Consider the following 144,179-nt stretch of genomic DNA (forward strand, 5'->3'; position numbering starts at 1 on the left):
AATATCATTCACCCAGATTCCAAGAAATGAGAATAAAGCAACAGATGCAATGGCTACAATAGCATCTCTCTTGCAAAATAAGGAGAATCAACAATGTTACGAATTTCTTGTGGAAGATATCTTAACCCCTACCATTCAATCCCAACATACCTACCAAATTTGCCATATATCAGGAACTAGTCAATCCTCATACGGTCAAACTTATCAATATTTAAAAGAACATATCCTTCCTCTTGACTTATCTTGCAATCAGAGAAGGAATTTTATCCGTCGGTCCTCTCACTATACTATCATTGTTGATATCCTATATAGTCGTGGTCTAGATGGTACTTTGTTGAGATGTCTTGAACAAGAAGAATCTGAGAAAGTTCTTAACGACATTCATGCAGGTATTTGTGGCACACACTCAAGTGTTTTAACATTGGATAAGAAACGTTTTCATATGGGTTACTTTTGGCCTACTATGGAGAGAGATTCATTCACATATGCTAGAAAATGCTAACAGTGTCAGATCCATGGGAATCTCATTCATGCACCAACACAAGAGTTATATCCTATGACAAGATCATGGCCATTTTCACAATGGGGCCTTGATTTGGTAGGAAAGATAAATCCCTCATCTTCTAATGGACATAAGTTTATTCTAATAGCTATTGAATATTTTACTAAATGGATTGAAGCAGTGCCTTTAACAACAGTGATAGAAAAACAAATATCATCATTTATTTTAAATTATACAATCTGTTGCTATGGAGTTCCTATGACCATTATCACTGATAATGGAAGACCATTCAAAAATCAAGATGTGAAATGGCTATGTGAACACTTTCATATCCAACATAGGTTTTCTACTCCATATTATCCACAGGGAAATGGTCAAGCTGAGGCATCAAACAAAACTATCTTGAAAATCTTGAAGAAAACAGTCAATGAAGTTGGAAAAGACTGGCACATTCAACTAAATCCTACTCTTTGGGCATACCAAACTAGCATCTGCACTCCAATAGGGGCAACTCCATATTGTTTGGTCTGTGGATCAGAAGCCATATTACCTATAGAAGTAGAGATACCTTCTCTACGAGTATCCTTGCAAGGTCTTATACCAGAAGAAGAAGAACGAGTCTCTCAACTCCAAGAACTAGAACTGATTTAGGAACGTTGCCAAAATGCAACAAATCATTTGAAAGTATATCAACAAAGAATGGCAAGAAGCTATAACCACAAAGTCAAGTCGTGCATTTTTTAGATTGGAGATATAGTTCCAAGGGAGAATCCAAGAAATCAGCAAGATCAAGAAAAGAAGGGAAAATTTGAATCAAATTGGCTAGGACCTTTTGTCATAGTAGTAGCATATGGATCAGGAGCATACAAGTTATCTACCCCTGAAGGTGATTGGTTTGATGAACCTATCAATTCTATCCATCTTAAGAAATTCTATGCTTGAGATATAAAGTCCTGAAAAAAATCAACAAAAAACATATAAAGTCCTGAAAAAATCAACAAAAAGGATATAAAATCCCTAAAAAGTATAAAACAAAAAAAAATGCAATAAATTTAGATGGTAAAAACCTGGTAAACAAGCACTATCTAAAAAGTAAGTTCCTCCATCTATGAGATCGCTTTGCGCACCTATCCACTTCATCCTATCGCATCTATCGCTACCATATATCTTAGCTTATCCATTCCATCTTTTGCATCCATTGCTCTGAACCATTTAGAAAGAAATATGCAGCTCACCAACAATTATCAATCTTTGACATACTTGTCGTAGTCACTGTCTTATATTTTATGAAAATCAATCATATCTGCATTTGTATCCCGTCGTGGTTTGGATCTTGATCAATTCATACATTCATAATAATTTTTGTTTCCACTGGGGGCAAAATCCTAATTCCTTTTGCTAAGGTGATCTTTTGAATCTTTGAAAATCCAAAACATTTGGAAAACTTAGAAAAACCAAAAACACCTAAGATTTTGAAACAGATAATGAGCAACAGAGCAACAAAAATCAAGGCATTTCATCAACAATTGAATCATGACACTCAAAAAATGAAGAATCAACCAACAAGTAATATGGGATTATTAAAGATCATTCATCAAGATGATTATATCAGTTAATGACCATAAGAACATGTGAATGACATGCAAGATTCAGTGTTTATATCTTGATTTTATTGCTAATCATGTACTCTATGCAACTCAAGGATGTCCATGACTAGAGAAGCTATGATGGGGCATGATTATTTTCTTTGATTGCTGTCTGTGGTTTATCTCTTACTAAAGTATGTACTTGTCTCAAAATATGATCGACAAAAGACCAAGGAGGATGTTCCAAGTCATGCAATGAAAGGAGATAATCTTTGTCTGTTTTGTAAGCAATACTCAGGTCAACTTGATCCATTATATCAAGTTGCTTGTATTTACTTGCCATATCAAAATCCATGTAAGGAATACTCAGGTCATCTTGAATCATTATGTCAAGTTGCTCGTATTTTCTTACAACATTTCAAAGCTCAATGATGAAATCAAGCACTGTTACAAGATAGCATACGAAGAATGGCAGTACAAATTTTAGTTAGATGATTTTAGATTAGCTCGTTATTCATCTGCATTATAAGCATTCATGGTCAGTTGCATTATACGCATATCATTTCATTAACAGATCAACGATCATAAATAAAGATTGAGTATACTTGGACAAACAAAAACAATTTGCATTTAATCATTGTAGGTACATTCATTTTTAGAATCATTTTAATCATCATCCATTTCATTTAGCTGTATATAAATCATTGAATTAATTTGCATTCAATTAATTGCATTTAATTCATCATGTAGTGTATCGTCATTATTATTTGCATTATCATTCCATTAACGATCATTTAATTGCATCTTTGCACTTAGATTCATAATCATCATGAACATTACATATAAAATCAAAAACATTTCATGTAGATCATTTGTATTTACATCATCATAAGCATTAAAGCAATCATTCATTTGCATTTCCATATAGATAACTACATTTGCATCATTTACATATCATTTAAGTTAGTAATCATTTTCATTTGCATCCAAGATCATCAAAATCGAAAATCAACAAAAGCATTTATCATTGCATCATCATATAAAGCATCGTCATCAAATAGAATAACATGCATAAATATCATCATCCATCTAACCATGCATCCATGTAATCAAAGCATAAAGCATCATCATCAAATAGAGTAACATAATAAAGATCATCATCATATAGAATCCATGTCTGCATATAGATCATAATAAAACAATAAAAGTCCAAGTATACAATGATATCAAATAAACAATACAAGTGCCTCCAAATCAAGTCACGACTGTCCTATACCACTACCACCTAACTCTGTCTGTCTTTGTGGCTATGGGTGAGAATATCCTCTAGATGCCTGTCTCCCATGATCACCACTCCTCTGAGGAGGTCCCATGACCCCACCACTGTTAGTATCCATCAACACGGTGGTGTGATAACTACCTGCTCTCTGGATCTCTGCAACTGCCTCCTCATATTGTCATCGCTAGTGGGAAGTCTCCTTCTCGACCCAAACTAATGCTCTAACAGTGTCAGCTGAGAGAGTACTTGATCAACCTACTGAATATGATCAAGAAGGCCCTGAGTATCCTGTTGTCTCCTAACAACTCTATCCCTCTTAGCCATGAGAGTCTGCACCTATGCTCGAAGCTGATCAATTTGTGCTTTAAGACTATCAATGGTCTCCTGCTCTGACACATCATGCCCTGGTGCATCCTGCTCTAGCATATCATGCACTGGTGCATCCTTCTCTGGCAAATCCTGTTGTGGTGCATGAACCCCAATCCCCTCCTCACCACCACCCTGTCTAACTGCTAGAATCTCCGTCTGAGTAGCTCTCGCAACCCGTCGTCTAATAAGGGGAACATGATCCTCAGTATCCTCATCATCTCCACCATGAGCTGCAATAACCCTAGGGTTTGGCTGAATCTGTCCAAAATCAATGCCTCTCGCAACTCCCAATCCATCCAACATCCCTCCCACCCATAGGACGTGGTCTCCCAATCCTGCCAACTGGTCCAAACGATCCTCCACGGACTCTCAATCGACCTACTCTCCGTCCAGGTCTCCTACCACCACCACCTCCATCCCCACCCTTATCTCCATCTCCCCCAGCCTCTTGAGTAGCTCTGAGCTCTCATCTCCGTCTACGTCTCCTCACACTTGGATCATCTGAATCATCCTCCTCATCTCCTTAGCTGGGAGGAGGATCTGTCGGATCAATAATACAAGGAAATGGATGAGCTAGTATGTACTAAGCATAATCTGCAGTAACCCCAAGATCAAGAATGTGCAATCTCATATCATAAGCCACTCTCGGAGTAGCAAGAAACTCTATGCGAGAAATCTCAAATGACAAGGAAGGTCCCCAATCTTGTTTATCTCTGTACCACCGAGCATATATCGTCACACCAGTAGGCATAGGCTGGATCATACCAAACTATCTAAGAATACGACTAATCAATTGTCGCTCAACAATGTAAGGAGTCCGACCAACAAAATATCTACTCTGCATGATAAATGGTAATGTTCGTGCATCATCCATCCATGGCTCACAATCAACATATGGTCTCTAAGTAATGCTATCCAATGAATCAAGCACCCAATGCCAATACTCCATCTTACCCAGCTTATGCTGAGTAAGGATACCTGCATAAAAATACACATATGGTTGCCTCTCTCCACGAACTTTGTGATGGATAGGGCGAGTCACAGCAATGTGCTCCCAGTACCAGATCTGCAATAAAGTGCATCTTGTAGACAAACTAGCACTCTCATCATACACCACCTGATGAAGATCATGATATAAATGTGCCAACATGCAAACACCCCAAGCATATCGAGTACGATGTTGCATCATACTCAGGAGAATCTCACCCCATCCAACAGCAAAACCTTGTGATCGCCTATCAGGACAAATAAATCCTCCAATCAAACCAGCGAGAATCACAGGGAGAGTCTCGTAATACATCACCATATCCTCCCATAGAATCTCTCCTCTAGCGATGCTATCATCAGCAAACACGGCTCTGCAAGCCTCTGTCCCAACACGATCCTGAAAATCATACTGCACTAACTCGCTAGTCACTGGGATGTGCAAAATCCAATACACATCCTCGAGCATCACACTAATCTTACCCGTGGGCAAGTGAAAAGTGTTATGCTCACTATGCCATCTCTCGGCTAACGCCATCAACAATCCTCTATTATGCGTAATCTCAGGCATATACAACAGATGGCGTAAACCACATACATCTATATGTCTAACCTCAGCCTGCGTCAGCTCTGGCACTAAATGGCGTATTGCTGGTAATTTCTCTTGACACTGGAGAACATCAAGTTTCTCCTATTTATCAAGAGAATTCAATCAATCATCGACTATCTATCTATCAAAACAAATTGAAGCAACTTACACTATCTATCTATCAAATCAAATTGAAGCAAATTAAGCTATCAAATCATTTTTAAAACCTATCAATCATGGTTTTCTATCAATCACTGAGTTCAATCAAAACTCTGCTAAGCTCTTGCGTTAGAAACTAAATCGGTTTCTTAGAGCTAATCAATCAAATCAATCAATCAAGCAATCAAATCAATCAATCAAGTAATCAATCAATCAATCAATCAATCAAGTCCCTATTCATCATACATGCGCATCAAACACTTTAAATCTAACCATCAAAGTGATTTTTAGCTTTTGCACTTATCAAAAACATCAATTTTGAGCATATGCGCTATCCTATTGAGCAAAAGTGCTATCCTATGCAAAACCGCTATCATCCTTAGCATATGCACTAACCCTAAGAACATATGCGCAAAACAAACAATTCAAAAGCGCTAACTTTAGCTGCAAAAGCACAAACAAACAATTCAAAAGCGTTATCATCGTTGGCATATGCGCTACCAAAAAGAGCATAAGTGCTAATCTATGCATATGCGCTAAACCTAATTGCATATGCGCTAAATGAAAATGCAAAAGCGCTAACCTAATACCGAAAAATGGAAAAAAATTATAAAATTCAAAAACGCGCCCAAAAACATGAAAAGTTGCATGACAAGTTGAAAACAAAGCTCAGAATAAGATACATACCGGATACCCATACTCATGAGGTCGCTGATATCGTCGAACACGCTCAAATCGATGGTTCTCCACAGGAATCACCATTTCGCCACCTCACCAAGAAAATTTTCTTCACAAAGCTGACAAGGATAACAATGAAATTAAAATTAGCCTTGGTTAATTTTATATTTACTATTTGAAGAGTAATTAATGCTATTCAATGTGACAATTTATTTTATTTTTTACAAATTAATTTAATTGACGAAACTCTATTTATCAATTATCATGAGATCAATTGTTCAAACCAAAGTTTTCAACAATTTCACGATTAATCTCCTGAGGGGGCACATAATCAGGATTTTCATCTTCATCAGGTGCATTATTGAGACTTGATTTAATCTTTGAAACGATATTGTCTTGACATCATTTCAAAAAGGGGCAAAATGTCTACACATAAAAATGGCTATGGGTGATTAAATAAATATTTTATATTTATTTAATGATTATTCTTCTATTAAATAGTTAATTTGAAAAGATTAATTTATTTAATTCATTTTAGTGTCTTTCTATTAATTAATATTTTATTAATTAATTCATCTATCCTATTCTTCTAATTAATTAAATATCTAATATTTAATTATCCTTTTAACCAAGTCAATTAAATATCTAATATTTAATTATCTCTTCTAATCAATTAAATATCCAATATTTAATTGTTATTCTCCTATCCTATAGTCTCAAATATTAAATAATTTCTAAATTATTTAAATCCCTTTTCCAACTCACCTTCCATCTCCACTTCATCTTCCCTTTGCCAACTCATCAAACATGTGGCTAAGAAAATTAATATTTCTTAAATATCAATTCATCATTTATCTCCAACTTCCAAATTTAATGATTATGGTGTACGTACACATGTTTCATAACCATTTCCTATATTCTTTCCAACACCCCTTATATCTTGTGAAGTACTTGAGTCCACTTGTCCTATCAGGCCCAAATCTTCTCCAACCATCCCTAGATTCCCTTAGTCAGCAACCCAATCAAGGTGATATGAGTGACACTTGTCTTCTCCTTCCCCCTTTCTCTCAACCTTCACCTTTGCTCACAGCCATCCAAATCTGCAGATTTGATCATGACCATTGATCTGAGCCACATCATCTCATCCTCTCAAGGTCTATAAAATCAAGAGCTTTAGTTGAGAGAGAGTTAGTCTTCAAGTTTATTTTCAAAGCTAATCATTTGTAAAACTTATGCATCTGTGAGTTTTAATCTTGAAGAAATTAGCAAATAGCAATTAGCATTTTAGCATAATCATGTAGTATTGCATATCATAGCATCAGTTAACTACCAGTTATCAGTCCATTCTTCAGATGGCATCTTGGAAGCTATCAGCGCATTGTCAGAGAGCACACCATCTGCAACTGGGAATAGTGGAGTTAGGACATAATAAGACATAAACCATGAAGGTAATATTAGTATTTTTATTTCATATGTATTTCATGTAGTTTCATTGGTTGAGTTTGGATTTCCAGTAGCATTTCCATTTGTATTTTGTAAAACTAACTTGTTGCAGGTAGCATTCCGAGGATGAAATTCAAGTCGACACAGGGTTATTGACTCTTCCTGCCTTTTTCGAGCCATTTTAGCTAGGGAGTGCCTGGAATAAGTGGTAAGAAACTTCGTGTTATTGAATTTTCCAAAAATCATAGATAGTTGTTTGTGATAGGCAGAACAAGATATTTTTAATGTTCCTAGTCATCCAATGATGCATATATGTTTGTGTCTATGTGTCTATGTCATTCTCTATATATATAACATGCAACGTATAATTGCCTATGTATATATGTATGCCAATGTGTGTGCGTGTCCATGTGCTTGACATATAGAGAATGACATATGCATAACAGGTTGAGTAGAGAAACGAAACACTAAAAATACGAGTACCAATGGATTGAACATGAAGGTTAGTTAGTTGTTTTGGAGCACATAGGCAATGACAAACACACATTATACGAGAAACAACGATAGCAAGGGCAAACACACATTATATGAGCGGCGACGATAACAAGGGCAGACACGAGTGTGTGCATGATATATATAGACATAGATTGAAATACATACAATCAAACAAATATACACACATATATATGCATTTAATTGTATGAGTACATAAATAGAACACTAAAAAACATGACACATTACACCAAGGTTACTAGGTAGATTGAATCATTTTTTCGTGTCAAGCTAGGGTTTACTAAGTAGGTTGTTAATATGAGAATTACTTGTCTGTACCGATGAGGGATTTTATTGCATAGGTGAGGAGGAGGTCAGAAAGTTTGATATTTATGTGTATATATGCATGTTTATGTGTGTGTAAGTGCATGATATATAGAGAGAAAGAATGACAGACACAAAAACATATACACATAGACATAAGCATCAACATGATTTTTTCTGTGGCATTTTGTTTCTTAAGGAGCAAAAATTAAAGAGCATAACTTTCATAACCAACACATGGATTGAAGAGGAATGTTTCATTTGTGTATATATGTATGTTTATGTGTGTGTGCATGATATATATAGAGAGAATTGCAGACACAGACACACATATATACAAACATATGCATAGTTGGCTGGCTAGAGGAACATAACACTTACAAATTTGAGGCATTGCAACAATTTCAAAGTTATACAAAGCCAATATAACAAATAAAACAACATGTTGCAAAATTTCAATTTTAACATACAGAAAAAAAAAATGGCATTTCATCTTTCACAGCTCCGCTCACTATGGAAAACTGGCACATGTGATTAGGCAAATATACACACCTTTATACTCTTCTTCACCCAGACACCAGACAAACACACACGCTTGGCTTCCTCACACCTCCACTGCAATGCTACAAATTACAAACAAAATTCACAGTGAACAAATTAAATGCTAGAAAACAAAAGAATGTCATGTTATCCATTAGGTTTTCAACTACTTTCACAGAACATGAAATTCACTGTGAGCATGGTAAGGTAAATGTTCAAAAATTAAAAAATGTCGTGTTATGTGTTATGGCTTAAACTATTTTTGCACAACTTGAGTGTTACTCGAAAAGATTTCGCACAACTTGAGTAATACTCATGTTATTTGTTAGGGTTTGAACTTACCGTTGTCACCAAACCCAAATCACCGGTCGACACCTCCTACCTAGACCTGCGCTACAATACCTCCTCTTTGCACATGAAAAACACGCATGTTAGCAAGTGCTAACAATAATCGCATACAACTCACCTTATTGTTGTGGCTGACTTTGTCCTCACCTTCGTAAATACCTCCACTAGATACGCAGGTCCCTTGCTCCGTGATTCAACGACTTCTTGATTCAATCAGGGACATTCAACCTAAACGATCGAGATGATCTCGAAATCCCTTGTGATGCAGCGTTCGCGTCGCGCATGCAACATGTGTACGAAAATAATCCAAAAATTTCAAATGATTGTGTTATTGACTCTTTCTACTGGTTCGATATTATATTTTTTAAAATATAATTTTTCAGCATACGTGACATAGTGCTCGTAACCGCGAGAGTGACGAGGTTTAAATTTTAGCTATGTGCCTATAACCGCGAGAAGGGCCGACGAAGTGGTACCTGCGTGGAAGCTTTTTCATCGAAACAAAAATGACAACATCGTCCATGTCATGGGACCCCAAGTTTCGTCCATGTCAATGGTGGGTCTCGAGTACTGGGCTTATGAGATTATGTCCGGACGACTGCGATGTACTATTGTATCATGCAGGGGCATAACGTTTTGGAGCCCGAATAGCTACAACCGGTATATACCATTGGGCATAAGCATAAATAAGGTATGGTAAACAAGTACAATGCTAGCTTGATAGACATGTCTAAATTCAAAGAATGCATATTTTTCTTATAATTTGCGAGAGCTTCCAATTGAAAGGTCACGAGCAAAGTACAATGTTGTGTTATAGTTGGGATGGTATTAAGTGGTATGCATAGGGTAGGTGTATACAATTGGGCATAAGAATAAAAAAGGTATGGTAAATAATCCCATGCTTGTAAGATAATGCATGAAGACAAAGAAGTGTCAATGGTAGTGGCATGGAGTAAGGGTACAATGCTTTGATAGAGACATGGAAAGAAAAACAAAAAATGGGCATACACGTGGCATGGAGTAAGGGTACAATGCTTTGATAGAGATAGGGAAAGAAAAACAAAAAATGGGCATACACGCATGACAAAGCCATGTCAATCATCTACCTTATTATTCATTCACAAAGAGTTTTAGTTCATAAAGACAATGCAAGATCTATGATAGTGTCTCAAAGAACTTAAAAGTTACATGGATCTATCTAGTAGACACAATAAAATTTCAACAAGAAGGTCTTTGGATAAATCAAATTCAACAAATGAATGAGCACAAGTAGAACTTTTATAATTGATAGTTTCTTTTGAAATACTGTGATGCTTACCTAGCCCATTACCAATTTCCTTCAAACACTCAATTTCCTATAACTGTAGAGGGAGGTAGGGAAATCTTATCCAAAGGAATGTTGAAGAAAATGTCTCAGTTTGTGGGTTGAAGGAGGGGAATCATGGCTTAATGCATATAAATTCTCCTTGAAAAAACTCCTTAAAAAACAAAGTACCACTATTGAGTATTAGTTCCTTATATTATATATATTTGAATTCCAAGATGAAAAACCCCTTATCATAGGGGTAGATGCTGAATTCTACCTCCATGTTTTCTTTCTAATTTTTTCTTATCTAGGAGTAAAGGTTGCACAATTTCGCCCAAACCTTCAAGACTCTACTTGAATCAGGGTGTGGTCCTACAAATACTCATCTCTATCAGAGGCAATACCATCCACACATATTTTTGAGATTGAGGTTGAGTGGCGGATGGAGAAATGATGACTCTGAAGCCCTCAATAGTGATTTTGAGCTAGGCAATGATAACTCACCATTCAAGTCAAGGGTGTCCAAACCAATTGTCACCTTCAAATTGAGCCACAAATCATCTTGTAGTCTTGGAGGAGGGCAAACAAATTGGCATGCAAAACGAGCCTCAAAACCATCTGTATCACATCGAACGAGTAGAAGAACCCTAACCACACACAAGACCTGGCGCACATCAGCAAAACCATCCCCACACTAAAGCACACCCTTGACATGACGTGGAGTAGAAGAAGCAACCTTGCATTCCAACATTGCCACACCACAAGGAGCATTATCACCCTGCAATATAATCCATCCTTGCAACAATTATATAAAAAGCTTAAAAGGGCATATAAAGGGGTAACCTACGTATTGATAATTATATAGAAATATATGTTTATCTATATTAATGCACAATGTTAATTGGTTTTTAACTATATCTATTCAATTTACATTTATCCATTTCTAAAGTATTTTGCTTATATATTTTCATTTTTATGTTTTCAAGTTAATTATTATGTATGTATGTATGTATGCATGCATGCATGCATGTATGTTTATGTTTCTTTCTTTTATTAATTTTTATGATAATTTTTTTTATATAAATGTAAATAGATATATTTTAAATACATATTCTTTTCTTAGTCTCCTTTTTAGTTTTATTTTCTAAATTTTATCCTATGTCTTAAATCAGATGTGGCCTCCCCTCTTACTCTCTTTTCAACTTGTCTTGGTTTGCAACAAATCAATTTTCCTACAACTCTCTTTCATCTTGTTGATGGATCACAATGTGTGATCCAAAATGTTGATGCAAAACAATTTCATATAATTGAATTCAAAATAGCATACACAAATTATTATGTATTGCAACAATTTGTCTACAAATGAGTCTATAAATAAGTATAATTAATTGACTATTATAATATAAATCTTAAGACTAATGATTTCAAAATTTTACAAAATAATAATAATGAATAAATACAACTTCTTTTTGCTAATGTATCATAGAATAATTGATATACTCATGGTGTAATAATATTTTTAATTTTATTTATAAAACAACGAGATTATGACGTATATATCTATAATTCATACATCTAAATTAAAGAAAATAGAAATAAACAAAAATTCAAATATTAAATATTTTGATTTACCAACTTCATTCAAAATTCTGATGAAGATATCTCAATTAAATTGCTTTTGGGGTTTAAAATAATGAGGAGCCTAGGTATATAAGAACCAGTGAATTGCGTGTTTTGTTTTCCTTCCCGTCTTTTTTTGGCATCAGCCTTGGAAGTGATTTAATTAAATAGGATTTCCAGTGCTCTGCAATTGAAGCATTTTGTACAAGTGATTTAATTTCTTAGGATTTCCAGTGCTCTGCAATTGAAGCATTTTGTACTCCAAAATGCACACCCAGGCCCCTCAGTCGTCACACAGGCAAGGTGGCTCGAGGGGGTTCATCAACAAGCAGCAGAGAAAATACGTTCCTAAAACGTCTCCGGAATCGTCAAATGCGGATAAAGGCCATCGAAATCCTAATGAGATCAGAAATGGGTTATTGACTAGTTCTCTGAGACAAGATGGTGATAAAAGCCACCTGAATCATATGCTCCCCGGGGCCCAGGGTAACAAGATTGACAGCAATTCAGGGACTAGTAGTAAACAACGCGAACAGGGTAGGTTTGTGAAGTACTTGCCCCAGGATGAAGAAGGCGGGATGGATCCGGAGGAGACACAGGGAGTTGCTGATCTTTTGAACCACGAGCTCTCTGTATTATTGAAGATGAAACCAAGGGACTTCTGGAAAGCAGGTAAATTTTTAAAAACCCAATTCATAATTTTATTTGAAATTTTTAACACAATTCATAGACAGGAATTCACCATGAAGCATGAAATACCTTTGCTTATAAGACGTTTTGTAGATGTTTTATTTCCTCTAAAATTTACTCTGGACTTGCACTGAACCTTTTGTGTATACAGAGTTGGGTCATCGTAGGGGCAATAAGATAAGTACCCTTATGTTCTTTTGGCGCACAAGAAATTATTTTGGGCAGGCTAGGGCAGTAGTTTTCTTATTGGTTTCAGACCTCATTGGGTCCAAGAGCCAGATCACCTATTTTGCAGTACTACGACCAAGGCTATTTTAAGGCTAAGGTCACGGCATTGTAAACTCTGAGTTACACATTTAAAAGATAATGAATTTCTTGATGACGTGTTTATTGTTTTTGGTTGAGACCCATTTTAAACATCCCCTAAGAAGTAACATCGAATACACAGACCACTCTTCGGAGTTATTTGCTGTGCCTAAATTTACCAACGACTTGCATCTGACCTTATTGATTAATATTACACATACTTTTTAGGGTGGAGCAGACTGCAGGAAAGAATAAAACACTGAGTAGGGACTAGGATGTCTACTTTAGCCCATTAGTGAATCAAGGCCTCATCCAATTGTGGATTGTTACAGAAAATTAGGATCATCACTAATGAGCTTCAATAGACAATTCTGAGATAGTACAAAAAAAATGACAAAGGCAGTTGCTTTTCTCAAGAAAACAAATATACAAAGTACTTGATTGCTTTCCTCATAAGTGTAGTTGACTAAATACTATTGATATCACAGACAAATGGAATAGAAAGAAATATTTAAAAATATGAGTTGTGTCGATATTGAGGTCCAGCCAAGTACACTAGAGTTATGGGCATGAAAAGGAGGGGACAAGTTTTTATGGCAGGCCTAGGCTCCCTTCCTGATATCTCCAATCTCAGCCAGACATGAAACAAAGTTACAAATAAATGTTAAATTAGACAATTTAATACATAAATGTACGCACCTTGTTGTTGGGACTCATTACAGCAAATTGGACAGCAATAGAATTTTCTTACCTATTCCCATGCCCCTTTTTTTGAGGGAATGCAATTAAAATGGGTCCCCACCTTAAGAGATGCATTTTTGAGGAACTGTGGATGATTTTATCCAAATGTCTGAAAGGGCTATAATTGATTTTATTATACTGACTTGATTAATATACAATGCCTTTCTTCCAACTCCATGGTGCGAGATATTAAGTTCTAAATTCTAATGATGAATTAGAAAACACAAATTACAGCCATCAATGAAGGCAAAAGTTGCATTATGAGTTAATTGTATTATTGTTATTCATTGCATTAGATGGATTAGAAATTTTTTCTTCTTCACATGTAGGAGATGTTTGATGTCATATCAGATAGTTTTACTGTTTTAGTGTATCAAAATCAATGCTAATTAGCCTTTTCATATTGAAAATACTTTAACAAGTTAGAACAACTATCACTGCTATATTTAAACATAGGAAGCCCTTATGATGTCCTGTGCAAGATTCTTAGAAATCTTTTTGGAGCACCAAAATATTGGAGGTTATTATGATCCAAAATATATATGAGCAGATTAAGGGTATACTTTTCCATATTGGGTCCTCCATTGATCCGTAGTTCAAGGGGCAATCTGGTGGACAACAGTTTAAATGGCTAGATGTAATGTACTATGAAAAGAATCAAATTAAAACAAATAATGCAGAAAATAAAGAGCAGCAATATTTACACTCTAAAAAACAATAATTGTGACAACAATGAAATATTTAACTTCGTTGATATGAGAAATATGCTCAACAATCTTTTGAGAAGATTTGTGAAGTTATTACTTGAGTTAATAGTTCATCTTTCAACAGCTACGTAAATGCTTAGTTAGTAGGGCTTGCCAGATTGCAATTCAGAATGGCTATCATGTCTAGGTAATAAATCGCTTATTAGAGTTCTGAATAGCCATTATGAACACATTTTGACATTGGGGTAACATGACCCATCCGTCTAGGTGGGTTGTTTCTGACCAGTTGTCCCGTTTTCATAGAATTTAGCAGTTTCTTTAGTTTTTGTAATTTGAGAACCTTAACTTCATTGGTTTTATAATTTCTTTTTTCAAATTATGTTGAAATGGCTTTCTGTTTGTATCAGACAAACTACATCTGTCAATGACACCTTGGAATGGCTAAAAACCTCACCTTTTGACCAGCAAATATAAAACAATGCTTCATTGGTTATATGTATTATCAACAAATTTGCCTGCAGTGGGTCAAAAGACATAAACTTTCCTCTGATTGTCATTTGAATCATCTATGATCTTTGATCGCACGATCGTCATGTCATGGGATGCTCCACTTTTTGTATGATGCTTGGAAATTTTTTGTTGATCGATATGTTGAGGATTCTATACAAAATACAGAACCTGGATAAATCCAGACATTGAAGAAGATTATCAATTGGAATGTGAGAAGGCTGGAAACCCAAGATAGAAAGAATATTGGTAGGCCATTGTGAATTTGTATAAATCCAGGCCAGGATTAGATTACCTACTTTTGCAAGAAGTGAAAATGTTTTGGGTTTAATCCTATGTTCCACCGAGTTTTGGGGACGGGGACCGCAGGGGACAGTGGGATATTATTCCAATACGGGGGTACTTTTGGGCCATTTTTAGGGGATGGTAGGGGATGGCTGTTAAAATAATAGGGCAATTTTTAAAAATATAGAGTAATTTCAAATATGCATATCATAACATTGATAAAGTATTCAACATAGACATTGTAGAAGATTGATACATAGCATTAGACTTGAATTGTGAGAATCGACAAACAAATTAACAAAATTCAAATGCTTTCATTGTCAATGTGCATACATATACTATTAGAATTATAATAAAAATGGTTAAAGGCTCCAAGTTTCAACTATGAAATGACATAAACTGTTAACATAAACATAGAAGTCCATAATCAGCTGCCCATAATAATGAAATGATAGAACTAAGAAATTATATGGCTGTCCATGATCAGCACATGGTAGGTCTAAAAGAGTTAAATCAAAATCAGAACTCGAGTTGGGGTCAGTGCTCCTTCTCTTGCTGCTCTTCTCCTTCTTTGCAAATCTGAAAATGAATGTCTTTGTCTTCTTTTTGGTTGTTTTATGCTTAGATTAGGTTTTGGTATTGTTTAATGTGGTTTGGGTGTCCTTGTGGGCCTGGCCAGCCTTTTTTCAAATTAAAAAATGTGTTTTTTTTTAATTTGGCTGTTAAAAAATGGCTTGGGATGTAGAGAACGATCAGAAGTCCTCGGGATGGCCAAGGGACTTTTAGAAGTCCCCTGGCGGTCTTGGGGACTTGTGGCGGACCTCTATGTCCCCGATCACTCCTAGAGGCATCTTGGAAATGTTTCCGGAACTCTGCTTGCTTTGGAGGCAGGCAGGGTACTTCTAAATGCTGTCCTTGCATCCTTGTACTGTCCTTGGTACAGGATGGGGGTACCAACACAGAGGACGCGTCCCCGTGGAACATAGGTTTAATCTTAATTGTGCTTGTAGAAAAATCTGGCTAAATGCCTGTATTTTTTCATCAAAACATGAGAAAGGGAAAGGGGGTATTTCTATACATTTGAATACTTAGCTTGCCTCCTATGTTTTAAGTTCTGTATTTGTGTCATGTAAGAGAGTTGTGTGGATTGATGGCTATGTAGAATAAAGTTTTTTTGTTTTGTTTTGGTGCATTACAGCTATGCAACTGGACAACTAATAACCTTAAGGATATCTATCCCTTGGGTTTTTGGTGGGTACTTAAATATTGTAGAAACCAGAGAGGTTTAGGCTGGTGGTTGTAAATTTGATTGGAAGAGCACTGAACAATTTTTTTGATCTAAATTCACAAGGAGGAGAATCCTAGTTGATCCCTTAATTGGTTGTGAACAGTAAGGTCTTTGGTATGTAGTGTATAAGGTCAACCTTACAAAAAGTGTCAAGTAAGGTTTTTTCAAGGCTTGACAGATTTCTTGTACCATATCATTCTTTGAAATACCCCTTTTGTTGGAAAATACTGTTGTTAAATGATTCTCTCCACTTCTCTGTCCGTCATCCCATTGAGATGGATTTTTATCCTTTGATCTCCCCTTTTCTCATTCAGCTTTTAAAGGTCTTTACAACTTGAATCTTTTTAAAAGATACTTCTTGCAGTAATACTTTGTGTAAAGTGGAAAATTGGGAGCTTAGCCAATTCTCCACGTGGGAGGGGAGATTCACTAAGCTCAATTTTCACTTGGGGGACTTTACATTCAAAAGAGAGGGATGAATACAAGGATTGAATACTAAGTAGATTGGTTGAGATTGGAATGTGTTTGACCCTCTTTTGTAAGTTGAATAGATGAAGTGCTGAAATTGAAGACAAAGTACGCGAAAACAACAAGCTACAGATTTGGGATTCGGTCGTGCACTTGGATCTGAGAAGTTTGAGATGATTCGGAGCTGCCCAGTGAAATCTGGCAAAAGTTGCGGGGACCGTGTGTCCGGACAGGGGTGCCCTCCTATCGGTCCTCTGAACTTTCCGCGCGTCAAAAAGGGTTTTTTCGTCTCTGCAAATAAAGCTTAATTCTAGAAGTACAACTGTGCACTTGTTTCTTGCACACAGAAAGAAGAAGAAAGGGGTTGGGGGTTTGGAATCAACCTTGAATGAAATACTGCAAATGCTTGAAATAAATGATGGAAAGGTATACCTTCAGATTTGCAATAGATGATAATGATGCTTTGCTTCTTAGATGTAATCACATATTTTGTATGAAATGGCATGAACATGACAAAACCCTAACACACACATGCTTGCAAATGAATGATTTAATGTTGCTCCAATGGATGATTGCTTGATAATGAATGCTTGAATGCTTGAATGCTTGAGATCCAATTCTGCCTTCATGAGTGTATAATCATCTCCTTATCGTGTGTTATGCTTTAATGAGAGGGGAAGACCTCCTTATATACTTGCCTGTCGTTTAATTGTTTAATTTTCCGATAGAGGCTGACATAGGGGATTATTTCCCGCTCACATTTGAGATAGGTCCAAGGGAGAAGGGCCAAGATAGGTCCCCTTTAGGGGATCCCAGGGTGCCATGCCCTGGTCCTATTGAGGACCAAGGGCGCCACGCCCTGGTCCTGCCCTATTTTGGGGCAGGATCAAGGTGGCCATGCAAGGTACAAGGTGAAAAATGAAGTATGGTTGCATGGGGGAGACAAAAACAGGTCCCGGTCAAGCGTGGGGAGGAGACCGATAAGGTGAGGGCCCAAAATGTGGTCAAAATTGCAAAGGGTGCAATTTTAGGACGCTACACTTTGTTTAATAGTGGGACCTTCAATTTTTGAAATCATTGTGAATGGTCTATGATGTCCAGGTGGAGTAAGGCTATGTTTCCTTATTAGAAATTTGTGATAATATGTAGTAGAGAGAAAGCTAAGAAGAGGGTAGAAAGGTGAAATTGGTTCCAAGAAGACCTCAGGCAAAGTATCATATAGAAAAATGATCAGCTATTGATATCGGAGGGGTGGTAGTTGAAGATGAAAATTGAGATAAGGAAAGCTTTTCAATAACTCTAGCAACTTGTTCTCTTTTGGGAATTCTGGGCAGGATATCGTCAAAGCTAAAGACATTGTCACCAAGGCATTCCCATGTAAACTAGATTGCGAGCATGTTGCTGTTCTGGACAATAATATTTTTGTTGATGAGATAAAGGATGCAATTTGTTCTATGAGGAATGAAAAGTCTCTTTCTCTTGATGGGTTTCCTGTGGAAATTTACAAGGAAAACAAAGATTGAAATAAGTCACTATTTGCTTGAAGTGCATAAAGAGACAATTTGTATTGGCTTCCTGACTAGTAACATTAATAAAAGGTTGACCAATGATTCCTTTAAATTGTTGGGAATATTAAATCTTTCTCATAGGTTTGTTTTTGATTAGTGGTAAAGCAAGTTTTGAAGGGACCTAAAACTCTTTACAAACTGATTTTGTCGTGATCCAAAACCCACTTCGTTTTCCATAAAATAACTATTTGTTGAGGAGTGCTTGCTTGTATCATGTGTTGTTAAATAACTCGTAAATAGACATGAGTGGTTATAGGAGGTAGAACTACCCTTCTATAATATAGGATGTGAAAATCCTAAAAATATGTAATATGTGTTGGACATTTTGTCATTGATGTCAAAGGATGATGATCAAGGTTTTTTAACTGCTTGAGCTACTTGGATGTGTGCTTGAGCTACTTGGTTGTGTGCTTGAGCTGCTTGGTTGTCAGGTTGAGCTGCTCGAGCTACTTGGATGTGTGCTCGAGCTGCTTGGTTACGTGCTTGAGCTACTTGCCTGTCTAGTTGAGCTGCCTGGTTGTTTGGTTGAGCTACTCGACTGTGTGTTTGAGCTTCTTTGGTGTCAGCTTAAGCTGCCTATTTGTCCACTTCATTTGCTGACTTGTGCCAAGTCAGATTGATACATCATCAGCTGAATATTCAAAGTTTTTGTTTGTAGCTGATCGTGGGTTATATTCTTAATGGTTTTGGTAAAGATTCTTTTCCAAATTCTAATTGCATAAGACTCTTTTGTTGGTTGAAGGCTTCAGTAACAACTCCTTTATTGTGACGGCTGTGTAACGGTTTATTCAAGATTCCTTTCATTAATATCAATTTCTTGTTTTTGGAGATGCTCTGTCTTTATTCCTTTGAACTGTTTCTGGTGTGGCGGTTTCTAATGTGGTATGAAGGCAGCTTATTTTGGAGTGTTTGTGCATTGAGAAGAAGAAAACGTATTTGACCGCTTCACACATTATTCTCTACCCTTGAGCGTTTTTGTTGCTGAGTTTGTGGTTTATCTTACTCGGGGGTTTATTGTGGGAGAATTCTCTCCACTCAGCTGTTACTCTCTGTCCTTGTCAATGTTATGCTGGATTTGTTTGGGCACATATTTCTTTATTGTGTTTTTATTTTTTCTTTGTGCAGAAGCTTCAATGGCTAGACTATCGGGTCATTATGTACAAATCTTATTAATTGAGGTTTGTAACACATGGAGCAAAAATGGCATGAGAAATACAATTTAAATGTAGGCTGAGTTTTAAATTTTATTTATATATGGTATGATCCGTTTTTGATGAAGTGTTGAGGGGGTTGCACGCATAGAATGCAACAATTGTGAAAGAATGCGGAAGAGTTAAGGTTTTTGGTTCTGGATTGTAATTTTGGAAGTTTTATGATTGGAGGGAGCATATACAATATTCCTCATTTCAGTGTTTGTGTGAATAAAAAAAATGAGAATTCCTTGGTGAGGAAGGCAGTCTTAGATTTCATGGCTCCTGAGATTGGCATTTGATGTGGTTTGGACATCTTGTGATAAGAAGTTATATATTGTGTCTTGGCGTTGAAAAGATTAATGCAGATTTCTACAAATTAAATTCTTTTCAGTCTGGTTGTAACTCCAGTTGGTGCTTGAAGGGGAGTAGGTGCTCTCAGTGGGTTGGTGCTCACATTTGTAATTTGGGTTGGTGCCCATTTGTTAATAAAAGCTATTGTGTGCTGTGGTTTTTTACTCGAAAGGATTTTCCACAAGAAAGATTTGGTGTTTTCGTCTGTATGTTTGCTTTCAATTCTATATCTATGTTTTCTGAGGTTTCTTATTTTTAAAAGTTTAAAATACTGATTCAACACCCCCCAGCCACACCCCCTCCCTGCCCCTCTCTCAATATTTTTTGTGTGCTCTTCAATATGTACTATTGAACAAAACATGAGAATAGAAGCTATACAACCCTTTTATAATATAGGATGTGAAAATTCTAAAAATATGTAATATGTACTATTGAACAAAACATGAGAATAGAAGTTGTTATCTTGTGTATGAATTTTTGCATGCTTCTCTAACTCCTCCCCCCTCTTGAATTTTTGTCATGGTATCAGATCAGTTGTCATAGTTGTAGGTTTTGATTAGAAGAGATAGTGGGGCTTCCAGAGGGGAATGGTCCTATTTTTGTTGCAGCTCATGTAGTAATTATCAGCCTCTCATTTCTTTTGCAGACTTTAACATGGTTTAGCTAGTTGAAAGCGAGCTTCTCCATCTCTAGATTTTCCTAGGGCCAAGTGTTCCAAGGCTGAGGTGCAACTAGAGGAAAAGTGTGTTTGTTCTAATGATAGCATGTAACGTCTAAGGTTTCTTTTGCATGATCTGTTTGACGCCAAAATTTTTGACGCATGCAAAAATTAGAGAGGCTGTATAGAGAGCTCACCCTTACTCTCACAATTGCCTTGCACGATGTGAGTGCAATATTCTCGTTTGTGAGATCACAAAGTTAGTCCACATTTTAAAAATGTGTCTCCTCACTTTTTGAATCAGATTCACATTGATAAGTCTAAGGAATATGATACCACACACTCTCCTTCGTTTAAAGGAGTATTATGGAGAGAATGCACTCTTGCAGGTTTGGATGCTTGTGATGCGTTCAACAGACATGTTCTCACTAGCCGTGAGTTATGGAGGGAATGCACTCTTGCAGGCTTGGATGCTTGTGACATGTTCTCAGTAGCTATGAGAAGCCTTATGTCTTGGACGAGAATAGTAGGTGTCTACATCACAACTATCAAATAATGACATCAGTTCGGTGTATCTATAGGGTGTGGAGTCTATAACTTTCAAGCCTTCCAATTCTTCCTAGCTCCATTTTGGTGTTGTGAAGCAACAAAATTTCCAAAGCATAAGAAAAATTCTACGTAAAGGATGGCAATGTGGCGAGTGTTATCTGTTCTTAGTATCTTACAAGGGTTGTAGAGATGCTTGTGCCAAGATAGAAGAGTGAGGAGGTTCAATTATTAATATTTCATCCATTGGTAGCCCCTTGTGTGGGGAGTTACTTGGAGGAATTGCATACAATGCTTCAAAAGTAGGCATAAATATATCAACAAAGGTTATTCATTGGAGCTTGGAATGTACATCATCCTTGTTAATTCAATTACACTAGGAATGTTAAGATCTGAAATTATTTTTGGGCTGATGGAGAAAGATTGGCTCAACAATGTATCAAAAAAGATATTCCCTTTAAAAACTTTGGGGCAGATAGATCTAGTAAGGACCTCTATTTCAACATCTATCGGCTAGTGACTCCTTTGCATATATAATGTGAAGAACATGGTGTAGATTATCCTTTTTTGTATTTGCTTTGTCTAGGGAATATTTGGGTTGGGTTAACTTTGAAACATTAAGTTTTTTCTATCATCAAGGATTTGTGATCTTCAAGAAAGATGAAGATGTATATTTAGGAAGGATTTGTCAATCACAATATTTTCTTAAAGGTAGCCAGAACATTTTGTGTCAATATAATTTGAATATCTATTCAATTTTATCGAATCTAGTGAGTCAGATGGGTAAATTGGAAAGGGTATTGTTTTGAGTCATCTATGGATTTCTAGTATAGGAGTTAGAACTTAGAATAGAATTTTGCTAGATCTAGATAATTTATCTAGTTACAACCCATGGTCTATTTTATATGTTTCGGGGCAATTTTTTGTGTGATTTGGCTCTCAAATTTTAATGGTGTAAATTATTTGTATTGTATTTTTAGAAATTGAAAACTAAGGAAAAGAGAAAGAAGTGCATTTGGAGTGCATAGTTTGTGGTATTGATACTCCCATGGTTTATAGAAGAAAAGTTCACATTGGGGTGGTGCATTCTTGAATTGAGCTTTAAAGCCAAATAAGCTAAGTAGCAAATTAATTGGAGGATGGAGGCACAAGAGGCTAGAGGATATTTAGTGTCCTCTTGTCAGTCACTGGTGATGAGGCCTCAAAATTGTAATAGTGACAAGACTATTTGTGCCAAAATGACTAAAGCAGTTCAGTTTCCAAGTGGCAATGATCATTGTTTGAAATCGTTTGTGATCAAGGTGGCCGTGATCTAGAACAATGGTTGCATACGCGACAATGAGAGCTTAGTTCTCAATTTTTTTATGTTGTGATTGGATGTGTATGTCCCCAATCACATTTGTTGAATGGTAGTAACTGGATGTGTTTGTCCATAATCACAATTGTTTGTTGAGTGATTGGATGTGTTTGTTCACTTTGTCCCCAATCATGGAAGTCAGTAATTATGATTGGAAATGCATGTCCACAATCATAATTATTGTGAGTAGAATTATGTGTCCTTGTTCATAATTTATGTTGGATAGACATGTTTGTCCCTATCCAAATTTGTATGACCTTGGATAGATGTGTTAGTCCCTATCCTTGGTTCCATGGGTAGATGTGTTTGCCCCTATTCTTGGGTAAAATTTCAGTATGGTCAATCCTATTGAACAAGCCTAGTGAAGAAAGTTCCACTATTGCTTGTCATGAATAGATGTGTATGCCCCTACTCATACCATAGTGTTTTTGATGAACTATTGTTAGTCCACCTATCCCCATTTGGAGAATGATGTAATATGTGGGGGCGGGGCGTGTTGGCAATATTACATCATTCACATAGGTTTGTTAGTTTGTCATAAAATAACTATTGTTGAGGAGTGCTTGTTTGTATTATGAGTTGTTAAAGGCATAGATTGCATACTTGGACTTGGAGAGTACTTGACAAGTCAAATTTTTTGACTTGTCAAAAACTTAGAAACTTAAAAAGTACTAAAACTTCTCCTAATTTTTTTGTTTGTTTGCAAAATTCAATTACAAAATGTATTAAATGAGTCTAAAAACCATGAGGAAGTGCTTTCTATTAAATTTGATTATTTAATACATATGGATTACAAAATGGCATCATCATATGAAGCCAGATAGTTGAACTAGATACAATAGCTATCTACTAACTAATAACTGTTATGAATTTATGATTATTGTATTTGAAAATCATCATCATAAATTTCATATTTAGGCAACTTAGACAGTACAAGTTTTCACATCTTCCTCTTCCCACCCTAGTTAAAAATTGGGAGGTAGAGGGTGTGGTCCTCGCACTCGATTCTAGCTTTTTGCTTGGTCTAGAAGATTGTGCCTATGGCCCCACCATGTTGGTAGATGGTAGTGGCTCCACCATGCTGGTAGATGGAGTGGCTCCTCCTCCACCATATCAATGTCATCCAATCCAATCTCCCCTGCTTTTGTTGCAGCCAAATCCTCCATAGTATACCTCTCAAAATCAGCAATCTCATTCTTTGAAAACAAGGAGGCCTCATCATCCTGCATAGTCGAGTGATTGTAGGGATCAATGTCATCCAAATCAATAAGATAGTTTGGGTCATCCTGCACCTTTCTTGTGTGAAGCTGAAGATTATATTGCACAAAAACAAGATCATTTAGGCATTTTTGAGTTAACTTATTATACTTCTTCATGTGAATGGCATCAAACAACTCTAGTTGTGTCCACAACCAGAAGCACTACAATGTTTTGATATCCATAACCTCCCCATTAGCATTCGTGAAGCTATCAAAGAAGAAGAACTTAGGGTTGAGATAGTACCTTGATGCATGAATGGGTTGGTGGAATTGATTGTTCCACCTCTGATCAATGATCTCCCGAATAAGGGCAAATCTATTTGCATCCTCCATGTAATAGTGTTTGATGGCCTCTTTGGCCTTATTCATTGCCTCATAAATATATCCCATAGCATTATTCTTGCCATCCACCAAGCGCAAGACCCTCACCAACGGCTCAATCACCTACAAAATACAGAGTAGAAACAAATTTAAAGTACATCTTACAATGAAACACAATACTTCTAAATTTTAAAATAGAGGATTCGATTTGAAAATTAAATTAAGTTGCAAAATCACCATAAAAATAATTTTTACAATCCTTTCTCCACTAGCTTTTTGAGTAAGTTGATTCTACCCATGGTTGACTCACAAGCAATTGCTTCAAGGGAGTCAATAAACTAGTAATAGTTTGCAACGTTAGGAAATTAGTTGCAAACCTTGTAGCTCCCAATCGCACAAGCTCTTTTTTCTTGGTGTGATCACTCATCAATTAAAGAATCCATGGGTGATTATATATATATATATATTGTTATATCTCTTGCTGCTTCTACAATTGGTTTCACCCAATCATTTTGCCATTGTTATCCAAAAGGTGGTCAATGCATTGAGCTGCTCAAGGGGTCCGAAAACGTATTTGATGCCTCTCTTGAAGCAATCTTCTAGCTGCCACATATGCCGCTGCATTGTCAGTAACAACTTACAACCCTCTCCAACATCAAGCTCAAATTTTCTGCATTCTTTATTGTGTTGGAGGCATCAATTGACTTTAGAAAAACCATCTCACCATTTGAACCCACTATAAAATTGATAAGAGTGCGGTTCCTTCCATTTGTCTAGCCATCTAAAAGAAGTGAGCATCCATACTTTTACCATTCGTTCTTTTTAACTTTCACAATTTCTTTTGCATCTACAATAGCATCTTTGAGCAACTTGCCACTTAAATCTCTTGGATTGGGGGCCTTGAACTCTTTCTCTACAACTGCCAATGCTGTCATCAAACTCTCCCAATATGGATTCCTTGCCACATTGAAGAGAAGGTTGTTATAATACCAAAAAATTGCACAAGCCTTCTTTGCTTCCTTGTTTACCTCCCTAGTCCACCTAGTAGCTTCTAATGAAGATTGTGATCCTATTTCATTTCTAGGCACCAAAAACTGGACTTTTATTGAAGTGGATGAGGAAGATGGGACATGTACATGTGGACCGCAATTAGAGCCCACAATATGTTGCATACCCACCTTGGATTTTCTTGACAGATTAGGAGCAATGGCTTCTTGTGTCTCCGCCCTCTCCAATTTCTTTTCATCTAGTGCTGCAAGAAGGGCTACCATCTCTTGTTTCACCTCTTTAGGGGCTTTTGGACATCCGTTGGCATCACAACAAGGAATGCCTGCAATATGGTATTTGAAGTGATTGATGCCTGTTGGGTGAATATTTTGTCACCAGCATACCAATGACAAAATATGTATTTCACACATAGCTATGTTGAGACAAAGTCTCTCCTCTCATCAAGGGGAGGTTTCCTGGTAGAATTTGGGTATTTCAACAACTTTGAAATTAAATTTGGAGATAAGCTTAGGGTATCAATTCTCTTTTTTCAGAATTAATGTATCTCCTTTCACTTGATGATATTTCTTACAACTAACAAAACTAACAACTAATAGAACTTCTTTACAATGATTTTTTAAAATTTCAACAATCATGTAAGCCCAAAGTCTTATGTGAGTGCAACTTACTATAATCACCACACTTACAATTATAATCACAACTTGTAGCTCAAAGTCTCCAAGATGTGATTAATTTTCCTAAAAACTAAGAGCAACTAATACCAATACAAAGCTTATTATGTAATCACTTAACTATCAGAAGATTTCCCAAATATGCAAATAGCACAAAGTCTACTTGTCACAATTAGAAAGCTCTCTTACTCACATACACAATATCACCAAAAAGATTCAAGTATTTAGGAAATGATTATGAGAACTGAACATAAGAATGATTCAATCATAAACACAATCTTAGGCCCAACACAAAGTTTGGAAACTAGCGGATTGCTATCTTTATTTCCTTGAATCAATCTTTACATCAAAAAGCTCAAAGTCTTTGTTGAGGCGAAAATTCAGAAGAGTCTTGCTTAGCATGTGGGAAGTTGGGACGCACCTCATTGATTCTGCAGTCAAGCTTTTGAAGATTTTGAAAATGCTCAAGTACAGGTTTAGGATGTACAATCTCTATTATCCCAAGAAATAATAGAACCTGAGAAAGATTTAGGGCTTTGGGATAAAATGAGAGAGTATAGAGTAGATAGTCTTGTTGATAACAACGCAGTATTGACTCGGGGCAAGTACATTCAAACCTGATCAATATTGGCACACAAGGATGAGCTAATGAAAGTGCTGGTAAAGGATATGAATCAGGACAAGCAAGCATGTACTGATGCAATCACAAATATTTCATCAGGATTATCAGAATTGCCTTGCCAGTTATTTGATACAGAACAAAAGGTTTTACCCAATGAGACCATCAAATTGGAATTGCTCACCATGATCGACTAGTTGATAGATGGTCAATTTTCTCTAGCGTCATTTGATAAGTTGATTGAAATCCAAATCAACTTAGATGATCTTGCATCAGTTTTGAAGAAAGCAAAAAGGATTTATGTAGAAGTCGAAGATTCCATATCTCGTATTCATGCCATTTCCAATGTGACTTCAGGGCCAGACAAATCTGAAATGCAAGCTATGCTGACAAGGTTCGAGGAATTCCAGAAAATCAATGAGGGGGAAAAATGAAGAATAAAGTGTCCCCATTGACACTATCTCTTCATGTAGTTGCATTCTTAGTTACTGCAAATTTTTTTGCAGTTACATTTTTATTTTATTCAGTAGTATTCAAGTGGGATTGTGTAGTTGAATTAGTGTACTGTGCCCACCTTTTTCTCAACTTCTTTTCCTATATAAGGAGGATTTCATTTGTAAATATTTATCTTTTATTATGCTAAGCAAGACTCTGCCAAATTTTTGCCTCAACAAAGACATTCAACTTTTTGATGTAAAGTTTGATTCAAGGAAATAAAGATAGCAATCCACTAGTTTCCAAACTTTGTGTTGGACTAAAGATTGTGTTTATGAGTGAATTGTTCTTATGTTCAGTTTTCATAATCATTTTTTAAATACTTGAATCTTATTGGTGATATTGTGTATGTGAGTAAGAGAGCTTTCTAATTGTGACAAGTAGACTTTGTGCTATTTGCATATTTGGGAAATCTTCTGATAGTTAAGTGATTACATAGTAAGCTTTGTATTGCTATTAGCTGCTCTTAGTTTTTAGGAAAATTAATCACATCTTGGAGACTTTGAGCTACAAGTTGTGATTATAGTTGAAGTGTGGTGATTATAGTAAGTTGCACTCATGTAAGACTTTGAGCTTACATGATTGTTGAAATTTTTAAAAATCATTGTAAAGAAGTTCTATTAGTTGTTAGTTTTGTTAGTAGTAAGAAATATCATCAAGTGAAAGGAGATACATTAATTCTGAAAAAATAGAATTACATGCCCAAAGCTTAACCCCCGAATTAAATTTCAAAGTTGTTGAAATACCCAAATTCTACCAGGGAACCTCCCCTTGATGAGAGGAGAGACTTTGTCTCAACATAGCTGTGTGTGAAATACATATTTTGTCATTAGTACGCTGGTGACAAAATATTCACCCAACAGTTTTTTGGTGACTCTATTGGGGAGCGACGTGCAACCGGTATTTTCTCTTTTGGGTTGCAGTGTGTTTTTCCATTGTAATATCTGTATTGCTAATTTTCTCAAAGTACTAATCTCGCTGATCGAAGTTACTCTCGTGGACAATGAGCAGCAGGAATTGTTGATCCTACCTTTGAGTTTGTGCAGCAACATAATTTTCTTTTTGTGACTCCTCGATCGAGATCTCCTTTGCAACGAACCAGGAGTTTTCCTCGTACTGCACAACGGTCTCCTATACCATTTGAGGCGTCAAGCTTGCAAGTTGCGGTTATCCCAACCGTCAATCGTTTTGTAATTCCCCCATACAATCCATTAAGTATGGCTGTCCTGGGTCCTTGGGGTACTACGTTTGGCCCTTTAAGCCTAACGACACCTTTACATGTACTTCCAAAAGGTACAAGAAAGAATTTACCTAAGTTTCTGGGAGATGGTGCTCAACATCCTGATGAGCAAATCACTGCTTTTTATATTGCATGTGGTGTTCTCAGTGTTGAACATGAAGATGGTTCTATGAGATTATCTATTGAAACTTTGCAAGGTGTAGTTGCTGATTGGTTTTATCATCTTCCAAATAATTGTATTATGAATTGGGCTAGCCTCAGAACAAGGTTCGAGGCAAGGTTTAAGCCCGTTGAAGATGATCATGCGCTTTTAGTGCAATTGACTGAAATGAAGAAGGAACCACAAGAGCCCATGCAAGAATTTGTGGCGAAGTTCAATTAGTTGTACAATCACATTCCGACGACATCACAACCTACTGCTGGAAATTTAAAATGTTTCTTTATTAATGCTCAATTGCCAGATGCAAGTTTTCTCTTGCGTAGGAATAATCTTGCAGATTTGGCTATTGCACAATAGATGGCCATATCAGTTGAAGATGATCTTATCCTTGCTGGTAAAGATAAGAAAAGATCCTAACAAAATTAGGAAAAATCAAACTGTTGATGCATCACCTTCTTCAACAAATTCTGCCAAACCTATGATTCAAAAGCTAGTGAATGAATTGCTAGCACTCAAGAAGCAGATTTCCGTGCAACGGAATGCGCCATACCGTGATGTTCCAAGGAGAACATTCCCTAACAATGCTTCCAATAATGCTCCTCGTAATCAAAACAAGCAACCTTTTGCTCCGGAGAGACTTGCATTGGAAGCACCGCTTCAAAATTCAGCTATAGGCTATTATGAGTTCGAACAAAATGATGTTCCTCCATTTGGTGATGAAAATGCCAATTTGCTTCCAGGAGATGATGCAAAATACACTGTATCTAGAAAAGGAATCGCAATACACTGTTGTGAAATCTGATGATCAACGGGCTCAGATTCTTTTTGAGTCATAAGGTATGGGAAATTATTTCTTATATGCTGATGATGAGAAGTTGTACCTGAAATTGAGGATGTTGTTTCACTTGATGAAAGTTCAAGTGATTGAGGATATTGCTGCTGAATTTGTGGGATCCTCAACTTCACAAGAGCAACCGCTCAATTTTGATACTGTTAGTGTTGGTGATCCAAATGATGTTTAAACATAAGAGTTTGATGGCAGTTGTTCTTCCACCCGATCAGGGGCAGGTGTCGTGTTGGTGTCTCCTGATGGTAAAATGTTCCCATTTTCTTTCAAGTTATAGTTTGACAATACTAATAATATTGCTGAGTATGAGTCTCTTCTTTTGGGAATGAATGTTGATCAAAAGAAAGGAATTAAGAATCTGCATGCTTAGGGAGACGCTGAATTGATTGTTTGTCAAGTCAGAAATATCTATCAGACAAGAAGCGATAGGCTAAGGCATTATTGTAATTTTGTGTGGGACTCAATTGAGGCATTTGATGCCTTTGATCTATTTGTTGTTTCCCGGGAATTAAATGATAGAGCAGATTCCTTAGCAGCATCCGCAACCTTGTTGATTCCGCACAAGGATTTTTTAGGACCGACATATATTATTGAAATGATATTCCGACCAAGTGTTCCTGATAATTCTGACAATTGGCAGGTGTTCAATGATGATCAATTTCTTGCAAACTGTTGATAACTTTGATGATTTGTATTTTGATGGTAGTTAGTATCCTTCAAGAGACACCATTGAAAGTGTTGATGCGGAAATTGGTGAAAAATTCCTACAACCGAAAGGTAATAAGATTCCTAAGGGTCTTGTTTCTTTTGAAAAATTGTTTGACAAGCAGGATCGCTATGTTATAAAGCGACATAAATCAGCTGCTAGTACAATGGAGTATGAGCAAGTGAATATGGGAACAGATGAGAATCCAAAGATGATCGATATTGGAAAATGTTGTTCACATGAAGAAAGGTGTAAATTTGTTGCATTATTGCAGCAATATATTGATGTCTTGGCCTACTGTTATGATGACTTGAAGACTTTTCATCCTAAAGAGCTTCGTCATGATATTCTATTGAAGCTGGGTTTTGCTCCTTTTCGTCAAAAGCAAAGTTAGTACAATCCGAAGATTTCTTATACCATCTTTGCCGAACTTCAGAAAATGTTAAAGGCAAGGATAATCTTCCCTATTGATCACTCCATGTGGATAGCTAACATTGTGCCAGTGCACAAGAAAAATGGAGAGATCCGGATTTGTGTTGATTTACGGAATTTAAATCAAGCTTCTTTGAAGGACAATTATCCATAGCCTATGATGGATCAAGTCTTGCAAACTGTTACAAGGTCTGAGATGTTGTCTATGTTGGATGGCTTCTTTGGATATAACATAGACAACATCTCAGACCCTGTAATAATTTGCAAGACTTGATCCATCATAGGCTATGGATAATTGTCCTTAAAAGAAGCTTGATTTAAATTCCGTAAATCAACACAAATCCGGATCTCTCCATTTTTCTTGCGCACTGGCACAATGTTAGCTATCCACGTGGAGTGATGAATAGGGAAGCTTATCCTTGCCTTTAACATTTTCTGAATTTCGGCAAAGATGGTATCAGAAATCTTCGGATATTACTGCCTTTGCTTTTGACGGAAAGGAGTAAAACCCGACTTCAATGGAATATCACGATGAAGCTCTTTAGGACGAAAAGACTTCAAGTCATCATAAGAGTAGGCCAAGACATCAATATATTGCTGCAATAATGCAACAAATTTACACCTTTCTTCATGTGAACAACATTTTCCAATATTGATCATCTTTGGATTCTCATCCGTTCCCATATTCACTTGCTCATACTCCATTGTACTAGCAGTTGATTTCTGTCGCTTTTTGACATAGCGATCATGCTTGTCAAACAATTTTTCAAGAGAAACAAGACCCTTAGGAATCTTATTACCTTTCAGTTGTAGGAATTTTTCACCAGTTTCCGCATCAACACTTTCAATGGCATCTCTTGAAGGATACTGACTACCATCAAAATACAAATCATCAAAGTTATCAGCAGTTTGCAAGAAATTGATCACGTGCTGATCATCATTGAACGCTTGCCAATTGTTAGAATTATCAGGAACACTTGGTCGGAATATCATTTCAATAGTATATAGCGGTCCTGAAAAATCCTTGTGCGAAATCAACAAGGTTGCGGATACTGCTCCAGAATAAGCTCTGTCATTGAATTCCTGGGAAACAACAGATAGATCAAAGGCATCAAATGCCTCAATTGGGTCCCACACAAGATTACGATAATGCCTTAGCCTATCGCTTCTTGTCTGATAGATATTTCTGACTTGACAAACAATCAATTCAGCGTCTCCCTGAGCATGCAAATTCTTAATTCCTTTCTTTTCAGCAACATTCACTCCCAAAAGAAGAGACTCATACTCAACAGTATTATTAGTATTGTCAAACTGTAACTCGAAAGAAAATGGGAACATTTTACCATCAGGAGACACCAACATGACACCTGCCCTTGATCCGATGGAAGAACAACTGCCATTAAATTCTAATGTCCAAACATCATTTGGATCACCAACACTAACAGTATCAAAATTGAGCGGTTGCTCTTGTGAAGTTGAGGATCCCACAGATTCAGCAACAATATCCTCACAATCACTTGAACTTTCATCAAGTGAAACGACATCCTCTATTTCAGGTACAACTTCAAACTCATCATCAGCATATAAGAAATAATTGCCCATACCTGATGACTCAAAAAGAATCTGAGCTCATTGATCATCAAATTTCACAACGGTGTATTGCGATTCCTTTTCTGGATACAACTTTTTGATTTCTCCCTTGACGAGAATACGTGCTTCAGTCATATCCATGTTCAATTCCCCTCCAACATCTCTGCAAAAATTCCTTCCCAATAGTATGCCATAGGAAGCCGACACATCAGCTACCAATACTGTCATTTCGATCTTCTTGTCTGGAAATGCGACAAAAGCAAATTGTGCATCCTTAATCTGACCTATTGTGCATCCATGGAAAAGCATCTACCAAACGTCTTAGTCAAGGTTAAACCAAGATTGTTGGCATCTTTCGCCGGCATAACATTCTCGGATGCTCCAGAATCAATTACACAATTACTCAACTTATGATCAACAAGGAGAAAAAAAAAGGTTCTATCTTCTCCATAGGAGAAGGAGAGCTCACTAAGTTGTTTTGAGATATGTTGGATTTGGGAGGATTACTTGAGGAAGTATCTTTCTCTTTTACAAATTTGACCGAATGATTAAAATGATCCGAATTTGATCTCAAATATTCTACTTCAGACATTTGTACTTTAGTTTTTCTAGCATGATCTATTATGTCAAATGCTTGAAAAGAATTGATCAAAGATTGGTTAAGGTTTTCATTTTGAGAACTTGAAACATTAGGTGCACTGGTCTTTGATGCAGGTGCAAAAGAATTAACTAGTGCAGAAAGATTTGCAACAGTCGAAGGAGCACTTACATTTTTATCTTTCGCATTGTCTCTAGGAATGGAATTGTCCTTTGGAGGATTTGGTAAAGGAGTTCCACGCTTAGCAATAACAACTGGTGAGCGTTGAGAATCCCTGACTTGTGTGGAGTCATCACTATTCGCATTGACAGGCCGCTGTGCTGCTTGCGCTTGTGAACGAGTGAAAACCGCAAAGATATCTCCATCATGCGCATCTTGCACATTATCTTCTTCATACTACATATATCTGATGTTAGAGTCGCCAGCCAATTCTGCATCATCTCCTTGAAGCAAATTGGCATTTTCATCACCAAATGGAGGAAGATCATTTTGTTCGGATTCATAGTAGCCTGTAGTTGAATTCTGAGGCGAAATAATTGGAAGCATTGTTAGGGAATGTTCTCCTTGGAACATCACGGTATGGCGCATTCCCTTGCATGGAAATCTGCTTCTTGAGTGCTAACAATTCATTCGCTAGCTTTTGAATCATAGGGTTAGCAGAATTTGTTGAAGAAGACTATGCATCAACAATTTGATTATTCCTAATTTTGTTAGGATCTTTTCTTATCTTACCAGCAAGGATAAGATCATCCTCAACTGATATGGCCATCTGTTGTGCAACAGCCAAATCTGCATGATTATTCCTACGCAAGAGAAAACTTACTTCTGGCAATTGAGCATTAATAAAGAAACATTTTAAATTTCTAGCAGTAGGTTGTGATGCCGTCAGAATGCGATTGTACAACTTATTGAACTTCGCCACAAATTCTTGCATGGGCTCTTGTGGTTCCTTTTTCATTTGAGTCAATTGCGCTAAACGCGCATGATCATCTTCAACGGGCTTAAACCTTTCCTCGAACCTTGTTTTGAGGCTAGCCCAATTCATAATACAATTATTTGGAAGATGAAAAAACCAATCAGCAGCTGCACCTTGCAAAATTTCAATAGATTCTCACTAAAACATCTTCATGTCCAACACCGAGAACACCACATGCAATATAAAAAGCAGCGATGTGTTCATCAGGATGTTGAGCACCATCTCTCGAAAACTTAGGCAAATTCTTTCTTGTGCCTTTTGGAAGTTCATGTAAAGGTGCCGTTAGGCTTAAAGGGCTGAACGCAGTACCCCAAGGACCCAAGACAGCCATACTTAATGGATTGTATGGGGGAATTACAAAATGATTGACGGTTGGGATAACCGCAACTTGCAAGCTTGAGGCCTCACATGGTATAGGAGACCGCTGTGCAGTAGGTGGAAAACTCCTTGTTCGCTGCAAAAGAGATCTCGATCGAGGATGAGTCACAAAAAGAAAATTATGTTGCTGCAAAAACTCAAAGGTAGGATCAACAATTCCTGTTGCACGTTGTCCATGAGTGTAACTTTGATCAGCGAGATATTACAGTGGAAAAACACACTGCAACCCAAAAGAGAAAATACCGGTTGCTCGTCGCTCCCCAGTAGAGTCGCCAAAAAACTGTTGGGTGAATATTTTGTCACCAGCGTACCAATGACAAAATATGTATTTCACACAGCTATGTTGAGACAAAGTCTCTCCTCTCATCAAGGGGAGGTTCCCTGGTAGAATTTGGGTATTTCAACAACTTTGAAATTAAATTCGGAGGTAAGCTTAGGGCATGTAATTTTCTTTTTTCAGAATTAATGTATCTCACTTCACTTGATGATATTTCTTACAACTAACAAACCTAACAACTAATAGAACTTCTTTATAATGATTTTTAAAAATTTCAACAATCATGTAAGCTCAAAGTCTTACGTGAGTGCAACTTACTATAATCACCACACTTACAATTATAATCACAACTTGTAGCTCAAAGTCTCCAAGATGTGATTAATTTTCTTAAAAACTAAGAGCAACTAATAGCAATACAAAGCTTACTATGTAATCACTTAACTATCAGAAGATTTCCCAAATATGCAAATAGCACAAAGTCTACTTGTCACAATTAGAATGCTCTCTTACTCACATACACAATATCACCAATAAGATTCAAGTATTTAGGAATGATAATGATAACTAGACATAAGAACAATTCAATCATAAACACAATCTTAGGCCCAACACAAAGTTTGGAAACTAGCGGATTGCTATCTTTTATTATGCTAAGCAAGACTCTGCCGAATTTTTTCCTCAACAAAGACTTTGAGTTCCTAGTGTGTTTCTTGTGAGCACTTGACATCCTGTGAGTTCCTAGTGTGTTTCTTGCAAGCACTTGACATCCCGTAACTCATGAGTTGCTCGTAGAGGGCAAAAAACAGTGAGCACTTGAGGCTAAAACAATTTGTAAATTTAGAGGAGTGGTTGTAGGAGGTAGAACAACTGTCCTATAATATAGGATGTGAAAATCCTATAAATATGTAATATGTACTATTGAACAAAACTTGAGAATAGAAGTTAGTATCATGTGTATAAATTTTTTGCGTTCTTCTACAACTCCTCCCCTCTCCTGAATTAGTGTCATAAAAAAAGAAATGGATGTCTATAACCTTGTCAAATGTTCTTATAAGATTTTTGCCAAGGTTTTGGCTAGGGAGGTAAAAAAATTATTACCCAAGATCTTCTCTCCTACTTAAACTGGTTTTGTAGAAGGAAAATATATGTAGTAGCAGGATTATCTTCTAACTAGTTGAGAGCAGATAAAATGGGCTAATAGTATTGAATAGAATATATTTATGGCTCTTATTGACTTTTAAAAAGGCTGACCGTAATGAATGATCCTCCATCCTTGTTGTTTTGAAATCTTTTGATTTTGGAGAATCTTTCTGTAGATATGTTAATGTTCCATTCAAGGATGCATCACAACAAGTATATGCTAATCTAGAACTGTCTTCTTCCTTCCCCTTGCATTGGTCCATTGGACAAGGGTGTCCACATGACCCTTCTTTGTTTGTGATTGCGGCAGAAGCAATTCATTATATCTTAAGAGATTTCTCCTTTGGTCCTACTCTGAAAGGACTTGCTCTTCTTATTGGGGGTTTATTGTTAGAATTGCAATTTACTGATGATGCAAGCCCTCTTTTTTATATGGATTGATCCCCTCGTTGTACAAGAAGATGAAAGTAGTGCCTCCATCCTCATATGTCGATGCTTACAATCGGGCAATGGACATCAAGAGTGAAAGTAATACATCCTCCTAAGGGAAGAGGAAGGTGGAAGATGATGAGAGCATTGAACGTAGTAGCGACGAAGAATCCAAAACGGTTTAGGCCCTACAATGGGATATGATGAGAATGATGAAAGAATTGAAAGTAGGGAAAGGAACCCAATAAAGAAACTAATGAACTATGGTGTACTGAGTGCAAAATTGTCCTAGAAAGATATTTTGTGAGATTTGCCAAGTGATGGGGCACTCAATAAAGGAGTGCCCATATAATTTGAAGAATAGAAGTACACTTGTTCTCTTCACATAGGGAGAATCCACTCCATCAAATCCACATAATGCGTTGCCTGACGATTATGGAAATCAACGAGGAGGGTGAAATCAAATACAATGACTCCAAAGGACGTCCTATCATACAACGTCGACAATGTAGTGAATGGGGACACTTTGCGAGAGATTGCCAGAATAAGAAAGACAATGTACAATTATTGTGTAAATGGTGTGGACTAGGCAATCATGAAGATACCGACTGCCTGAAACAAAAGGGTATCAACATGCTAGATGTGGAATGACAAGACGAGGACATTTTGGCATTTAATAGAGCACAAACGAAGAGGGCAATGTATCTACACCCTTGTACAAAGAAAGAAAGACTTTGAGAGGCCAAAGCTGATGTAGAATGGGCGATGGCGAATGAGAGAAGAACCTCTAATGAAGTGCCAAGTACTTCACTATGGTAGGAGTCGGAAAAAAACATCATACGACAAATGTTGCAGACAACCGTACCCATCAAGGTGACAAACCTTCTACAAACTATACTGCAATTGAGAGTGGCACTCACAAACATTATCGAGGACAACCAAATTGAGCGAGAGGAAGGTTCAAGCAAAGACACGCCGCCACCTGAAGGTGAGCAAGTGGTTGATCCAATGGTACTGATGGTGAACATTGGGAAGCAACTGACTGATGTTGAGATGGAAATCATGGGGAAGAATTTGACAAACACCTTCGTTGATGGAGGCTATAGAGTAAACATACTGCCACAAGACACTTGGAAGTGCCTTGGGAAACCAACTCTTTGGCCACCAACATTTCACCTAGTAGGCACCAACCAACATGGAATCAAGCCTTTGGGGACATTGATCGCACAAAAGGTAATAATCGGGACCCAAAAATTCCTCTTGAATTTTTTGGTCATTCCTTTGGAAAAGAAAGCATACGAGGCATTACTCAAGAGAGGATGGTTGGTAGAAGCCAAAGCTGATCACAATTGGAAAAAGAATACAATCTCCATTGAGAACAAGGGTTGCAAGTATGCAATTGATTCAAAGAACCAAGCTGTCAGTGAGGAAGCAGCTTCCTTGGACTCGTTAGATTTAGATTTTGGAGAAGAATGGATGGAGAGTCAAGGTCGAATGGAACCAAACGATGAAGGAATTTTGGAGTTGGAATCTTGCTCGGAGGATGAAACAAATTCTCTCCGTGGTCTCTATTTCACTGGCAAATGGAGGACTGAGGTATTTCCATCAACTTGTAATTTTCTCAAAGCTACAACTCTCAATGAAGAGCAATCAATGAAAAATGATTTTACGAAGTTGGACAATTCATGTGTGCAGGATTGTGCGTTGCAAAAGACAATAGTTACAACAAAGGCATTCGACTATGTAGATGAATACAAAATTATAGACAACAAAATTATAGATTGTACTTCTTGGAGTATTGAGAGCAAAACGTCCAATGTGGAGTGTACGGATACTTGTCAAAGAAAATCAACTTAACAAAAAAATAACAGGGATGGGAAACAAAATTAGAATGATTATATGGGGAAAAAGGTGGAAAATAATAATAAGATATTAAATGGGGAAAATAAGATCAATTATAATACTCCCAACTTCCTCGTACAGCCTTGTGCACTCTTAACATCGTTTTGCAATGTATGACAAAGTTCCTTTAGGTGTTCTGTACTAATTAAAAACTGTAGACTACACTTGCTTGAGAGCCACATTGTATGATGGTGTATTCATTGTGTACAAAAGCTATTTGTACGACAACATTTGGTGAATGGCATTGTAAGGTGCGACACATCAAGCACACCGTACGGGTTTTCTAGACCCTCATTGTACGACACATTCCTCCTTCTGTACGGCTTAGTAGTACTGTATGACACTTTTTGGCATGTTCTCATGTATGACACATTTTGTCAAGTTCTTCCGTATGGTACTGTTTCTCACGACATCACTCCGTACAACATCTTGACCTTGTACGACATCTTGGGCTTATCCCGTATGACATCTTGGTTAACATTTCGTACTACATCTTCATTATTCGGTACGACTTGAGCATTTCCTGCATCGTATGATGATTGTTGTTTGGTGGTACCGCATGGCGGTTGTTGTTTGATAGTATTGTATGACGGTTCTTGGCTGTATGATAGACCCCTATTGCTCTCGTACGACATTTGCATCCTTCATTCGTATGGTATCGTTTGGCTTGTGTTGTATGACAAACTTGGCACCATTTTTATGTATGGCTTGCATCATTATTGGTAGAGTATGACACAACATATCGTATAGATTATAGGGCAGTTGGTACGACTTGATCATAATTTTGACATGAAATCTCTAATTTTTGGCTTCGTTAGCATTGTTTGTGGCATCTTAAAAAGTCACGAAAATCATGGCCGCCATAGAGTTCTGTGTGGTTTTGAAGGTCTTAATTTGGTCTATGCGTTGCCCTCGAACCATTCTAGGGGCGTTGCCGCTAGACCTTGACACTACCCCTTGACCTTGCTGGGGGTGTTGCCCTCGGATCCCCATTGTCTTCCTTTGATTTTCCAAGTGTAGTTCAAGTGTGAATTGCAAACTACAAATAATTGTCTACATTGACATTATTAATTTTCCCTCATGTAACTTCACGTTTACTTGTCATCTAGAAGACGACATTTTCTTTTGGGGGGATTATCTGACTATATATTAATTGTTTGTCTTTCTTGGTTAGTTGTAAGTGTCAGTTGGTTGGCGGTTGTGTTCCTCTTGGCAATCATCGGGTGCTTTACATACATGTTGTACCCTCAAGGGAAGTAGTATGAGGTAGCTGGATCCACTCTGATCCTTGGCTGATCATCTCTAGTCTTTTTCTGTAATAATTTCATGTGTGAATAAAGATACATTTTAGTCTTGTATCTGGTATGCATTGTCATCTTTATTATTACTTCATGTATTTAATTTATCAGATATAGCAGTAAACACGAACATTCTTGGGTGATGATAGTAGTGAAGCATTAGAGGAAGATTACTCCAAGTGGTGCCAAAGGAGAATCAAAGGTAGTAGTAGATTTGGCTTTGTCCTGCATTTTTCAAGCTAAAAGAAAGAATAGCATTTAAAAAGAAAGATTGCTAATATTAAGGTGCTGCAAGATTCCTAAACAACTCATTATGCTATTTTAGAAGCTAACAATCTATAGGTCATAATGTCTTGCCCCCAATTCTTACACATTTAGATACAAGTCTATTATTCCTTTCCATATGTATATTACCAATAAAACCACTATTTTCCAGTCCCCTTCTTCCCATACCGATAACAATTCTTTTATTAGATAAGTACCATCATAAAGTCTGATTTACTATTCTAAAAGAAAGTCCATTAATCATTATCAATTCATTGTGCCCTTTGTTATAGATAGACTATTTCCAATTACTCCTTCCTGCTTCCCAATAAATGACGATTTTTCCTACTAATGTACTCCTAAAAAGGTATTCTTAGAACAAGAAAGGAAAATAATAAGTTTTATTTCAGTAGATTTATCCTTACTCTCAGCAGTAATCAGTTGGGGAACACAACATCATTGTTGAACATAAATGGGTTTTAACTTGTACTGTTTGTGAGATAGTGCTCTTCACTAACTATGACTCTATAGTCTTGTGTAATAGGTGTCTAGGTTCCAACTTATGAGTGCTGTAAAGTGGCTTTGCAGATCCTGCCTCTCTTTTGATTGTCAAATCAATGTGTGTTCATCACATTAGGTTATCCAGATACTGGTTTGTTTTGCTGTTGTCGCTGAAAAGTTCTCTGATACACTATTATTATAGCACAACTGCAGCTGCTCTGTAAAAACGTACCTGGTGACACTGAGAGCCTTTATCTTGAATATCTATTTTGATGTTTATCAATGAATGCTCTATGGGATGTCTTTAATACTTAATCTCAATAACTTTGTATCTATGCTTGTAGTTGCTAGAGATGATTCTCTTGAAGAATTCTTGGATAGCTATCTTCAGTTCAGGAAACGATGGTATGACTTATATCATTGTGGCCAGAGTGGGTCAATGGCTGGTTTGGTTGTTGGTGATCAGGAGCTATGCCGACGTGTCTTCATGGTCTTGTATCGCATGTTAGATTCCTCTTTTTACCCTTAATTTATTCTTTTCATAACTAAGATTGTTGTTATAGTTTGTACATAGATATTCTTTATGAGCAAAGATTTATGACATTGAAACTGATGTCAATTGGTCTAGGTCATCAAATCAGGATCCAGGTGCTCCTGCAAGGGAAAGCCTTAGCTCAAAGGAACACACAGGTTTGTCTTATGTTATTTTGCTGCATATTTATATGTATATAACACCTTATGGGGCTATATGAGCTAAAGATCAGTTTCAAGATCTGTCTTAAAATTTTGTGAAGAATATACTCTACGTGTTTCCCATTTATGCTGGGTGAAGTTTTGACAGATCTCTTGCTGGGAAAGAGGTTGCTAGACATACCAAAACTGATGGATATTGCTGCCATATATGGACATGAGAATTCAGATCTGACACAATCATTGGTAAACTTCACCACTCCAAGCATTTTATTATTTTAAGGTCTTGAGCTTATCTGCGATATTAAACACATTACAAGAGCAAAAAGTACATTGTAGGTTTTTCTTCAAGACAATGCTTTCTGCATCTACCTTTGCCTTTTCAGCCATCTCCCTCCCTCTTCTACACCAGAAGCTTGTGATAATCCTCTGGGAGGCAATAGCTTCCTCTGGAAGCCTCAGATGATCTATAGCTTCTGAGAACAGTAGCTCGAAAAAAAAAACAGATTGCCAAATATGAGTTCAAATCTTTCATCTCACAATTTGCAAATTGATCTATACACAAACTGAACATTCCTTTTATATTGAAAAGGAAACCCCATGCAAGGTCCCTTTCTGTGGAGGAATTGGAACAAAGAATATGGCTGCTCAAAGAATGCAGCCATCACTGGAGATTTATGGGAGCTTTTGACAGACTAGAAACACTTATTTTTGAGTCCAAGGAACCTAGTAGATCTGTTGTTTTGTTCAACAGAAATAACAAGATCCACTAGGTTCCTTGGACAAGAAAACTTGTCCATTCCCACAACAAGAGAATAAACAAGATGTAGAGGAATAAATAAAATAGTTAACTTTTATTGCATTATCTTTAGATGAAATTATAGCCGTAGATAATACTCTTTAGAGTATGCATTCATTTGTATTTTGTAGAAAATCATGTTTGCCTTTCTCATCTACTCGTTGTTCATAAAATGAAGGGGAATCTAATATCGCAACATTGATTGTTTTATAGTTACATGTGATTGCCACATTTTTACTCCATTGTTTAACAATTTGTTGGGTGTTGCCAAATTTGGATTCATATAAATACATTTAAAACTTGAATTGATCTTTTACACATTTTGTTCTACTCACGATTTGGTTTGTCTTGATTGTTGAATCTTTACATTTTTTAAGAAGTCTGTTTTGGACTCTTTTCTTTGGTTTCTTCTATGCCTAGTGTCCAATAACTACTTGGAATTCTATTTTTAGTGAGCTATATACAACTACACGCATTGGTGAATCAGCAAAAGGCAAGTGATAATATATTTATTGTTTTATGTTATAGGATAACTGTTGTTATTTATTTGTTTGGTTTCATTATTGTAGATGATATCAAGTAGTGAGACATCTAGGCCAAAGGGATCTATGATTCCTTTTGTTGATTTTTTTTGTTTAGTTTTGTTCTTACATTATATAGATGACACTAAAACCTTTTGCTATAGACACTTTGATGGCAAGTCGTGACCTTAAACACAATGATATTTTTTTGTATTTTAAAATTCGTGAGAGATGTCAAATAGGATCCAGCTTCTTAGAAGTGGTAAAGGGCATTCATCAAAATGCAAAAACATAATGTTGGACTTTGGCAATGTGTGCAGTCCAACAGTAGTAGATCAACCTACAACTTTAGGATTTATACCATTTGTTAAGAGACAAGTGAAACTGAATGCCTTAGAGGAAGACTGTAATGAGTTGCATGCATAGAAATAGGACTCGGACTCGGCACAGACTCGGCAAGGGTGGCTTGACTTGGGACTCAGCAAAGTGAAAAATCCAAGAAATTTATAGATTTTTAAGGATTTAAAACTTGTTTCTGTTAATTTTGTTAAAATTTTAGTGATCAGAATTAACAAAACTCAGAAATAGACAAATGCACACACATACGAACACAAGGTTACCCTGGGAAAATCTCCCTCTTGCAGAAAAAAACCCAGCAACAAAGATCCAGATCAAAATAATTAATAATCAGCAGTGTTACATGTACAATTCAGCTCGCTTAGAGCATAGAAAATAAACTTATCTGATCTGGAACTTTTAGGCGATCAATATAGGGGCAGACTTATTCAATATCCACGCTCAGCACATGTAATCCACAATACAATGACCCAACTGGAACTAAAGTATATGCTGATCGAATAATGACAAGTAATAATTCAGCAATCTCCAATGATGTTTGCTGAAGTGCAAGGTATATTTACTAGTGATCGCTGATGTTAAGTTGCGGATAACAAGCTCGTTATGTTCACCAATCAATGTTACAAATTCGCTGATGGCAGATCGCATGTATGCAGAGATCATTCACTGATTGTGATTATATTGTAAGGCATCAATATGCCTTTGTTATATACCAGACACAAGTCTTCTTATCTCCCAAGTCGGCCTTGTATCTTGCCACCAAAAACAATACTTATGAATATTCAAATACATGTGTTTTACCGCCCAAATTGGGCCTACCCCATTTACAAGTTACATGAGTTTGGGCCCAGCCCAATTACATAATTGATTGCTCTAATTATCACAATATATTTTAAATTTTAATTGGCAAAGACAACATTAAAATTTAATCATGTGAGAATCCAATTCTAGCTATATTTTTCAACACTCCCTCTTAGCTAGGGAGGATTCTCATAAATAATCAAGTTATATTGTGATAACAAAACATTATGAACCTTCCATCTTGCATACCCGCAGAGGATGGATCCACCTTGCATTGCCCGCAGAGAGTGGAAGAGGTCTTTCACCTCAACCTTCTCCTCGAGAAGGATACAACACCACCTTGCATTGCCCGCAGAGGGTGGAAGATACAACTTAATGTATCACTGGAGCTGAGACTCCCTCTCTGCCAAAGCTGTGTCCTCCACAACTCCAAGTCTATCTTTGAAGTATTCAAACTTGACTCAAGGAAGAGGCTTGGTGAGAACATCTGCTATTTGCTCATCAGTGTTGATGTATTTCAGCTGTATGGCACCTCTCTGTATCATATCTCGAACATAATGATAATGAGTCTCCACATGTTTTGATCTGTAGTGAAACACAGGATTGACAAACATCTTTATACAACTCTGATTATAACAATGGATGACTGTAGGTTCCCAAGGTTGTCCAAATAACCCGGCAAGAAGCTTATGAAGCCACATTGCTTCACTTGACGCCACACTTGACGCAATGTATTCAGCTTCAGCAGTACTCAATGCAACCGAGGATTGTTTTTTGCTACCCCAAGAGATCATGGCGGATCCCAAGCTGAAACAGATGCCTGAAGTGCTCTTCCTGTCTGTGACACTTCCTGCCCAATCAGAGTCGGAATAATTTTCCAAAGTGATGACAGTGTTGAGAGGATACTTCAGCCCATAACCAACTGTACCTTGCAAATATCTCAGGATATGCTTGGCTGCAACAAGATGAACATGCTTCGGTTTGTTCATGAATTGGCTGAGAGCACTCACTGCATAACAGATGTTTGGTCTAGTGTTAACTAGATATATTAAGGATCCAATTAACTGCCTGTACTCAATTGGATCTGCAAAATCAGAGTTAGCTGCAGATATACTTAACTTCTTCAAGTTAGTTTCCATAGGAGTAAACGTAGGTTTGCAATCCATCATTCCAAATCTTTTCAAGATATCAATAGTATATTTTCCTTGACTTAGAATGATTTTGTTAGATCTTTGCCATACTTCTAATCCTAGAAAGTAATGCATTAAACCTAAATCCTTCATTTCAAATTCTGAAGCTAATTCTTTCTTAGATCTAATGATGAGAATACCTTCACCAGTTAGAAATAAATCATCCACATATAAAACCAGAATTAACATTTCACCATCAAATACTTTAAAGTGAAGGTTAGAATCAACATCATTCCTAGAAAATCCTAAGCTTACCAAATATAGTTGGAGAACTTCTCATGTCTCCTACTTTCTCTGAAGGTGCCTTTGGGAGCTGCGAACTTTTCTGCTTCTTAAATTGTGTTTCTAACCCAAAGTGGTCTCTTCTTGCTAACCACAATGTCTCTGGGCCCATCAATTTGATCTATGGGTTCAGGTGGATCATTATGTTCCATAGGTTCTGGAGGCTCAATAGACTCCCTCTGAATCTCAAGGTTAGTATCAACATCCATATCTTGATTTTCATTTAGTTCTTTATCAATGTCAACCAAAGAACCCTTAGATCTTTTAAGAGCAATATTTTCTTCAAAAGTAACATCTCTACTTACCCCAATATACCTTTGACCTGGAATGTAGATTCTAAAGGCTTTGGAAGATTCATTCTATCCAACAAGGATACCTTTCTTCCCGGATGGGTCCAACTTGGTTCTCTTTTCCTTAGGTACATGAACATATACAGGGCTTCCAAAGATCCTTAAGTGGCTGATGTCAGGTTTGACTCCTGTGAAGGCTTCTTCGGGAGTCATGTTCTTTAATACATGGCGAGGGCATCTATTCTGAATGTATACTGCAGTTTTAGATGCCTCGGCACATAAGAAAGTCTACAGATCCTGATCGTGTATCATAGCCTTTGCTGCTTCAACAATGGATCTGTTCTTTCTTTCAACAACCCCATTTTGCTGAGGGTTGTAGGGAACACAAAACTCCCTCTTCATTCTTGTCTCAACACAGAAGTCATGAAAACTACCTGAGGTGTACTCACCTCTATTGTCAGACCTTAATACTTCAATTATTTTCCTAGATAGATTTTCAACTAAGGCCTTAAATTCTTTAGATTTTAGAAAGTAAATCCAAATCTTCCTAGAAAAATCATCTATGAAGATTACATAATATAAGAATCCACTAGGTGAAGCAATTGACATAGGTCCACATAAATCATAATGAACAAGTGCTAGTTTTTCTTTAGCCCTTCTTTCACTTTTACGAAATGGACTTTTAGTGTTTTTACCCATAGCACAACCTTTGCAAGTATTATCATGAAATTGACTAAGTTTAGGCATGCCTTTAACCATCTTCTCAAGTGAAGGGAGAGCTTGGAAATGTAGATGACCGAGTCTTCTATGCCATAGCTCACTAGACTCGGGAGCCTCATGAATGAGAGCTTGAATAGGACGAGCTGAAAGCTTGTATAAGCTCTCATATCTATTACCAATGACACGAGTTGATTTGATGCTAGATTTCTTAGGCCATGCAAGGACTCTTCCCTCAGAAAACGCTACCTGATAACCTTTGTCTTCTAAAGCAGAAATAGAGATAAGATTTCTTTTGATTCCAGGTATAAGCAAAATATCACTGAGATGAAGAGAAATACCAGAATCTAAGTCTAAAGAAGTAGTATCGAAACCTCTTACTGAATACCGAGCATCATCACCAATTACCACATGAAGATTAGACTCCTCCACCAAGTCTGAGAGGTGCTCCTGATAGCTTGTGATGTGTCTAGATGCACCACTGTTGATCAACCATGTGTTGCTGTCTGTTGTCACATTGCTTGACAAGGCATAAATGAAGAGGAAGTCTTCATTATCCTTCGGTTCTGCAACTTCGTTTAGATTCGCTTCTCCTTGCTTGGGTTGATTTTGGCATTCCTTCGCATAGTGACCAATTTTGTTACATCTGAAGCAACATATGCGTGATAGATCTCTCGGCTTCTTCCTTGAATCATGAGTAGCAGGAGGTCTGAAATCTCTATTCCTCTTGAAGTTGCTCTTCTTCCAGTGACCACCTTTCTTCTTGACGGATTGAGGTGCAAGCATATGATGATCACTACCATGAGAGCTTCTAATTGCTCCTTTTGTAGCCATCTGAGATTCTTCTTGGACACAATCTCCTCTCAATCTTTCAAATTGAGGAAGCTCGATCCTAGCACTGGTTCCTTGAATGAAAGGTTCCCATGATGGAGGAAGATCGTTTAGAGCCATCATGGTTAGATCGCTGTCTTCAACTTCTTTCTTAACTGTAGAAAGCTGATCCTTTAGATCAGTAATCCTCATGAAGTAAGAGGCTATGGATTCACCTTTCTCCAACTTGACATGAGAGAGCTGCTACTTCAAGGCTAGGATGCGGTTGGTGTTGTTGACCTCATACATCTTCTCCAAGGTGCTGAACATCTCTCTAGCAGTCTTCTTCTTGGAGATGGATGACACAATATAGTCCTTGACAGAGTCAATTATCACTCTTTGTGCTTGGAAGTCCTTTTTCCAAGCTTCCTTTTCTTCTTCACTATTAGGCTCACCAACATCCTTACCGACACATTCAACAAGGTCATTCAAGGCCATCATTACTTTGACCTTCCATGATGTGAAGTTGGCAGCACCTTCCAACCTATCTTCAGCTCTAAGGTAGGACGTCATGCTGATCGGAATAGCAAGACAGGTTGAGAGTGAATATGCCTGTTAAATCTGATCACAAGTATTACGAACCAAGCTCTGATACCATGTTAATTTTGTTAAAATTTTAGTGATCAGAATTAACACAACTCAGAAATAGACAAATGCACACACATACGAACACAAGGCTACCCTGAGAAAACCTCCCTCATGGAGAAAAAAACCCAGCAACAAAGATCCAGATCAAAATAATTATAATCAGCAGTGTTACATGTACAATTCAGCTCGCTTAGAGCATAGAAAATAAACTTATCTGATCTGGAACTTTTAGGCGATCAATATAGGGGCAGACTTATTCAATATCCACGCTCAGCACATATGTAATCCACAATACAATGACCCAACCGGAACTGAAGTATATGCTGATCGAATAATGACAAGTAACAATTCGGCAATCTCCAATGATGTTTGCTGAAGTGCAAGGTATATTCGCCAGTGATCGCTGATGTTAAGTTGCGGATAACAAGTTTCGTTATGTTCACCAATCAATGTTACAAATTCGCTGATGGCAGATCGCATATATGCAGAGATCATTTGCTGATTGTGATTATATTGTAAGGCATCAATATGCCTTTGTTATATACAAGACACAAGTCTCCTTATCTCCCAAGTCGGCCTTGTATCTTGCCACCAAAAACAATACTTATGAATATTCAAATACATGTGTTTTACCGTCCAAATTGGGCCTACCCCATTTACAAGTTACATGAGTTTGGGCCTAGCCCAATTACATAATTGATCGCTCTAATTATCACAATATATTTTAAATTTTAATTGCCAAAGGCAACATTAAAATTAAAATTTTAATTGCCAAAGGCAACATTAAAATTAAAATTTTAATTAGGTTAGAATTCGATTCTAGCTACATTTTTCAACGGTTTCATGCACCCTTTATTAAATAAACCTTAAAGGCACAATAACATCTTCAAATAGAAGCTAATTTGATCACATACACAAGTATACATCCATCACATTGGTATTAACTCAAATTGTAGCTGATGGAAATAACAAACGTAGATATATGAATATTGTCAAATGTATACAAAACTCATGGAATATGAAATCCATGACATCAAATGTTCCACGCAAATATCAAAACAACAACTACAAGTCTATGGCTTAGAGGAACATGTATCCCTCCTACTAAGGCATCTAAGGTACCTCTTCGATGATTCAACAAACATAGTTTCTACCAGTGACTCCATTTCACCCTCACCAACATCAATTGTGTCTGTGTCTACTCGTGCTCTAACCTCCTCCTCTGCCATGGCTACGACTTTAGCCTCAGTAAAGATAGGATCCGTAGCCTCAGTGATGCACTCTAATTTTGGATCGACCTCCTCTAGTGTGATAGGGGTGGAGTCATGGTCCAAAACCTATCTTTGTCTAAGATAAAGGTTGTAATGAACAAAGACTAGATCGTTCAACCTCTCCACATATAGTCTATTGCGCTTCTTGGAGTGTATGTGCTCAAACATACTCCAATTGCGCTCACAAGCGGAAGCATTGCATGCTTGGTTCAAAATGCAAATGGCCATTTGTTGAAGATTTGGTGTTTTAGGACCAAACATTTGCCACCATCTATTTGAGATGAGAAAAAGAAAAAGAAATCAGTCTCATTTCCAACTTTAAGACTGAATAATATAAAATTAAAATTATGCCCTTAAAATATATTTTTACCTGGCTGCTTTTTTGTTCGATTGTCTTTGCAAACTTGACAAGAGAAGACCTCCCCTTCTGCATTAGAAAAGGCTTCTATCTTGTGGATTATAGTTCTACTATCACCAGGTGACATCCACTCTATCACCAAGTAGAGCCCATTAAGAACCTCCTCATCCGCTTCAAAATCAGGGCGGAAATGGAATGTCGGATTGAGGTAATAAGAGGCTGCATGCATGGGCTTGTGAAGCTGGAGGAGCCATCTCCTATCAATGATATCCCAAATGGGACAATACTTACTCTCATCTCTTCCATAGATAAGTTTGATGGCCTCCTTGGCCCTATCCATGCCCTCATACGTGTAGCCCAATGTGGGCTTCTCCTAATTAGCAACTCGTAGGAGAACTACCAAGGGCTCAATGAACTACAAATATTGTGAAACATTAATAGTCATAATGTAGAATTGATAAAAGTTTTACCTTCACAATCTTTGCACAAGGGGCCCAAAAGCCTGGCTCATAAAAAATGCAATCTACCACATCAATCTTTGCGATGGTTATAGCATAGGATGAGAAAGTCCACTCCTCACCAATAAACATACGCCTCAAAGCTGCCTTACATCGAATCAAGGATTGTAATGTGATGAAATTGGTGTCAAATCTAGTGATTCCAGGATGAGCCAACTCCTTTTGCCTTGTGTATTGCCTCATTAGGCAAAGGACCCATGAATGATTGTATACAAATTTGCAAATATTTTTTTCCTTATCTACACATGCCTTGATCCATGGAAGCTTACCAATATCTTCCAACATGAGGTCAAGGCAATGGGCGGCACATGGAGACCAAAATATAGATGGGTGCCTCTCCATCAAAAGTCTACCCGCAACAACATAATTTGCTGCATTATCGGTGACCACTTGTACTACATTCTCCTCACCCACCTCATGTATGACCTCCTCTATAGCCTCACATAGGAATGTGGCATTTTTTGAATGTGCGGAAGCATCAATGGACTTCAGGAACATGGTGCCACCTGAAATTTGAAAATAAAGCAAAACCAATGATGATTCAATAAATCATAAATAAAAAATATTAATCACTAAATCATTTGAATTATTCAATGCATTGAGAGAAGTAGAACGATCAACCACTTGCAGAGGAAACAAGAAAATTCAGGATTACCGTATTTCTTCTGTCAGTCCAACCATCGGTCATGATAGTGCAACTCTTCTTGCTCCATATCTCGTGCTGGTCCTCTAATGTGGCTTTTACATTAGCCACCGTTTTTGTCAAAATTGGGCCATTTAAGTCAGATTCAAAAGTGACTTTGAACCCCACCCCACAAATAGTGATGGCATCAACCATAGTGACTTTGAACCCCACCCCACAAATAGTGATGGCATCAACCATTTCTGCCAATAAGGAGACCTGTCACAAATAAATTAAATAAGATGAGTATGTCCAACAAAAATTCATTAGACAAAGCAAACTATAAATTTTTAAACAATCAAATAAAAAAGAATTACTTGACTGCAAAGAACGGAATGGTGCTATAGTACCAAAATTGGCCAATTACATGTCTAGCTGCATCATGTACCTCCTTGTTCCAACCCATGCTCTCAAGCGACAGCTGGGCACCAAGAGTAGTAACTTAGGTGTGAATGAAAATAAGCAAATAAAAGAAAAATATGAATAAAAATTGAAACATAATGTTGAATTTATAAAAAATTTACCTTCACAATCTCTGCACAAGGGGCCCAAAAGCTTGGCTCATAAAAAATACAATCTACCACATCAATCCTTGCAATGGTCATAGCATAGGATGAGGAAGTCCACTCACCAACAAACAACGCGTCAAAGCTGCCTGTAATAGGCTGCCCTAGTTTGAGAAATAAGGTGACTGGTTTTTTACTTGAATGACCCTGTGGTTTAGTTGAACCTGGTGCGTTTATTTTTTGTAGATTTCTTAAAAAAACACACAATATGAACAGCACAGGTACTTTTTGAGCCCATTAATAATTATGTCAAACAATTGGTGCACATTTAGGAAAAAACATTACATATAAATTCATGCATACAGTTGTAACAGCTATAAATACTTTTTTCCGAACCTTGAATAGTTGCCGTCCAGATAAGTCACAAATTAGTTGTTTGATAAGAACACAGGAAACATTATGTATTCCACTCAACATCCAATGACTATGACCAGGCAAGAACCAACTTAAAGAACCTGTTTAATTGCAGAAGTTCAGGTTGCTGTGACTGTGCATTTTCTGTAGTTTTTCGACCAGCAGTTCCCCCCCCCCCTATGTGCAGCGCTGATCAATGCCTGCCGCCAATCACACTGCTGGGCGACCATGAACCAAGCTTCTGCTGTCCTCACAACTATGCACTGCACTGCATGGAGACAAAGAGAATGGTGCGGCTAGACCCAAGCCATTACGGCCAGCACAAATACAAGACATGCGTTCTGGGAAGCTGAGTTTCAGATTTTATTCGGCTACGTTCCTGCAAATTCTCCTGGTTTCGACTTGACTGATTTTTGATTGCATCCCTCAACTCTCAGCCATTTTGGTCACCAGCACTAAGAGTAATATGTATGTCAATCGTTGACCATGCTCTTCGACTCTTCAGCTGGAAATTCATCGCTCAAATTACATTGCCAATATATACAACCAATGCCATATCGATTTATCTCCTAGGCTTGGTATTTCACAGGTGTAGGAGATGTCACAAATGAGGGTTGACATCCTCAAATGCCTGAAATAACTCTAGAGATAATCTCTGGAAAACACAAACTCCAGAATTCACAATTTCCAAGATGCCATTAATGCTTGACGAGCTTCCTTATATAACTCCATTTGGGCACAAATCCCAATGCACCAAGAATGTGGGATTAAAGAATGTTGTAATAAATAACATTATCTCCTTATGTCTCCCATTTAAAGACGACTTTTAATATTTTCTTTCCCAACATTAGTCCTAGCATTAAATAAACACTTAAGTTGAATATTTAAATTTAATTTAGAAATTTCTAATTTAATTGCCCAAATAATTAATGGCTCATTAAATTTGCAAACTAGATGACAAATAATGATCACCATAAATACTGGCATTATAAAATGCATCAAATAATCCCAGCCACTGAGCCACTGCTAACTTACTATAAATAGCAAGTATCTGGAAACTCTGCCAAAACACCTCCGATTGGCCTAAAATTGAAATCGCGTAGGCCAAATCCCTCACTGATCCCTGTAAAGTTCTAGTTAGCCCTTGGGACCAAGGCAAAATGGGCTAACTACAGATTACCACATGACTAGCTAAAAGGGGAACATTACATTGCCTTACATCGAATCAAGGATTGTAACGTGATGAAATTGGTTGCAAATCTAGCGATTCTAGGACGAGCCAACTCCTTTTGCCTTGTGTATTGCCTCAATAGGCAAAGGACCCATGAATGATTGTATACAAATTTGCAAATATTTTTTTCCTTATCTACACATGTCTTGATCCATGGAAGCTTGCCAATATCCTCCAACATGAGGTCAAGGCAATGGGCAACACATGGAGACCAAAATATAGATGGGTGCCTTTCCATCAGAAGTCTACCTACAATAACATAATTTGCTGCATTATCGGTGACCACTTGTACTACATTCTTCTCACCCACCTCATGTATGACCTCCTCTATAGCCTCACATAGGAATGTGGCATTTTTTGAATGTGCGGAAGCATCAATGGACTTTAGGAACATGGTGCCATCTGAAATTTGAAAATAAAGCAAAATCAATGATCATTCAGTAAATCATAAATTAAAAATATTAATCACTGAATCATTTGAATTATTCAATGCATTGAGGGAAGTAGAATGATCAATCACTTGTGGAAAAAACAAGAAAATTCAGGATTGTCCTATTTCTCCCATTAGTCCAACCATTGGTCATGATAGTGCAACCCTTCTTGCTCCATATCTTACGCTGGTCCTCTAATGTGGCTTTTACATTAGCCACCAATTATGTCAAAATTGGGCCACTTAAGTCAGATTCAGAAGGGGCTTTGAATCCCACCCCACAAATAGTGATGGCATCAACCATGTTTTACTAATAAGGAGACCTATCACAAATAAATGAAATAAGATAAGTATGTCCAACAAAAATTCATTAGATAAAGCGAACTATAAATTTTAAAACAATCAAATAAAAAAGAATTACCTGATTGCAAAGAATGGAATGGTGCAATAGTACCAAAATTGGCCAATTGCGCGTCTAGCTGCATCATGTACCTCCTTGTTCCAACCCATGCTCTGAAGTGATAGTTGGGCTCTAGGAGTAGTGCATGGCTCAAAATATGAATCCATCCTAGATTTACAAACTCTAGGACCAATGCTAATGCTCCCACTACTACTGGCAGAAGTACTAGCACTAGCACTAGGACCATATGGAGGCATGGAAGAAGCCTTTCCAACACAACCAATGCTAGCCAACTCCTCTCTTTGCCTCTTCTTCATTTCCTTTGGAACTCATGAATAGCCTTAGCGGGTGCTTTGGTGCAAGGTTCAATATCATGGCTGCGTATGCCAGCAGGGTGGTATTTCAATCTATTTATGCCTTCATGAAAAAGTGTTTTGCAATATTTACAATTGGCCTCTCTATTTTTTTGCTTGGGAAAAATTTCAGCATGTTTCCAAGCTGGATCTTTCTACCCGGGGTTGTTCTAGGACTAGACATTGTGAAAAATATGATTTTCAAAAGTTGAAGGTTGCTGCAATAAGACATTATTACAAAAACATAAACATTTGTGTGTTGTCATTTATAAACTAATGCAAAAAAAAACAATGTAATATAAATGTTCTTTTAAACAAAATAATGTAATAGAAATGTTTAAAAAAAACAATGTACATCGTAGGGTTTGCTCTTTCTATGAAAGGAAATGAATAAAATGTTTTAAAAAAATTAATGTAATTTCTGGTTAGAAAACACAAAAAAACCCCCAAAAATCAATCTTACCTCTTCGAACAAAGTTGAAATAAAATGCAACTTCTTTCCAATCCTTTGTGTGGAGCTCTTGATGTGCCAAATGTGAGTATTACGCTGCCCCAATGTGATTTGTTGACAAATCTTTGGTCTTCCTCCTTGCTGATTGTCCTACAATGCACTCATGTTTTTCCTCACAACTCACTCTTCTCCTCCTATACAATGAATTGAGCTCACTTTTAGGGTTAAGGAGGTGATATAAGTAAAAGAAAAAGTTAATTGAACTTTTTATAAGTTTTTTTGTCTGGGCATTGGGACTCGCTGGGTCCAGGCTGAGTCCTTGAGTCCTTGGACTCGCCAAGACTCTCCCAAGTTTGGGCCTCTGGGACTCACCCAGGGTCACCTGGCTCAAGACTTGCTGAGTTTTGGCGAGTCCCAGAACTTTGGTTGCATGACAATGCTAGAGATGATGTTCCAAAGGAGTCCTAGGGTAGCAGGAATAATTATATTAATAAAGCCACCTCAAGAAGTGATCAGAAAATGGAGATCCTATACAGAAGGGTAAAATAAATGCCAAATAAAAAATGTAGTGTGAGTGGGATCTGCCAAGGAATTTTTAATCTAATTGGGCGTTGAAGTACTCATTCATTGAACTGATGCAGAATGAAAGCAAATATGAGCCTCCCATTGATTGTAGGTGTCAAATTTGCAATCGAAAATACGGTAGGGTTAAGAAATTGCAGCTCAAAGTTGACACCATAGAAAAAACGTTGGTAAAGTTAATTAAAAACAAATCAAAGATAGAAAGGAAAAATTAGTGATAAGATTGAAAACATGTCTTCATTTTTAGCATGCTATGGAATTGATGAGTATATTAAAAAAAAAGTGAAGCTTGTTGCGTGTGGAAGTATAATTGAAGCTCAATTTGGAAAGAGGATGGGAGCTACACAAATGAAAAAAAATGATTAGCTGAGTGTAGCTTTTCATATTTTGACTAGAAGGCATCCTATGACAAATCAAACATTGTCTTGATCCCCACAAATTTGAATCCTCCCATTGGTGTACATGGGTGAATGCAAATATCTTTCAAATCTATTAATACTATGCTGATAAGAAAATGTTTTATAGTGTTGCAATTGTTAAAGGTTATTTATTGCTTGAGGTACAAATTTACTGTATTAGTCCTGCGTTATTAGGTTTGCAATTTTAGTTCATCTTGAATTTAATTAGCTCACCTTTTAATGACCTCTGTTTGGCAACCTGACTTACCTTGTACTTTGTGTTTCAATATTATCTTATGATTTCTTGATATTTTAATTGTTTGATGCTTACACATTTTGGGAGATTTATATCCACTATGTGATGAATTGTAAATTTTGAAAGATCCTTATCTTTATTGTGTTGTAAAGGGCAATGCTTTGAATGACAATGAAAGAATGGTGAATATTAGAAGGTTCTGGTAAAAATTCATACAACATTCCACATGAATGTGTCTAGGAAAAGCATCTTTGGGATGTCTTCAAAGCATCAAGTGACGGGCATCCTCAAGTTGCCCCTATTGTTTCTTCTTGTATGCAGGGATTTATAGACATTCGTAAACATCTCCTGCCCATTGGGGACATCCCCACTGTTTTTTTTCCCTAGAAAAACCTAGCAGTTAGCCTCCCAACACTTCCCCACATTCATGGATGGTACCTAGGGTAAACTGGAAGCTTACTGCAGAGGCAGCTGGTTCAATGGATCAACCCCATGACCTCCTTCATGCTAATTACCAGCACTCAACCACTGAAACTAGCCCATTGGGCTAAGACGTACCCAAATTAAAAAGATTTTGAAATATATATAATTTCTACAGTTATTTTTTAATAAATTTATAGCATTCATAGATTTATATATTTCTGCAATAGAGTGATAGAGTTTTCTAATTATATTGTTTCCCAATATGCCTAAAATCTAAATTCATTCACAAATTCAAATAATGTAATAATTCATTTTAGTTTTTTATCAACAAGAAATTTTGAGAGTAGAGGTTGCACCATAACTAATAAAATGGTAAAGTCTCAGAGAGAGCTTGTCTGTCCAAGTGACTGTAGAAGGCTAAAGACATCTGAAGAGTTGATTGGAGGAGGTTCCGAAGACCTACAGACAGATTCTGGAAGTTTTTGCTGGATGATAGTATCTTGCCAAGTGTGCATGTGCCTTGAGGTCCCATTCTCATGACTTCTTGAGGCTGTAGTGTTCACTGGGGGTGCTGTTGTCTTGTACATAGGCAATAGTGTCCTTTGACATATCTGCTTAAATCCTGCAACCTTTTTCTGTAGCAAATTGGTGCCCTGGGACTGGTTTTTGGATTTGCCACAGTCAGATCCCAGGGCTGTTTCAACAGTTGGTTTTTGAAGCTTGGGGTATGTGAACTAGGTGCTGGTGTTCAATGTTGGTGTGTGCTGCAAAGGGAATTCTAATGGTGGATGTTGTACATTCTAGGTGTGTTGGTGCTCCAAATTGTATCTTACAGTTGTAGAGAATGTGTTGAAATGTGGCGACTGATCAGCAAAGTACTGTACACTCAGCACGTATTTTTTTTTGCCGTTTTTTGTTGATGAAAACCGACATTGTAATAAAACCCTAAAAAAGGCCGACTTTGTTTGTTGCCCTAAAAACGCATGTTATAAGCGGCTGGGATGCTTAAGGCATTGTAAGGTTGATGTACTGTTTTTGCTGGATAATAAGAAAGATTGGACGGCTGTGTATGGTGGACGTAACCCATTCTGGGTGAACCACGTTAAATCTCTGTGTTATCTGTGTCCTGTTTTATTTCTTTATCTTTTGTATTTAAATCTGCATATAATTGTTAGTTCATATTTGCTTCGGATCTGCTTGAAACCCTAACAGAATGCACTCAAGATCCAAACACATCATATATGCTTCATATTCACTAACAAAGCTAGACCCGTCACATACACTTATTTGAAATGAAAAACAGAAAAGGTCTCATAGCTTAGCCACATCCTTTGTTTAAGGATATCCCAAATACTTTTTGCTAAATACCCACACTAGCTAAATTGTGTTGCAGACTTAAAGATCTCTATGTAGCAAATTAATTTGAGGTTATACGTGCAACCAAAGATGTAAGCCAAATTTATAGCCCCACATGTAGATTCATTTCATGCTTTTTAACTTCATATATAACCTCAAAACCCAAAAATGCATAAATCTCTGAAAATAGATAAATGCAAGCTCTAATGATTTGTCAAAGGTACATATTACTGGGCTATGCACATTGTAGGATACTGACTTACACTAATCTTACCTACATGGAGCAAGAGGATGATATATAACATAGAGAATGATCTTCTTAAAAACTTGAAGAATGTGTAAACATTTTGGAAATCTACAATAGAGAACTAGCATTATATCTGAAACCCTATATGTCTAGCTTCTCTAACCATTAATAACTAATCAAAGAAATCCCATACACTATTCTGAAAAGGGCTTGACAATTATTTAGATATCTAGATCATGGAGAAGATTTCTGATTGACAATACCTTCCCTAGATTTTACAAAACAATGAATGATACGAAGACTTTAGGTTTGACATACAACTTTTGATGCCAAGGATTACACTAACCAAAGGAGACCTATATAGATTTGGCCTATGGTCCAAATACTGCAGACAATTCAAAATTTGGCAAAATATCTTATCTCCACACGAGACATATTTATACCCAGCAATTCAGCCTACAACAATTAAATTGTTGACACCTGTTGTAATCTGCATTGTTTCATCTACATCATACTTCAAGTATGCATTCAATAAATTTGTTGCAAGAACCTCTCTGCTGAAATAGCTACTCCTGTAAATCATGCAATATGCTCAATCAGATTGGATCCTCTTGCGCATAGGGGAAAATCTTTTAAATTTTGCATGCAAAGAGTCTTCAGGCACCTAATTCCAGTGATTTCTGACATTCATTCATGGTCAGAAGGTTGCCCATATTCCAAGGCTTATTTCATGCCTACCTTGTCAATAGTTGCTTCCAACTTTTCTAATTGGCTCCCAAAGGTGCTATAAAAGCTTCTTTGACTGGTTTAGTTTGCATTTGAAAAGCATCTTCAAGCAGTTTACTCTCAACCACTTTCTATCAACAGATTGGCAAACCAAATTGAAGTAAAATGAAAATCGATAGCTCAGATTAGTCCCATCATAGATCAATAGTCGCGGCCTTGCAGGTGATGGAGAAGCTACAAAATTGTGGGCCCAAGGACTGCTCAATGCACTGCTACCAAACAAAACACACCGTGCATTCTCATTTATGGAAGGATTCGAAGCACATTACTTGCATTTACTTTCTCATTAAAAGTTCAAAACAATTAATGTTGATGAATCTTCACTCATAAGTTGTAATGTCCCCATTTTGAAATAGGATTTAACTAAGTATAATGACCCTTATATTATGCTCATTATTACTTCAATCATTTCATTATATTCTTATTATTATTTCCGCAATCTTATTAAAGAATTGTCCACAATTTATCATTATCTAAATATTACTTACTGTTGATTGTAATTAGGTAGGAGGGGCGGATTCCAATTGCCTTAGGCAACATTGGAATCCGCCCAAAGGGCTGGCCCCTCTTTAACGTGTAGAGTTGGGCCCTCTCTCACACGCCACTCCCTAACCTAATCCTCACGCCACACTAAGGAAATGTGTTCCCTATAAATAGGGCCGACCCTATATTCAAAAGGCAATTCGCACAAAGGAAAAGATATTAATAATTAAAAGCTATATTAATTATTAATGTAAAAGCCGACCTATAACTAGATCCCTTGCCTCATATAAATAAAGGTCAACTTGACTTCATTTGGACACATCACAATCTACTCTCTCATATGCGAATCTGATCTGAAGGACAGTGAATTTAGTCTTCTATCTGCTGGGCATAAAGCGATCCATCTCTGCTGCTAAGGGAGTTGCCTTCATCAAGCGATCTGCCAATTCAAGGACTTGCTGTTCTGAACTTGATTATAGTCATCAGCTGGAGACATACAAGTCATTTCAAGATCAATTCCTTGGTTGCTGATTGATACAACAAGAGGCAGACCCGAAACTCGTTAAGGGGCAGATCTGAAACCACTTGAAGATGCCATTAGCCCTCAGGGTAAACTGAGATAAGTATTGTAATCAGATTACTACTCATAATCCATAATCAGATCTGAGGATATTTTCTGGCTGGGTTTTCCCTCCTAGGAGGTTTTCCTAGGGTACTTGTGTGTTGTATCTTCATTTTGTTCATTTCTCTACTTTTGTTTAATTCTGGAAATTCCTAAACACTAACAACAATTAATAGTAGTCGGGAAATTAAAGATAAATTCTATTTTCTGAGTATTGTATTAACTAAAGGACTAAAATCAACATGGTATCAGAGCTATAGGCTAGATCAACTTTTAGATTTCAGAATTTAGTACTTTTTTATTTCCAGATTGTTGTCTCATTCACAGGTCAGGTCAATGGGGCTGAAAGTTGAAGATAGGCTTGATGGAAATCTCAACTTTGCTGCATAGAAGGTTCGAATCATGGTTGCTCTAGAGAAAGAAGATCTTCTTCACTTCATAGAAGCGAAAGAGCTAACTGAACCTACGGATGCAGCTGAGCTAAAGCAATTCAAAAGGGATGCTGTCAAGGCTAGAAAGCTCCTTATTGATTCAGTTAAAGACCACCTAGTCACCTCCATTGCCTCATTCACTACTGCAAGAGAAATATTCAATCATCTACAAGGTACCTATGAAATTAACAATCTTAGTAGGGCAATTACTTTAAGGCAGCAATTACTTAATATCAAAATGTCAAAAGAAGATTTTGTTATGTCTTATTTTATGAGGATTTCAGAACTAAAGAATCAGCTAGGTACAATTGGACATAACATGGAAGACAAGGATCTTGTTATGATTGCCCTAAATGGTCTACCACACTCATGGGAGTCCTTTATTCAAACCATAAGTGGTAGAACTGAGTCACCTACACTTGATCGCCTTAAGAATGATTGCATTCAAGAAGAGTCACGTCTTATCACAAGGGGGCAACTTAAAAGTCCTCGTGTAGATGATCAACACATGCTTGTAGCCCAATGCAAGAAATGTGCAAATTGGAAGAAGTATTATCTCAAGAGGAATAGAGATTTCAGACCACCTAGTTCTCAACATTCTTGGAAGAAGCCAAGAGATATCTCGTGTTCGATGTTTTAGATGTGACAAATTTGGTGACTATGCTAAAGAATGTTAGAATGATCCTACGCAAAGAGAAGCCAACTTAAATGAAGTCTCAGAACAAAATGATGACTTCTTATTCATCTCTGCCCTGTCAAGCAGCATACCCACAGATAGTAACACATGGTTGATTGACAGTGGTGCTTCCAGACACATCACATGCTACCGTGATCATCTTTCAGACTTACTAGAAAAGGATACCAGTCTACATGTGGTAATTGGTGACGATGTTCGATATTCGGTAAGAGGTTTTGACACTACTTTAAATTTAGACTCTGGTATTTCACTTCACCTTAGTGATATCTTATTTGTTCCTGGAATTAAAAGAAACTTAATTTCCATTTCTGCTCTAGAAGATAAAGGTTATCAAATTGCATTTTTTGAGGGAAAAGTACTTGCTTGGCCTAAGAAATCTAGTTTTAAATCTGCTCATGTAATTGGTAATAGATATGATAGTTTATATAAGCTCTCTACTAACCCTGTTCAAGCCCTCATTAATGAGGCTCCTGAATCTTGTGAGCTATGGCATAGAAGGCTTGGACACTTACACTATCAAACACTTCCCTTCCTCGGAAAATTAGTCAAAGGTATGCCTAAACTCAGTCAAATTCATGACGATACATGCAAAGGTTGTGCTATAGGTAAAAATGTTAAAAGCCCTTTTCATAAAAGTGAAAGTAGAGCTAAAGATAAACTAGAACTTGTTCACTTTGATTTATGTGGTCCTATGTCTATAGCATCTCCTAGTGGATTTCTTTACTATGTAATCTTCATAGATGATTTCTCTAGGAAAACTTGGATCTACTTCTTGAAATCTAAAGAATCTGATGAAGTCTTAAGTAGATTTAAAAAGTTTAAGGCACTGGCTCAAAACACCTTTGGTAAAAGAATTAAATGTTTAAGATCTGACAATGGAGGTGAGTATACCTTCGGTATCTTTCATGATTTTTGTGTTGAGACAGGAATTAAGAGGGAGTTTTGTGTTCCATACAATCCTCAACAAAATGGAGTTGCTGAAAAGAAGAATAGAACAATTGTTGAGGCTGCAAAGGCTATGATTCATAATCAAGATTTGTAGACCTTTCTATGGGCTGAGGCTTCTAGAACAATGATATATATTCAGAATAGATGTCCTCACCGTATTCTAAAGAATATGACTCCTGAAGAAGCCTTCACAGGATCCAAACCCGACATCAGTCACTTAAGAATTTTTGGAAGTCCTCTTTATGTTCATGTGCCCAAAGAAAAGCGAACCAAGTTGGAACCCTCCGGGAAGAAAGGCATGTTAGTTGGATACAATGAATCCTCCAAGGCCTTCAGGGTCTATATTCCAGGTCAAAGGTATGTTGAGGTAAGTAGGGATGTTACTTTTGAAGAAGATATTGCCTTTAAGAAATCAAAAGGTTCTCTTGGTATTGATGAAGTTAATGACAAACAAGATATGAATGTTGATACTAACCCTGAGATTCAGAGGGAGCCTGTTGAACCTCCACCTCAAGAAGAGCATAATGATCCATCGGAGCCTATGAATCCCACTGATATACCTAGTGACATTGTTGTTAGCAAAAAGAGGCCACTTTGGGTAAGAAACACCATTCAAGAAGCTGAAAGATTTGAAGCTCCCAGTGGCACTTTCCGAGAAACCAAGAGACCTCAAGTATTCTCCAACTACGTTGCATTGATGTGCAATCTCATTGAGTCTGAGCCATGCAATGTTGAAGAAGCCTTGAACCATCATGCCTGGAAGCTTGCTATGGATGAAGAGTATCAGTCAATCATCAAAAATGATGTTTGGGACATTGTGCCTAGACCTAAAGGTAAATTTGTTGTTTCCTCTAAATGGTTATTCAAAATTAAACATAATGTTGATGGTAGTATTGAAAAATATAAGGCTAGATTTGTAGCTCGTGGTTTTTCTCAAAAGGAAGACATAGACTATGAAGAAACTTCTGCTCCTGTTGCTAGATATACCTCTATTAGAACTATAATAGCTATTGCTGCAGCTAGAGGTTGGAAGCTACATCAAATGGATGTTAAGACTGCCTTCCTTAATGGTGTCATTGAGGAAAAGTCTATATTGAACAACCTGAGGTTATGAGATTCAGGATAGAGAAACTCATGTGTGCAGATTGAAGAAAACTCTATATGGCCTCAAACAGGCCCCTCGTGCTTGGTATGAAAGAATCGATAAGTACTTGTTAAGTTTAGGATTTTGTAAAAATGATGCTGACTCTAACATCTACTTTAAGATATCTAATGAAGAAATGCTAATTCTAGTTCTATATGTGGATGATTTATTTCTTATTGGTAAAGATGAACTTATCATTAGATGTAAGAAATAATTAGCTTCAGAATTTGAAATGAAGGACTTAGGTCTAATGCATTATTTTCTAGGTCTAGAAGTATGACAAAGATCTAACGAAATTTTTCTAAGTCAAGGAAAGTATACTATTGATATTATGAAAAGATTTAGAATGATGGATTGTAAACCTATGTCTACTCCTATGGAATCTAACTTAAAGAAGTTAAGTGTTTTTGTAGCTAACTTTGATTTTGTAGATCCATCGGAGTACAGGCAATTGATTGGATCATTGATGTATCTAGTTAACGCTAGACCAGACATATGCTATGCAGTAAATGCTCTCAGCTAGTTCGTGAGCATGCCCAAACATGTTCACCTTGTTGCAGCCAAGCACATCCTAAGATACTTGCGAGGCACAATTGGTTATGGGCTGAAGTATCCACTCAACACTTCAATAACCTTGGAAGGTTATTCATATGCAGATTGGGCTGGAAGTGTCAAAGATAGGAAAAACACTTCTGGCATTTGTTTTAGCTTAGGATCCGCATTGATCTCTTGGGCTTGCTGAAAACAATCCTCAATTGCACTAAGTACTGCTGAAGCTGAGTATATTGCAGCAAGTGTTGCTTCTAGAGAAGTAGTGTGGCTTCGTAAGCTTCTTGCTGGGTTGTTTGGACAACCTTGGGGACGTACAGTTATTCATTGTGATAATCAGAGCTGTATCAAAATGTCCGTCAATCCAGTGTTTCATGACAGGTCAAAACATGTGGAAACTCATTATCACTTCATTCGAGATATGGTGCAAAGAGGCGCCATTCAGCTGAAGTATGTCAACACTGATGAGCAGGTTGCAGATATTCTTATCAAGCCTCTGTCCAAAGTGAAGTTTGTGTACTTCAGAGACAAACTCGGTGTTTTGGAAAATGAAACCCTGATTGAGAGGGAGTCTCAACCTCAGTGATACATTGTGTTGTATCAAACCACTCTCTGTGGGCAATGTAAGGTGGTATTGTAATCTTCTCAGGGAGAAGAGTAATTGTTAACCATCCTCTGCGAGCAATGTAAGGTGGATCCAGTCTATGCTTGTGTGCGAGATGAAAGATTATATTATGTAGTTCCATTATATGCTTGTGTGCAAGATGGAAGACTACAATATTCTGATTATGTAATCCATTCTTTGCTTGTGTGCAAGATGGAAGATTATGATTATGTATTCTCCTCCCTAATTAAGAGGGAGTGTTGATTGTAATTAGGTAGGAGGGACGGATTCCAATTGCCTTAGGCAACATTGGAATCTGCCCAAAGGGTTGGCCCCTCTTTAACGTGTAGGGCTGGGCCCTCTCTCACATGCCACTCCCTAACCTAATCCTCACGCCACACTAAGGAAATAAATAGGGCCGACCCTATATTCAAAAGGCAATTCGCACAAAGGAAAATATATTAATAATTAAAAGTTATATTAATTATTAATGTAAAAGCCGACCTAACTAGATCCCTTGCCTCATATAAATAAAGGTCAACTTGATTTCATTTGGACACATCACAATCTACTCTCTCATATGCGAATCTGATCTGAAGGACAGCGAATTTAGTCTTCTATCTGCTGGGCATAAAGTGATCCATCTCTGCTGCTAAGGGAGTTGCCTTCATCAAGCGATCTGCCAATTGAAGGACCTGCTGTTCTGAACTTGATTACAGTCATCAACTGGAGACATACAAGTCATTTCAAGATCAAATCCTTGGTTGCTGATTGATACAACAAAAGGCAGATCCGAAACTGGTTAAGGGGCAGATCCGAAACCATTTGAAAATGCCATTAGCCGTCAGGGTAAATTGAGATAAGTATTGTAATCAGATTACTACTCATAATCCATAATCAGATCTGAGGATCTTTTCTGGCTGGGTTTTTCCTCCTAGGAGGTTTTCCCAGGGTACTTGTGTGTTGTGTCTTCATTTTGTTCATTTCTCTACTTTTGTTTAATTCTGGAGATTCCTAAACACTAACATCAATTAATAGTAATCTGGAAATTAAAGATAAATTCTATTTTCTGAGTATTGTATTAAACTAAAGGACTAAAATCAACACTTACAATTATTAATATCATTGCTTATTAATTATTAATATTCTTGTTAATATTACATATTTATTCTTATTAATATTACAAATTCTCTTATATACTTCATCAGTAATAACATGAAGTCTGATGAATATTGGTTAATTATTCATATAGTAGCACTTAGCTGACATATGACATCAGAGTATTAAGAGTTGATGAAGCCATAATCCTTGCTGGAAAGGTATGTGATGCCATTATTTGTTACCACAAAGAACGATGATAACGGATATTGATTAAGCTGTTAGGATAGAGATTATTATTTGTGAAGGGGGGCGAAGACAAGTTAAGAGACCGATTGTTAATGATTGTAACAAACAATTATTTGTGTTCGATAATGATATATTCATCAGCAATTATGACTTATCAAACAATCAAGCCAAGATCGTATATGAAAGAAACTGACAAAAACTACTCAGCCATTATTCAGAATATTTGTGTTGAGCGAACCTTATATATGATGGCCATTAAGGTATAAGCAATAAGAATATACACACGATTATGAAAGGTGCAGTTTTGAATAGCAATCTTCAACCAAGCATAGGGTGATATGCGATTTAGAAGGATTAAAAATAAGTATCGAACTTAACCATTAATGCAGTAGACAAATCAATAACCCTTAAACTAATGAAAGGATGCGATTATGCTTAACCATTATTATTTATGCACATAACTGATTTGCTTATAATATGAAGAGGCACATCCAAAAGGATAGCCTTTGTAAAGGATATAAGAGGTCAAGCAAAGGCATCAGAAGGGGGGGAGGAGATTCTTATCATGGGCAGATCCATATTCACTGACAGGCAGTGAACATCCTTGATCTGGGTGGTATGCATGAGAATGTGTTAAATATGAATGCTCAAAATTTGAGACCCGAAAATGTTTTATGCAGAATATAAATACTAACATAAACTGCAATATGTATTATAAAAATACATAATTTCATAACAGTGGCAGACCAGATCTGACATGTGTCAGATCTGTCTGCCATTACCAACTACTTAATATGTTAATAACTAATATTTTCAAGCAAGGGGAGTACTAATAGTTTATAGAATTGGTTAATTAGTAAATATATAAATTAGAGGTAACATTATTGAATTCATTTAGTTATTTATGTATATATATATATATATATACTCAAATCAGAATAAGGAATAATAAAAGGGTTATAAATATGGATATTGATATAATAATAGATATTAATCTATAATAATTAATATAATATTTTTTAGAAACTGTTCTACAGTAATACATAATAATTCATATAACTAGCAATTAATAAATAAGTAAATGAGTTATAAATGAATCAGAATAAGACTAATTATCTAGTATGGTAAATTAACAAGCACTTGATAGACTAAAGAGAGATAGAATATCACAGATTTGTTTCATGTTAAGATAGTCTTGACTCTTAATCAAGCTAGTTTAAGTCATGAGTACTTTGAAATAGATTAATTATGGTTAAAGTAGTCCAAATCCTAGTAGGGGACATTACATAAGTTTGCAACCATTTGTTATTAGTGGATTTGACAAAAGTACACCACATTAATCATTTAATTACCAGCTGTGCACCAAAATTTTCCATTTAGACCTTTCAAAATTTCTCCGCCAAGTCTTTAGTCCACAGAGCATCAGCCAATCCAATGGTCTAGATGTGATTTCCTTTAGGATCAACAATACATGATTATCTATTTATTTTTTGAAATTTGGGGGTAAATGCTTTTGACTGGAGCTGTGAACCTGTATGCATGATCATACTTATACCAGCGAGAAAATGGCCCAACCATAGTCATCACTTAAATTTGTGGATTGTCATCCACATCAATGGTTGACAACAACTTATTAGATCAATGATAGTGGTATATTGGTTGATTGCAAACAAGCTTGAGTGTTAATCTATCGATTCCCTGCGATCAATTAGATTATGACACATGCACTCACAACAACATTTGGATCCTTAAAACATTTGAAATTCTATCAGATTAACAACTTATGATAAATCTTTTGCAAGTCAAGGACTAGGAATGAAGTTCTCCGCAGTCCATGAAAGTACAAATTTCTTTGCACATAAAATTGATCTTAGGAACCAATGACAATGTGTATGCCCTCTAAGATTTGCACTTAACTATATATCTGTTTGATTCATTAACTCTTTGCATTGATCAATGGTCCACATGTATCGTGTATCTTCTTGTAAATAAAAAATGATGGCTCCTTGGTATTCTAGCCACTTGACTGATGACCTGTGACCAATAGGAATATGCCACAGCTCCTCTGAACAATTCCTTAAGCGCTTTAAAGAAGCACCATAAGTTTCAGACTTAAATAATGTCTAACAACTATTCCCTTGGATCAATTAGTGGGACATTGACTGATCACAAAGATGCCAATAGTTTATTTTATCCATGCCTCTTTGCTGTTGATTCAGGTGAGTAAAATCGGAACCAACAGTTCTTGTTCTCAATTGAACACAAAGTGTATTCATAAATAGTTTCTGCCAAACTTGTGAACAAAACAAAACATGCTGCGTGGTTCTTCACAACAATTTTGCCTACCTTGCCACTTGTGTTTGGTGATATTAAGGACAAGGACACATTGGTTCATCGAGAGATAAACTCTTGACCTTTGTGGCCAGTTAATTGGTGCTCACATGGATAGTACCTGGTCACTCCACATGTATAACAAGTCACTTAAGTGGCAGTGAATGTTGATAGTAAGTCAATATTTTTAGAACAAAAGTGCATGGACAAGGTGCAAACCTTTTATCCTTTACTCAATAACTTAAACCAGTATATCATGGAAGCAAATGAGGAGCTAGACAAAGGCAACAAAGCATGAGGGTTAGGCAAGAATTCATCATAGGGGCTAGATGATTTGATCATGGCAACATTCAAGCTTGATAGAAGCAGAACATGAAACCCTTTTTAAGATGTCTTGTATTGGTTATAAACATGAAGGGCAACAAGGAAATACAGAGAGCCATAATAAAGTAATCTTAGATGAGGTGTCAACAAGGTTCCGGTGGAGGGAGTGATTAGTTTTTAAAATACTCCATTATATGCCCTAAATAATTTTTTCATTTTCCTTTAAAAAATTCTATTATAATCTTGAGATGCATTTCCACGTTGTTTCTAGTTGTTTGGAATGAACTAGAGTTTGAGCTAGGTGAGATAGCCAAGAAAATATGATTTTGAATTCGAGGGATAGTATCATGAGTGTTGATGTCCTGGACACAAGTGCAAGCATTGGTGGCCAAGGACACAAGCATGATTGTTGGTGTCCAGGAGGAGTGGATATCAAAGTCAAGGCATGTGGCAAGGCAAGAGTAAAGTGGGCTTGAGAATGGAAAAAGGGCATGAGCCAGGGGATGGAAAAAATGATGAAAATGATCAAGACTATCATAGGTCATATTTATGTAAGGGTAGCATTAAACTAGATGCAAAGTAGGGAAATATGTAGTTTTTGATAATACTTTCTTGTAATTTTTATATTCATATATATTTTACTAATCACCCCTTGCTTTCTTGAAAATCTGGTAATTTTTTTGCATCTCAGAAACCCGTTCCCCTATTCCTCTATCCAAAATACTCAGATAAATGTGGAAGTTAGATGAACATTTAGAGTTTAATAAGTTTAATTGGAGTGTTTGATAGGGGATTACAATACCAATGATATGACAAAACTATCACACCAAAAATTGGTATTGTTCTTTTTTCTGATTTTTATTCATCTTTAAATGCGCTCCAAAAATTTGTTAATGCAATATGCTGAAAGCTAGTCATAGAGAAGGGACAGACAACCCTAATAATATAAGTTAATAGGAAATTGATCTCTTTCATGTTTAGATGATAGATATCAATGCTCATTGTGCACACCTTTAAAATATTTAATAAAACAAGAAGATGGTAAATATGCAAAAATTAGAACTAATGGAGAATTTTTGAATAGTTGTTTGTATCATTTCTAAAAGCTGGATTACATATGAAAGTACCATTTGTTATCAATTAGAAAACTAGTCAACAATGAAGACAAATAAACAAGGGATATTACTTTTTTTTTCTAAACAAGTTAATCAATATGCTTTATTTTCATTTTGATGTGCTCACCAATTTGTATTATGCAACAAAAATTTGCTTTCTGTTTAATAGATTCTGGCCATTTTAAATGCTACCAGCTAATAACACTTGGAATTGCCACTAATCAGTAAGATTGTTAATATTTTATAAAGTAAAGGATTGGTTTGTAAAGTCTATATTTTTGAAAGAACCATACTTAATTTTGGAACCTTGTATATTTCAAGACATGTACTCTGATTGGTATCTGCAACAATAAAGTACAAGCCTATACTCCAAAATCTCTTTGTTGTATTTAATAGCAATTCGCTTTTTTCAGGTTCTCAATGCCCTAAAGTCACAGCCAGGATTGGCTGACAGGTTAAAAGGTGTGATTCCTCAGTTTTTGCTTATAGTTGACACAATGGATCATCGGTGCTCCTCTTCCTTAGAGGTAATTTTCCTTGCACATAAAGTTTATTTTGGTTGTGGGCAAAGTTGACATTTGGAATGCTACTGGTGTCTTTGGGATATAATAGATACAAGCTCTGATTGATAATAGGAATATGTTGATCTCTTTAGTATACAGAGGATGCAAGTGGCACTACAAATTGTTTAGAGTGTTAAGTTCATATGAATCATAACATTATGTTGTAATCTTACTTATCCACTATCATTTTCTGGACTCTTCTTTTTGTCTTGTCCATTGAATATCAAACAGCTTTGAGAACTGTGTGTATACATTGAAATAAAATATAACTGCTTATTTTGATATGCATAGCATATCTTCCATAAAATTTAGCCACAGTAATTGTTTTGACTGAATTATTGAAGATATGACATATTTGCTGCTACCCTTTCACATAAAGTTAGAGCCATTAAGGAATTGGAGCACATGGTTATTTTATCACTTTGGGCAATTAATGGTACGTTTCCAGTTGAAATGTTTAATATTTAGGCCTTATGGCCACCTTCGTAACTTGTTGACATTGGTGGGCTTTTTTTTTTGTTACATGGCTCCTATTTATTTGTTTCTGTAATCTTTAATGACCAGAAAAAATCCAATTGTTTTCAGCATTAGTTTGTTTGTGGGCTTTTCTGAAATGCAAACGAAAACATATATGAAGTTGTCTTTCCCTTTCACTCATAGGTAGTACTGATTTGTTTGTCGTTGAAGATCAAGCTTTTTAAATTAAAAAAAATCCAAGATTTAAGGGTTGGATTTTAGATGAGGCATATAGGTCTAACATCATTCAAATTTGTTTTTAATCTTGTTCCCTAATAATTTTAGCACTTGTATCATTTCCAAAGAATATCACAAGCTAAACAATGCACAAGTCTTGTGGTTTCCCGTATAATAAAGTATAAACAATATGGACATATAATTTAAAGTTTTTTGTTTGATTATATTTATAGAGACTATTAGGTAGTATAACTAAGTGTTGATGTGTGCTTTATGCACATGCAAGCATTAGAATAAATTACCAAAGTACTTTACCCTCTCTTGAACAAAATCACCTCAGATGCTAAGGGTAAGTGTAATGTCCCCTTTTCCTCAATGACCACACGAGAGTTGATTAGCCTATTTCACGTCATCCCGATAGGCTAATTAGGAGATATAAGGGATGATATGCTGGTCACGTCATTAATTTCTATTGGTGGAGAAATAAAAGGTGGAATATTATTTTATGGGATATTATATTATTATTTGGTGAGAAAAGTTACTTTATGTTATAAAATAAAATTATAAAAGAAAAGTGACTTTATAAGGAGTAAATAAAACAAAGTGATTTTTAATCCCACATTGAGAGTGGAAGCTCACCATTGATTTGGAAAGTCTTTATAAAGGAGCCTCATCCTTCTCCAAGGGACATTATGTGATTGTTTGATACTTGATATTTCGCCTTAGTTGCTGGTGTGACAGTGACAGCCATTTCTGAGGACGAAACCCCGTGGATATTTGTAGGTTGGACGGAAACCCAACTCTACTTGTGAGGTGGATTCATTCAGAGTTCATCATTGAGCTTATTTGCAGAATTTTGAGCAGATTTGTGGAAGTTCCAGCTAGAGTTTGGACACAATAATGGAGCCGTGTTGTAGGTTGAAGGTTACATGAATTTATATGATATTTCTAGCTTGGGCAACCCCTCGTAGGCCATGTTTGGAAATGGTTGCAGAATTGGGTATGTGTTGCATGTATTGTTTGTAAATTTCTGAGTAATTGCAGCATCAAATGCTATTGTAATAAGTGCCAAAATTCACCATTCCGATAGTAATATACAAGGGTTTACTGTTCCATTGTGAAAATTCTGTTATTTATATTTATTGCACATTCTTCTCATTGCATGCACAAGAATATTCAAGATATGAAATAAACACCAAGCATATATCTAAATGAATTCATAAATTCCATCAAAATCTAGACATTAGGATATTTCAGTAAGATCAACTAAAATGATTCCAAGGTTTCTACAGTCAGGTCTTGACGAGTGGGTAACTCAATGGTTGATATGAATTGCTGTTTTCACTTGGGGACTTACACAATTGTTCAAATCAACTTTGCTTTTCATGAATATGGAATAGGTATGCTGATAACTTAGGATTTGGCAATGAAGCTCTTGACTCAATTCTGAAAAATTGATTGAACAAAATAATTGGATAATTACATTGAATGATATACACACGTATATATAGAGCCTAGAAGACGATGTTCTATAAATAGAACTAGTCGTTAAAGTGAAATCAAATAAGCTAAAAAACTTAAAAAGCTAAATATATCTTAAAAAGCTAACTAAACAAGCTAAATAAGTCGACTAAAAAGCTAAATAGCTAAATAAGTCGACAACTAAGATGACCACTAAGAATAGAAGATGACCATTACAGAAGATATTAATATTATTTTAACACCCTCCCTAATGGTCATCGTACGCATTACCCTACGGAAGACACTAGAAGTGTTATGATCACAGATGCAAAGAACACTTTGTTGCTACGGAGACGCTCCCAGGATCTGCAAAATGTAAATGACCAAGAGTACTGTTGATGTGTTTTTTATGCACATGCGAACACAAAATAAAATACCAAGGTATCTTATCCTCTCTTGAACAAAATTTCCTCGAATGCTGAAGATTTCGCCTAAGGATCATTCGAGAAGACTCCAAGGTTCTTATATGTAGGGTCTCTACATGTGGATAAGCTCTGTGGTTTGATGTGATTATGCTGGAATCACAAGGGGACTTACATTCGACTGCCTGAGCATTTAATCCGTTGGAACTTGAATCCTATCTACTAACTGGAAGATAAAGAAATGGCAAAAGATACAGGGTTTGGAGAATCTAATCTAAGACCTAGAATGCAAGAAGATGGATGAACGACTAGGTGGAGTCCTACTAGGCTGGGTCTCACCATCAGGTTGAACAATCCGACACCAACTCAGTGCGATCTTCTAAGGTAGTTCTGAAGATGTTCAAATCATCACTGCCAAACATTGATCACCATTCAAGTTAATGCATGAACAATAGACACGTAAAGACTCGAGATTAAGCTCATTCGATGCCAGTTGACCACGCAGGGCATCCTTACATTCAGTAAGAGGCTAGTGGTTTGGACTAGGTGGATTCCACGCGAGTGCATTCAGTAACTTCTTTCATTCAATCTAATTATTTACCATCTAAGAATGAAGATTCAACAAGAAACCATGCATATTGCAAGAAACAACACATTTTACCTTAACTTCAATGAAAATGAAGTTCATTTACAATTTAGGCAACAATTTCTTGCCTTCTCTTCCTAATCTACTCTATTGCTATTCTATTTGCTATTCTATTTTACTGACTATTCACTAACTCTTATTAGCTAACTCTTAACTATTAACCCTTACAAATGAAGAGCTAGAGCTTTATATAGAGAGCTCTTTACATTTCAATGCCGGCTCAGATTGATTTACAATCAATGGCTAGGATTACAAGATGAAAACCCTAATTAGGGTTTGTTATAACAAACTCCTTTAGCCAATGATAAAATTACATTTCATGAGAATGGACCAATAGATGTTAGGGGTAGTTGCCTCGAAGTTTGTGCCATCACTGGTGAGTCAGGTACATTGAATCTGCACATGTTGAGGTGGAGCTATTTGATTGGAGGAATAGTGACTGGGATGCCACCTTGTCTGGTACTTGCTCGTATCTCTTTGATACTCAATTTGGTGATGTTGAGAAGCTAACTCTGATTAACTCTTCTAAAACTATTTGCTTCTTCAACGTACCCTTGCACTGACCTCGGTGTTCCTCCTTCGTCCTTGATGTACTCGATGAATGATGTACCTCCTTGACTCCCATGTGTTTGATGAAGCCTTCTTCCCAGTTAAGTCACTCCTCCTCTGGTAGCTCATATCGCTTTGAAGTTCTATAAGATCTTTCCTTTGATATCTTGTGGTTTCTCCATGTGGTAGAATGAAGATCTTGAGGATAACTTGCAACTCCTTGAACACTTGAAGTCTTCCAACACTTTAGAAGCACCTTGAGTCCTCCTCCATGCATTTGAGGTGTCTTTAATGATGATGGAACTTGAATAGGTCGCCCTTGTCTTGGCCTGATCTTTCTCCATCTTAATTTTGTTGACCTGCAAAACAAACAAAAGATGATTAAGAATACATGATATATTCATTCTAACATAGCATTTCTTGCCTTGAATCATCAATAAGAAGATATTAGAATCAATTTCCCTTGAAGCTAGGAGGAAAAGACACACTTTTAGAAGAAATTCGCTTCTATACCTTAGAGAGGGTCAGGAGCGAATTTGACATTTGTGTTCAAATTCATCAAGTTTACTCATTTCTACTAGCTCAAACCATGATTATAGGTCCTTAAGGCTTGGATGAGGTCATTCTTCCTTATGCAAAGTTCTTGAAACAAGGATTCTACCCAAACTGGAGGTGAGATGTAGATTTTGAAAGAATTTGCTCCTGTACCTTTGGAAGGGTCAGGAGCAAATTTGATCCTCTAAGCTCAATTCATACTCCTTTTCACTTAGCCTTGTCTTTGACTTGACCTTTCAATCCCTCTCTCCTAAAGACATCATTGATTTGACCTTCAAAAAGGCCTAAAAGAAGGATTTCGCTTTGGACCTTGGCCAAGGATAGGACCTATAATGAAATTCGCTTTGGACCTTCAGGAAGGGTCAAGAGCAAAATTTGTGATTTAGCCTCAATTCTATCATTTCCTTTGTTCCAAATCACTTCTCAAGGCAAGAATTAACAATTATCTCCCAACGATGCCTTAGGAATCAAGATCTTGATCTCAACAAGGAGCAAAATATAGTTTTTAGGAAATTTCGCTCTCGACCCTTTGGAAGGGTTAGGAGCAAAATTTGCATTTTGACACCATTCTTCTTCTTTTCAAATCTTCCTCTATCATCATCAAGTGAATTCACCCTCTATTTAGCCTAAAACAAGATCTTTTTGGGTGCATTAGATGAAATAAGGAGTCCTCCTAAGGATTTCGCTCTGGACCCTTTGGAAGGGTTAGGAGCTTGGAAAAATTTCGCTCTGGACCCTTTGGAAGGGTTAGGAGCAAAATTTGCATTTAAGCCTCTAATCCTCCACCTTTTCACCCCTCAATTGATTTCAAGGCATGATGACATCTTAGCTAAGGCTCCAAGGCACAAAATTGGTCCAAATTTGAAGCAAAGGGAGGGTTCTATGAAAATTTGCTCTAGACCCTTTGGAAGGGTCAAGAGTGAATTTTGTCTTTTGCTTGATTTTCCTTCATAAACTTCATTTCTCATCCTTTTCTCATCAAAAACAAGTCTTTTGCCCTCTAAAATGCTTAGGAATAGGTTAGTTCAAAGGCTTAGGCAAGGAAAAAAGCTTCCTAAAGAAATTCGCTCTGGACCCTTTGGATGGGCCAGGAGCGAAATTTGGAAAATAGGGCTTGTCCTTGATAAAATTTTCTCCTAGCTTGCTTGCTTAGCTCCAAACCATCCTAGGAAAATACCTTGAAGGCAATTTGCTTTAAAATTGTGAGGAAAATACATGTTTTTGAGAAATTCGCTTTGGACCCTTTGGAAGGGTCAGGATCGAATTTTGCATTTTAGGCTTAATTCACATCCCTTTTTCACTTAACTTTGTCCTAGACTTGATCCTTGAGGCTTTTCTTTGCCATGCATGACCACCATTCAATGACTTTGGTGAAGTACTAGGTCATTTGGGAATTTTCGCTTGACCCTGGACCCTTTGGAAGGGTCAGGAGCGAAATTTGCATTCTTGGTCAATTTCCTAACTCATTCAAGGTCCAAGGGCATTCTTCTAGGTCCCAAATCACTTTAAGTCATTAATCTTGCCTTAATCACACCACATGAACAAAGAGTTCAACCCAAACAAGGAGCAAATAGGTGTTTTAAGAAAATTCGCTCCTGTCCCTTTGGAAGGCTCAGGAGTGAATTTGGTGTTTTTGCCCAAATTCTCCATTTCTTCATGTTCCAAGTGTATTCATCTTCTTCAAAGACGCCATGGGAGCAAGGTTTGTGACGCAAATTAGGACCAGGAAGGGAGATATAAGGAAATTCGCTCTGGACCCTTTGGAAGGGTCAGGAGTGAAATTTCTCTTTTTGCACAAATTCCTCACTTTCCCCTCAACTTTGCTTCTTAGACTTGGCTTTTGGGTCTTTCCTTCATCTTAATCAAGTCCATTTGTCTTCAAGGTGATGTCAACTCAAAGCTTTTGATGACAAATTAGGCCTTTCTAAGGATTTCGCGCTAGACCCTTTGGAAGGGTCAGCAGCGAAATTTTCTAAAATGCTCAAATTCTTGACCTTTCTTCAAATTTTCAAGTGTAGACTTGGTTGTTAGGCATTTCTAAGGGCAAAATAGGTCAGTATCACATCAATCAATGCCTAGAACTTCATTATTCATCAACTGAACCAATCTCAAACCCTCAAAGGGAAAATCCTTGATGATACTCACTCACAAACCTTCATTCACTTCCTTAATTCAAAGACATAGGTCAAAAAGGCAAGACTCCTAGCAGGATATAAGAACTTCGCCGAACTCAATCAAGACTTAACCTAGAAACAAGAGCAAAGGCCTGACCTAGAGAAGGCCTTTGAAGAGACTCTGAACTAGACCACCTACTGATCAATTTGAGTCTAAGCAGACCATCCTATCCTAACGAGCCCTCTGGCAATTCTCAAATGCAAAGGCTAAAAGCCAAAACCAGACAACTAAGCAAAAGAAAACTAGCCCTAGAAAGCAAAAAGCAGGGCTCCCCATTTACAATGGGGCGATGTGTGAATACCTCACAACAAGTACCAGAAGCCATCCAAGCTAATGTAGCCCTCACACGCGAATTAGAGATCTGGCACACACGAATTATTGAAGCCCGAAACCATGATTTTGAGGAAAAAATCAGCAAACCCTTTTGCAGAAGAGTACCGAGCACTGTTTGCTCCAGCAACTCCTAAACAAACTGCAAGATACTGCGGTTACAGATGTTCGCCCTAACAGTGCGACCCAAAACTGACTGCAACAAAGCACAATTTTTGAGGAGAAAATTCGATCAAAACTAGAGAACTTCGCGAATGACAAATCCCACGCAAACTTCACGTATTACAGATGTTTTTTGAGGAAATAATTGTAAAAACCAGCAAACAATTTTTGAAGAAAAATCGTGAAAACCTAGAAATCCCATGCAAGTTTTGCGGATGAAAGATAGTAATTTTTAAGGAAAAAAAATTCTAAACCCTACGAACATTTTTTGTGGAAAAAAAATGTGAAAACCAACCAAATAGGAAATTTGCTTATCATGAAGTATAGAAGGCTTAATCTCCAGAATGCTCTGCAACATGAGCCTGCTCCTGTTCTCCCAGCCTAGATTGCATGGATGCCAACAATTTCCTGCAATCTTTCTTCATATGGCCAAACTGGTGACAATAGTTACACTGTACGCTTTTCTTCTTCGAAGACTGCGGATATTGACCTTGCCCCTTTTGGTGGAAGGACTGACCTTTACCCTTGTTCTTATCCAAAACTTCAGTTGTGAAGGCCTGTTGAGTGGACGAACTAGCGTTGCTTCCAAACTGCTGCTTCCATCGATCCTACTGTAGAAGCTTGTTGCAGAGATTAGGAAACTTCAGATCAACAATAGTAGATGAGATATTGAGAGTATCAATGAAATGCTCGTAGGATCTGGGAAGGCTTTTCAACATGATCACTACCATATCCTCTTCCACCATGGTTCGACCTATGGCTTCCAATTGCTCACAGATCTCCTTGATCTTCGTGAGATGTGCCTGGATAGACGACTTCTCATCCATCATGATAGTAAACAACATATTCTTCAGAAAGAAAGCTCGGCTCTTGTTGGACGTTTCATGAAGATCCTTCAAAAGATCCTAGATCTCTTTAGCCGTTTTACCTAAAGGGACCTGAGAGAGTTGATCATCTGTGAGTGAGAGTTTGATAAGCATGACAACCTCTCGATTCTTCGTATCATGTTTGTCTTGATCTTCACCCGCTGCTGTAGGACGAGGAACCTTGCCAAAAACAATTTGATCAAGGCAACAATATTCAAATATCGATAACATGCGCTCTTTCCAGGTGTTGAAACCGAGGTCCACCTTGGAAAGCAAAAGACAAAAGAATCTGATTAAAATATCAGAATAGAAGCAACTGCAAAAAAAATTTGAAACCTTGGCATGGAATTTTGGGCACGAATCCCAAGGCACAAATTTGGAGGTTTTCTGAAAAACCCAAAAACTATAATTTCCTGCAGATTTAAAACCTGAATTTTTTTCTGAAAATATCAGAAAAATAATAATTGACAGAAAATAAATACCTCTGATTGTATTTTTTTTTAAAACCATAACAATCTGTAAAAACAGTGTTTTTTCGGAAAAAATGAGAAAAATAATAATATGAAATCAAAAGAAGTTTGTGGTCTGGAGAATAGGGACGATTAAAATTTAAAACCCTAGTTGCGAAACTTGTTTGCAAAATTGCGAAACCCTTACTGCCGATGTGTTTGAAAATTGTGTGAAGAAAAACAAAAAACCTAGGCGCCAAAAAAATCGAAGATCCTAGATCACGCCACACTCAGGAATACCCAAAATCGTAGAAAAACCCTTACGAAAAGGGCGGAAATTGCGTCACGGAAGCAACAAAAATCGCGAGTAGTGAAACTTGCGAAAATCAAGAAAATTCTGCATAGATCCCGGAAAACATAGGAGGAAATCCCTAGTGTCGAGCGCCAAAAAAACACTGTTGCTGCTAGTCATAAATCTCGAAAAATCACACGATTTGGTTAGCCCGCGATTTCTAGACCAAAAAAAAAAACTTAAAATGGCACTTTGAAAGAAAATTGATCTGCAAAAATCTTCCAGCAAAAGCCGCGAAACCCTAGCAAGAAGCTCTTCTTGAAATTTCCTGCCAAAAAAAACAAACCTGTGAAAACTTCTTTGATCCAATTCGCCCAGAAAAAAAATTTGAGAAAAATTTCAGTAAAAAATTCCGATAAGAAATTTTTTAGAATTATAAATTTTCAAAAATTTAATTCCTGCTCTAATACCATGAAAAATTGATTGAACAAAATAATTGGATAATTACATTGAACGATATACACACATATATATAGATCCTCCAAGACGATGTTCTATAAATACTATAGAACTAGTCGTTAAAGTGAAATGAAATAAGCTAAAAAACTTAAAAAGCTAAATAATAAAAAGCCAACTAAACAAGCTAAATAAGTCGACAACTAAGATGACCACTAAGAATAGAAGATGACCATTACAAAAGATATTAATATTATTTTAACAAATTCTAACAAGGATTTTCTAAAAAAATGGCAAAAGGGAATAGGGTTAAGGAATTCTTTTCTAAAGCCTAGAAAGCAAGAAGTTGCCCTAATTAGGGTTTACATAAAAAATGGAGCCACCAACATATGGCCCAATAGAAAGACACCTAGTCATCAAATAGGGAATCTTCTAGAAGATTTCGTCTAGCATCTCTTTCTCTCACAACATATTCCAAGAATCTAACTAATACAAAATCTAATTCTTCCATGGAAATGCTGGGTAAGGTATCTTGTTGCAAATCAATCACGTCCAACGCATCGGAGCAAGCATTCAAGGTGTTCTCCCAATCTGGCATGAGCTTCTACAAATTGTGGACATGAATCAACAAAGAAACTAAGTCATCCATCTGACTCTTCTTCAAAGAGTCTAATTGATTGAAGTACATGAACTTCATCTTGTCTCTCAATTCTGCTAAGTGTAAACCACCGGCTTCGTTGACATCCACCCCTAATAATTCCTCAATCGAGGCAAGGATCTTCGATTGGATCTCATGAATTGATCCTTCCATTTTTGCACAATTCTTTTGTGCATGCTCATAAGTAGATTTCTTCATGGCCAATGAACAATACCAGCCATGGAAATCACATCAGTCTCCATTATGCACAATATTCTCCCTGATCATTGTGGACATAGGAATTCTCTTCAAGGCTTCGAGGCATGGAATATTCCTCTCCTGAATAGGTTGGAATTCCTCCCAAACTCCCTCTAGATACTGTATCCTGAATATGAGTGATGTTGTCCTATCAAAAGCCTGGACAAAATGAGCAAGGAAATCATCCGCTTGTCTCTTCGTATCTTCAATCCACTTCTCCGATTCCGAGAGTGTACCTCTTGCTATCTCAAATCTGTATGTAGTTCACGATCAACTGCAATAGGGGAAATAAGGGTGGGATTCTCATGCCTTATCCCTACAATGTACTCTCTGAGTTTGATATTTTATTCCTTATACTTCTCTTTCTTTTCTATCTCCTTGTCTAATCTCACATTGATTGCCTTGAGAGTATCACCAACTTCCTGGAATTCCTGCTCTTTTGTAGTACGACCAAGGGCAACTAAAGTAATCTGGAAATCCAAGGGAGTAGCAGCATCCTTCGTCACGTCTCCAATAGGAACAACCACCTACGCAATCCGCATTCTTGTCTTATCTCTAGCTATACATGACAAAATCTCAGCTTTCTTTGGTTCTTTTTCCTTCTGGCTAAGTAGTCATCAATGTCGTCAATTGGCTGCGCCTCTACTATTTTCTTACTTTTCTCCATACTCCTCGTCAGCCAATTAGGAATAGCGGCCATCTCCATACCATCATCGAGACACATCTGTCGATCAAGCTCTCTCAATGCCAAGATATCATCATCATCATCATCATCAAGATTATCATTAATCAAATCATATACGTTCTTTTCCAAACTAACCTCCAAGAGGACAGTAGGAGATCCTGACTGATCATCATCTTCATTAGGTGGAGCAGATGTAGCGGTGGCATATAAGTCCTGAACATTGTCTGGTAATATCTCCATATTGTAACATTGTTCAATTTCCTTGTTCTGTTCCGACACTTCAATCTCTTTTATTGATGAGACATTGAGGGGAGGCGAAGGAATGATAGGCGAAGGAATGATAAACTTTTGCTTCTTTTTCTTAACCTCCTCAATCTTCTCCCCTCTAGCCTTGACTTCTCCTAGTGTGTTCTTCCTTCGCTTGGGAGCTTGACTTTCCTCATTCGCATAAATCTTTACGTCGCTGATAGTTCTTTGATCATCTTCGGAAGATGATTCCTCTCGTTTCATCTTTTCATATGTGAAGATAACACCCATGTCAACTAACTTGTTAATCAGATTGTCTACCTATCCTTGGGAGAAACTCAAGACTTCTCTCATCATTACACTCAAATCTGTCACTTCTTGTTCTGACCAATTAGGCAATAGAATCGCCTTCTTGATTTCATTCTCACATTGTGGATGCGTATGATCCTTGTCATCTAATATCTGATCAAGAATGAGGAAAAGTTCACACTTCCTTATGAAATCCATAGACATTCTGGACCACATTCTTCTTTTCACTGCTTGCTCGTCCATTAGGTTGGCCCAATAATCTTCTATGTCCACCTTGTGTATGAACTTATCTCCCCTGATCCTTCCAATTTTCTTATGTGGATCAAAACTTTCTCTTCTCTTGTATGTCGCAAGGCGATAAAATGCAAGTTCCTCAATCACCGTGTTAGCTGCAGTGGCGGAACGACAAACTTCCAATGTCTTCCCTACCGAAATAGGAAATGTTATCCCCGTTCTGTGTTTGTCCTTTTGGATAGAATCAAACTCCAGAAGCTGTCTCACCACCTCAAGTAATATCATTCTGTCTGTAGGATACCTAGGAAGCTTGTAAGGTTCGGATTGAAATCCACGAATCCTTAGGTATGTGAAAGTGGGAAACTGTATGTACCATGATCCATACTAAATCAACTTTGTTGCCTCCTTGGACAACCTCTTGTGAATTCCACCCTGCAACATTTGTGTAATGTACATGGTGAATGCATCATTCACTCTCTTATAATCTTCAATTTATACGTGTTCAGCTGTGGATAACATTCATAACTCCTGTATTGCCCTTGTCCATTCCCGACTTCACCTCTGCATATCAACCCTTTATAAGTAACAAATCGTACAAGTATATACACGAGATAGGAAGTCATGGCAAATCATTTAGATCTCTCCACATTCCTTAGCTGAAAATCGAGATTGTCACTTATGATTTTTGACCAATTGATCAATGTTCCCTTCGGACAATCCTTGATAAAATAGAACTTCCATCCATGATATAATGCACCTTGTGACATTCCCATCACTCGGTTCAGTAGGAATACTAAATCGCTATATTCCTCTTTCAGATTTGTGCACATGAGTATCTTGGGAGCCTTGGAATGATGAGCCCTAGGTTCGATCATCCATTCCTTGTTCACTATAGTTTTGCACGCATCCATCATTTTCAATTTTTCTTGTATTTTTCTTCATATTCATCCTTTGTCCTATCTTTCATATCTGCACCACGTGGAATTCCAAACACCTCAGCAATTGCATCCTCAACTAGGAAAGCAATGGTGACACCCTTAGGAGTCTTGATCATTCGGGAGCGAGGATCATAACATCTTGCACATTCCAGGGTTAGCTTGCTGCACTGAATGGTCTGCAGAAATCCAACGGCATGATAAATACCACTCTTCATAATGTTTGCATAAGTAGGGGAAGGAATTTGGTTTCCACTTCCAAACATCTGCTGCCGCATTTGGTCTATGTTCAGGAAATGCATGTTTGTGTTCGTAATCTCCTTCCATCTGGATGACATAGAATCCACTCTCAACTATCTTTTGTTGTTCCTTCCGAATGCTAATTTTGGACTTCGACATTGCACCTGTACAAAGTTGGAAGTTAGCAACCTCGGAAAATCTTCCAGATAACTATTTTCAGAATTGGAAAAGTTCTGATTTCTTAATTATTTAGACAATTTTAGAGATGGAAATCAAGAATTTTATCCATATTTTAAACGAATTCTGAAAATAGAATAAAAATGTGACTAGATTAGGGTATGAAACCCTCATGAATTTCATTAAAATCATCAATTTTCAGACTTAACAAAGTTTGAAGACACCTCCATACACTTAGAAATTTTATGGAAATTAGAGTGCAAAGGAGTATACCGGATTGGGAAATGATTTAGGAAAAGTGTGAAAAGTAGGATTTTCACTCAAAAAAATTGTCTGAAGACACCTTTCCCAGGTCAACAATGGCTGCTAGCAAGTCTGAAGACAATCTGCAACTCTACAAATTAGTCACTTAAAGCATGTTGCAATCGCGTGAAATGCAAAAATTTGATGAAAATAATTTTCCCATGGTGAAAACAATCAATTCCAGGTAATGTATGTATGGCTGGTAAAAGAAAGTTTTCTGAAGGCAAGTCTGAAAATGTGTGTTTCAGACTTACCAACACCTTGCAAAGTGATAAGAAACCCTAGAAATGATCACAAAACGACATATAAATGCCTCCAAGCAAAATCGCTAAAGTTGGGAAAGGGCTGGAAATTAAAAATTTTCCGAGGACAGCCCTAGCAATGATGTCTCAGACTTGCAACAGTGATAAAAAGCTCTGAAAATGCACCTGAAACTCCTCCAAACAGCCCCAAAGCAAAATCACCTAAGGTGGAGATGAGCTGGGAATAAAGTGTAGTTCTGAAAATGATGTTCCCAGCCGATCAATGGAGGTCAAGAATCTTCAGCAATGATGAAAATGTGCAGGTTCAATCAACACTCAGCAAAGAACAATAATGGCAGCCCCCTGAAAATGAAGTATCTTGCTCAAAATTGGAGGAATTTGACCTCCCAAGTGAAATCGCCCAGCTAGGGTGAATGGTGCCACCCCAAGAATTCGCCTAAAATCAGCAACTTAGCAATTTCACTTGGCAAATATATTAATAAAATATTGCGGGCCTCCCTCTTTTAAACTAGTTTTCACCCCAAGTTTTCACCACACAAGCAATGTGGGATAAAACTTTGCTCTTTATACTTGTCTGGGGAAAATTGATTTGCTTCTAGAAGGTAAAAATCATTTAATGTTTATTGCAAATCATTTATTAATTATTTTTTATTTTTAAATAATCGTTAATGATCACAAAAATAATTAAATTTGGGTCAATTTATTTAAAATATTTTAAAATTTGAATCAAAATTGATCCTTTGGGGAAAATCGCCCCCAATTGGGATAAAAATCCCAATAAAAACGTATTAAAAATCATTAAATATCCATTGGGGGGAGAATTGCCCCATATTGGGATAAAAATCCCATTGAAAATTCATCAAACTTTGCAAAAAAAGGTTTCCAGGGGAAAATCGATTTCAGTTTGAAGTAAAGATTCCAACTTGAATTTCGTCATTTATCTCAAAAATCACTTTGGGGGAAAATCGACCCTTGTCAAGATAATTTTCCAGATAAAAAATCATCAAAGTCATCACTGGTGGAAATTTGCCTCATGTCTGGAATCACTATCTGCATTAAAATCCTTAAAATCTCGTCATGAAAAGCTTTGGTGGAAAATCGATTGGCATTAGGAACGTGAATTTTGTTCGCATTAAAGTCATCCACAGTCCTGGTGGAAAAATGTGGGTCATCAGGAGGATTTCCTAACACTTAGTCAAATATTACCTTTCTGGTGGAAAATCACCCCATGTTTGGATTCTGAGTGGGAGAAAAAAGAGGTCCATTAGGAATCGAGTGAAAATTCATTTCCCATTAGGATTTTGAGTGGGGGAAAATCACGGGTCATCGGAAATGTGGGGGGAAAAGCACCTCCCATAAGAAATTTTGATATTTTGACCCTTATAACATGGATTTTCATCAGGAGTTTAACATTTTAACCACTCAAAATCATCTGGACACTTAGAATTTTCGATAAAGTGCATCGGGACTTAGGCAAATTTACCAAAATTTGAGCGAAACAAAAGGGAACCTATTGGGATAAAGTGCAAAATCAACTTGAATAATTTCCTTGGAGTGAGAATACAACTCCTAAAGGTCCTAAAACGCCTAGGCACTTAGATATCACCAACGAGTTTGTTCAAAAACACGTTTACGCTCAAAAGGCCTACACTTAGACAAAATTAGGATCATTTAAATTCTCAACTTTTACGCACTTGATCCTATAACTTCAAAACCCTAAACGACAATTAGGCATGATCAATGTTCCAAGACTCGGGCACGGGAACTCAAAATTGCCCACTATGCTGCCAAAACCCTAAGCTAACCAACACAGAAAGCAGGAAAGAGGGGGGTCCCCATTTGCAATGGGGCGATGTGTGAAAAGGTCACAACACTAAGCAAATGGCTTCCCTAAATATGAAATAATAAGTGGGATCCATCCTTGCTATAAACATTCAAATTTCCATATCTACAACACTCAAATGGTGTAAATAGACATTTGTGCACAACTTTAATGAAGCGAGTCTGTGTAAAATGTAGCTTCTTTCTTTGCATTGGTAAACTTCAATAACTTGTAAAAGGTTAGGGCAAAACATGCAAATAGTATACACTTAATAATATATGTGTAGTAGGATGAGGATGAATCTGCCCTGCAGTGTGGAAGCTCAGGAGTTTTCTGCTTCTGCGTGTTCCCTTAGTGCCACAGATTATCTGGTTTCTCCCCTCTTTGGGTGTTGGAGTAGTGGTGTTGTTTGTGTTCCTTTTTGTCTGTTTTTTGGTTGTTTTGTGTGAATTTTGTTGGTTGCATCTTACCTGTTTATTGGTAGTTGGTCTGCTTCTGTGGAGGTTGATGTGGCAGCATCTTCTTGGGCTTGGCTACTTGCCAAGTCCTTTTTTATATTAGAAGCCCTATCTCTCTCATGCCTGTTTGTGGTGGTTTATGGAAGTCGAAGGGGCATTTATTGATGGTGGTGACTATTCAATGCAGGACAGTGACAGTAATGAAGTGGTCTCTTTGAAAGAGGTTGTAATTAATGAATTTGGTGTGGAAAAACCCATGCAACCTGAGCCTGGATTATTGACTTCATACAAAGAAGTTTTGAGTGGTGGTTTGCATCCGTTTCCTGCATTTACACATTTCTATGTTATAAACTGTGGATTGGGAGATAGATGGGTTGATGGAGGCAACAACAATGTCAAAGGAAGTGGACATGGAGAAGGAGAATCTGGTAAGTCTTCCCCTCCTCCTAGAGTCCTCACTATTGTACCAAACTGTGATATGCTCCATGCCCTGAATGAGGAAGAAGAAAGGTTGAGTAATTTGCTATATTTTTGGTTTGTTTGGATACTAATATTCTTTCCTTGAGGAAATTCCTTGATAAATGGCTAGGGAAGGTTTGGGGAAGAGAACTTGGATTGTATGTTACCTTTTGTAGAATGATTCAAAAATGAATGTTTGTTATATCCTTAAAGAATCATAAGATGCAGGAAAGGCTATTGGAAAAAGAATTTTGGAACATAGGCGAGTTGGTTTTCAGAGCTGTTCCCTGGGTTTCCGAGGCTAAGCCAAAAAAAATATAGAATTTCTCAGATCCAAGGTGGGTGGAGTTAATTAATTTAGCTCCCAGTTGTGGAAATTCGTTTCATAGATGTTAAAACACCCTAAGGGGAGGTTCTCCAGATGGAAGAATCAAGGGTGATCTTAGCCCAATTGAATGCTAGGGTGTTAATTTCTCACAAACCTAGTGTTGACATCTCTGAAAGGCTAAACATTCAGTTGGGTAGCTCTGCTGTGCCCCGTAAGATTAAACCTCTTTGTAATTTTAATGCCTGTTTTCTGTGTAGAATGAATGGGCATCTTCGAAAAGACTGCCCTAGATTACCAGAGAAATTTGAATGAATTCCATAAGAAAAACTGCAAATACTAATACTATGGGCACGACTAATGGGAGCTCCTATATGGAACCTTCGCCTCTTAAAGTTGCTTCTGGTAATCCAAAAGCTCAGGTTGAAAGAGGTAACTCTTCTCTAGTGAGACTTTTGACATTGGTCGAAAATATCTCTCGTGGACAATGATGAGTACTTGATCTTCCAGCAGAAAATTTGTTGGATGAGGTCACTGTGCCTCAAACTGAACCTAGAGGCTAGAACTGTTAAAAATGCTCAACAATTGGCTTTAGAGGAGATTAGGGCCAGAGGGGGAAATGAACCTCTCCAAATGATGACCAAAAGCATCGGAGCCATCGAGTTGATGTTTAATGAGAATGTCCAGATAACCCCCTATTTGTTAAGGAAGACAGGATCTTTGAGGATAAATTCCTTGGTGAAGAAACAAAGAAAAGGAAAAAATATCAGATAAAGAAGGTTGTGGAAACAAAAGTTCCAAGAAAGGCAAGGAAGAAAAGATGCCCAAATGTTTTACTTTTGACAGATTGTTCAAGAACCAGAAATCTGGTTCCCTTCCCTCTCTTGGTAAATGAGTTTGCACTGCTTTAGTTGGAATGTTCATGGTCTGGATTCGGTTGATAGGAAGTTCTTGCTTAGAGAGTTTATGTTAATAACCTCTCTTTTGAGGTAAAAAAGAACTTGGAAGAGCTTCTTGTTAGGGTTATTCCATCTAATATGTCTGATCATCATCCGTTGAAACTAATATCATGATCATAGGTAATAATGAGGGTCCTCCATGCGAAAATGGTTAGCTGTTTAAACTGAATATCTAATCTGCTTAAAGACAGACTCAAATGAAGCTATCCTCAGTGTTAGAAATATTAATGACCAACTTTTTCAAGGCCCTACCATCTCTAGATGGGTTAAAAGAACTTTGGCCTGGGTTGAAATTTGGAGGATAATTGGGAAGAGGAAAGCCTTGGCTAGAAGGAAAGCAGAGAATGAACTAGAAGATAAACTTTTGGAGCTAGAAAATCTGGTGCAGAAAAACAGTGAAAATAACATGATTATTAAGGATTTGATGGAAACTAAAGCATACACTAAGATTTTTGCAGAATTTTAAAATTGAAGGTGCAAAGGTTAGAGCCAGGCTTTCATGGATAAAAGAAGGTGACAAGGGATTGAAGTATTGCTTTTTATATTTTGAAAGCAAAACATAAGAGGGAAAAATTTGGTCATATTTTTGTTGTAAAGGAAGTTGTTGAGAATCAAAAAGATATCAGTAAGTCTTTTCAATTTTTTTTAGTAAAAATCTTAGGAATGTAAAGATAGCCAATAAGCCAAAGCTTTTTGCAGTAGATTCATTCCAATCAAGCTTACTAATGAGGAACGAATGGAGATTGGTTAGGAGATAACCAAGAAGAAATTATTCCATCTAACCTCACCTTAAAAAATGGTAAGGCTCCTAGCCTGATGGGATTCCGATTGAATTTTCTAAAGAGAATTGTCAGTGGATAGCAGAGGATCTTCTGGATGTTTATAGAGAAGCACTTGATAAAGGATCCCTAGGCCCAACTATTAATAAAGGTTTATTAAGCTCTTACCAAAAGACGGGGACAGACCTCTATCAAGAATTGGAGACCAATTAGCTTATTAAATTCCTCATACAAGCTTTTGGCTAAAGTACTTGTGCCCCTGTTTATGCTTCAGAGGTCCATAAAGCAAGGGTGCCCTCTTACCCCTGCCCTTTTTATCATTGCTGCTGATGCTTTGCATTATATTTTGGAAACTAGTGCTATGTTGCCTCCTTTGAAGTGGATCTCCTTGCTTGATGATTCTGAGCTTGAGTGCTCAGTTTGCTGATGAATTTGCTTTCTTTTTTGAACTTAGTAAAGAGAGTTTTAAGAGTTTGGTGAACAAGTAACAAATCTTCTGTTTGGCTTCCAGGGCTAAAATTGTTTAACATCAATTATCCTTGGTTGGAAAGACAAACGTCCTGATTGGCTTACAAATACCAAGTGGGCTTGAGGAAGACCGAATAAATTGTTTAGATATTTGGGCATTCCCTCCTCAGTTTATCCTTAATTAAAAGATGTGGACCTGTTTTTTTGGAAAAATTGAAAGAAAAAATTTTAAATAGCAAATTCACCTACTGCCTATGGTAGGTAGGTTTCAGGTTTGCCAGAAAGTTCTTTCGCCTTATAATCTTTTATGCCTCAGCTTGGCTCTTCTGTAGCTACCAGATTAATAACGCTCAAAAAATGATAAGGGACTTCTTTTGGTCTGATGGGAAAGGTGACAAGAAGAGGCATGCAGTTAGATGGAGTAGGTGCTGCCTTCCTAAGCAATTAGAGGGTCTAGGTCTTAAAGAATTGAGATGGCAAGGTGTTGCTCTTGCACTTGAATGGACTCTAAAATCTCTTAATGGAAACGAACCTTGCAAGGTTCTCATTAGAAACAACATCATATTATATAAGCCAAAAAAATCTGGACTGGCCTTGATCCATGTGATCTGCTATTTGGAAAATTTCCGGTTTCTCCTTTTGGCTCCAAGGCTTTTGGCAGCATTTGGAAGGCTTGGGAAAGTGTTAAACGCCTGCTTAGAAATAAGGATGCTTTCTCAAAGAGAGACAATGTTGTTATTGCTAACAGATCCATATGGTGGAATCTTCACTAGAGTAGTAAGGCTTTGGCACAGACTTGAGGTGTGTTCTGCCTATAAATGGGCAATGAAAGGGATTGATATGTTTTGAAACTATATTGAATAATGGCTGGCCTAACGATAGGACTCTCTGAAGAATGAGTATAATATCCCTGATAACTAGAGGACATTCTCTCTTCTTAAGAAAGCATGTTTTGGTTTCAGATTTCTGTTGAGCTTTAAGTGCAACACTAAAGTTCTGAGAAATCTTCAATTGGCTGATGGTTCTGACCTGGAAAAGATTTCTTCAAAGAAAATCTACTACCTGCTGGCAGACATCAGAGAGGCTCTAATCTACATTAGTGATTCTTGGAGCCTTGACGTATCCCTTGATGAGATTTTTAAAACCTTGAAATTTATGTGGTCAACTATTTGTGAAATTAAGAAGATCTGTTTTAGATGGTTGGTCGTTCTTAAGAAGCTTTCTGTGTTTGATGGTGTTCATAATCAGAGTTTTCTTGTTAATGTGTGTAATTATATGATAAAGTCGAGAGCTTTGAACACCTTTTTTGCCTGTCCTTTCTCCTTGAAGCTGGGGCTTCCGTTTCTTGATAAAAGTAAAAAATGGGGTAGTGTTGTGACCTTTTCACACATCACTCCATTGCAAATGGGGATCTGCTCTTTCCTGCTAACTGGTTTTGTTAGTTTAGGGTTTTGGGCTGTCAGGTGGCAATTTTGAGTTTCAATGCCCAAGTCTCATTTTTGATGTGGTCATATCTAGAGGTCTTCAATGTGCAAGCAATGTTAAATTTTGAAGTCATTAGGATTGTTGATGGAGTTTTTACGCACTATGCAACGTAGAATAAAATACCAAAGGTATTCTATTCTCTCTTGAATAAAGACTCTCAAATGCTGAAGATTTGCTTAAAAGGATCACTTGAGATGACTCCAAGGTTCTTGATGTTAGGTCTTAACTTGTTGGATAGCTTCAATGGTATGATGTTATTTGCTGTACCTGCGAGGGGACTTACGTAGTATCTTGATTCAATCTCAATGGTACGATGTTCTTCAAATGATGTTGCAATATCACTCTTTCTACTTTTATTGATCGTTGATTAAAAAAAAAGTGAAAAAGGAGTAGGGTTTAGGAATACTATCTAAACTAGGAGTGCAAGATAATGGACAATCTCAATTGAGCGCAACTAAGCTTTGCTTTGACATCTTATGATCATCTCCACAACGCTAGTGCAATCTTCTAAGGGTAGCTTGATGATTTTCAAATCACTAACTCAAACATAGACACCTTCAAAATGAAGCATATCAATGGTGAATAGTAATTGAAGTTGAGCTTAAGCTGAATGATTCCAGCTGACCATGCAAGGCGAGTATGCAATCAACAAACTGCTAGTGGTATGGATAATGGAGCTTCACTATCAATCATGCACATGCATCTTTCACTCATCTAAATAATTCTATTCTATCTTTTTCTTCTTTTTTTAATTATAAGTTCTTACAAAAGGGAATGAAGAAACAAGCAAATGCTCCAAAACTCAATAAGTCACCGACATTTCAATGATTTTATTAATTTCTGAAACATCAAACAACAATTCTTCAAAGCCTTCTATTTGATCTCGTCTCTAATTTATGTTTCTAATCTCAAACTGTTTTCTCCCCTAATAATTTCTCATCTAATGAGATACAAATGAAATGAGCTGAGCTTATATAGAGCTCTCAATTACAATGGATGGCCAAGATTAAACCAACATCAAGGGCCCAGATTTTGCCACCTAAACCCTAATTAGGATTTGTAAAGCATTAAATGACAGTTAATGGGAATATGACATCCATTTGGCACAAAATATGAGGAAAAACCCTCCAACAGGAAAAATGATGCTACATAGGATCATAGCAAACTTTCCTCTAGAATCTTGTTGCCCTTATTGTTTTCTCTTTTTACAAATTAAACGAATCTGGACGTCATAGATTCTATCTCAGTTACTGGCACTTTAGGCAGGTTTTTCAAATGTTCTTCCAGGTAGCTGACTTCATCCAAGCTCGAAGTGAAAGTTTTCTCCCAATCTGGTCCAAAGTCTCTTGTCTTGCTGGCAAGTACGGTGAATGAATGGATAGCATCTAGTTGTTTCTCGGAAGGTTCTCCATGTGGTTCAAAGAAGATATTCTTCACTTTCTCCATCAATTCTTCGGTAACAATGTCAATTCCTTCATTCTTCCCTTTCTCAAAAATAATCCCAGCCACTTTTAAGATCTTATCATGTATTGAATTGATTGCTTGATCCATCTGGGTGCATCCACTGCTGATGTCTTTGAATATGAGCCTCCTCATGCGAAGCAAGTTACTCCACTGCTGAAAATCGGGTGACTGTCCATCCTTTAGTATTCCTTCACCTATCAGGGTCTGCCTTGGTGTAGCCTTCATTACTTGCAAGATAGGTATAGTGAAGTCCCTCGTGTAGACAAAGGTGTCATATGCTACCTTGAGTGTCTGAGTCCTCTCAAGAATCATCATGGTTCTGTTAAATATCTTTACTAACTCCCTTATGAACGCCTTTGCCTTTCTTAATGTCTTAGTGATCCAAGCATCCATCAATTGTGCTGATGCATTCATCTTTTCAAAATCATCATCTGTATCTAGAGGAGGTAATGTTGATAGTGAATTTGATGGATCATGTTGCCTTAGCGGGAATCTAAGTTGCTGGAAGTGACCTCATAATATACTGTTCTCCTTCTCTAACTTGTTATTCTTTTCTACTTCCAGCTTGAGCATATCATGAATTGTCCTCACCGTGTCATTCATATCTTCCAATGCTTGATCAATGGTGGGAGGACCTAGATTGATGGTCTCCAAATCAAATTCTTCAGCTGTAATTTCATCTTCTGGCTTGTCTACTCTTGGAACGACAATTTGTATGATCCCGAACCCTTCTTCATCTCTTGTCATCTTTGACATTCTGGTGGCTGCCTTCTTCTCATGTTCTTGATTTCTATCCAAGTAGCTACCTAGATCAAAATGATCTTTGTTCTTCTATGACCACGTTCTTTGATAACCTCTCTCTTAACCATGCAGGTATAGCAGGTCTCTCTTCTCCAAATTGTAGTTCTTCTCATGGAGGAGATGTGACCTCTTGCTCTTCATCTTTAATGTTCACATATGTGTCAATGCCTGCCTTGTCATTGGTTGGCCTAGGTGAGGCTATCTTGTCTTGAACCACCCGTTGTCTTCCTTTATCATTTATTCCATGATCAATACCTGTTTCAATTGTTTGATTCAGTTCTACTTGGTGTACACATGAGTTACTGATGGAAGGGCGAGATGCTTGACTTGACTTGTGTTTCTTCTTTGGATGCTCTTCTACGTTATCTTCCTTTTGCTTGGATCCCTTGGAGTGAGCTGAATGAGTGGCACTTCCATTTTGACTTTTACTTTCCGTCTCTTCATCAAAAGACTCCACTTCTCCCATCATCTGGAATGTCACTTGAACACCTCGGTCACTCAACATATTGATGTGTGCTTCTGTCCATCGCTTTGTGTTTGATATGACCGGTTTCATCAAGTCCTTCAAGTCTGTGCTCTCTACCTCAATCCAATTGACTTTCACCTCCCTGTTCTTTTCCTCTTCATGTGCTGTTAGAAGATGCTTTCCATTGTCCTTTGTTAATAGGAATGTTGAAAATCTTGGTTACTCTGATGATCTCAATGGGTAGCATGGAACACATTTTCTTCCTTATCTCCAAATCATTAGATGCATTCATGAAATTATCTTCAAGTTGTAGCTTGTGTTTATGCTTCCTTCCGCTAGTCTTCAGGATGTTGTTGTAGGGATCAAAATTGTCTCTAGGAGTATACAACATTAGGAGAAAAGACTTCCATTCCTCATCTATCTTTTCTACTGCTTGAAATGATGGACACACTTCCAAGGTTCGTCCTAGTGAAGTGAGAAATGAAATTTTTGCCTTCAATTTGTTCTTCTATACTTTGTTGTATGCCACTAGTTGCCTCACTAGCTCAAGCAATATCAATTTATCAGTGGGATATCTCGGCAACATATAAGGCGGGCAAGAGCATCCCTGGACCCTTATATAAGTGAACTTAGGAAATTGAATGAACCATGCACCGAACTTCTCCACTAACTCCTTTGCTTCTGGTGATAACCTTTGTTGAATACCTCCTTGTAGTGTCCTTGTGATATGCATCATTTGCCCTCTTGTAGTGTGTCTTGTTAATGTAATTTAGTTGGGTGTAAGATTCAGATGCTCTCAATTGTCTTGATCTTGTACCAACTAGTCCTCTATATGTTAATCCTGTGTATTTACAAGCCCTAGCGAGTGAATATATGACATATGAGCCCATGTAGAATGTCCTTGTCCGCTCTAGCCTCTTGAGCTGTACATCAATGTTATTGCTGATAATCCTTGCCCAGTTGATTCTCCCTTTTCCCTTTGAAATGATCTCCATGAAGTAGAACATCCATGTCTTGAATTGGAAGGCCCGTGGAATCCCAAAGACTCGGCTAATAAGCATGATCAAATCTCCAAACTATTCCTTAAACTCTAAGTTACTGGGTTCGCCCTTGGACCCCCCTGGTACCGGTCCTAGTTCTGGTCCGGTTCGGACTGGGTTTGACCAGGGTTCGAAAAACCCAGAGGTGGTCGAACTAGGTCAAACCCAGTCGAACTCAGGTCGAACCCAAGTCGAACCCAGGCGGACCCAGGTTGAACCCAGGCAGACCCAGGTCGAACCTGGGCGGCTGGGTGGCCCAAAAAAGCAAATTATATGCAATTTTTTTTTTTTTTTTTGAATTCTGCCTGCTAAAAAGTGAAACTTATACCCTAAAAGTGACTTCTAAAACATTATATTCACTCATTTCACCTCATTTGTGTTGCAAACATATGTTTTATGAGAGTAGGTTGAAGAAAGGGTGAACAAAATTTGGCTTCCAAGATCAAAGAGGAGGAGTTGAAGACTGATGTTTGTTTTGTTGTTTATATGATGCTATGTGACATGCAAATTTTTAATTCATGCTTATAGGCTTCACAAATATCAATATATATATATATATAAAATATACATGTTTTTGTACTAACGAACCCAAACCCCTTTTCAAAATTTTGCCCTACCGGCGTACCGGGTTCTTCGAACCCGAACCAGTGCCGGAACCCGAACCCGAACCGGTAACTTAGTTTAAACTCAATCCCATGGAGCTTGCCTAGAAGCTTAGATTGACGGGGTCTGCTCTTTAGTACCCAATACTTGTTGATTATCTCTAGGCATTTGTCGGGATCATCATCATAAACCACCTTTGTGGCATTCTTGCTTTTGTACACCATGTTGTTGAATTCTGGTATGTGGAAAGCCTCACTGATTGCATCTTCGGAAAGGTAGGCGAGCTCTCTGCCATCTGGTGCCACTATCATTTTCTTATTCGGATCATAATGTCTAGCACATTCCACAATGAGTTTGTTGCACTGCACTGCCAAAGGGAAGCCTGCCGCCTTAACAATGCTGCTAAACATCATCGCCTAAGAGCATCCTGTCGGTTTGGTAGTGTATAATGGGCCTTGAAACTTGTTCATGTCAATCTGGCCTAGGTTGATATCACCCACACTGCCCCAAAATGATGTGATTTTGGACTCCATGATGACATTCTTTGAAACTTCCTTGATGAGGGCCTGCCTTGCTCCAGCCATGCTGCACCTGTGAGAGTTGTCTAAGTTAGTTTCGTGATATGATACTTGATTTGCAAACAACTTAACTGCCTAAACTAGGATGCATTACCCTAAGATGAATGCCTAACCCTTAACATGAAAATGATCATCTTCACTAATAATGAATCCTTGCAAATGATCAAAAGATGTTTGAAAGAGTTATTTATGACTGAAATCGACGAAAAATACCAGCACTGGAATAAAACTATGAACTAATCAAAATGGACTGGCACTCAATTCTGGACAAAATTGGCCTCTTTCAGGGCTTCTAAACAATAATCTTGCTTCCAAATTCGATGTTGATCAATTTGCTGGTGTTTGAAGGAAACAAAATTGCTATCTCCTTTGACAAAATCGCTGGTTACACTCAATGTCCTTACTGGATTTTTGCATCAAAATTGTTTTGCTGATGAAGTAATTCAATGTCAAAATATCAGATTGGATCTCTAATCACTGGCCTTAGGAGAGGCTTTATTTTATCGTGGATGCTGCCAGGTATAATCGCCCTCTCTCCCAAATTGAAGTTGTTGTCCCCAATCGCCCTTTGGTGAATGCACTGTAGCTTACAACCTTGGATCACAATTTCTAAAGATGAATTCGCTGTTACTTCAAATCACTGGAAACAGAATTTGCTGTTCACAAAGTCGCCACCTCAGATAGTAGATTCGCTCTACTTTGACACAAATCGCTGTTGAATGATGACTAGCTATTGATTGCACTTGGTCAAGATAAAAAATCGTGGCTAGAAATGGATGATTTTCTGACAAATTCGCCGTACTTGTGGAAAGCAATTCGCTGTCTTAACCAAGGCAGAAGCAATATTGATTCTATGTGCTGATCAAAAGCAATGATTAACACAAAATTATAGTTGCTTGCAAAGGTTTGATACTCCATCACAGGTGCTTGGTGATTTTATTTAATGCTAAGCGATTGAAATGATAAACATCTTTGTTGCCTTTATTCAATATTTCGTGGGTAGTGATTTCAGATTTTAAATGAAAGCTTGCTGTTCCAAATCATGGCACCTTGGACAAATAAATTTGACATGAATGCTCCTTATATTAAATATCTCAAAATCAAATCACAAAGGCAAAACAACATGCATTAAATGCGTTGCATTTGTTATTAACAAAAGATCTTCGAACTTTGCACTTCAAATCCTTAAATGTAATTGTCTTGTAATCGTCTTGTAAATGCAAGCGCCACTCATTAAATGCATTGCAATCATTATTTATAGCTCAGCCTCGAACTTAAAAAAATTCGCATTGAATAGAATCAGCCGACTATATCGAAGTTAATGATCTTACCAAAATTGCCATTATCAATTTGAAATGTCTTTCACTTGTGCGACACCTTCCATTTAATGGATTGAATTCATTGTTTAAAATTGTTCTTGAGTCTTGAAACTCATATTGAATGTGGTATACAAACTATATTGTTGGGAGTTTAGCTTAGGGTGGCACCATCACACTTGCATGGCACAAATAAGCCTACCAATTCACATGTACAGCTAGTATGAATTAGGGATGTCATCATCTCCTCACTTATTGTACCTCTTTAAATGAATTACATCATTTTGAAGTTCGAGGTAATATCTTCTTTCTTCATCTCAAGGCAAACTCGGCTTGCTAAGAGAAATTGCTCCACTCATAGATCACTGCGGTCAAAGGACGAGACGTGTTTAGTCAAAGGACAAGGCGTTCTAGCCTAGAACAAGTGGTGTTCTAGCCTAGAACAGATAGCTTTCTAGCTTAGGATGACTGATGTTCTAGCCTAGAACAAATGGTGTTCTAGCCTAGAATGGCTTGATCTTGTAGTTGTATAAATGCTCTAAGTCAAAGGACAAAACGGCTCTAACCTAGAATGAATGGTGTTCTAGCTTGTAATGACTGGTGTTCTAGCCTAGAACGGATGGTGTTCTAGCCTAGAACGACAAACTTGTTTTCATGCCTTGGCCAAAATTTTGATTTTGAAGGTGAATTGCTCTAGCTCACTTCATGCTAGGTTATCTCAAAAGAGACTGACACTTAATTCTAAAGTACAACAAAGCAAAGAGGGGTCCCCATTAATGATGGGGTGATGTGTGATTTGGTCACAACAAGGATCAAAGTGTTTAAAAGGATGTCAAAATGTCAAAGTGATTCTAAGTTTTCCAAGTGTTGAGGTTGCAATTTGCTTTAAAATTTGAGCGTAATGTGTTTAAAATGTTGCAAATTGGTGTGATTTTTGTGCTAGAGCATGAAAAGTCTCTGTAGGGGTCGTTTTTCCAATCCTAGGAGGTGAAATAAGTTAAAAATGCTCAAAGTCTTGATTGACTCTTGTTTTCCACCCCTCAAATCTTGACGAAATGTTAAAAGTCCCGATGGAATTAGAATTTTCATTGCGCAAAATGATAAAATTTGATAAGTTTGGGCTTTTTAAATGTGAAAATCATCAAAGTCCCGATGGAAAACGTTTTTCCACCAAGTAATTAAGGCATAAAGTGTAAAGTCTTGATGGGAGGTGCTTTTCCACTCCTGGACTTAATTAGAAAATGATTTTGTGGAAAGTCCCGATAAATCAAGAATCTCCACTCAAGGCAAATGAAGTGTTCCAATGGAGGTTGTTTTTCCACTAGGCCTACAAGAGCAAAATGCATAAAGAATGTGTGTCCCGATGACCCACACTTTTCCACTTAGAGGTAAATTACCAATTTTAAGTGGAAATTGAGTGTCTTGATGAGGTTCGATTTTCCACTGGAGGGGCAAAATGATTGAAATGATGATAATTTATGTGTTTTGATGAGGTTTGATTTTCCACTTCGGACAAAATGTGAGGAAATGACAAAGTTAATGTGGTCTTGATGGGGTTCGGTTTGGGAGGACATTATGATGGATTTTGATGAAGTTTTAATGGGAAATTGAGTCCCGATGAAGGGTGAATTTCCACTTGGGTTTATTTACATGGGGGTGTATTTACATGGATTTGATGAAATTTTGATGTCCAGATGGGGTCGATTTTCCACCCAAGGTATAATTTTCAAAATGGGACAAATTTAATTGAAAATCAAGTGTCCCAATGACCCATGATTTTCCCCAAGAGGCTAGAAATCAGATTTAAGTGAAATTTTTTGAGGTAAAATGAACACGATTTTGGTTGCAAATCAGTCCCACTTGATATCGATTTTCCACCATTTGCATTTGGTGGATAAGCAAGGTGAAAATAAGGTTAACATCCCAATGCATGCCGATTTTCCTATGTGGCTGGTAAGTGCAAAGTTTTATCCCAGATTCGCTGTGTGGTGACTTTTCAAGGTAAAAATGTGAATAAAAGACAGTCCAGCAACTAATAATTATTATTATTTGACTGATGTGATGCTTGGAGGGCTGGAAAAGGAAGGATTGAAGTTGCCATTGTTGAGGAGGTGCGATTTTTGTGCCTAAGGCATCAAGTGTGCTATCATTGGAGAGGCTTGCAACATCATTGGAGATGCCATTGCTGGCTAATGGCGCCATTGCCAGATCTGAAACATGTTATTTCCAGCCACCTTCCAAAGGCAAAACGTTGTTTCCAGTATGATCTATGCTCAAATGTGGTGACTTTCAGCTGATTGGGTAAAGATCGCTTCAAGTCTACGGGTGGCGCAATGTACATGAGGGTTTCCAGCCATTGAAATTAAGTTGCAGAGGTGTTTTCAGACCTTGTACTCAGAAAATTAGACCTGAGATAACATTTTTGACATCAAGACACTTCATTTTCTGAGTATAGAGGAGTTTCCAGACGTAAGCATTTCAATCGGACTCATTTTAGTCTGAAACTCAGGTTTCTAGAGGGTAAAATGCCCACATTGTGATCAAATTTCCATTATTTTCAGAATTTGTGTTATGAAGTGTTAAATTTATGATTTTAAACATGAAAATCATTCAAAATCAGAACTTAGGGTAATTCTGAAAATTAATTATTTGAGTTATTTTACATGTTATTGACTTCCAGCTTCGTACAGTTCTATGTCTAAAGCGGGGATAGCTGTGAGAAAGACTCAATTGAAGAATGTACAAGAGTTTTACTATCCGGAGTTGCAGATATCTTCTTGATGGAAGAAAATTGGAGATACAAACATAGAGTACCTGGATAGAAGGAGAATGAAGCAGAGATTGTACGAAACAAAGGATCATCTACCATCTCGTTTGGCGGTCAGTATCATGAACAGTGGAATTTACCACGCAGCTAGTTTTCCACCATCTCTATTCAGTGCAACGAACTCATGTTTGAGTGTGCAAAGCATTATGATCCACAAACTTGAATGATCAAGACACCTAAGGGGTTGGTGCTTGCATACTTAGCTGAAGAGTCAATTGGGGAGACGTTTGGAATCCCTAGATATCAAGACATGCAAGAGAGAACCAAGGAGGACACTCAAGCTAAATTTGAAAAGAGATCGGAGTCATGTTTGACAATTATTGATAACGAGTGGGTTCTTGAGACAAGGCGTCACCACTCTAAGTTACCCAAGAGACTCCTATGTTCAGACTTCAAGAAGGAGTACAACAATTTGATATTTCTACTCAACCGAGTCACGAGAGCACCTAAGGGGGCGCTATTTGAGACATGGATGTTTTACTTTATTGAAGAGATAGTGGATGGAACAATGATGATCAACTAGGTGAAGATTATAAGCGACAACCTAGACATCTAGTTGAAAAGTTTGGAAAGGACAAGGACTTTCTACATGACCTCCTAACTAGTCTACATGTTAGCAAGGCAAATAGTTTACAAAGGATTAATATGTAAAGGCAAAGTTGGAAACAGGCCAGGACAATACAAGGTGTATGACTGCTATCCACAACTCCACCTGCATGAGATAGATCAATATAGAAGGGTGAACGATGCTTTCACTATGTACATCACGAGGTTGCTGTAAGGCGGAATACATAAACGATTGTCTAAGGAGGCAATGTCATTCATTGAGAAGTATGGATCATGGTATATTCAATTTCCTACCGTCACATACATAAAGATTTAGGGATTCACTTTTGAACCATACAAGCTTCCTAGGTATTTGACATACAAGATGGTGTTACTTGAGGTAGTGAGGCAACTTTGAGAGTTTTATTGCACCCAGAAGGCAAAACACAGACAAGGAATTACTTTTCCTATCATGCTTGGGAAGGTGATGGAGGTATGCTCCACCGCAGCAACAACAGAGACAATTAATGAAGAATTGGAGTTCTTTCATCTTGGGATCTATAGAGCCAAGGATCAATTTGATCCCATTTAAGAGAATCTTAACGACTAAGGGAGGGAAGTTTACACACAGGATTGGCATCGAGGATTATTGGGCTAATCTTATGGATGAGCTTGGAGTTAGAAGGAAGATGTGGTCTCGGATGTCAGGGGACTTCATGAGGAAGTGTAACTTCTTCTCTATTCCAGATTAGGTGAAAGATGATGGGGATCATATCCATTCGCAATATGCAAAGGATAAGGACAAGCCTATTCCATTGCCTAGTTGGTCACAATCATTGGCAAACCTACTTCCATTCATGATAAGTTTGAGTCCTCAAGAACAATTACATAAGTCCCTTTGTGCATACAGAAAAATCACATTCGCCATTGAGTTACCCACACGTCAAGAACTTATATTAGAAACCTTGGAGTCGTCTTGGTTGATCATTTATTTAGCATCCGAGTTGATCTTGTTCAAGAGAGGGTAAAATACTTTGGTATTTTGTTGTCTTCGAAGTGCCTAAAAACACATCAACAGGCAGTAATAATTTTTCTAGTTGGACTGATTTTCTATTTCATTGTATTAAGTCCTTTTCCGTTGAACTTTATAGATTTTGGTCTCTACTTTCTTGTGAAATTCTCTGGCATATCTGGAAAGCAAGAAATGAGGATATTTTCCAAGGCAGAAGAACACTTACTGGCTATACTTTTGAGCTCATGATCTTCAACAGTCTGATGCAGGTTTCAGTTATCATGGAGATTCCTAAGAGCAGATTCTGGATTCTACTGAAAGAAGGATTGTCGCTGGTCTATAAGCATGAGATTGGCAGTGCTAGTTTTTTCCCTTATGGCAGAAATGAGATTGATAAGGAAGAGTTGCAGAAGCTAAAAGACTACACAAAGTAAAAGAATATTCTTGAGCCTGAAAAAGAAGAGAACTTCAATGATGAGTTTAGTAGGAAGTCTAAGAAACAGATTGAATATGTAACTATTGTTAAAGACTCGAGTGATGAGGATATGGCTGATCTTCCAATTGGATCCTTTGAAAGTGATTACTATGAGAACAACGCTAATCAAAGATGCTGCTGGGAATAAGCTTGATTTAAGAGGCAGTTTCTTTTTTGATAGTCTTCCATTCAGTGACTATAGTTATTAAGTTGTTTTCGGTTGTGGCTGGTGCATAGGTCCCTTATTTTGTAAATCTTTTTGTACTCTTGGTACTTGAATTATAATATTAAACAAAAAACGAACAAATATATATATATAGTCAAATGAAATAATTTAATAATTCATCCCTAAACAAGATTTTATTGCATTGGTCTCTCCCTATGGTGGTTAGGTGAGATCAAGTCTATATGAAGCGGCTTAAAGTGATCTCTTAGATGTATTGGTACTTCTAACAGAAAGCTTAATGATTGGCATTGGCTACATTGACAAAAGAGGAGACTTAAACCTGTTGCAACAAAATACTTTATAAGAGACTTTGAGAGTTTGTTTGCCACTAAACAAGTGCATAAAGCAAGTGTGAGAGCAGTACTTGCAAGCTTTAGAGAGACTGATGTGAGTTGCCAATGTGACAGGGATCATAGCTTCCTTCTTATACCACATCACTTTAAAATGTGCATGGGCAACTAAACTCATTGGCAATTGCTAAAAATAAGAAAGTTAAAGGTGATTGGTTTGTCTAGAGTTGAACCATCATCTCAGTTCCTAAGAGGATGAATGCCGGTTTAATGATTGAAGGGACAACTTCTAGATGAATGTGCTACACAGTTGGGAAGTGGGACATTTGGTCAACAGTTAAAACGTTAAGGTAGTTTGGGAAGCCTAAGGTGCTCTAAGGTTCTGAAACATGAGGAAGCTGTTATTGGTCTTACCCTTAACGAAAATACCCTTTTTAATCATAACTTTTATTATATCATCATTTTAAAACTCACCTTTATCTCTGGTTTTTGGTGGCTTCTTTTTCTCTCCTTTCCCTTGGGGGATCCTCCCTTTGTAGTTGAACTTGATGACTATGGTCTACCCTCTCTTGTTGTAGTTCCATTGTTCGTGTTTTTGCTATAGAATTAACCTCTCTTCCAGCTTCTAGAGTTTTTTTCTATTTATTATTGTTATATTGAACTGGCTGTACTTCTGAATCTTATTGACCTACTTTGGTCACTTGTTGACATTAATAATAATTTTTTCTTGATCCTACCTGACTGGAATCAAAAGTTTCTAATTTTTCCAGGTTAGCATGCTGCACTGGACAACCTAGCCTTGCCAGCCTACATGTCTTCATATTAAATGCATATTGATTTGTGTACCAGTGACCCTTGTTGACCATGATCACCCAAATTGGAAATTTCTTTCATCTTTAGCATGGACCCCAAGTTCCAACACCAAAATGTAGAAAAAATGAAGACAGGAGAGATTGACGTGTCAACCCTAGAAATGATCAATAATTTTACCTTTGCTGTTTTTGTTGCAATATTGACTTCTAAGGATTGACTATTTAATTTTTTGATCAAGCTTTCAAAAAGAGACTTGTGCTAGCTCTCTATTTTGTTGCATTGACCAAAGGTTAATGGGCATTTGATTGAGTTTTCAACATTGACTGATGACATGATAAACAATTTTTTGTTGATTTATAAGGTTTGTTGATTGCTGATTTATTAATGGTTGTGATTCTTTTGAAATGCTAAAAAGTGGATTGTTGTGATTTCAATGTTGGCTATTATTGAGGGTAACTATTGCAGTTTCCAAGTTTTGGGCCAGCAGTGTTGGTGTTGGAAATAAGCCACACCCGGACCGACGATGGACTGGTTCAAGAGGGGCCAGTAGCTCAATGGTAGAGCACTCCAGCAGCGTATGGAAGGTCCTAGGTTTGAGTCCTAGCTGGTCCATGTCTCAACATGGTATCAGAGCCAGGTCCAGGCTAGGAGCCCCAAGCACACGAGAGGTGTGGCTTAAGGGGGGGTGTTGGTGTTGGAAATAAGCCACACCCGGACCGACGATGGACTGGTCCAAGAGGGGCGAGTAGCTCAGTGGTAGAGCACTCCAGCAGCGTATGGAAGGTCCTAGGTTCGAGTCCTAGCTGGTCCATGTCTCAACAAGCAGTCCTGCAATGGTTGAGGGAAATCATGAAAAACTGACTGCCTCATGGGGGATGTTGGCCATTACAACAAAATACTTAGCCAGGGGTCCTGCAATGGATGGTGACAATGATGACTAATACCTTTACCCAAAATTCTCATGAAGGATATGACAGAACTTCATCCAACATTTCTGCAGGGTATGTTGGCAGAGCCTTAACTGGTAATCCTGTGGGGATACTGGTAAACTCTTAACCATTGGACTGTGAAGGGATGGTGACCAATTGGTAGCAATTGCACAAGTGATCGTTGTGGAATTGGATCAATATTGAATCTACTGGGGGTGAAATAATAAAGTTTATATTGTGAAGTCATTAATTGACATTTAATGCATTGTGGAATAAGGCTGGGTTATGGAAATGGAGTGGGTTGACATCCCAAAGTTTGTGATGCTTATGGTACTGAACATAGGAACACTCATTCCTAGGATGTGGTTTGGTGCTTTCTCCACTTATTCTATATATTGTGTTTTGATTGTTGACTTACATGAGCAAAATGTTAAAGCCCATGCCCGTGCTATCTTTCTTATTATCTGCAGGTATTTGGTGGGATGATCTGTAACAATGGTATCGAAAAAAGTAAAAATTATTTGTGTCCACTCACACCAGGCCTAATAAGGATAAATTTATCTGGAATTACTCTTACACAAATTTTCCAGGTGCTATTAAAACAAATAACATGCAAAGATGCTATGAAGATAGCGTTCAAATGTAATCCCATAATCAGTCTGAATATAGGGGAAAGATTAAGAAAATTAGAGAAATAATAAATGTGGAAGTGGATGGGATAAAGATAAAAAAGAATATAAAACTACAGAAGGACATACAAATGAGGAGAGATTTTATGGTACAACTCTTGGGAAAAATGATCTTAGCACAAAGGGAGTCCCTCAAGGATTTCCACTTGATTGCAGATCTTTGTTTCAGTAAGATTGTTCTGCATGACATCTGCACATCTTCATAGGCATTCTTCAGATGAGTAGATGAGTGCGACACATCAGTGTTGTTTGCATAGCATTAACATCATTGCTCCATCTCACAATGACGCCCGCCATTTGAATTTTACAAATTATTTTTTGCAGTAGTGACTGTTGGTCCATGTTTATTTTCTTGCATTTTGTTCATTACTTTATTGCATATTTGCGCCTAGGATAGGATAAGCTTTCTTAGATGGGTATCTACTTAGGTAGGTTGCATTTACACACATGACTTGTACTTTCCTTGTTTGGTTGAGTTGTATTACACACGAGTACATCTCTTTTATCTCACATTGGCTGTACTATCACATCTGGTGGTGGTGTATCCTCTATATATCCACCTCATATACTCTTGTAAGTTATCTCTTGTAATCTCATGTGTACATTTGCTTCCTTTGATAGAACATAATTATTTTCTCATTTTTGGTTTTTTCGTGCCTTCCATTAAAGCTCCTTGCTATCTCCATAGTCAAGTTTGACATGGTATTAAAACTTATGGGATTATTTCTTGTTAGTGTTTTGAGGTGTTTAGATTGCAGATGATGTATTTTTGTGACCAGTGGAGTATACTTTTCTCTTTCATGAATGGTGACTTGGGGAATCAATTTTTTTAAATAGAAATGCTAGGTTTTAGGGGAGTTCCTCTTTGTTACTCTATATTGCAAGTGCCATTTGGAGTTTGATGGAGCAAGTCTGATCACACCATTGAGTTCAAAGCATTTGAGAAAGTCAGTTTTGCCATTTTTTTAATTCAAATCAGATGTAGGAGGTTGGATCCAAGGTTTTGAATAAAGGTAGTTTTGTTGAGAGTTTGCAGATCACTCATAAATTAGAGCATTTTTTGGATAAAATCAACTTTGCCAATATATCTAGAAGGTTTGCAAACCTATAGATTGACTCTCAAATCATCAAAATTCAAGCCCTTTGCCCTAGGTCATCAGTGAAAAAAATTCCTCTTTGTTGTCCAGATGACCATTCTGTCAATAAAATATTCTCTATGGAATCTTCTTTTTCTGTGCATGCATTGGTGCAAGCATAGTATGGATGTAAATTAGTTTTATTTGTAATTAAAAAGAAACTGCAAACAATGTACATGCTATACCCTATGCAAACCATAGGTATGGGTCAGTTCTAGGTGTTCCACTTTTAACACCCTATAACTATTTTGCATGGAAACTTGAAATGAACAAATTGCCAAGAGGTTGTATAAGATAGTTCATGGGGGTCATGATGAACCAAAAGATGAGCATGCAAAGACTAAGAAATGGAATAGCTGTGAAGAAGCCATTGGTTATTTGTTCTTGTATGTCTTTCCTAAGTTGTTTCACATTGAGCACCTTGCTATCTCTATGGCTTTGTTGACTACATTGCCAAACTTGTTTTTGAAAGCAAATGAAATCTGAGGATGTTTGTTGGAACATGAACTATTAAGTCTCAATCCATGCAATTTTGATGACATAAATGACTTCATCACCAAGTGCAAGTCATTAACAACAGAATTGAAGGATTGAAAAATTAGATAGATAGTTGATATTAAGTGTTCTTTCTAAGTTAGGATTTGACTACATACTATTGTGTTCATGTGTACCTCCTATGCTACAAATAATGCTGTTGGAGGTGAGTTCAAGGTGCGTAGTGTTGAGGATTCTTGTTGTTCACTCACTAGGGAGCAAGTTAAGCTTATTGAAATGCGCACATTGAAGTCTTCAAATCTCATCCTTATTTATAGAAGAACATATAAATTCCTTTTTAAAAGGGAAATAATCTAATAAGGAGAAGTCCAAATGTGCATATTATAAGAAATTAGGGCATGTACAACACCAATGTTATTCAAAACATATTGATGAGTTGAAGTGTCTTCTAATGAATAACTAAATTAAATCGCCTTAAATTATGTCAGAAGGTTCACCATCTTTTTATACATAGAGAAACAAAAGGGCAATGCACTTGTCACAAATGCAGATTCTGAGTTAGGAAGATGGAACTTTGATTCTGAAGCTTCACATCATATGGCTTCATCATAGAGTATGTTCTCCTCATTTGAGACTTGTTCTACACACATATCTTGATTCATAACAACATATATTTGCATGTTTGTGGGAGAGAATCTATTGACATTGGTGAGGGATCCTTTAGTGATGTCCTTTGTGTTCGTTGTCAACTAATCTCCTTTTTATAAATCAGATCACCCATACTGGGATAGAGATGAGTGTTGCGTTCACACTAGCTTTTGTGATCATTCAAGATTTTAATAGCAAAGATATTGTTGCAATTGGGGATGTAGATGATCAGTCTAGATTGTACACCTCACATTTTGTACCTATTGTTGTTTTTGCTGATTTTTACACTTCAACACCTAGTGTGCACTTTTTTCTTTCAAGCTTACCAAGAGATGTGTCTCCAGCCCCCTGGGATGCGTCTTGGGGATTGAGATACATTTCCAGTACTAGGGATGTCCCCAGAAATGTTCCAGACTCACAGGGTGCATTCTGCCACCATCTCCGAAGTCTCCCGACCAGCATTTAACATCTCCTGTCAGAAAATGTAGGGCAATACATGGTAGAAGGCTAAAAAAATTGAAGGCAGATAAATAATATAAGCCGCAGGCTCCAAGAATGCCTATGAGAAGGTAGGCTTATCATTCCCATTTCTTATAAACATTTGTTTACGCTTGGTTTGTTGGAATCATTTCACACTTTTCTGCACCATAGAAAGGAAACGACACTCAATTGGCGTTCAACCTCGGGACTTTCAATTTTTAACCCGGCTGTTTGACCGTTACCCATTTCTGTCATGATCTCAAATAACATTGTTTTAGCTTTACTTATTTGTTGAGAATTGAAGGTTTCCAGGTTTATTTTAATTTTAGTTTTTAGTCTAAGTTTAATAAAGAAGGCACTCTGAATGTATGTTTATTTTGGGTTTTTAAATTTTTATCTGTTCTTGTTTTTAAAGTTCTATGTCATGATATTTTCTGGAAATTATTAAATTATGTTGAAAGAAAATGGTGTCTCAAGTACCCCCATCTCCCGGTAACCTTGGTTTTTTAGGACATTCAATATGGTCACTTGAACCTTGGTATTTTTTTTCATCAATTGAGGTTTTAGAGACATGCATTGTCATTCCATCTCCTTCATCTCCTAATTCAAAGTTTAGTGTTACTTTGGATGGGGCTTCTCATGATTCTTTCTAGCAAGATCATATTCATTATCTTTCAAGTACAACTTCATGGGATGAGTACTTGATATACATATCCAGTTTGTTTCGTGAGTATTCTTGCAGATTTGGAGGACACCATTATGGACATCCATATCCTCTTTGATGATAAGTTCTATCACAACTATTGTCTCATGTCTTTGAATCTTGTCCTTCATCCATTTCCACAAGTTCAGGATTGTCATATTCTTTAGTTAGACTTGGGACTCTTGATTTGTTTGTGGCACCTTTTGACAATGACGTGGCGACATCGGTGCACTTTCGAAAGGCATCATATATTTTGATCTTTCTTTCCTCACATTTCTTTTTTAGAATGGGAAGATATATCCTACCCACTCATTTATGTTTGTTTCTTTCGAAGGAGAGAAATGTTGTTTTTGTGATCATAGATCATCTTTAGTATTCACTGTTGAGCATCTACCATTGGCGTAGTAGACTTTATTGCGGAGGCTGCATGGTCTCTCTCCTTTCTTTGCCTCTCGTTGGTGGGGTTGGGGGAGTTTTGTGCTACAGATTTTACTCTCATCTTTTGAGGGGCATCATTTTGTACCTGGGTTCCTAAAATGGCTATACATTTGTTGGAGCCCATCTCTATGAAATATATCTATGAAATATGCTTATGTGGGGCCGGGGGCGCTGATGCAAACTTATTTTCTTGCATTTAGTTAATTACTCTATTGCATGTTTGCACCTAGGTTAGGATAAGCTTGCTTAGGTAGGTTTTGTTTACATGTTACTTGTACATGCCTTGTTCGATGGAGTTGTACTACACCCATGTAAGTAGATCTCCTTTATCTCACATTGGTTATACAATTACATCTCTTCGTGGCGTATCCTCTATATATCCACCTCATGTACTATAATTTCATTTGTAGAGCATCCTTTGACAGAATATAATTATTCTCTCATTTTGGGTCTCTTCTTTGTGCTTTCATTGAAGCTCCTTGATCTTGGGTGGCTATCTCCATAGTGTAATCTTATATTGTTAACACTACCAAGAAAAGCTATTTTAAATTTACAATCAGTAGATGACTATTCTTTATAATGGAGTTAAAGCTACTACTTAGTTGTGGTTTATTTTGTTTTTATGATTTTATTTATCAAAAGCATACATAATTGTTTCCAAAATATTGTTGAAATCACTAATTAACCATTTCCTATCAGCACTATGAAGTTTTTGAATTTCTTCTTTCTTTTGTTTGTTTTTTTATTCTGTTTTTATGACTAGTTTTTGCTCCATATTTGTGGCTATGGTGGTGTTGTGCATATGGGTCCAAGTTTGTTGTGTTCGACTGTTCATGATAGATCTTGGAAGATGTCATTTTGTGTGTTATATAGGAGATCTGAGTTGTTTTGTTATGTGATATACAGGTCCTTTCCTCTAAAGAAAATGAGATTTCATCAGTTAGACAACTTCATGGAGATCTTTGGGAGGCAAGCTCTAGCCCATTCATCAGAAAGTGGAAGTCAAATCTAGTTGTGATTTTTTGTGAATTAGTTTTAAATTCTTTGATTGCAGGTATTGGACTTCATAAATGATGCGGTTGTTACTCTTGATGCCTTTGTGGAAGCTTATGCTCCTGCTGCACCAATATTCATCTCTTCAGGAGTTTCCAAGTATCATAACTTACATTTTTTATTGCTTTTTTTTTTCTCTGCTTATCATTATTGTAATATGATGTTACAGTGGCTATGATTAGATCTAACAATCTATATGATATATAGTGATTTTTTGAAATATATTTACATGGACTCAGGGAAGGTAATCAAGAATTGCTTCCTATGCTTGCATATATGCATGACACACTGCTACCAGTTGTAGAGAAAGGCCTGAATTTGACAACAGAGAATACCATTAAAGATTCTTCTGACAACTTAGAGCTGGGTCTGCAACCGTGTTTGAAGATATTGTGTGCAAGGATAGTAAGATTTGCTTGGCAGCTACTATATTCTTGTTATCTCACTCAAACTTTTAGTGACAACAACTCTTATCATTCAAGTTCAATGATATTTCCTGCACAAGTTGAGGATCCAGGAATAAGGGGTGAAATTACTGTACAAATAATTGGTGAAATGGTTGCAAGATCTAATAGTGTTGATGGGCTTACTGCCAGTGGAACATTTCTATGGAATCTTGACAGAAGACATAAACTTATGAACAAGATTGATGAGCTTTGTCAGAATGGTGAGTTGTCTCAATTCTCTGTTGTTATTGTTCCATTGATTTCAATAACATTTACATTTCTTTTCTATCGCACTTTTATTTGACAAGAGTCACAAGACATGCAACCTGTAAACTGATGAACATGCAAACAAATGTAGCTTCATTGTGTGTTTACTGTCAAAATTTTCTATCCATTCAAAATTCATAGTCCAAGCTCCTTACTGTACTTTGAAAATTGATAATTTTTTGTTGTTTATGTTACATGCTATTCATAAATTTTCTGTGTATTAGAAGTTATGGCTCCCTTAGTTTCAGGTTAGCAGTCGTGCAGTCCCATGCAGTTTTCAATAGGTTCTTGTTTTTGGTCATTGTGTGATTGGACTTTAGCAATAATTTTTCTTTTTGATAACATGAAACTTTGTCAAAATATACAACTTGTAATTCAGCTATGTAATACTGCAGGAAAAAGAAGCTCATTTGGTTTTGAATTCTTGTCCACAGAATTTAAGTCAATAAAACTAAAACGTCTATATTCTTGTCCCAGGATGGATGCACTTGAATGAAGCACAATATGGTTACATATCCCAGTTAGCAGGTCACTCTGAGCCCCAAAAGTTGAGAAAGTATAAAATAGATGAAAGAGCCCCTGACATTTCTAGCTTGTCATTGAAGGATAAGGTTAACCTTATGGAAGAGACTGTCATTCTTGAATCAAAAATCAGTGAAATTAAGGATATTTTTCCTGCTTATGGAAATGGGTTCCTTGCTGCTTGTTTGGATGTTTATAATGATAACCCTGAAGAAGTCATTCAACACATTTTAGAGGGGACACTTCATCCAGATTTATTATCTTTGGATACCACTCTTCAGGTGAAACCTACTACTAAACAATCCTCAAACAGAAGTGCCAAAGGAAAAGAAAAGTTGGATGAATCTGCATACTTGTCTCAAGTAAAATCCAACTTGGATGGTTCAAACTCAAAGAATATAATTGTTGCTGCTTCTTCTTCAGTTGAAACAATGAAGTCTTCATTATCACCTGATGCAAAATTTAGAGCAACTGGACGGTACGTTCGCCGCTCAAATGATGATGTAAATTCTGCCAGTGTTCTTGATCAGAAGGACCTAAAAGATTCCTTTCGCTCTGCTATACTTGCAACACAATATGAGGATGAATATGATGACTCTTTTGATGAGTTAGGTACGGGAGTTGCAGATTCAGGAATTGAAGAAATAGAGAGCTTGGGTTATAGGCTTTCTTTACAGCGAGCTCAAAGATGGAGAACGGATTCTACCATAGATGAGGCTGGGTCATCAAGAAAGCTTAAGGATTCTTTGGATGACAGCACAAAGAGAGAGAACTCAGTTAATACTTCTAACAATAAGCTTATTTCTGAGGTATCTAATTCTGACATACAAGATTCTGCACCTTCTGTTCCAAAAATGGGTCATGGTTCTTATAGTAAAGGAAAATATAAAGCACAGCAGAAACCACAATTCTATGTGAAAGACGGAAAGAATTATAGCTACAAAGTGGCAGGAGCAGTTGCTGTATCTAGTGCAGAAGAGGCAGAAACCCTAAGAAAAGTACAGGAGGAAACAATTCATGGCTTGGGACCTGGAGGGAATGTACCTTTGAAACAAATAGAATCTTCAGCTGGCACTGAAAATGATCATAATATAACTGGCAACAAAGCAACTCTGGGAGGTGGCCAAAGGGGAAGGGGTGGTTATGGAAGGGGTGGGGTTCAAGGTGACAAGGCTGCATGTGTTAGAAAGAACAATGACAATCATCACAGAAAAGATCGAGCGATGAAAAAACACTTCTCTGGTCTAGGCGGGTATTAGCATCTGATAATTTGTGGCATTTAATAGTGTGATTAACTCTGGGTGATGCGAAGTATAATCTTGCATTAAAAATTACAATCCAGCAGTGAGGGATAGGCTATACAGTTCATACACTTCCCATTGAGAGCAGGTTAAGTCCAGGGTTATTTCTTACATTCGTTTTGACTTATTGATTTTCAACTCTAGTCCATATAGAGCAGCACAATTATCAAGAGTTAAAGAGCAAAGCAGATCAGCTTTACGATCCTTGCCTGCCTAATTGCTTCCATGTGATCTGTAGAACATTACAATCAGTTGTGTACAAAATAATCTTGCAGTTTGAAGGGCAGTGGGCAGAATTTTTGCAAGTGCAGAAGTTAACATGTAAATAAAACGGCTGGAAAATATTTTCCGTTAATGAAACTTTCAGGAAAATATGCTGGTTCGGTGCTTTTACTAACCTATCTGCTGGGTTAGTAATAATATCAATAAGTAATCCATAGGTCAAATAAGCTTAGATGCTGAAGTCTTCCAATTTTGAAGTCATTGTCTGTATTTTTGATGGAGAAGATAAAAGCTTAATAGAAAAGTTGAGTTTAAATGTTTTGCTTGTATGCAGCTTATGTTTTGTTGTATCTGCAATAAAGGAGATATGATATTGTTGGAGTATAAATTATAGAAATTTTGAATGCTGTTACTTCTGTGTATAATTCTATGCACATTTTATTAAGCTTTGAATTTGATTATGTTCGCTTGTTATAGGGAATTGATTTTCCAAGCAAATATTTTTTGCTGAACGAGTTTGACAGGAAATCAAAATAACTGGCAAAGTTTCAAGCTCCGTAACAAGAATTAGCCACATATGAAGTACAAGTCATAGTTGCATAGCAACAAATCTAGTCTTAGCGCTGATAATTAATTAAGACTAATTAAAATGTTGAGCAAGTCAATAATAATATTTCAGTAGCTACAACATAGATCTCATTTCAAACACATTTAGTCCCAAATTATGCACTTGAATTCTTCAGGCATTGAATAGTACATGTTATGTTCTTCCTTTACATATTCCTTGTTCAAATTAGATTCAATGTAACTGTGTTTTGAATCTTCCTGAACATCGCTCTACTTTGTTATTTGTTTGCACTTGGTATGGCATTGTTAGTTAGTTTAGGCAATTGTTGAACTTGAAATTATAGCCTTGGCAGCTTTGGCTCCCACATGTCTCACTCGTAGAGTGCAGTATGATTCTAGGCATTTCTCCAATATTATTTTTAAAGTACCTAATAACCTTCTTAAGGGTTGTGTTAGGCATTAACAATAGACGCATTAACAATAGACAAGTAGCTTTATTCTATCATTCTGGCTTTCATGCAGCGGAGAAATCTTGTGGGGCAAAGAAAGTGGGTTACCTTAATGGCACCCTTCATCATTACTTTACGGATTTGTGGCCAAATTCACAAATGCATTGTGATATGTTTTTGATTGATCTAAGCAGAATACTAGGGTGTTGAACCTTTACAACCAAAAGCCCCAAAGGCAAAGAAACACAGGCCAAAAACAAACCACTAACAGCATTACACAGGCCATTAACAGTACTACGTAGGCCATTCACAGACCACTTACAGATTACAAACAATCCACATCAAGAGTGGGTAGGACTTTTGCACACAACTCGGGGAAGAGGAGGAAGAAAGACCTTTCCTCCATCAATTAACAACAAACCAAGCAATAATATTATTTAGAACACCATTACAAGGGCAAGCGTGAGGGGAACTCCCTATAGGGAGCCTATTAGCACACGGAGCAGAAGGTGGAAAAGGAGGAACATTCTCCACCTAAGCCTGGAGCTAAACAGGAGCAATAGGCAGATTAGGAAGCATGCACCGGGTGGGAAGTTCTCCAACAGGGATCAAAAGGCATGAAGAAGTCACAGCATCAGCAAGAGGCTCATCAACATCCTCAGATTGAACCAATAGTTTACATATTTCAATGATTTTGACAAAAGAATTGACTTGAGCACATAAAACCAAGAGAACACGGATTATCATGTGGAAAAACCTTTCGGGTAAAAAACCACAGCTCAAAAATCCTTCATTAATAGATGGGTTCCAACCCTTTTACAAACGTGAGCAACAACTCACAAAAGAACATAAATTCGCTACAAGGCACCAACCTATATGAGCACCGACTCAAACAATCAAGTAGAAAATAAGGAAATTGAAAGACTATGCAAGCTATTGTTTTACTCAGATGTAAGTGAAACTCATAAAACTCATTTCATTGACAAATAAACGTCAGCACATTCTGATATTGAGCATGATTCTTTGTGCACTTTGCTTGAAAACTTTACAAAAAAACTGTTGCACTTACCACAGTAGTTAAGTTCTTATAATCATCTACTAATCTCGCTTCCATCTCTGGCAAGTATAAGACTGCTCTTTTTGCTGTACCCATGAACTCGCATAACAATGCTTTCAACGTATTCACTCAGGTCACTGAGAAGTACTCACACATTCACTTAACAACTCTCTACTAATTGTGCATCAAAACAGCTCCCAAAATATTCTGAGTTAAAAATCACACTTAAACGAAACACCCCATTCTTCTTAAAACACTATCTAAGCCTTGCCTGTGTATTGATTCATCTCAGAAAGATGTCACACAAGAGTAGTAACTCTTTCTTAATAAAATACGCACTTCTCCCTGTTAAAGTGGATCAAATATATATAGGTAATTTTAAATTGTAATATAGTTCTTATTCACAAAGGTCAACTACTGTACGTGCAAGAAAATGTTTGCTGTATGTTATTTCAACAATTTTGAATGCTCTTGTTATCGTATTAATCTTGCCTTTCACTTCCACGAGTGTCGCCTTTTTTTTTCTTATTGTTGATGTGCTGTCCGTCTCTACATTACCGCCACTTCCATTGATTGCATATTATTTATATACAGCAGTGATCCACAAAGGAGCCACGACTCCTTGTGGAACCGACATGATTCCTCAAGGAGTCATGACTCCTATGTGGAGTCACATCAGCACATATCAACAATGCAATACCCATGATAATCTCGTCGGGTTTATCATAACAAATAATTGGTCAACTAAACTGATGTGATAACTTACAATAAATCGGTAATTGCAAAATGAAATAATACAATTAATATTATGAATAATTAGTAACACAAGGTTGTTACTAATTATTCATAATGTTGATTATAATATTAATCATGATATTCAACCGATCAATCTATATGTGATCAGAATAATAAGTAGAGATATACGGATAAATACAAGACAAATGTCTAAGGTCGTAAGGCCAATTAGACATTTGGTTTATCTGCTTGAGCTATCTATTTCAACACTCCCTCTTAGCAAGGGAGGATAATCTTCTATCCTACAGTAAATTATTGTGATCACAATAGATTCATCTATAAGAGAGAGAGAGATATCACCTCACTATGATATTAGGAGATATTGCATATCCACGGATATCACGTCTCATGACATCCACCATGATCTCATAAACAATACCGACCATGATGTCCACGGATATCATGTCTCATGCTATCCACCTTAATGGCAAATTTGTGGATATTGATTCATGGCATGTCCACGGATATTACGTCACATAATATCCACCATGAACATCTCTGTTATTAACATCATATAACATGGCTTATCCACATATCATTTCTCATGATATCCACTATGAACAAATATTACTTAGAGATGACAACCACCATGACATGTCCACAAATATCACGTCTCATGATATCCATCATAATGGTATGGTCAATCAATATTGCAAGATCGTCACCTTACGATAATGATCAAAAGTACAAGTGTTCATCATTGTGAGATTGCTACCTCTCAATAATGTTCAGAGGGGCTCAACAAGCACTGAACCAATGAAGTCATGGAGTCACACACATGACATCCACCATGAACCATATCAGAGGGTGGATATAAGGACTTTCACCTCAAGTCTCTCTCAAAGAGAGATGTATTATCAAATCACATAAAATTACTAATGTTGAGCCTCCCTCTCAATTTGAGCTTCATTTTTCCATATCTCCAAGCTTGTCTCGAAGGTTTGCATCACCCTTGGTGAATCCCAAACCGACCAAGTATACATCCATCCAGAGATATCACATGGAACTCTATCTCATGAATCATAGATTCCTCTAACTCTACAATTTCCTGATCACTAGAGAAACCATCTCAACATGGTCTACTCCCTCTAAATCAATATGATCAAGATCATTGGAAATCAAATAAAGCAGATCCTCTAGCCGCTCCCTCTGAATCTTGAAGTACTAACCTCAACCTTCTGACCTTCTCGTCCAAGGTTGCTTCAGTAGGTTTGTCAGACTCCATCTGAATGCTGATTCCTCCTCTTCGAAGAAATGCAAGCAATTATCAAGATTTCCCTTCCTTGAACGCAATCTCTCATCATTCTTATGCTCCCTAGTCCGTCCTGAAAGCATTAAGAGAGATTACTAATAGTTCGAGACTATCTCGAAGAGAAATATCAATGCCAAAATTATACATGGTTCACTATCCCAATAGCATGAATTAATAACTACAAAAAAATATCATGAACATTAATTAAACGTGAACTACTTATCTCTTTATTGATGGATCTCAAAACCTTAGTCCACTTCCACTACATGAGGGACACAATTGGAGCAATCAGGCCGAGCTTTCAGCTCTGACCAACAATCGCATCACTATCAATAATAGAGTCATCTCCATCATCTATAGTCTGCAAGCATCACTATTAAAATTCCCACTTCTCAAATTTAGATCCACCTATTGATCATTGAAAAGAAAAGTGATACCATCTACCATAATCATATCACTGTATTGATCCTTATATCGCTAATAAAGCTCTTCAAGATAATGTGAATCTGGCAAGGATCTTATTTGCAGGTTATAGAAAAGATCAATAGCCCCTTCAAGGATCCAATCACTGTCTTTTAATGCCTGAATAGCAACTTTTTTACTTGCTCCAGTAATTGCCATGAATTGCTAGACTTTGTCATATTGTCCTCTACCCAGCTTATGCATTTTGGCAGTAGATGAAATGTAGAGGTCTTCACAGGTTAACAAAGAGCAAAAAATTAGATTTGTTTGTGTCTTTTCCAGAGATACTCATGGTCTATTGGAATACAACTATCATCCATAAAAAGACTTTCTTCCAAACATCCAAGATTTTCGGGCACTGGACAACCTGGTATTCCTCTTCTTGAGATTGTTGTCATTAAATTTATCAGCTTGAAGTTGCGTGAGCCCCCTCCTCACCTTGCTGATGAAACTATCGATACACCTTCTCATATAATGATCATCTTGATGGTACTTATATTGGATTGCGTGACAAAGACTTTATTGCATTAGCATTATAATATGAACGTCTACAACAACAGGTGCCAACTCACAAAATGTTATCACATCTGCAACATTGAGTGAACAACTCACAATATGACACCTTGCTGCCATGTAAAATACCCCTTGCAGACTGCTCAACACTAAACAACTGGGAGCAAGAGACTCACGTGACAAAGACTTGCAAAACAAATAGTGAAGCCTGCTAACAACCAAAACACCTGCAAACTGTAAGTACATCTCTATATCACTCTCAAACTGTCGTTCTCTTTCAACACCATCCTAAGATCTAAAACATGTACTCTGTTCGTCTGCACTATTATAACCTTCTCCATCATATGACCTCGGTGAGGATGGTCATGAGCTTGTTGGTGAAGTTCAGGATGACATATTATTCATAGCTCCTACGCAGATAAATTGTGAGTACTCAGATGTGTTGATATCCCGCACAGCTCAGTGGTAACTGCTCGACTATACACTGGAATTGAATTTTTGATCAACTGTAGTAATGCCGCTGTACAAATACAAGTATAAATCACTGATCATAGACCCACGGATGTCAAACTATGACTACCAGGGTGAAATCGTAGCAAGCATGCATAGCGCTGATAGGTAAAAATAAAGTCGCAGAGGTTGATTGCAGTTTAATGAGATTGACACCCCTTCATAGACCATAAGCGATTTCATTAAATGAAATGCATTTGAGATTGTAATCTTCTGCGTTGTGAATTTGTACTTCCTTTGTGAATCCTCACAGGCTGGTAGGGAACCCACTCTGATACCATGTTAAAGTGGGTCAGATATATACAGGTAATTTTAAATTGTAATATAGTTATTATTCACAAAGGTCAACTGCTGTACATGCAAGAAAATGTTTGTTGTATGTTATTTCAACAATTTTGAATGCTCTTGTTATCGTATTAATATTGCCTTTCACTTTCATGACTCACCTTTTTTTTTTGTTATTGTCGATGTGCTATCCGTCTCTACATTACCGTCACTTCCATTGACGACATATTATTTATATACAACAGTGATCCACAAAGGAGTCACGACTTCTTGTGGAACCGACATGATTCCTCAAGGAGTTGGGACTCCTATGTGGAGTCACGTCGGCACATATCAACAATGCAATACCCATGATAATCTCTTTGGGTTTATCATAACAAATAATCGGTCAACCAAACCGATGTGATAACTTACAATAAATCGGTAAATGCAAAATGCAAAATATAATTAATATTATGAATAATTAGTAACACAAGGTTGTTACTAATTATTCATAATGTTGTTACTAATTATTCATAATGTTGATTATAATATTAATCATAATATTCAACCGATCAATCTATATGTGATCAGAATAATAAGTAGAGATATATAGATAAATACAAGAGAAATGTCTAAAGTTGTAAGACCAATTAGACATTTGGTTTATCTCACCGAGCTATCTATTTCAACACTCCCAATCAACGAATATCAACATGTATACTAACACATTCATTTTCTACAAACATAAACTTCGCTCATCATTTGCACAGAACAAAAATCATATCTTCATTTCTAATGACACACATTCAAATCCTAACTTCTTTTCACCACTGCATAAAAAAAAATTAGCATAAGTATTAACGCTTTTAACCATGCCATCCGAATGAATCTTTGGACGCATAACAAATGTCAAACAAAGCAGAGACGTTATGATTGCCAATGCCATTGGTCTTACATGGAAAGGTGTTACGCCTACCTTCTACACTTATTCATAAAACCAACTTTTAAAAAGAATTCGAATTAACCAAAAAGAAAGAAAGCCGCCAAACCAAATATCGAACCCCATGCAGACAGGTAAGAACAGAGTGCTAAAAAAAATGCTTCAGATTCAAATAGCTGTCGAATCATTATAACTGCAAGGCAATAGAAAATTTGAAGTCAACTACACAAGAAGGAACCAACTTCACATACACTCTAGTAAAAAAATGGCCTTGTCACAACAAGAAAAGAATCAGATCTACTTTCTGAAATGAGACGCCTAGTGTCAAATGTGACAAAGGCATTACATGCTTAACAACATAACTGGAATAAAAAACAACACCCAAGCATCCACCTGTGTGCTTAAGAGCTGAAAAATGTGGCCATATCAGAAGTCCGCTCAATAACCAAGACAAGACACAATTGTCATGAATCAAAAGAAACATATTGAAGCTAACAACCAAAAATACACTCCAGCATCACAACAGAAACATCTCAACATCAATGACAAAACATCTACAATCTTCCCCTTTTGACATTGATGGCAAACCAAATAAAAGTAGAAGCGAAGCTCCCCCTTTTGTCATACTCCCGCTTTTGACATCAATGAGAAAACCAAAATTGAACAGCCGAAAACTACCAGTACCTGAATCGAGGTAGAAAGTAAATCAGTAAAAATTCCCCTTGTGTCCAATCTGAAAATCAGTGTTGAAGTGATATCACTCCAAGTTTCTGTTTGAGAAATTCAAACGATTCTTTTGGCAGAGGCTTGGTAAATATATGAGCTACATGTTCTTTAGAGCACACATATTTCAACTTAACAATCTGATTGGCAACTTGTTCTCGTAGAAAATGATATTTAATTGGGATATTGATGCAGGAGCACCGGTCTAGTTCTTATCGGTTGGGCAGTTTTCGGTGGAATTTCTTGAGAGCGTGGCATTTCTTCATGTTTGAGTGTTTAGCATTGTGGTTTTGGGTTTATTCCCTTGTGTTCGTGGTCTTTATCATGTTTGAGTTTCATAGCATTTGGCTTTGTTTCCGGTGAGAAGTGGATTCCGGTATTGTCCCGGTTGATATGTTCTTACCGGTTAGCCTAGTTGTATGTTGAGTGGAGATGATTTTAGGTTGCGGTTGATCTCCGTGACTTGCGAATTGTTAGAGGTGTTGCTTTGGGTCTTGGCCGGTATTCCTGGAAGTCCGCACATCGTTTTATGTTTTGGAGATTGTTCTTAGTGATTTGAGCTGACATGTTACCGTTGCATGTTTCATGAACCGGTTGGTCTTTGGGCCGACTTGATTGAGTTGTAATTATTTGCAGATGGTATAAATGGAAGCTTGTGAATCATTTGAAGAGAGAGAAGTTAGAAGATTGAAGATAGAGCTTTGAGATTGAGTGAAGATGTAGAACCGGCAAGATTCTGATCCGGTAGGATTGAGGCCAAAAGGCTGAGGTCTGAATTAGGATAGAATCGGTAGACTGTTACCGGAAGCCGATTTGATATGTGGATGATCTGCGGATCTTGTAATTGCATTGTAAGCATTGTTTGTATCTTGTATTGCGATCCAACATGCGGCATGTATAATTCTCCATATTGTAATAAGATTCATTCTCATTGTTTATCGGTTATGTGTTCTGCGTTGTTACCGGTTGTTCTTTCTGCTGTTTATGGCACCTTGTTACTGGTTACTGGTATGATTTGCTTGGTTTATGTTTTAAGCTGCAAGGTTGGGTTGTCCTTCATTGGATCTCCCTGCCTTGACTGCGTCAAATGTTACCAGAGCTGGTTTGTGAACTTGTTGTTGGACAAAGTGTTGTTTGTGCACCGGTTGGTTGTAGAGAAGATTGAGGCAAGTTGTGGACTTGTTCAGATCGCCGAATGTGGGGCAGAGCAAGGTTTGCAGGTAGACCGCTGATCCTAGAGATTGAGCTTGAGGCAGTTAGTGGGTGGAAACTTGAACAAATCGCTGATTGAGGTAGGCTGTAGTTTGGACCGGTAGATCGCCGTGGAGAGGCAACCAGAAGCTCTGGTTAGATCGCCGAATCCCCTGAGGCAGTTGCAAGTACCTACTGATAGATTGCCAAACTAGATCAAGTGATGGGACTCACTTTTCAATTAACCTCGAGAGTCTGATGCAGGAGCACCGGTCTAGTTCTTACCAGTTGGGCAGTTTTCAGTGGAATTGCTTGAGAGCGTGGCATTTCTTCATGTTTGAGTGTTGAGCATTGTGGTTTTGGGTTTATTCCCTTGTGTTCGTGGTCTTTATCATGTTCGAGTTTCATAGCATTTGGCTTTGTTTCCGGTGAGATGTGGATTCTGGTATTGTCCCGGTTGATTTGTTTTTACCGGTTAGCCTGGCTGTATGTTGAGCGAAGATGATTTCGGGTTGCGGTTGATCTCCATGACTTGCGGATCGTTAGAGGTGTTGCTTTGGGTCTTGGCCAGTATTACTGAAAGTCTGCACATCGTTTTATGTTTTGGAGATTGTTCTTAGTGATTTGAGCTGACATGTTACCGTTGCACGTTTCATGAACTGGTTGGTCTTTGGGCCGACTTGATTGAGTTGTAATTATTTGCAGATGTTATAAATGGAAGCTTGTGAATCATTTGAAGAGAGAGAAGTTAGAAGATTGAAGACAAAGCTTTGAGATTGAGTGAAGATGTAGAACCAGCAAGATTCTAATCCGATAGGACTGAGGCTGAAAGGCTGAGGTCCGAATTAGGATAGAACTGGTAGACTATTATTGGAAGCCGATTTGATATGTGGACGATCTACGGATCTTGTAATTGCATTGTAAGCATTGTTTGTATCCTGGACTGCGATACAACATGTGGCATGTATAATTCTCTAGATTGTAATAAGACTCATTCACATTGTTTACCGGTTATGTGTTCTGCCTTGTTACCAGTTGTTCTTTCTGCTATTTCTGACACCTTGTTACTGGTTATCGATATGATTTGCTTGGTTTATGTTTTAAGCTACAAGGTTGGGTTGTCCTTCATTGGATCTCCCTGCCTTGATTGCGTCAAATGGTATCAGAGTTGGTTTGTGAACCTATTGTTGGATAGAGTGTTGTTTGTGCACCGGTTGGTTGGAGAGAAGATTGAGGCAAGTTGTGGACTTGTTCAGATCGCCAAACGTGAGGCAGAGCAAGGTTTGCAGGTAGACCGCCGATCCTAGAGATTGAGCTTGAGGCAGTTAGTGGGTGGAGACTTGAACATATCACCAATTGAGGTATGTTGCAGTTTGGACCGGTAGATCGCCATGGAGAGGCAACCGAAAGCTGTGGTTAGATTGCTGAATCCCCTGAGGCAGTTGCAAGTACCTACTGACAGATCGCCAAACCAAATCAAGTGATGGGACTCATTTTTAAATTAACCTCGAGAGTCTGATGCAGGAGCACTGGTCTAGTTCTTACCGATTGGGCAGTTTTCAGTGGAATTGCTTGAGAGCGTGGCATTTCTTCATGTTTGAGTGTTTAGCATTGTGGTTTTGGGTTTATTCCCTTATGTTCATGGTCTTTATCATGTTCGAGTTTCATAGCATTTGGCTTTGTTTCCGGTGAGATGTGGATTCTGTTATTGTCTCGGTTGATATGTTCTTACCGGTTAGCCTGGCTATATGTTGAGCGAAGATGATTTTGGGTTGCGGTTAATCTTCGTGACTTGCGGATCGTTAGAGGTGTTGCTTTGGGTCTTGGTCAGTATTCCCAAAAGTCCACACATCGTTTTATGTTTTGGAGATTGTTCTTAGTGATTTGAGCCGAAATGTTACCATTGCACGTTTCATGAACCGGTTGGTCTTTGGGCCGACTTGATTGAGTTGTAATTATTTACAGATGGTATAATTGGAAGCTTGTGAATCATTTGAAGAGAGAGAAATTAGAATATTGAAGACAAAGCTTTGAGATTGAGTGAAGATGTAGAACCAACGAGATTCTGATCTGGTAGGACTGAGGCTAGAAGGCTGAGGTCCGGATTAGGATAGAACCGGTAGACTGTTACTAGAAGCCGATTTGATATGTGGACGATCTGCGGATCTTGTAATTGTATTGTAAGCATTGTTTCTATCCTGGATTGCGATCTAGCATGTGGCATGTATAATTCTCCAGATTGTAATAAGATTCATTCACATTGTTTACCGGTTATGTGTTCTGCCTTGTTATCGGTTGTTCTTTCTGTTGTTTCTGGCACCTTGTTACCAGTTACCAGTATGCTTTGCTTGGTTGGGTTGTCCTTCATTGAATCTCCCTTCCTTGACTGCGTTGGATATGTTTAGTTCTAGAGTGCAAAACTGGATTTTTTAAAATATCAATAACGCTCGTATTATCACATAAAATAGAAATAGGTTCAACATACTCAACCTTAAAGTCCTGAAAGGTGTGTTTCATCCAAATAACTTGTGTACAACAGGATACAACTGCTATGTCCTCAGCTTCAATTGCAGATAATGAAGTAGAAGCCTGTTTTTTGGTAAGCCAAGAAACAAGACAACCACCAACAAAGAAAGCACCACCACTCATGCTCTTTATATCATGTACTGAACCTCCCCAATTATTGAGATATTTAAAGATTCTTTTCACTGCTTGCATATGAATGTCTTTAGGTGTGGCCTGAAATCTTGCAACATACCCAACTGCCTACATGATGTCAGGTCTAGTAGCTATAACATATAGTAAATTGCCTACCATATAACTTTTTTTGTTTGATGTATTTGCAAACCCAGGAAGAAAGACAACTCTCCTAGCATAGACATTTCAAATTGTATCTTCATATTGGCTACAAATCCTTTGCACATACCTACACAGTCACTGCCAAAAATTAGATCATCCACATAAGCCACAACAATCAATGTGTGTTTACCTTCCTCTTTCACTTGAAGGTTGCTATCTGCAATTCCTTTTCTAAATCCTTGTTGCTGTAAGTACTTATCCAACCTATCATACCATGCTCGGGGAGCTTGTTTAAGGCCATACAATGCCTTTTTAAACTTATAGACATAATCAAGTTTGTCAATCAAAATAAATCCATTAGGTTGTTCAACATAAACTTCCTCACTATAAACCCTTAAGAAAATAAGATTTAATATCTATTTGAAACACTATAAACCCTTTATAGGAAGTAAAAGCAAGAAAAAGTCTAATAGCTTCAAGATGTGGTACAAGAGTAAAGGTCTCAACATAATGTACACCTTCTACCTATGCATACCCTTTACACACCAAACGTGCTTTATTTCTTACCACTTGACCTTCCTCATTCAGTTTGTTTTTCTAGACCCATTTCGTGCCTATGGCATTCTTGTCTTTGGGTCTTGGCACAAGTTCCCATGTGTCACTCTTTTGATTCTGCTTAAGCTCTTCTTTCATAGTAGCTATCCAGTGTTTATTTTCAGTTGCTTCTTCAAAACGTTTAGGTTCAAACATAGATAACAAAGAAACATCTTCATCTTCAAAATAATTAACATTTCTTCTAGTAGCTCTTATTCTAGTTTCAGGCAATATCTGATCAACAGGATGATTTATTTGCACAAACTTAGGAGTCTTAGAAATAGTTTTACCATGATCATTTTTCGATTCATTATCAAGATGAGTACCTGTTGTTCCAAATTGCAGATTGGAAGAAGAAGACGCATTTGTTTCACTTGATTGAGCATTCTTAGGATTGCTTTGCACATTGCTACTTGTTGTCCTAGGTTGTGAGTGTGAAGATGAAGGGTGAACAACACCTCATGTTTCCTTATTTTGAACATTGCTATCACCATTTCCATTCTTATCACTAGTGTTAGTAAGCTTTTGAACTTTAACATTAACACTTTCTACAATCTTATGCAACCTTTTATTAAAGCATCTATAAGCTTTACTTTTAGACGAATAACTCAAAAAGATGCATTCATTTGATCTAGGATCAAATTTGCCTAGATTATCATCATCTCTTTTTATAAAATAAGGGCTACCAAAATTTTTAAAGTACCTTACAATTGTTGGTTTACCTTTCCATAGCTCATAAAGAGTTTTATTATGCTTTTCTCTCAACAAATTTTTTCTCTGAATATAGACTGTTGAATGAACAACCTCTCTCTAGAAAACATCACTCACTTTGGTCTCATTCATCATGCTACGAGCCATTTCTTGAACTATTCTATTTTTCCTCTCAACAACACCATTTTGTTGAGGTGTTCTGGGTGTTGAAACCTGTCTTTTAATCACATTCTTTTCATAGACACCGACGAACTCATTAGAAGTGAATTCACCACCATTATCAGAATGTAAACACTTTATTTTTAAATCCTTTTCATTCTCAATTAAAACCTTAAAAGATTTAAATTTTTCTAAAGCTTCAGATTTCTCTTTCAAAAAGGTAACCAAAGTCATGCGAGAAAAATCATCTATTAACAACATAAAATATTTTTCACCTTGTAAACTTGTTGTTCTAGTTGGTCCACATAAGTCAGTATGGACTAACTCAAGTGGTTTAGTGCTGGATAAGTCTTTGGATTTAAAACTGGTTCCAATTTGCTTACCCATCTAATAGTCTTTGCAAACAATATCTGTTGGTTTGTCAAGCTTTGACATGTCTCTAACAACTTCTTTCTTGCTGATTTGAACCAGATTATCAAAATTCATATGCCCAAGTTTTTTGTGCCACAACGATGTTTCATTTAGGTGACTCAAACAACACTTTTCATCATTAGAATAATCAAGAAAATATAAATTATTTGCTGCTCTAATTGCATTTGCAATATGCTTCCCACTTTTACTTATGACACAACAATTTGAATTAAAAAAAAGATCATATCCTTGATCACATAACTGACTGACACTCAACAAATTGTGATTCAAACCTTTAACATACAAGACAATCTCAACCTTTGTTTCTCCATCATTTAAGACAAGAGTACCAATACCTGCAAATCTTGGTGAAGAGTTACCTCCAAATCTGACTTTACTTGTTCATGAACTTCTAAGAGACTAAAATTTGTTCTTGTCACTAGTCATGTGCTTGGAACAACCACTATCAACATACCAAATGTCTTTCTCATTTTATGCTAAAAAGGCAGTTTGCACAACTAAAGACATTTCTGAACTTGGCTTCTCCTTTTTCCTCCAAGCTTTGACATTCTTCTTAGCTTTCCCTTTTGCATCCACCTTTTTGGATGAATCTATCAAAACACTCTTACAAAACTTTGCATAATGACCAATGTTATTGCACTTATAACAAACGATATTATAATTCTTTCGAGTAGCAAAAGGATTTTAATTTACAAAACTGAATTTTTTTCTAGGAAATATTCTGCAATTTATAGCCTTGTGACCAAAATAGTTGCAAGAAAAACAATAACCATAAAAATAAGAATTGTTATATCTAGTCATATGAGTTTGTCCAACATTAGAAAACCTATTGAAATTACCATTTCTGTTTTTAGGAACAAAACTAGCATTAGGCTTCCGTTGTTCACCTCTAGAGGATTTAGAACATTGGCCTTCATCATGGCCAACTCCACTCTTGTCAAGAGACTTCTTTTGTGAGCTCGACAAACCATCCAGAGTCATAGTACTATTCTGAAAAAGTGTTCTCATTACTGAACTGTAGTGAGGATTTTTCAAACTTTCTCAATGAGACAACCTCACTTTCAAGTTTTTCACAAACAACCTCCTCGTCCTTGAGTTGTTTTCTGAGATCTTCTTCAATCTTTTTACCTTCTTCAATCTGCACTTTAAGATCTTCAATAAGTTTTTTAGCAACCTCTAATGTAGTGTTTTTTCCAAAAAACCTTGTTAATTTCCTCTTGTAGTAGCACTTTCAGACTTTGTTTCTTCTTTCTAAGCTTCTTTATTTCTTTGAGAGTAGATATAAGTTCTTGTTCCAAATCTACTTCAACTTCATCATTTTCAGACAAAGTTTCTTCTACAGCCATAAAAAAGACTTCATCATTTAGAGATTCTCCTTCACTAGCTTCTGACGAGTTGCTTTCCTCTTATGAATAAAGACTTCTTTTGGAGAGGCAAAACTTTTTGTCTTTCTTCAAGAATTTCTTCTTGCTGTTTTTATGATCATTTTCAAAACTATTGTCTTCCTCCTTCTCATAAGCACATTTTGAAGCAAAATGCCCTTTCTTGCCACAGTTAAAACAAGTTAAAGACAAATTGCTTTTAAACTTATTAGAACTCTTCCTAGATTTTATTGCAAAATGAGCTTCTTCACCATCACTTTCTTCCTCTGGACTATCACTAGATGCATGGATTTTCTCTTTATCCTTCTTCGATACTTTGAAGTTAGTTTCTCTTTTTGAAGATGCTTCAACACTTGTTCTCTCCCAAACCTTTCAAGGAATTGACTACTTCATTAACTCTTAAGAAATATGCTACTATGCTCTCCTCTTCTCACATTTTTAGATCTTCAAACTGCATTCTATGTGTTTGTAGCTTAGCACTTTTAACCTTCTCATCTCCTTCGTAAGCATTATGCAATTTTTCCCACATGGCCCGAGTAGAGTCACAATGCATGGCTTTAACAAACTCAGATTCAAACAAACCACATAAAATGACATTCATGGCTTTGACATTATTTTCAAAGGCTTTCTTTCCATCAAGATCTGCGAGTTGTTTAGAAGGAGGTGTGTGGCCATTGACAAGACTCATATGAACACTCCAAAATGCTTAGTTTGACCCATTAAACAAGGGAGATCTGTTGGTTGCTAGACCTTCTAGAGGATTCATACTAACCTACCAGGATCAAATCTCCAGGCTTTCAAGCTTTGACAAAAGATGACCGACTCTGATACCAATTGAAAAACAAAACAAAACTACTGAGAGGGGGAGGGGGGGTGAATTTGTAGTTTACATTTTTTAATGATTTTGACAAAAGAATAGACTTGAGCACATAAAACCAAGAGAACACAAATTATCACGTGGAAAACCCTTTCGGGTAAAAAAACCACAGCTCAAAAATACTTCATTAAAAGATGGGCTCCAACCCTTTTATAAATGTGAGCAACAACTCACAAAAGAACACAAATTCGCTACAAGGCACCAACCTTTATGAGCACCGACTCAAATAATCAAGTAGAATAAGGAAATTGAAAGACTGTGCAAGCTATTGTTTTACTCAAATGTAAGTAAAACTCATAAAATTGATTTCATTGACAAATAAACGTTCAACACATTCTAATTTTGAGCACGATTCTGTGTGCACTTTGCTTGAAAAATTTACAGAAGAATTGTTGCACTGAACATAGTAGTTAAGATCTTATAAACATCTTACTAATCTCACCTCCATCTCTAGCAAGTATAAGACTGCTCTTTTTGTTGTACCTATGAACTCACATAACAATGCTTTCAACGTATTCACTCAAGTCATGAGAAGTACTCACACATTCACTTAACAACTCTCTGCTAATTGTGCATCAAAACAACTCCCCCAGAATATTTTGTGGAATAAAAACCATTCTTAAATGAAATTCCCCATTCTTCTTAAAATGCTATTATTTAAGCCTTGACTGTGTATCAATTTATCTCATAAAGATGTTACACAAGAGTAATAACTCTTACTTATAAAATACACACTTCTCCTAGTTAGCAAATATCAACATCTATACTAACACATTCATTTTCTACAAACATAAACTTCGTTCTCATCATTCACACTGAACAAAAATCACATCTTCATTTCTAACGACACACATTCAGATCCTAACTTATTTTCACCATTGCATAAAAAAAAAAACTTAGTGTAAGTATTAACATTTTTAACCATGCCATCCGAATGAATCTTTAGACACATAACAAATGTCAAACGAAGCAGAGATGCTATGACTACCAACGCCACTGGTCTTACATGGCAAGGCGTTATGCCTACCTTCTCCACTTAGTCATAAAACTGAAAAAAAATGAATTAACCAAAAAGAAAGAAAGCCACCAAACCAAACATCGAACCCCCTACAGACAGGTAAGAACAAGGCGCTGAAAAAAAATGCTTCAGATTCAAATAGTTGTCGAATCATTATAACTGCAAGGCGATAGAAAAACTAAAGTTGACTGCACAAGAAGGAACCAACTTCACATAAACTCTAGTTAGAAAACAACTTTGTCACAACACCAAAAGAATCAGATCTACTTTCTGAAACAACACGCCTAGTGTCAAATATGACAAAGGCATTTCACGCTCAACAACATAGTTGGAATAAAAAACAACACCCAAGCAGCCACCTGTGTGCTTAAGAGATGAAAAACGTGGCCATATCAGAAGTCTGCTCAATAACCAAGACAAGACACAACTGTCATGAATAAAAAGGAACATACTTAAGCTAACAACCAAAAATACACTCCAGCATCACAATAGAAACATCTCAACATCAATGACACAAACATTTACACATCACAATGTTTGTTGGGTGCTAATGTTTTGTTACTTGAATGTACTCTTAAGTTTTAGAGGAATAAATATTTAGTTATGTTTTAGAGAGTTAATAAGAGAGATGCATGCATTGTGGTACATTGGTTGACATAACATTTATGATTTTAGTAACATTATTCTATTTCCTGATATGATTTTTTGTTTTATAAGAGTTCATGCTTTTCATTTCCTTAGATCCAATGGTGCTTTGAGAGTTGTAAGTCATGATATGCTTGTTGGCATAATTAGTCTTCTATTGTCTTCATTTCTCGTCAACTATTGAACTTGAAATTATAGCCTTGGCAGCTTTGGTTCCCACACGTGTCACTTGTAGGGTGCATTATGTTCTAGGCATTTCTCCAATATTTTTTTTAAAGTACCTAATAACCTTCTTAAGGGTTGTGTTAGGTATTAACAATAGACAAGTAGCTTTATTTTATCATTCTGGCTTTCATGTAGTTGAGAAATCTTGTGGGGCAAAGAGAGTGGGTTAAATTAATGACACCCTTCATCCTTACTTTACGAATTTGTGACACAATTCACAAATGCATCATGATATTTTTTTGAATAATTTAAGCAACAAACTAGGGAGTTGAACCTTTACAACCAAAAGCCCCAAAGGAAAATAAACACAAGGAAAAAATAAACCACTAACAATGTTACATGAGCCATTAACAAACCATTGGCAATGCTACCAAGGCCATTAACAAACAATTACAGACTACAAACAACCCACATCAAGAGTGGGTTGGACTTTTGCCCACAACTCAGGGAAGAGGAGGAAGAAAGACCTTTCCTCCGTTAATTAACAACAAACCAAGCAACACTATCATCTAGATCACCATTACAAGGGGAAGCGTGAGGGCAACTCCCTATATGGAGCTTGTTAGCACACAAAACAGAAGGGAGAAGAGGAGGAACATTCTCCACCAAATGTTGGAGCTAAAAAAGAGCAATAGGCAGAGTAGGAAGCATGCACCAGGTGGGAGGTTCTCCAAAAGGGATCAAAAGGCACGAAGAAGTCACACCATGAACAAGAGTCTCATCAACATCCTAGGAGGAGTCATTAGAAAAAGAATCAGAAACCTAGACAGTCAAGTGATTGCCATTAGTGTCCTTTCATCAAGTAGAAAAACCTCTATGACGTAAGAGAAAAATTTGTGACCAAGTGACTAATTGAGAAGCATTGACGACATCGGAAGGGCAGGTCCTCATAACCCAACGTCCGAGTCCATGGCTTATGTCTAACCATGAGAAGTACATCCCAAGGAAAAAGCGTGGAGATGTCAATATCAATCAAAATGTGTACAATTGTAGAATGAACCATGAAGTGGTATCATCAACTTCAAAACATGGGCAATAGAGTTTCCATTGGCCTCATAACAAGAATTCTCCCAAAATTGGAGGGGAAGATTGAAGATGAATCCAAACTAGACACACATTGAGTGGTTTTGTAAGAGGGTCAAAGGAAATTATATAGAGTTAGAGTTTGATTGAGAGAGCTTACTCCCCAAGCCCACAACTTGCTCAACACCATGTCATGATCACCAAAAGAAATAAACGAAGTAGTTAAAAAACCCTTAATAGAAGGGAAGAGGTCAATATTACCAAAAACTAATGGCTTCCAAGAATCCAACACCCAACAATGAAGATCTGAGAGAGAATGCCAAAGACCAGTGAAGCTACATACCAACTTGAAATGTGGTATAAATATTCATTTTCCACATCTTAGCCACACACCACAATAGGAGAGGCCTTCGCACAGAGAAGAGGACAAATTTCCCCCTGGGTGGATGAGCAACAACAAACTTGGCAACATGAGCAAAGCTTCGACCACTAGTTGAAAAAATAGGTCTCGGAGGAGGGACACCAACACCCACAACACCAACCCCAATGTAAGTCCCAAGAACAAGTCGACCATTAGTAGTAGCAGAATGAGACCCCACCACATTCATAGAGGGAAAAATCCCCTCACGAGAAGCAACCACTGTTACAACAAGTGTGCAACTCCAATCGTGATATGTTAGTTGGCATACCATTTGTGATTTGGTAGTAATCATAATTGTTTACATTGATTTTGTATTTTTTATTTTTTATTTTTCATTTTCCTCATGTATTTTAGTTATTTAAGAGTCAATAAGAGACAAGCTTAAATGCATTGCAATATTTGTTGGGTGCTAATGTTTTGTTACTTGAATAGATTCTCAAGTTTAGAATAATAAATATTTTAATTTTTTTCCCTAGTTCTAGTTGTGATTTTGAGAGTTAATAAGAGAGATGTATGCATTGTGGTACATTTGTTGGCATAACATTTAAGATTTTAGTAACATTCTTTTGTTTTCTGATATGATTTTCTATTTTATAAGAGTTCATGCTTTTCATTTCCTTAGGTCCAATGGTGGTTTGAGAGTTGTAAGTCATGATATGCTTGTTGGCATAATTAGTCTTCTATCGTCTTCATTTCCCCTCAACTATTGAACTTGAAATTATAGCCTTGGCAACTTTGTTTCCCACACGTGTCACTCATAGGGTGTAGTATGATTCTAGGCATTTCTCCAGTATTATTTTTTAAAGTACCTAATAACATTCTTAAGGGTTGTGTTAAGCATTAAAAATAGACAAGTAGCTATTATTTTGGCTTTCATGCAGCTGAGAAATCTTGTGGGGCAAAGACAATGGGTTACATTAATGGCACCCTTCATCATTACATTACGGATTTGTGACCAAATTCACAAATGCATTGTGATTTATTTTGATTAATTTGAGCATAAAACTAGGGTGTTGAACCTTTACAACCAAAAGCCCCATAGGCAAAGAAACACATGCCAAAAAATACCACTAACAATGTTACACAGATAATTAACATACCATTGGCAGCACTACCTAGGCCATTAACATACCACTTACAGACTACAAACAACCCGCATCAAGTGTGGGTAGGAATTTTGCCCACAACTCAGGGAAGAGGAGGAAGAAAGACCTTTCCTCTATCTATTAACAACAAACTAAGCAACACTATCATCTAGAACACCATTACAAGGAAAACCATGAGGGGAACCACCTATAGGGAGCCTGTTAGCACATGGAGCAAAAGGTTGAAGAGGAGGGACATTCTCCACCAAAGGATGAAGCTAAACAAGAGAAATAGGTAGAGTAGGAAGCATGCAATGGGTGGGAAATTCTCCAACAAGGATCAAAAGGAACAAAGAAGTCACACCATCAACAAGAGGCTCATCAACATCTTGGGATGAGTAATTTGAAGAAGAATCAGAAGCCTAGACAGTTAAGTGATTGCAATTAGCGTCCTTTCACCAAGTAGAAAAACCTTAATGATGTGAGAGAGAATGATTCATGACCAAGTGACTAATTAAGAAGCATCGACGACATCGATAGGGGAGGTCCACATAATCCAACAATTGAGTCCATGGCTTATGCCTAACCACGAGAAGCACATCCCGGGAAAAAAGCGTGGAGATGTCAATATCAATCAAAATGCGTACAATTGTAGAATGACCCATGAAGTGGTATCATCAACTTCAAAAAGTGGCCAATAAAGTTGCCATTCGCCTCATAATAAGAATTCTCCCAAAATTGGAGGGGAAGATTGAAGATGAATCCACACCAGATACACATTGAGTGGTTTAGTAAGAGGGTAAAAGGAATTTGTCTAGGGTTTGATTTAGAGAGCTTACTCCCCAAGATCACAACTTGCTCAACACCAAGTCATGATCACCAAAAGAAACATAAGAAGCAGTGAAAAAACCCTTAATAGAAGGGAAGAGGTCAATATTACCAAAATCTAATGGCTTCCAAGAATCCAACACCCAACAATGAAGATTCGAGAGAGAAGGCCAAGGGCCAGTGAAGCTACACACCAACTTGCAATGTGGTAGAAATCCTCATTTTCCACATATTGGCCGCACACCACAACAGGGGAGGCCTTCGCACAAAGAAGAGGATGGAATTTCCCTTGGGTGGATTAAATGTTAGGGTTTCAAGTAGATTCGAAGCAAATATGAACTAACAATTATATGTAGATTTAAATATAAAAGATAAAGAAATAAAACAGGACACAGATAACACAGAGATTTAACGTGGTTCGCCCATAATGGGTTACGTCCACCATACACAGCCATCCAATCTTTCTTATTATCCAGCAAAAATAGTACATCAACCTTACTATTCCTTAAGCATCCCAACCGCTTATAACATGCGTTTTTAGGTCAACAAACAAAGTCGACCTTTTTAGGGTTTTATTACAATGTCAATTTTCATCAACAAAAAAGGGCAAATTTTCTTTTTCTCAGGGGCTGCCACCCTTAAACCCCCGTAGTGGGCTTCGCCTGCTTTCCTAGGGCCCGACCCGACCCCGGACCTCGGCGAGGATACGTGCTGAGTGTACAGTACTTTGCTGATCAGTCGCCACATATCAACATTAGAAACAATAGATTTGGCAACATGAGCAAAGCTTCAACCACAAGCTAAAAAAAAAGGCCTAGGAGGAGGGACACCAACACCCACAACACCAGCCCCAATAGAAACTCAACCATCAGTAGTAGGAGACTGAGACCCCACCACATTCACAGAGGGAAAAATCCCCTCATGAGAAGAAGTCACTTTTACAACAAGCGTGCAACCCCGATTGTGATATGTTAATTGGGATAATATTTGTGTTTTGGTAGTAATTTGTAGTTGTTTAAATTGATTATTTAAGAGTCAATAAGAGAGGAACTTAAATGCATCACAATGTTTGTTGGGTGCTAATGTTTTGTTACTTGAATAGATTCTTAGTTTTAGAAGAACAAATATTTTAAATTTCTTCACTAGTTCTAGTTGTGGTTTTGAGAGTTAATAAGAGAGATGCATGCATTGTGGTACATTTGTTGGCATAACATTTGTAATTTCAGTAAAATTCTTCTGTTTTCTAATATGATTTTCCATTTTATAAGAGTTCATGCTTTTCATTTTCTTAGATTCAGTGGTGGTTTGAGAGTTGTAAGTAATGACAAGCTTGTTGGCATAATTAGTCTTCTATCATCTTGTTGCCCCATATTTGACATACCCAAAATTTGAACTTCAAATTAGTCTCAATGTTGAATGAAGATCCAATAGGTGTTTATGCGTAAGCAGTCATCATGTGATCCAAGGTCGCTGTCAGTCAAAATATGAAAAATGGATGAGTTTTTAAAATTATAAATAATTGAAGGAAATAATTTGATAGACAAGTTCTAAGCATCATTTTGTGTCACATGGCTAATTTTCGTCTGAACCCAGTTCATAGTTTTTCATATATTAAACTTTCAAATTTTGACGTCCCTCGCCCAAAAATGATTAAAATCTCTCATCCTAGGTATTTTCATGAGGAATAAATGATGATGTTGGATTGTTTCCCTACCATAAACATGTGTTTCAAATTTCAGAGCCTAACTCCTTATCGTTTGGAAGATATGGCCGTCTTTCCTAAGTTTGGGCATTATATTTAAAATATTTAAATTATTTTTCAAAAAAATTTAATATTGTGGTCATTTGAGGGAAAAAGTTGTCTAAAAACGTCATTATTTTCATTTCTCCTTTATTCTCCTTCATGGCCAATGGATTCTGGAGGTCAAGATCATAGTCTTTGAAAGAAATGGTTAAGGATGCTCCGTTTTCGAGCATTTTTAACCCATATTCATAACCTCAAAAAGAAAAAGGTTAAAAATGCTCCAAAATAGAGCATCTCTAACCTTATTTCCTAACCTTGCGTGGACTTGGTTTGTCTAAAAAGGTTAGAAATGCTCCATTTTGGAGCATTCTTAACCTTCTCCATAAGAGTTAAAAAGAAAATGCACAAATGAAATGCAGTCTCATGGCTTTTTGTAAGCGAATACAATATAAGTAATAATGCAAATCTACAATGCAAGTTTGTCTACCTTCCATTTCATCCATACAAAGTCAAGAGCTTTTTAACAAGTTATGAACATTCATCAAAGCTTAAAAGGATAGAGGGATTTCATTGATGTTGTAGCTGCAATTGCTTTGGTAGATGTAACTGCCAAACCTGAGGATATCACCTATTGTGAGGATTGATTACAAGATGTATATGCTGCAATTGGCGAATGTAAAACCAAACTCCATGTTGTTAATGCTTTGTAAGGTTGATATGCATGCCGTGGACGTGGTAGGCAGAATATGGAAGTACAGGCAATGCATGTGAGCTAGTTGATATAATGCGTGCATGATAATTGTTTGACATAATGAATTGGATAAATGTCATCTCACAATGCAATGATTGTAAGCATTATAGAAATTATCAAGCAAGTGCAATTGGTAGGTGTAAGGCCGAATTCCACAACCTTCATCATCGATCTCCCATACTCGATAAAATAGAAGCTTTACAATAGAGTATTGACATCTATCAAAACATTGATTGAAAGCAGATTTTTGTTCGACAGTGTAGTTGCAAACATTCTTGTAGATATGCATGTAAAAAGTGGAAGCACACACGCAAGGCACACAAAGCGTTTAATAGATTGTCTCAAAGAGAAGTGTTGGAGGCATAGCCAAGGCAAGTGAACTGTCTGACAAGATGCTTCAAATAAGGTGTCATCTCATGTAATGCAATGATTGTAGGATATGCACAAAATGGATTTCTTGAAAAATATTTTGAATCTTTCAAGCAAATGCAAGTGGTGGGTATAAAGCCAAATTCCACAAACTTCACTAGCATCCTTCCTGTTACAAGTTAATGTCGCCATCCTTCCTGCCTATACAAAATGGAAGCTTTAGAACAACAACATGGACATTCATCAAAGCATAAGAGGATAGAGGAATTTAGTTAGATGTTGAAGTTGCAACTGCTTTGGTAGACATGACTGCGAATCGTGGGAGCATAACCAAAGCCGTAAACTGCTTGATAGAATAACATGTTTGTAAAGATGCAGATTGTGGAAGCTTAGACATGACAAGTGAACCATTTGACAAAATGCCTTGAGAAGATGTCATCCCAAGAAATGCGACGATTGGAAGGTTGACATGAAATGGAAAATGTATGAACCTCCCTCGAAGCATAAAAAGATGTAGGATATATGGCAGATGTTATAGGGTTGTCCTCATCTGGGTTGAAATACATGCAAAATGTGGAAGCAAAAATAAAGTATGCAAAATATTCAACCAAGCCCATCAAATAAATTTGGTCTCAACAAATACTACAAATGCATATTCACAAAGATGGGAGAGAGATTTTTGTCAGATATTATAGTTCCAATTGTCGTGGTCAATATGAATGAAAAACGTTGAAGCATGGATGAGACACAAGCAAACTATTTGACAATCTACGTCAAAGTGATAGTACCACACGAAATGCAACGATTACGAGGATATACTAAATGGTTTGTTGAACAAAATTTAATAACTTTTGAAACAAATGCAATTGGTAGGCAAAAGACTAAATTCCATAACCCGCACCATCATTTTCTCTTCTGCACCAAAATTTTGCAATTTGCTTCGGTCAACATGCATGAATGTGTGGAAGCATAGAGTACAAGACATGTGAGCTATTTGGCATAGTACAATGAAGGGAATACTTCTCATGGATCACAATGATTGTAGAGTGTATGCAACCGTCAAATTATAAGTGCCCGGTTTGATATGTATAGAAATGTCAAATCATAAAGAAAGATGAACGGTTTCACAAAATGCCCCTTGGATGGTTGTGTCCTTCAATTGCTCAAGACAAATTACAAAATTCACCACCGAGCTATTATAGTTGAAACATATTGGGGTCACATTAATTGGTATTTTCATCGTATATGGTTGTACAAAGCTAGCGACATTGGTGATCACAATTCAAGAACAAAGAGAATTTATGATTAATTCCGCTCCAGTACTATTACCAATGTTGGTGGTAACTGGTTAAGTCTCATTCAACGATTGTGCAAAATAGAATAATGTTGTATCAAAGGCTATAAAAATGCCAAAGTGAGAGAAAACTTTAAATGATAAGAAGTAATTTTGTTAAACGAGAATATATTACTGCCACTAGAAAGGGAGCCTCATGCTGATGGAGAAGGTACATGCAACATATTTTATGATTAACATTACACAAATGATAGCATCTCGAAGAAGAATTAGATATAAATGATAAATGATCAATGAAATTCATGATTTGGCAAATTTGTTATTGATCACTCCAATTTCTCTTGTGAAAGTTATTAAAAGAAATGACCATGACAAGACCAACTTTTGTAAATTGCTTGGGAATACAAGGAGTTCACAAGAGGAAATGATGACTAGCAGACGTAGTCAAATCTCTCATATCTGAAGACCAAATTGTTGATGAGCAAGTTACTTGCAGATTAGAGGAAGACATGGAATCCACCCCGACAAAACTGATATCGAGTTCATTCTTCAATGTAATGGCTTCAAAATTCTCTTTTTAAAAAAGTGACTTATGTCATTCATTGTAATACAATTTTGAACTTGTTTTTTTGTAATAGTGACTTATGTTACTCATTGTAACTAAAGGTTAGAAAGTGAACCTTATTCATGCAAAAGTGAAGTAGTTTCTAACTAAGCTCTTTTTGCATAAGAATGAGTTAGTTATTAACCCATCCAAAGCTAGTTGTCCTACAAAGCCTATAAATACAAGGCTATTTGGAATGCAAAGAGAAACTTTTACGAGGGGGGGAAACTCTGCAAAATTTTGTAGAGGAACTAAGTGAGAACTTTTGATGTTCATACCTTTGTACTAAGGGTTTTTTTGAACTTGTATATTTTCAAAAAGAATAATGAAGAATGCATTGAGTTCATGTGTCTTGAATGTATTCATGAGTTATTGTTACTAATTTCTCGTATGTTGAATTAGTAATCCCTTTATGTATTGGTAAAATCTATTGATAAAACACATCATTTCATATTATCTTGACTTGCATGTGCTATTACAACCTATCTCTTCGTATGTCGAGGTTTATTGTACTTCTTTTATCATCATTTCATGATTAACCTATTTGGTGGTAAACCCTTTTGTAATTGTTATCATTCATGGAATCTTACTTGGTATTCATATGTCTTCTATTAGGGTTTCTGTTATTAATCTTGTTTAAGTTCTATGTTTTCTCCTTTATGTACTTTCAGGTTAAAAGTACACAAAAATCCTAAATACCCCTATCATATGAGGGAGTTGCCCCTCTCAAACGCAGAGGAAGATCGTGTCCAAAGAATGATCTATCCAATTGCTGGGAACCTTTTGTCACTCCTCCATTGGGCACATAGTAGAACATTTCAAAGTGACAAATTTATTTACCAACATGTCTCAATTGAATTTCTTCTCTAGTTCTAGTTGTAGTTTGAGAGTTAGTAAGATTTGTGTGGATGCATGCATTACTATATCTATCTTAGCATGATATATGTGTCATATGGGCATTAAAATTTTGTTGTTGGGATTGATTTTCAATTTAAATGAGTTAGGCATGGATGCATTTTTGTTTGTCTTATTATAATAATATGATTTGAGGATTAACCTTTTGTTGTTTAAATTGATTTTCAATTTTATAGAAATAAATGTTTTTCAGGTCTTCCAAAATTATAATTATGATTCATGCGTTAATAAGAGTGAGGCATTGCACACCATGGTAAGGTGAGGATGGAATAGGCTTCTTGTTTTTCATTTGCATTGTTTCTTTTATGTATTTTATGCTTTATTAAATAGCTAGTAATAATGTTGGGTGTGGATCTTTTACCTGCATTTGTTCTCTTTGATCTCATTTCTTAGATGACACACCTTTATATTGTTATGAGAACATTGTCTAAAGAGCCTAATATTTAATATTTCATGCTTCCCTTCATTGTTTATAACTTTATAATCAATTTTGTTTAAGAAAAAAATTCTTTATTCCATTCGTTGAAACTTTAATTGCTATTTTAGATGTGGTAAGCAGAATAAAGAGTCATTGAAATTGACCTCACTTCTATACTTCTACAAAGAGAGCCAGAATAAAGAGTCACTAGAAATTGACCTCACTTCTATACTTCTACAAAGAGATTCAATGAGAATAAACTTCACTTTTACGTTGTCCCCTTAACAGGTTGATCTTTGAGCCATTTGAAACTAGAGTCATGATGTGAGGTGTGCTTGTTGTGGAAATAAGCTCCTTTAGTTGATTGTGACTCATTTATTTGTTGGAAATTGAATTTGTTGTGTATTCATCAATTCACATAACTATTATAAATATTTGGTTATTCATAAACACTCATCCAAAATCATTTCTAATTTAGTTAGATCAGTCTCTTGTTTTATGATTAGGTGCATATAAACTAAAACTAGGTGCCATGCTTCCAAATCATAAATATGAAAAACATACCATGAGCAACTACAATCAACATCATTCAAATGTTGTATCACCACGATCCCAAATGAAGGCTCGATCCATATAGGTGTGTTTGATAACTACATAAAAATTAGATGAGGTTACATGCATAGAAGAACCAATTCTATCGATTATGAGATCTCTTGCTAAGTGCCAAATACATTTTCTAGAAATGGTATTCAACTATCTCATACTTATTATGTCTTAACAATTGGTATGAACTCATCAAATCCTATAACTCAATTAACATTAGGGTAAAGTAAATCCTTAATCAACTTGCTTATTCCATGAGTTTGTGAAATTAATTCAAAATAACTAACCAAATTTTTTGTCTAATTAACTTAATATAACTAACCAACAAGTCTACTTATGAATGTGGTAGGGTCTTCCACAATGGATCCTCTTTCCTATGCTCTAAGGATTAAAAATTGTTGCATATATCTTTGTTGGATGAGCTTGATGGGTCTTTGCTCACGCCCCCGCTATGAGGCCTAGAGGACAATGCAATAATACAAATAAAATGCAAATTTTTTCTTTTTTAAAGAAATGTTCTATACATTATAATGAACATCATGAACACACAAGAAAAGGATATAATATACATCATCATAAAATGATTTGAGTGTCCTCAAGGCCTCACAACGAAACTGCTCATGTAACAATAATTAAATATGCATGAAGGAAGGAAATACTTTTACAAATAATATTACATATACTTGATCCAAAGGCATGGTTCAAATTACATAGCCATGAATATAAAATTGATCATAATTACATTACATGATATCACAATGGATACAATTTCCTAATACAAGGATGTTTGAAACTCTATAACTGGAGTGCAAGGTAGGTCATTAGCCTTTAACTCGAACCATCACGAACAAGAAAGATCTCATACCAAACCCAATGGGTGTGAAAAATCACTCCACCCAATCATGTGGAACCATAAGGTCCACCTCCCATGCTAGGAGGTATTAGTCAGACCCCATAGACATGAGAGAGGTAATAATCATGAAGAAATAACATAACCAAGGCTTACATGGATGCGACACTATTATATGCTAGTCAAGATAAAGGATTCTGAAGATTACCAAAATAAGGGAACCACAAGATGACCAAAGAAATACTCAAGAACAATAACTAATACATCGGATTCAAGAGGCTCGACAAACATAGAAGAATAACCAAGAAATCCACTAAGTAAGCAACTGGGAAGATTGTCATCACTAGGCTGTCATGGGTTACCCTCGCAGGTCTTCACCAGGTCCCGATCCCCATCCTGGGTTACCCTGGTAACCTCTCCCGACCTCCGAACCCCATACAACTCTAGTGGACCATACCAACCTCTTGTGGAGATGAGATTGGTGGATGCCATTCCAGGCCTTCTTGTCTTACCCCGAACCTATACGAGCATTCTGGAGTAAGAGAGGCATCCACAACAATTGTATTGTTAAGTGTGAACTAACTACCCAGTCCCAAGTTTATTATGTTATGTTATCACTTATTAAAAAACTTCCATTGGGTTACCCCGATGATCACTTTGGGTCTCGACCCCAATGAAAGTCACTCTCCAATTAATGCACTTAGGAATCAAAAACCAAGATTCAAAAGGAAAACACAATGAAAAAAACATTGAGATACTATAGCAAGGCATCACCCTCTTGCTAGATTAAATAAAATGAAGCTTCAGAAGGATACAAGAAGGGATAAGAATCATCATCTAGCTCCCAAACTAACATTAAGACAAGCAACTAATTCCAAGAAAAGAACGTGACCCCACAAAGAGAAAACCACAATTACCCTTCCCTAGCCTCTGGAATGAAACATAAAACCTTTGAACTAGAGTATACCCCACGAGAATTGAAAGACCAAGACTTGATTACAATCACGTAAGTCAAAACAATGAGATGCATTTCAACCAAAAGATGAACACTATTACATACCAAAATCTTTACATCAATACTTTACAAAAATAAATACCACATTTTCATTATTCTTACCCATTCAAAATAAAAATCTTATTACAATGAAATACATTAAGCATTACAACTAGTCATAGTCACTCTTCCACATTCTTTCTTTATTATGCTAATAAAAGGGAAATTGATAATATTCAAAAACAAGTATTTCGTATTAATAAAATTCCCTTTCCATTAATTAAACTATTATCTCTCTCATTAGGACTAAACATTATTCTTACTTAATGCATATAATCCAATTGAAAAATAAACCATTATGTGTGTGTGTGTGTGTGTGTGTGTGTGTAAAACATATATATCTAAAAACAATATATACACATTGACTAAATAGAGTCACAAAATCAATCTTAACTGATTATGAATACAATTCTAAAATCTCTCTCTCTCACACACATAGACATAGACACAGACATAGACACACAGACACACAGACACACACACACACACACACACACACACACACGCACACACACACACACACACACACACACACACACACACACACACACACACACACACACACACACACACACACACACACACACACACACACACACACAAAATCATTATCAAAACCTAACATCAAATGCACCACGAAATGAAAACAGAGCGGCGCAAAAAATATTTCCAGCGATCCATGGAGAATGTCATGGATACCACTGCTGGGGGTGTGACCCCACAGTCATGGCTACCCCACGGTTGTGGGTATTACACCCCACAGTTGTGGTGTGCCCACGACTGTGGGATTTACACCCACAGTTGTGGGTTTACTCCACGACTGTGGATGTAACCCACAACTTGGGCAAATATAACAGTGGGCGATGAAAAATAAACACGACAAAAGAAATAATATTTTGACAATGAGGTTTCTCGGATATGTGTGTGTGTGTGTATAAACACAAATAACACAGATAACATAGATAACACAAGTAGAGCTTCAAATACAGGAAGCTGAAAATTAAGAGATCTACAGTCACTAGAAAAACTGAGTTGCATCAATACACAAAGGTTCCATAGATAAAAGATAAAACCCAATTTTTTTTTCAAACCCCCTAAAATTTAATACTTTGAGAGTATATATATACATATTTTTTCCAAGAACTATTTAACAAAATTTCCAAATTTGAATAATCTAAAAATCAAACTAAATTTTAAATCGATAACAAAAAAAATCATCAAATTTTTCTTTATAGAAACCCCATTCCAAATTTATTGAAAGCCTAAAACACACAAGAAGTTTGATTTCAATTCATAGTAAAATTTTCCCAAAAAAAAATGTAAAACCCCGAAAACTTTGTTTATATTCTGAAAACTTAAATTATCAATTTTATAACCAAAATTTCCAAACAATATGTGGGTAGAATTTCCTACCTCAAAATCACTTTCCTAGAAGAAATCTGAAGGAGTAACCAAGTCAGAAAACCACAACAGACCTGTAATGCAAAATAGTGAAATCAACAGATCCAATCCGGGAGCCACTTATATCTATTGAAACCTCCTCAAATTTTTTTCCAGATGATTTGCAGGACGAATCCAAAACCCCCAAAGAAATTTCTTCTACATGCACCAAATTAATTTACCAAGTGTTTTTCCCAATTTTTCAAAAAAACCCAAAATTTTTTAGTAGAAACAATTCCTCCCTAATCAATTCCCATTTCCCTTCAAAAGTTGCAGAGAATTTTCACGGGAAAAACCTTCCTCAAAATCCAAAGAAAAACAACACTAAAAAAGCATGCTGTCGTGCTTGCCAGATTCCTCCATTAATTTTTTTGTAATTCATGACATGCATGGGAGCAGTTATTTGCCCCACTAACAATTCTATTAATTTAATTCTTTTTTTTTTTCTTTTTAAAAGAGAAAGTGGGGAAAAGGATAATTTATTTATTTTACTATAATTTTATCATTATTATTATTCTTTAATATAGCAAGAATTTAAAATACGATTCCTAAGACTACTAAATTATTAAAACCCGTTCATATATATATATATATATATATATATATATATATACTTAAAATCTCAATATCTTAAAATCATAACCAATCTAATTAAATTTTAAACACGCATAACAACATTAATTAAACCAAGTTATAAAATGCTATATAAACTAGAATTAATTCTTTGATGTCTAAGTAATTTAATCTACGCTAAGACTATTTTCATTTCATTAACTTTAGTGAATAAACATGAGTACTAAAATGCAATTAATTTGCAAGGTCAAATTCACACCAGCTTACACATAGAGAGAGAAACCAAGGTAGACAACACCACACATGGGTAAACTGACATCACAAGGCTAACCACAATCTCAAGGTTATCTGACAAAAAGGGGTAGAATCTAGGGTCTGACTGATATCTTCGGTTCCACTTTACCATTGGGTTGATGAGTACGCTCAGACCTGCAAGTTCAGGTGGAGTCGATGCTCGGTACCTGCAGCTGCATAAGCAAACGTCGAACATGTGCATATAACATATAGCATCACATCGTGAAAGAGGAATGGGAGCGACATATGTTAGCGATATGCTTTGCATGGATTATGTGTTAAGCTGCAGGGTTGGGTTGTCCTTCATTAGATCTCCCTGCCTTGACTGCGTGATTATTGCTTCGTGATTATTACCTCTCTCATGTCTCTGGGGTCTGACTGATACCTCCTAGCACGGGGGGTGGACCTTATGGTTCCAAACGGTTGGGTGGAGTGCTTTTCGCACCCATTGGATTTGGTACGAGATATTTCTTGTTTGTGATGGTTCGAGTTGAAGGTTGATGACCTACCTTGCACTCCAATTATAGAGTTTCAAACAACCTTGCATTAGGAAATTGTATCCATTGTGATATCATGTAATGTAATTATGATCATTTGTATATTCATGGCTATGTAATCTCAACCATGCCTTTGGAGCAGGACTATGTAATATTATTTGTAAAAGTATTTCCTTCCTTCATGTATATTTAATTATTGTTATATGAGTTGTTTCGTTGTGAGGAATTGGGGACACTCAAATGATGTTATGATGATGTATATTATATCCTTTTCTTGTGTGTTCATGATGTTCATTGTAATGTATAGAACATTTCTTCAAAATAAATAAAAATATTTGCATTTTATTGTGTATTATTGCATTGTCCTTTGGGCCTCATAGCGGGGGCGTGACACTCCACCTATACTTGATGCTTTGCTCAGGCTTATTGGTCCTCTTGATATGGAGTCATTGGGGATTCCTAGTGGGAGGGATTCATTAGAGGATCTTTTTGTTACCCTCAGGTCATTAGGTGGTGCTATTGTTGCAAGGTTGTCATCGTAGGCTCCAATGGGGTTGTTGGATTTTTTCTTCCTTTAGTTGTTGTATGGGTTACTTTTGGGGTTGTTGTTGGTCATTTTCATAGGGGGTAATTTTGTCCTCTTCCTTGTGCCAAACCTTCCCCTATAGTGTCTTGCAGAAGAAAATGAGGACTTTTATTGATGTAGGGGCTTGGTTTGCATATTCTCCTATCTCAAGCCTTCTTTTTGTGATCTTCACAATTGGGCATTGGGTGTTTAGTGACCCTTCATGCTTGGTAAGATCAAGATTTTCCCCTATTCTAAAGATTTTTTCATTGCTTATTTTGCTTCTTCCGATGATAGGAATCTGTTTTTGGGTAAGCTATGGCCTTGGGGAGATCACTCTATCTCTATTAGATTTTGGACAACCTCCTTTAACACCCTGATCAAGCCACTCAATATGCATTTGGTGTGGGTTAGACTTTCTAATCCCCCCCTCCATTTTTAGGAGGATTATTTTTACAAGGTAATTGACAACTCTAATA

General features: G+C 36.9%; 1 protein-coding gene across 1 annotated transcript; it reads left to right on the forward strand.

Annotated features, from left to right (window-relative positions):
- Window positions 1-12,302: 12,302 nt before the first annotated feature.
- On the forward strand, window positions 12,303-111,133 carry LOC131035078 (uncharacterized). The gene is made up of 9 exons (XM_057966705.2): window positions 12,303-12,891; window positions 40,340-40,499; window positions 40,624-40,685; window positions 40,837-40,931; window positions 68,771-68,884; window positions 107,900-107,962; window positions 108,048-108,145; window positions 108,286-108,713; window positions 109,237-111,133. Exons 1-9 carry the CDS (start codon window positions 12,486-12,488, stop codon window positions 110,538-110,540), a joined length of 2,730 nt encoding a protein of 909 aa, XP_057822688.2. The 5' UTR covers window positions 12,303-12,485; the 3' UTR covers window positions 110,541-111,133.
- Window positions 111,134-144,179: the final 33,046 nt, after the last annotated feature.

This window comes from Cryptomeria japonica, chromosome 3 (genome assembly GCF_030272615.1).
Source record: "Cryptomeria japonica chromosome 3, Sugi_1.0, whole genome shotgun sequence".
Classification (NCBI taxonomy): Eukaryota; Viridiplantae; Streptophyta; class Pinopsida; order Cupressales; family Cupressaceae; genus Cryptomeria; species Cryptomeria japonica.

Bases quoted from the DNA above. Each gene is read 5' to 3' on its own strand.
- LOC131035078 (XM_057966705.2), top strand. From the start codon at position 12,486: ATGCACACCCAGGCCCCTCAGTCGTCACACAGGCAAGGTGGCTCGAGG. The intron at 40,932-68,770 runs GTAAACTTCACC...CGCTTTTTTCAG, and splicing joins CAGATCTGACACAATCATTG to GTTCTCAATGCCCTAAAGTC. The intron at 108,146-108,285 runs GTATCATAACTT...ACATGGACTCAG, and splicing joins ATCTCTTCAGGAGTTTCCAA to GGAAGGTAATCAAGAATTGC.